The sequence below is a fragment of the Ceratotherium simum genome, chromosome 21 (genome assembly GCF_057802395.1).
Source record: "Ceratotherium simum simum isolate JZ-2026a chromosome 21, ASM5780239v1, whole genome shotgun sequence".
NCBI classification, from domain to species: domain Eukaryota; kingdom Metazoa; phylum Chordata; class Mammalia; order Perissodactyla; family Rhinocerotidae; genus Ceratotherium; species Ceratotherium simum.
Window position 1 is genome coordinate 26,702,591 of NC_141920.1, and position 115,128 is coordinate 26,817,718.

Below are 115,128 nucleotides of genomic sequence, written 5' to 3' on the forward strand. Positions count from 1 at the left end.
GGGCAAGGTCTCCGAGGAATTGTTGCCACGGGCGTTTGCTCGTCACGCGAGGAGTGCTGCATCTGAAGCCTGAATGCTGAGGTTCTGGGTCGTGGGGGCGTGAGTCTATGACTGTGAGCGTGAGTGTGTGTGTATACAGGCGTGTGCACAAGTGCACAGAGACAGAAAAGAATCCAGAAGACAACGCATCAAAATGATCTCTGGGAGGGGTCGGCCTGGTGGCGCAAGCGCTTAAGTGCACGTGCTCCTCTGCAGCGGCCCGGGGTTCGCTGGTTCGGATCCCGGGCGCGCCCTGACGCACTGCTTGTCAAGCCATGCTGTGGTGGCATCCCATATAAAGTGGAGGAAGATGGGCACGGATGTTAGCTCAGAGCTGATCTTCCTCAAAAAAAAAAAAAAAAAATGATCTCTGGGAAAGAGAATCCAGATGGTTTTTATCAGCTTTTATGTTTTTCTGAATTTTCCTAATTTTCTATACTCAGCCTCTGCTACCTTTAGAATCAGAAAAGAGCTCAAATAAGTAGTTTTTTAAGGCCATTGGTGCAACAGGCAGAGAACAGATGGAGGGGAGACAGGCGTGGCTCCTCAGGCCCTGGGCCTGGGAGGAGGGAGGGCGCTGTGGGGCTCCTAGGGGACCAGGAGCAGGACACCAGGCCTCCGACCAGCCTCCTCACACACCAACCCCTGCTGACGCTGGCCTCCGCCTCCTCATCTGGGTGCTCAGCTCCTGACCTGATGCTCAGAATAACCTGCCCGGCATCTGGGAGGGCCTGGGCCAGGGAGGGCCGGGTGTGGGCAGCGGGAGAGACAGGGGGTCGCTCACACCACCGTGGGCGGTGCTCGGCCCCACCTTCAGTCCTGGGCCTGGGATTCTGCATCTTGGGCGCCTGCTGCCTTGAGGGGCACCTGTGAACTCCTGTCCAGAGACAGATCTCCACGGCTGGCTGCGCCGGGGGCCGGAGGAGGGCCTCAGACTCCACGGTTGTTTTCTCAAGTGCCTACCATGTGCCAAAACGAAAGCGCAGGAGCAGATGCAGTAAATGTTGTAACGGGGCTGGGCCCACTGAGGGAGGGCTCACCGCGTCCCAGACTCAGCTGGAAGCCTCGCCAGAGGCTGGCATGCCCTGGCCCCTAGTGTCCAGCGAGATGGTCCCTAAATCAGGATCTCCGGTCTTAAAGGGGACCCCGAATCTCCCTCCAGTTCAGCGCTGTGTAGAGGCCTTTAAAAAAAATCCCTCAAGGGCTGGCAACTGCTGTCCCCTCGTCCCCCCTCCCCCTCCCCTGCTTCCCTCCACCTCTGGGAAGAGGCCCTGGGCCTGCTCTCACCACCACCCTGTCCACACACCTCCCCGCTTCCCGAGTCCTCCCCTCGAGACGCTGCCCAGGGCAGGATGCAGTTGAGGACCAGAGGGCTTTGGCTGAGAAAAACCTGGGTTCAAGTCCCAGAGCTACCAGTTTCTAGACGTGAAAACTCATGCCTCCCTGTTAGAGCAGCCGAGCCCTGGGGACCCTCCTAGTGCTTATCTCCTGAGACTCTCAAAGGTGGGAGGCCCCACAGACGCCCACCGCAGGCCGAGAAGCAAAGCACAAACACCGTGGAGCACGGAGCACCTGCCCCACGTGGTGCAACTGAAAGTGGGCTGAGGAGTGGACTGCGGGGTCATGCTCTGTGATCTCCTCCCCTGCCAGGGCAGGGACCGTTGTTCAGGACCGGATTTCGACGGCTCTGCCAGGGAAAGGGCCGCCCTGGCCTCCAGACAGAGCCCCTGAGGGAATCTGTCACCTCATCTGAGGGGAGCCTGTCCCGGGGGCAGCCAGGCCAGAGCTCTCACACACCGCAGAGGGCTCTCTGCTGGGGGCTGCAGGATTCTTCCCAGTCTGCCTCTCTGGTTGCCGCGAGGCTCAAATGCAACAAGGTACCAAGTAGCCCCTGAGAAGAACCAAGCAAGAGGGAGGCAGAGGGCCAGGCCTGCCACCAGAGGGGTCAGGCTGAGGACCCACATCTGGCCAGCCCGCCCAGCCACAGCCCCTGCGCTCAGAAGATCCGTCTTCAACCCTCACTTCTGCACTGTAGGTTCCTAAGGCTCGTGTGGCTTCCGGGTCATTTGAGGGGATCTATGAACTAAGGATTGGCATGGCGTGAACTGTATCCTCCAAAAAACATGAAGTCCTGACCCCCATACCTCAGATTGTGACCTGATTTGGAAATAGAGCAGCTGCAGATGTAACTGGTTAAGATGAGGTCATGCTGGAGTAGGGTGGGCCCCTAATCCCATGACTGGTGTCCTTATAAGAAAAGAGATCCACACAAGGAGGAGACCATCACGTGAAGACACGAGCACGCGAGGGGAGGCCAGGGATCAGAGCCCGCCGCTGCAAGCCGGGACGCCAGGACTGCCGGCCTCCACCAGACACCGCGGACACAAGGAAGATTCTCCCCGACCGGTTTCCGAGGGGGTACAGCCCTGCCCATGCCTGGATTTCTGGCCTCCAGCACCAGGAGACAAGACATTTCTGTTGTTTTAAGCCACCGGTTTATGGTTCTTTGTTAGGGAAGCCCTGGGAAACAGATACAGGGATCATATTGGGGTACACATGCAAAGGTATTTGGGCCTCAGTAATATGGCTCCTGGGTGCCCCCTGACCCCTTAACCTAAGAACCAAGCCCTGGAGGGCTCAGGTCATAGTTTCCCATAGCAGAGAGAATAGGGTGGCCCCAGTGACAGAGGGGACTCCCTGCCAGAAAGGAGAGGGAGCCCTGTGCTTGCACCCTGGGGAGTGTGAGAGGGAAATGGGAGCAGAGAGAGTGAGAACCGCACATTCCCCCCTCAGGGCTGAGCCTTGGGCTGGGCAGGAGGATCTTTGGGAACAAAGAGTGTTGCAGAGACCCCCTGAGAACACGGGGCCTGCAGCCCACCTTCTTGCCGCTCCGGCAAGCCCCACCTAGCGTGACACCGTGGCCACTGTGGCGCAGCAGCAGTGGCCCTCGGGCTCTCCACTGGCGGCAGGCCGTGTGTCCGGTTTCCTCACGTGCCCCAGGATGGGCTGGGGAGCTACCAAGAGGGCTGGGGCCCAGCAGAGGCCTGGACGGTCACCTCAGGGCCGGGGGGGACAATGAGCCCAGAGACGATTGGGGGCTCCAAAGCTAGCAGTGACAGAGCCAGGCTGGGGTGCTGCCCACCACACTTCTGGGCCTCCCCTGCATGAGCGACGGAACAGTTTGTAAACGCAGGGTTTCCTGTGGTGGAGTGCCTGATGGGAAGGAGGACAGACACACAGCAGGAGCAGGAGACAGACAGCCGCCACAACCTCAGGACAGCTGCTGGGCCTCACTCTCACGGCGAGGCCGAACCAAGTTTCAGAAACAGACAGCTCGCCCCAGGGGCATGACCCACCCACCATGTCACCACAGGACCCGCAAAGCCCCTGCCCCGGGCCCAGGCCTGTCGCCAGCCAGACAGCTGCACCAGGTGTCCTGGGGGAGGGGCTCTCCTCCCTCATCTGCCCAGGGCCTTGTCAGGGGAACGTGACCTAATCTTGGAGACACAGCCTGGTGCAGAAGGGGGCGAGGGACACACAGCCCAACCCCACGGCTGTGGGACGCCAACAGCTGAGAACATTTATTTTCTTCTCCAAGACTCTGGGGAAGAAGGTCAACTTTAGCAGGCAGGCAGAGTGGGGACAGCCAGGGGAAGGTCCATATCCTCTTGGCCGGGCAGAGGGTAAACCAGGGACAGACAGGACCCCCACGGGCCTGGTCCCCCTGCTGGAGGCCTGGAGAGAAGTGTGGGCCACCTCAGAACCTGACGTGGGAGCCCTTCTGCCCGGAGGACAGAAGGGGGGCCTTCAGCTGCCTCGAGCGCTGCTTGAGAGAGGGGGCAAGATGCATGGCGGTCGCCGACCTCTGTGGGGCATACCTGGACACGTGGCACAGGCCTGTCGGGGAGGACTGGGCCACGGAGGCCGACCGGGGCCGCAGCAAGGAAAGGGAGGACTGGAACCGAGGGCAGGGGAGCAAGCTGGACTCCAGGAGGCCGGAGCCTGAGGCTGACGAGGCAAGTGAAGAGTGCGGGGAGGGGACGGCAGCGGGCATGCTGGCTGTAGTGTTGGGCGTGGTCTGCCTGTCGGGATCCAGGTCCTTCTGGATGTCGTGGGTCGCCAGGGAGATGAGCTGGCCCTGCTGGTCTAGGGCCTTGCGCATCATGAAGTCAGGCTGCTGGATGGGCGCCAGTTCTTTGAAGTGCAGGCTTTGGTAGACCTGAGCTGAGATCTGTGGGGAACAGGGCAGGGGCCGTGGATGGGGAACCTAGGACCAAGAGCAGGACCAGCGAAAGGCCAGGCCCCGGGGCCTGTGAAAGAACTCTCCAGAGTGCTGCGGTTGTCGCTGACGACAGCCTGCCGAGCCTGCGAGCCCACTGCGCACCAGACCTGGCACACAGCCCTTCTCCTGGTGCTGGCAACAACCCTGTGAGTGGGCACTGGACTGTCCCTAGCTCAGAATGAGGCCTCAAGCTGGACCCCACGTGTGGCCTAGGTGTGTGGAGCTCCCCAGACATGCTCCCACCACTCCGGTGAGCACTCGCCAAGCTGCGCTTCGAGGCCCATCTCCCGGAGAGGGCAGGGACACTGAGCAGTCCCTCTCACACTGACCTCTCCCCAGCCTGGGACAGAAGGGCTGTCTCACATTTTCTGAGTCCCCACCGCAGAAGGAGGGAGCTCCCATAATGCCCCTACAGCAGATGAGGAGGGAGAGGCTAGGAGAGGCTGGGATCTGCCCAAGCAAGAGGCAGGCAGGCTGGGGCTCAACGCTGGTCTTTCCAAAGTCCCGGCCCCTTTCTCTCCCCAAAGAGAGAGTCTCCCTCCATTCCCTCCGGCTCTTACTGACTGTGTGCCTGGCACCAGGAGACACCGTCTGCTCGCGAGCAGCCCGCGGTATGGAGACCTGAGCAGTCAGCACACTAACTAGCAAAGAATAGCCAGAGACGCTAGGAAACACTCTGACGGCTATCGCCAGGTGCCGGGCCCACGGAGGAACTCCTCCCCTAGGTCCGACGAGGTTTGTCCTCAAGGACAAAACCTGTGTCCATGGCCTCAGCCAGGCCCTTGGCAAACAGACCGACCAGACTGGATTCATCCCAGAACTGTCTGAGGCCCAGAATCCTGTTAAAGGACGGATGTTCCCCTCACTCCCACTGCAGGGCCGTGTGGGCACAGGGGTGGCTGCTGACGGAGGTGGCTCCCCCAGCCCCAGCGCCTCAGCCGGCCTCACCTGTTGCTTCATCCAGCTGTAGGGTACTTTGGTGGACAGGAGCTCGGGGCTCCGTGACCGCTCCCTGGGCTTGTACGCAGCTCCCACGACTCTGCTCGCCTGCACGAGTCACAGGTAAGAGCAGAGGCTCTGGGCTGAGAGTCAGGGGCCCCTCTACCCGCCATGTCCCCCGCCCAGTCTCACCTGCTTGCCCTCGGACTCCCACTCGCGCCAGCTGTTCTCGATGTCTTCCGGGGAGCGCTCTCCAGCCCACGGGGATGTCAGGCTTATCTTCTGCAGCCTGGCCCAGGCCTCGGCCTCCGCGTCCGCCTTTCCATTCAGGAGCGCCATGAGTGCCACCTGCTCCCGCCGCTGGTGCACCAGGGCCTCTGCAAGATCCCGCTCCTCCCTGACAGGAGCGCATTTCACTCACAAGACGTCCTCTGTACTGCAAGGTGGGGTGGCCCTCCCAGAAACCCCAAGAGGGTTTCCCCTTCCTGGGCCCGATCCTCTCCAACCTTCTTATCCCTCCCCTGAGGCCATACTGCCCAGGGCCCATCATTGAGCAAGTGTTCACTTAATGTCAGCAAAGCCCAAATTAAACCGGCCCCCAACAAGTCCTGTGATCCTTCCCACCACCCTGTGTTCTCCCTCATGGACGCCTCACACCCTATCCAGACTTTACGTGGACCTCCCCTTATGGAATACTTAAACACCCTCTCCTTCCCAGGGAAACCCTGCCTCTGTCTTGTTTGATATCCCCCGACAGGACTGTAAAGATGTATGCCTTGATAGGAGCCACAAAGACTCTGTGGGTGCCTGGCAAACTCCTACTTATATATCAAAACCCAACTCCAAAATCTCTTCTTCTATGAAGCCTTCCTTGCTTGATCTACCTAATTAGGTAATTGTCCTCTGAGCCATTTCTGTTCTTAGTGGTCCCATCACTTATCACAGAGAACTGCAGCCATGGGTTTGCATGTCCATCTCTCCAACTGGACTGTGAGTTCTCTGAGGCAGGATCTGTATCTAGATTGTTTTGCATCTCTAAAACCTAACATAGGGCCTGGCAGTCAGGACCTCCATAAATATTTTTTTGAATGACCCAAAATTATTCGAGACTTGGTCAGGAATAAGGGTGCAGCGTGGGTGGGGGGGGAACCTGTGGAGAAAGGGACAAGTAGGAAGCAGCCTGCCTTCCCCATGAATCCGAGAAAGAAGGCAAGTGTCTGTTCAGGACCAGGCCCTGCGGGCTCTCCTCCAGGGGACTCTGGCCACATAGAAATGGCCTCTGTAGGGAAGCCAGCCCTGGAAAATCTGAATCCAGCTCTGGGACAGGGTCCCATCTGAGGACTTGGGTTTTATATTTTCCACTGGTTTGTGCTGCTCAATCTCTCAGCTGAACTGGGCTAGAACACAGCCTTAGGCTCTTCGGCCACAGCTGCCACCTGTGGAGACAAGCTGCCTGCAGGTCCCAAGTCTCTGGCCTTCTGAGGCCCCTCCCCATATGTGCCCAGACTACCCAACCCAGGCAAGGCAGCCTGAGCCTGGGAGGCTCCCAGCATCCCCTCCTGGGGCCCAAGGAGGTGTGACAGCTCACCGCAGCTCTGAACAGAAGGTCTTCTGGGCGGCATCGATGGAGTCAGCTTCCTCCTTTAAGGTTTCTGTTAGTTCATGATCGCCAACCATCTGGGCATCCGGCAGCCTTTTCCAAACATTCAGGCCGAACGTCCCTGTGATTTAACCAGACCCAGCCCGGTAACAAGGACTCGCATACCCCTTCCTCTGAACCCTCTGCCCCTCACCCTCCACCCTCAAGAGTCAGCCAGCGCCCCCTTACCCCTGGCCTGCACCTCATGATGCCCACTCTATGCCAAGCATTATGCTGGCTACTCCACAAATACCTGGAGAAATCAGACACTAGCCCTAGGATCTGCTTGGAGCTCAGGCTTAGAGCATCCCACCGCCTGTGTAGGCTGAGACTAAGGGAGGATTAGGGCAACAACTGAGTGATCTTCAGCTGGGCTTCAGGTAGCTCGTGTTTAAAATGGCAATGGCACAAAATCATGAGGTGCCTGTCAGATGTGAGGTTCGGGGTGGGGCTGAGGAGGAACGGGGCTGGAGTAGAATGTAGGTAGTGCAAATAGAGAAACATGAGTCCTGCTCCTAGGCAGGGGATAGTGAGTAGCAAGCCATTCTCCTGCTGCAGAATTTTTTTAATTAAGAAAAATAAAACAAGTATGTTACAAAATCATATTTTTAAAAAATTAATGGAGAATTGTAGAAGCAAAGAGGACTGGATGAACTAAAATTACAGAAAGCGAAGAGTCCTTCTAAGAAGAACTGAAGCCGAGTGCTGCTTTCTTCTCTGGGCACAGGTTGAGTGAGAATCAGGCTCAGCTTAGGCAGAAGGAAGCTACTGGAGGGAATGAAAAACAGCAGAGTTTCTGATAGCCATTCTGGCTGGCGTGACGCATTAAGTTGATTCGAGTCCCAAATGCACAGCTGTTTTTCCCCCACCACATTTTCTGAGCACTGGGGGAGCTGAGGGTCTCGGGGTGGGCTAGAAAGCCAGAACGAGATCGTTGGGAGACAGAGTCCCACTGGAGGAAGAAGCCTACAGCAAACACAGAAGACTTCACCCTTGAGATGACTAAAGACAGAAGTAAACTGAGTCCACCTAAAGCTGCTGTCCAGAGCCAACCCAGCTCAATTCCCAATTGCACTGAGACGAGCAGCCCTACGCAGAGGAAGGAGGAAAATCATGTCAACTTCAGTCTCTACAGTTCTTTTATACAAAGTCCAGAAAAGTTTTGTTTTGGGTTTTTTTGGAGTGTTTTTGTTTTCGTTCTTTATTTTTTGTTTCATTGGGTTTTTTTTATGTATAAGACATGTGAAAAGACAGGAAAATATAATCAATAATCAAAAGAAGAAATAGGCATTAGACTAAGACCCACAGATAATTCAGACATTGGAGTTAGCAGATAAACACTTTAAAATAACTATTGTAAATAACGTTAAATAAAATAAAGGAAAATATGAAGAAAACGGAGAAAAAGGAGAATTTCAACAGCAAACTGAAATCTATAAAAAAGAATCAAATGAGCATTCTAGAATTAGAAAATACAATATCAGAAATTAAGAATTAATCAGATGGATTTAATAGCAGGCTGCATATAGATTAATGAACTAGAAGGCAATTCAGTGAAAAATATCCATACTGGAATGCAGACATTGAAAAAAAATGGAAAGAACAGAACAGAGTATGACAGACATATGGGACAAAGTCAAATGGTCTTGCATACATGTAACTGGAATCCCACAACGAGAGAAAAGAGAGAATGGGCAAAAGCAATACTGTAGAGATAATATCTGAGAATTTGCAAAACTGATGCAAGACATCAATCCACAGATTGAAAAAGATCTGTGAATTCCAAGCAGGATAAATACAAACAAAACCACACTTGGCACATCATGTCAAACTGCTGAAGACCAAAAGCAGTCAGAGAAAAGAAAAAATTACCTTCAAAGTATCAACTTACCACTGACTTTTCAAGAGAAAATATAGAAGACAGAGGAATGGTCCTGTTTAAGTACTGAAAGAAAAGAAACTGCCAGCTGAGAATTCTACATCCAGTAAAACAGTCTTGAATTTTTAAGGCAAAATGAAGATGTTTTCAGATAAATAAAAGCTTAAAGAACTTGTCACTAGCAGATCAACTCTATAAGAAATAATAAAGGAGGTTCCTCAGACGGAAGGAAAATGGTTGCAGACAGAACCCTAGAACTTCAGGAAGGAATGAAGGGCACTCGAAATGGTAAATGTGTGGGTAAATATAAAAAGAAATCGACTGCTTATGGTAACATTAATAACAAGGACTTGTGGAAAGACAGAACATGTGTAGAAGTAAAATATATGCTGGCAACAGTACAAACAACAGGAAGGGGAGGGGAAGCTTCTCGCACAGGAAGGGGTATCAGGTCAAGAGTGCAGGTTACAATCTCTAAGGTAACTACTAAAAAAAATTTAGGGCCAGCCCGGTGGCTTAGCGGTTAAGTGCGCATGCTCCACTGCTGGCAGCCCGGGTTCGGATCCCAGGCACACACCGACGCACCGCTTCTCCGGCCATGCTGAGGCTGCGTCCCACATATAGCAACTAGAAGGATGTGCAACTATGACATACAACTATCTACTTGGGCTTTGGGGGAAAAATAAATAAATAAAATTATTTAAAAAATTAATTTAAAAAATTTAAAAAATTTAAAAAACAGAAGAATAAAATAGGATAATTTTTTAAAATACTTGATTAATCTGAAAGAAGGCAGAAAAGTAAGAATAAAGGAACAAAGAATAGATAAGCAGATAACAAATATCAAGATGATAGACTTACACTATTTAAGTAATTTCATTAATATTTAAATAGAATAACATCCAATTAAAAGGCAAAGCTTGTGAGACAGGATATAAAAAATAAGACAATATAATGCTGTTTAAAAGAGGCACATTTAAATATAAGGACAGATAGGTTGAAAGCAGATGTTGGTCAGAGGGTACAAACCTCTGGTTATAAGATGAATGAGTTCTGGGGATCTAACGTACAGCATGGCGACTATAGGTAACAATATTGTATCGTATACTTTAAGCATTCTCACCACAAAAAAATAAATAACTATGTGAGGTGATACAGTGTTAATTACCTTGATTGTAGTAATTGTTTCACAATGTATACATATATCAAATAATCATCTTATACACTTTAAATATCAGCTTACTCTTTTGTTCTGTTTTTATTACTACGTCTTCATATTCACTAATCTATTCTTCTGCAGTGTCTAATCTGCTGTTAATTCCATCCAGTGTATTTTTATCTCAGACATATTGTTCTTTTTAATTTTTAATTTCAATTTGGGTCTTTTTACAAATATTCCATTTCTTTCTTTAACATGCTGATGTTTTCTTCCACCTTTTGTAACACATGAAGTACATTTATATTATTATAAATTATATGTATATTATATTATACATTATATTATTATATATCATATATAATAATATATATAATTTATAATAGAAATATACATATATAGCATAATATATAAATATTATAATATTAATATATAATATTATATTATACAATTATAACATTACATATTACATATAAATTATAATATCTCAGAGATTACTATTCTTTGCTGCCTGTAGTCTGATGTTTGGAAACTGTTTCATATATTTTGTTCAGGTTTTTAATTGTTTAAAGCAGGAATGTCAATCCAGTCCTTGTTACTCTATCATGTTGGAACCCACAGAAATGATATGTAATAGAAACAGACCCAAAGGTGAAACAGATATTGGATTTATCAAAGACTTTAAAATAACTTTGATTAATATGTTCAAAAACATAAAGTATAAAATGAGGAGTTTCATCACAGAAAAGGAAAAAATTAAAAATCATCAAAAAAATTTTAAACCCATAAAAGAGCTGGAAATTCAAGGAACCCTAAGTGAACCTAATTCAGAAAGTAAAAAGCCTTTGATAGCGGAAAAGATACCAAGGGCTGCATTCAATTCCGACAGAGTAACGGGAGGAGGACTATTGGGAAGTGTCCTCTCCCTTACAGACCTTTACTGTCTCTGAGTCAATGGCTTCCAAAAGCTAAGGATAAGGCTGGGGATGAGATATGGTTAGTATGTGGAAAGCTGAAGTCAAGGAAGAACTGAGAGAAATCCTTCAAAAGCACGCTGAGTCTTTACTAAGTGCAAGGAAGTATTATCCAAAGGGTAGGGGCAGGCAGGAGAGCTTAGAGAGGCACCCTGAGTCCTGCAGGGCCTTCCCCATGTACACGGCAACAGGCAGCTGAAGGCTAGGCATGGGGCAGGTGAACTGAGGGAAGTCTCTCAAGGGAATTCAAGCCTATTGGCATGGTAGCCAACCTTTGAGAGCAGAGTCAGGCAGCAGGGTGAAAAGGTTCAGAAAGTTGGAGGCGGAGCTGAAAAGCAGAGAGAACTCCCTGAGCAAGCCAAATAAGCCGGCAGCCAGTGTGTAAAGCAGATAGCTCTCACACACATTAAAAAGCCTGGGAATAGCAACAAGAGAAAGAAAGCTGGAAGCTTGGCTGTAAAACATAAAGATAACTCTAGAATCTCATCAATGTCCTGCTGAAGGAAAAGTCCTGATCCCATCCTCAAAATACTTGAAACCAGTGATGAACTAACTCTAAGTTCAACAAACCCCAGATCCAGCTTAACTACAAGTTAGACTAACTCATTTCCTACGCCAATGACCTGAGAGAAGAAGGTGTGAACCCTTTTCTGGGGGTAAATATTATTTGCCTTTGGTCCAGCATACAATTTAAAAAATTACATGACACAGGAAAAAGCGAGAAAACACATCTATGATCCGTGGAACAATATCAAAGGTCTAACACGTGTAATTGGAACCTCAGAAGGAGAGACAGAGAGAATGGGGTAGAATAAATATTTAAAGAGATAGTGGCCAAGAACTTTGCCAAATAGATGAAATACATTAAACCTTAGATCCAAAAATCTCAGCAAAACACAAACAGCATAAGTACAAGAAAATTGCACCAAGGCAAATCGTAAGCTATCTGCTGAAAGAGCTCAAGAATGCATTTAAAATAGAACAGTTGTAAGAAAGATCGCTAACTTTGCATGAGAAAAAAATGGAGACCAGGAGAAAACTGAGCATCTTTAAAGTGCTAAAAAAAGAAAAATAAATAAACCATTGACGTAGAATTCTATTATCACAGTTTATCCATTTCCTAGGACTGCCATGACAAATTATCACAAACTGCTGGCTTAAAAAAACAAATTTATGCTCTCACAGTTTTGGAGGCTGGAAGTCCAAAATTCAAGGTGTCAGCAGGGCCATGCTCTCTCTGATGTCTCTAGGGAAGAATCTGTTCCATGCCTCTCTCTCAGTTTCTGGTGGGCCTGGCAATCCCTGGCTTTCCTCGGCTTTAGATGCATCGCTCCAATCTCCGCCTCTGTCACTACATGGCATTCTCCCTGGGAGTCTCTCTGTGTCTCTTCTCTTCTTATAAGGACCAATCATATTGGATTAAGGATCCACCTTACTCCCACATGACCTCATCTTAACTAATTACACCTTCAATAGCTATATTTCCACATAAAGTCATATTCTGAGGTTCTGGGAAGACCACGAATTTTTGAAGGACACTGTACAACCCAGTACACATGGAAATTATCCTTCAAAAATGAAGGCAAAATAAAGACATTTTCAGACAGACAGACAGACACTAAGACAACTTGTCTCCAGAAAATCTGCACTACAAGAAATGCTAAAATTCTGTAGGAAATGATACCAGAAGGCAGCGCAGATCTACAGAAAAGAATGAAGAGCACCAGGAAGAATAAATATCTGGGTAAATATAAAAAAAAAAAACATATTCATTAAAAGATTATTGACTAAAAACAAAATACAACAATGCATTATGAAGTTTACAGTAGATACAGAGGAAAAAATACAAGAGGGGCATCAAGTACAATAGGAGAATAAATGGAATTATACTCTTGAAAATTCTGCATTGTTCCTGTAGTAGTATATTATTATTTAAGGGTAAGACTGTGATAAGTTTAAAATTCTTATTAGAGGAAGCACTTACAATTCCTCTAGAGGAACCACTTAAACACACACACACACAAAGAGACTAAAAAGTCAATACAAGAGATAGAATAGAATACAAAACAAAACAAAAGCAAAAAAGTCCACTCATCCAAAACAAAAAGGAAAAGAGGAATAGAGAAACAAAGAGCAGATGAAACAAATAGAAAATACAAATTAAGATGGTGGACTTAAATCTAACCAGTAAATTATTACATTATATGAAAATGGACTAAACACACCAATTAAAATGGGGAGATTTTCAGACTGCATTAAATGAAAGAGCAAGATCCAACTACATATTGTTTACAGGAAACAGACTTTAAATATTAAGACACAGGTTAAAAGTGAGAGGGTAGTAAATGATATCATTCAAGTACTAAGCATGACAAAGCATAAGGAAATTTGTCTGGCTATATAAATATTGGACAAAGCAGATTCGGGACAAGAAACATTACCAAAAATTAAAAAGACTTTTTTATAATAATAAAAGGGTCAATTCCTTTTATTAGGAAGACATAATAATCTTGAATGTGTCTATGCCTTGCAGTTTAGAGACTCAAAAATTAAAGCAAAAACTGAAAGAACTAAAAGGAAAAATAGACAAACCCACAATCATACTTGGAAATTTTGACAGCTTTCTCTCTCAGTAATTCATATAACACATAGACAAAAAAACAATAGAGATATAAAAGATTTGAACAATACTATCAACCAACTTGACCTAACTGACATTTATAAAATACTATATCCAATAGCAGCAGACCACACATCTTTTCAAAGTACACATGGAACATTCACCAAGATTGTCAATAAAATGGGCCATATAAAAGACACAATAAGTTTCAAATGATCAAAATCATATAGAGTGTATCTTCTGACTGCAATGGTTTTAAAATAAAAATCAATAGCAATAAGACAACTAGAAAATTCACCAAATTTTGGCAAATTAAGCAATATACTTCTAAATTACTCATAGGTCAAAGGAAAAATTAGAAATTATTTTTGACTGAGAGAAAATAAGACTGGAAACTAAAAAGTTGTAACATAAAAATTTGTGAGATATAATTAAAGCAGTGCTTAGAGGAAAATTTACAGTTTCAAATACCTACATTAGAAAAAAGGAAGATGTAAAAAAAAATGATCTAGGCTTCCACTTTAAGAAGTTGGAAACGGGCTGGCCCCGTGGCTTAGCGGTTAAGTGCGCGCGCTCCGCTGCTGGCGGCCCGGGTTCGGATCCCGGGCGTGCACCGACGCACCGCTTCTCCAGCCATGCTGAGGCCGCGTCCCACATACAGCAACTAGGAGGATGTGCAGCTATGACATACAACTATCTACTGGGGCTTTGGGGGGAAAATAAATAAATAAATAAAATTAAAAAAAAGAAAAGAAGTTGGAAAAAGAAGAGCAAATCAAATCCAAAGGAAATAGAAGAAAGGGAATAATTTTAAAATAAACGAAAGCAGGGGAGCTGTTGTTTAATGGGTACAGAATTTCAGATTTGCAAGATGTAGAAGCTCTGGAGATCTGTTGCACAATGACATGAATATATTTGACACTACTGAACTGAACAATTAAGATGGTTAAGATGGTAAATTTAATGTTATGCGTTTTTTACCACAATAAAAAAAAAATGGAAAAAAGTTATTTGATAATTTTATAGATAAAAAGCTTATCAATAAATATTTTTTACGTTATATAAACAAATAAATGCATAAATATATAAAATAGAAAATGAACAAATAGAAAAAAATCAATAAAGCCAAAGGTGATTCTTTGAAAATATTAATAAACTCATAAATCTCTCACAAAATTGATGAAAGAGAGAGAAAAGGAAAATACATATTGCCAGTATCAGGAATGAAAAGGGGATATTAATAGAGATCCTGTAGACATTAAAAAGATGATAAGGGGCTCTTGTGAAGAACTTAATGACAACTTATTTGAAACTTAGATGAAATGGACAAATTTCTAGAAAAAAATGAATTTCTCAAAACTGACACAAGAAGAAATAGAAAATCTAAATAGCCCTATATCTACTAAAGAAACTGAATTCATTGTCAAAATCCTTTCCATAAAGACTACCTGAGGGCCGGCCCCACGGCTTAGCGGTTAAGTGCGCGCATTCCGCTACTGGCGGCCCGGGGTTCAGATCCCGGGCGTGCACCAATGCACCGCTTCTCCGGCCATGCTGAGGCCGAGTCCCACATACAGCAACTAGAAGGATGTGCAACTATGACACACAACTATCTACTGGGGCTTTGGGGAAAAACAAAAAGGAGGAGGATTGGCAATAGACGTTAGCTCAGAGCCGGTCTTCCTCAGCAAAAAGAGGAAGATTAGCATGGATGTTAGCTCAGGGCTGATCTTCCTCACAAATAAATACATACATACATACATACATACATACATACATACATAAAGACTACCTGAGACCCAGTGAGTTTAATCAGTGAATCCTATCATATTTAAGGAAGACATAATACACATTCTACATAAATTCCCCCAGAAATTAAAGAGGGAGTACTTCCCAAATTATTCTATGAGGCTAGCATTACCCTGATACTAAAATCAAAGACATTACAAGAAAAGAAAACTTCAGATCAATATTCCTCATGAAAATAGATGCAAAAATTCTAAACAAAATTTCACCAAATAGAATTCAACAATATATAAAAAGAATAATACATCTTGACTGAGGTTTACCTTGGGAATGCAAGATTGGATTAACATTCAAAATTCAAAGAACGTAATTAACCACATTAACAGAATAAAGGAGAAAAACCATATGACCATTACAATAGAAGCAGAAAAATCATTTGACAGAATTCAACACCCATTCATGATTACAAAAAAAACCTCTCAGCTAACTAGGAATAGAGAGGCTACTATCAAAAAAGAAAGAAAGAAAACAGAAGATAAGTGTTGGTTAGATATGGAGAAATTGGAACCCTCATGCACTGTTGGTGGGAATATAAAATGGTGCAGCCACTATGCAAAACAGTATAGAGGTTCCTCAAAAAATTAAAAATAGAACTACCATATGATTCAGCAGTCCCACTTCTGACTATTTATCAAAAAAAATGAAAGCACGATCTCAAAGAGATATTTCATCGCAGCATTATTCACAATACCTAGGTGGTTGAAACAACCTAAATGTCCATAAATGCATGTAAAGATAAACAAAAAATGTGGTACATACACACAATGGAATACTATTCAGCCTTTTTTTTTTTTTTTTTTAAAGATTTTATTTATTTATTTTTCCCCCCAAAGCCCCAGTAGATAGTTGTGTGTCATAGCTGCACATCCTTCTAGTTGCTGTATGTGGGACGCGGCCTCAGCATGGCCGGAGAAGCAGCGCGTCGGTGCACGCCCGGGATCCGAACCCGGGCCGCCAGCAGTGGAGCGCGCTCACTTAACCACCAAGCCACGGGGCCGGCCCTATTCAGCCTTTAAGAAGAAGGAAACCCTGTCTTATGCAGCAACATGGATGAACCTCGAAGACATTATGCTAAGTGAAATAAGCCAGTCACAGAAGGACAACTACTGCATGATTCCACTTATATGAGGTATCTAAAGCAGTCAAACTCATAGAAACAGAAAGTAGAATGGTGGCTGCCAGGGCCTGAGGGGAGGGGGATATGGGAGTTGTTGTTCAATGTGTATAGAGTTTCAGTTCTGCAAGATGATTAAGTTCTAGAAATGTGCCTTACAACAAAGTGTATATAGTTAACAACACTGTACTGTACACTTGAAATTTTGTTAAGAGGGTAGATTTCATGGGTTTTTTCCAGTATTATGGAAAAATAATTGACATATAACGTTGTGTAAGTTTAAGGTGTACAACATGATGATCTGATATACATATATATTCCGAAATGATTATTACAGTAAGTTTAGTTAACACATCTGTCACCTCACACAGTTACCATTTTTTGGTAACTATTTTTTTGTTTTTTTGTGGTAAGAACTTTTAAGATCTACTCTCTTAGCAACTTTCAAGTATACAATACTATATAGTATTCTTTTTTTTTTTTTTTGGTGTGGAAGATCAGCCCTGAGCTGACATCAATGCCAATCCTCCCCTTTTTTGCTGAGGAAGATTGGCCCTGAGCTAACATCCATCCCTATCTTCCTCCACTTTATGTGGGACGCCACCACAGCATGGCCTGAGAAGCTGTGTGTCAGTGCATGCCCGGGATCCGAACCCGAGCAGCCAGCAGCAGAGCAGGCGCCTTAACCACTACACCATGGGGCGGGCCCCCATATAGTATCCTTAACTATAGTCACTATGCTGTACATTAGATCCCCAGAACTTATTCATCTTATAATTGAAAGTTTGTGCCCTTCGACCATCTTCATCCATTTCCCCCATCCCACTCTCCGTCCCTGGCAACCACAAATCTACTCTCTGTTTTTATGAGCTTGATTTCTTTAAATTCCACATGTGAGATCATATAGTATTTGTCTTTCTCTGTCTGACTTATTTCACTTAGCATAAAGCCCTCCAGTTTCATCCATGTTGTCGCAAATGGCAAGATTTCCTTCTTTTTTATGGCTGAATAATATTCCATACTTTCTTTCTCCATTTATCCACTGATGGGCACTTAGGTTATTTCCATGTCTCAGCTATTATAAATAATACTGCAATGAACATTGTCGGTGGGGGATGTGGTGCAAATATCTCTTTGAGATAGTGATTTCACTTCCTTCAGATATAATCCAGAAATGGAATTGCTGGATCAGTAAATTTCATGTTATTTGTTTTTACCACAATAAAAAAAAAGATTTTGAGGAGGAAAAAGATATAAAAAGCATGAACCATAAAGGATGAGATTGATAAAATGGATAACATTAAAATTAAGAACTTATCTTCATCAAAAGATATCACTGAGAATAGAAAGCAGGCTCAAAATGGAAGGAGACATCTATAAAATACATAACTTGTATATATAAATAACTCCTATAAATCCAAAAGAAAAAGATAAGTCAATAGAAAAATGGGCAAAATACCTAAATGAGCACTTAACAAAACAATATAGCCAAGTGATCAATAAACACATAAACAGATGCTCAACATGACTACTCATCAGGGAAATTCAAATTGAAACCACAATGAGAGGCCACTACATATCCATCAAAATGGCTAAAATTTAAAGCACTGACAATACCAAGTGTTGGCATAATTGTGAGACAATAAGAGTTGCTGTCCATGGCTGGGGAAAGAGTGCACATTGGTAACCACCTGGAAAGACTGTTTGGCAGTATCTACTGAGACTGAATATACATGCCCCGTGTTTCGGCAATTCCATTCTTAGATTTCCAACAGATGCGCATACATTTGTTCACCAAAACACAGGTATAAGAATGTTCATAGCAATGTTATTTTTAATAGCCCAAAATAGCCAGAAGCAACTCCAATGTCCACCAATAGTAGCACAGATAAATAAATTATGGTACCTCAACAACAGAATACTATTCAGCAAGGAGAATGAACGAACTACTACATTCAACAAATGGCCGAATTGCACCGACATAATGGTGTTTGAGAGAAAGAAGCCAGATACAAAGGAGAACCTATCGTATATTTCCATTTATACAAAATTCAAAACCAGACAAATCTAATTTGTGGATTTAGAAATCAGGACAGTGGTTACTTTTGGAGAGGAGCAGGCAGTGACAGTCGGGGTGGGGGGATGAGGGGAGCCCCGAGTGCTGGTAATGTTCCGTTTCTTGATACGATGGTGGCTATATGGGTATATGCCTACTTTCTGAAAATTCACCAAGCTGAACCCTTTTGGTTTGTGCACTTTTTTTATGTATGTTATAATGCAAGAATTTATTTTTTAAAAGAGAAAGGAATATCCTTTATCAGATATATGATTTGCAAAATTATGCAAAGGCAAATACTGTTGGGTGAATGGGTGGATGGAGAGTTGACGGATGAACGGACAGACTGCTGAATGGACAAGCGGATAGACTCACATCCTGTAATACTATTTGAGCAAAGACCACTGCTGTGGCCTGAACCCTCCACCCCCAGGATATCAGGTTTATGCCAGCTTATCTTCTAACGGGGACAGGGACAGGAAGGGCCATGGGGCATGGCTGAGCTTCAGCAGGACTCATACCAATGGCATCACCGGTGAGTCTCCAAGCCTTGACGTCCCGGTCCTGGCCAGCACTGAGAACCAGCTGGAAGCTGTCCACGTACAGGATGTCTGCCACACTATCCAAATGGCCCTTCCAGGTAATCAGAAGCTTGGGGGGGACCAGGGAAATGGTCTGGCCAGCCACAACCTACAGAGGACAGCACAGGAGAACTACTTATACCAAGACCATCACACAGGCTCATCAGAGGGCACCCAGAACTGGACGGCCCTGGGACACGGGCCAGGGTTCTAGCTCTGCACACACTCCCACATGAACTTTCTGGTGACCTTAGGTAAGTCCAGCACTTCTCTGGCCCTCACTGGCCCCTTTGGTAAAATCATAAAAAGCATTTGCATATTGCTATATTGTTTACCAACTGCCTCTATACAGATTATTCCATTTGAACATCACAACATGAGTCTCACCATTTCACAGAGGAGAGATGTGAGAGTCAGAGATGTTCAGCAACCAGCCCAAAGCCACACAGCTAGAAAATGCTGGGGCTAGGACAAGAACCCAAGTCTCCTCCTAAAGATATTCAGCTGGGCATTGGGCATAGAACAGGGTGAGTAAGGGGGTGATGTATCACATTTTACTACGAAAGAATAACTCTACTTAACTGGAAACTGAGTGACAATATCCAAGACCTTTTTAAATAAAACAAGACTAATGAGGGGGGACGTATTTTACCATATTCATGCATGTTAAGTCACAATAATAAAAAGCTTTAAACAGAACAATGAAAGACAATAGAGAGCTCAGAAACCAACCCAAATATATACATAAAGCTTTGGTATACGGTAAGAGTGGCAGGGAGACTTGTGATGGAGAGTAGGACTAGATAAACAGTGCTGGAATACCTGATGAACCATTTAGAGAAACTGAAATCATTGTTATATGTCTCACAACTCATAAACTCGAAAGGTCAAAGAATTCTTCTTAATGAAACCATAAAACATCTGAAAGAAAGTGTGAGTGACTACTTATCTCTGAATAAGAAAGTGATACATGATGAGAAATATCACAATGAGAGGAAAAATCGACCACAAAAAAATATTGTAATTTTAAAATCGTCATAAATGAAATTAAGAGGCATATCACAAATTGGGGGGAAATATTTGCAGTGCATATGACAATGAGTTCATATCTTTTAATATATTTTTAAATGATTATACACCATTTACAAAAGATGGTTACCACAATAGAAAAATGGGCAGAGGGCATGAAGAGGCAATTCACAAAATTATACATGGCCAACAAAACAGGAAAGATGTCAACATCACTAAAAAGCAAAACTATCTTAATTAAAATCAAAAGAAGCCATTTGTATCTAAAAATGGGCCAAGAGTTTTTTTCACTGTAAATATTTATTTATTGAATGTCTTCAATAAGCAAGGCACTCTGACAGACCCAGGGGACCCTGATTCAGATGAATACCGTGGATAATAAACACCTAATATTGTCAAGGATAAGGCAAAACAGGCTAATAAAGTACAAAACTGTATAAACCTCCTGGAGTGTGGTTTGGCAGTGCGCATTAACGTCCTTAGAAAGATTTATGTTCTTTTACATACTATTTCCTTGGGATAAATTGTTTTCAGATAAACAACTACAAACAAAAGATTTGTGAAAAAGCATATTTGCTCCATCATTTTTATAGCTTTTAAACCCAGCTTTATTGAAATATAATTCACATACAATTTACCCATTTAAAGTGCTCACTTCAGTGGTTTTTCATACACACAGAGTTTGCAACCACCATCACAATCAATTTTAGACTATTTCAAAACCCCAAAAAGACCCACTCACAGTCACTCCTCATTCCCCCCCACCCCAGCTCCATCCACCAGCTCTAGGACCCCAATAATGTACTTCTGTCTCTAAAGATTTGCCTAATTCTGGACAGTTTGTATAAATTAAATCATACAATATGTAGTCTTTTGTGACTGGCTTCTTTCACGTAGCAAAACGTTTTCAAGGTTCATCAGGTTGTACCAAGTATCAGTACTTCATTCCTTTTTATAACTGAATAATATTCAATTTTATTGATATATCACACTTTATCCATTCATCAGTTATGAACATTTGGGTTGTTTTCACCTTCTGGCTTTTATGACTAATGCTGCTATAAATACTTGTGTACAAGATACTGTGTGGACATGTTTTCATTTCTCTTAGGTATATACTTGGGAGTGGAATTGCTAGGTCATATGGTAACTCTATGTTTAACTTTTTGAGGAACTGCCAAACTGTTTTCCAAAGTGTTTGTACCATTTTACACTCTCACCAGCAATGGATGCGAGTTCCAGTTTGCCCACATCTTAGCCAACACTTGTTATTACCTGTAGCCGTCCTAACGAGCGTGAAGTGAGATCTCATTATGGCTTTGTTATGCATGTCCCTGATGGCTAATGATGTTCAGCATCTTTTCATGTGCTTATTGGCGATTTGTATATCTTCTTTGAAGAAATATCTGTTTAGATCCTTTGCCCATTTTTTAATTGGGCTCTCTTTTTTACTGTTGAGTTATAAAAGTTCTTCATATATTCTGGATACTAGTCTCTTACCAGATACCTGATTTGCAAATATTTTCTCCCATTATATAGGTTGCCCTTTTTTACCTTTTTTTTTTTTTTGGTGAGAAAGATTGGCCCTGAGCTAACGTCCATTGCCAATCTTCCTCTTTTTGCTAAGGAAGATTAGCCCTGAGCTAACAACCGTGCCCATCTTCCTCTATTTTGTATATGGGACGCTGCCACAGCATGGCTTGATGAGAGGTGCATAGGTCTGCGCCTGGGATTTGAACCTGCGAACCCCGGGCCACTAAATGGAGCGCATGAACCCAACCACTATACCACCTGGCCGGCCCACCTTTCTTACTTTCTTAACGGTGTCCTTTGCAGGCCAAAAGTTCTCAATTTTGACGAAGTTCAATTTTTTTTCCTTTTGTTGCTTGTGTTTTTTGGTGTCATATCTAAGAAACATTGCCTAACTCAAGGTCATGAAGATTTCTCCCTATGATTTCTTCTAAGAGTTTTATAATTTTAGCTCTTACATTTAGGTCCATGATCCATTTGAAGTTAATTTTTTGTGTATGTTGTGAGTTCATTCTTTTGATGTGGATACCCAGTTTTCCCAGCACCATCTATTTAAAAAAACTATTCTCTCCTCCATTTGATTGTCTTGGCACTTGTCAAATCAATTGACGAGAAATGTTAGGGTCTATTTTTCAACTCTTAATTTTATTCCATTGACCTATACGTCTGTCCTAATGCTAGTACCACATTTATCTTTACTGTAGCTTTGTGTAGTAAGTTTTATAATTGGGAAGGGTGAGTATCCCACCTCTGTTCTTCTTGTTTAAGACTTTTTTGACTATTCTAGGTCCTTTGCATCTTCATATGAGTTTTAGGGTCAGCTTGTCAATTTCTTCAAAAAAAGGCAGCTGGGATTTTGCTATAGTTTATACTGAATCAATTTGGGAAATATTGCTGTATTAACAAGGTTAGATCTTCCAATCCATGAACATGGGATGTGTTTTCATTTATTTAGGTTTCTTTCATTTCTTTCAACAATGTTTTGTAGTTTCCAGACTACAAGTTTTATATTACTTTTGTAAATTCATTCCTAAATATTTTGTTCTTTTTGGTACTATTGTAAATGAAATTGTTTTCTTAATTTCATTTTCAGACTATTCATTGCTAATGTATAGAAATACACCGATTTTTGTATACTGATCTTGCCCATGCAAGCCTGTTGAACTCACTGGTTAGTTCTAACAAATTTTAGTGGATTCTTTAGGATTTTCTACATATAAGTTTTATGTCATCTGAAAATAGAAACAGTTTTACTTCTTCCTTTCCAATCCGGATGCCTTTTATTTCATTTTCTTGCCTAACTGCACTTCCAGCAAATGTTAGTAGAAGTGGCAAGAGCAGACATCCTCGTCTTATTTTGATCTTAGGAGGAAAGAATTTAATCTTTCACCAGTAAGTGTGATATTAACTGTGAGTTTTTCATAGATAGCCTTTATCAGGTTGAGGAAGTTTCCTTTTATTCCTTGTTAATTGAGTGTTTTTATCAGGACAAGGTGTTGGATTTTGTCGAATGCTTTTTCCACATCTATTGAGATGATTATGTGTCTTTTGTTCTTTATTCAATTAATCTGGTGTATCACATTAATTGATTTTGGACACTAAACCAACCTTGCAATCCTGGGATAAGTCTCACTTGGTCATGGCATATAATCCTTTTCATATGTTGCTGTATTCAATTTGATAGTATTTTGTTGAGGATATTTGTGTCTATATTCATAAGAGATATTAGTCTTTAGTTTTATTTTCTTGTGATGTCTTTGTCTAGTTTTGGTATCAAAGTAATTCTAGCCTCATAGAAAACTCTTTTGGAAGAATTTATGAAGAACTGTTATTAATTCTTCTTTAAATATTTGGTATAATTCCCCAGGGAAGCCATCTGTATCTGGACTTTTCTTTGTGAGAAGTTTTATTACTAATTCAATCTTTTTACTTGCTATATTCATATTTTCTATTTATTCAGATTTTCTATTACTTCTTGAGCCCATTTTGGTAGTTTATATCTTTCTAAGAATTTGTCCAGTTTCTATCATTTTTTGATAAGAAAAATTAGAAACTGTCCTATTGTCCAACAATAGGTAACAAGTTAAATAAATGATTGTACCTCTCTAAAGTGAAATATTACTTAATCATTAGAAAGTCCTATTTTCAAAAATATTTGATGATATAGAAAATTCTAGTTACATATGATATAATCCCAATTTATTTAAAATATATCATTATAAAACTAAGAGCAGATGGTCAGGAACACAGATTCTGGAGTCAGACTGACTTGGGTTTACTCCCAGGTCCAACATTGGAGCTGTGCGAGCTTAGATAGGTCCATCTAGCTCTTCAGTTTTACCTTCCTCATCTGAAAAATAACATCTCCCTCACAGAGTCATTATGGAGATTCAATGAAAGGATACGTAAAAGCACTTATCACAATCCCTGAAACATAGTAAATAAATGACACATTATTATTGTTATTATAATGATTGTATTAACATTATAGATTCCTCATATACTGAACCCATGGGTAACCAATTCCCAACAGATTTGAATGTCGTGAAATTCTCTTCTTACTAAAACTAGACTAGACATAATATATTTGTGCAGAGATTCAAGAGGCACCGAGACGGCAAGATGGCTATCAACATTGCAAATGCATATAACCCTTTGACCTAGCAATCCTATTTTCAGGAATTTATCCTACAGACATTTTTTTTTCACACGTAAAATAACATATTCACTACTCATTCTTGTTTAAGAACAAAAGACTGAAAACAACCTCAATTTCCCTTAAAATAGAATTATATCAATAATATATCCTATGGCTTACTACACCCATAAAAAAATAACGTACTGGGGGCCAGCCCAGTGGCATAGTGGTTAAAGTTCATGTGCTCCACTTTGGCAGCCTGGGGTTTGCGGGTTCAGATCCCGGGCGCAGACCTACACATCACTCATCAAGCTATGCTGTGGTGGCATCCCACATACAGAATAGAGGAAGATTGGCACAGAAGTTAGCTCAGGGCCGATCTTCCTCATCAAAAAATAATAATAATAATAATAATAATAATAATAATAATAATACTAGTAATGTACTGATATGCAAAGATCGCCAAGATATATTATGGAGTTAGAAAAGCAAAGTGAGTAGTACCAGTGTGTATGACGTGCTACCTACGTGTAAAAATAAGGGGGAGAAAACCTTACACATTTGTGTTTGCATAAATAAACACTGGGAGAATAACCAAAAATCAATAGAAGTGGTTACTTCAGGGAACAAGAAGCACTATTTTTTGGGGGGACGGTTGTAACTGTGACTCCTCCTCACTGTAAGCCTTTTCACACTGCCTGACTTTTTAAACTTTCATTGATATATAATACACATATAGAAAAATTTACATATCAAAAATGCACCACTGAATAAATTTTTACCAACTGGACACGATGGTATGATCAGATCTAGATAATAAAACAGAGCGTTGTCAGCCCCTAGAAGTCCCTCTTATGACTGCTTCCAGCCACTCCACACCCCTACAAAGATAATCACCTCTGATAGGATAGGTTTGTTTTGTCTGTTTTTGTACTTGATATAAATGGAACTATAAACATACAATATATACTCTCTTGTGTCTGACTTCTTTTACTTAAATTGTTTGAAGAACTACTCATTTTGTAGCGAGTAGTAAATCATTCATTTCCAATGATGGATGTTATTCTGTATAGTGTATATACCACAATTTATTTTTCTAGTCTATGTTGATGGACATTTGGGTTGTTTCAAATGTGGAGTTATTACAAATAGTAATTCTATCAGCATTCTTATTCATGTTTCTTAGAGCACAGATTTCTCTCAGGTATAAACCTAGGAGTGGGATTACTGAGTCACAGAGTAGGCATACATTCAGCTTTAGTAGCTACTGCCAAACAGTTCCCCAAAAGGGTTATACCAATTTACATTCCTACCAGCAAGGGAAACTCCAGCTGATCTATATCCTTGTCAACATTTGGTATTGCCTGTCTTTTAGTTCTAGTCATTCTAGTTGGTATGCAGTGGTACCACACTGTGGCTTTAATTTGCATTTTCCTGATAACTAATGAAAGGTGCTCAACTTCAGTAGTCACCAGGGAAATACCAAGTGATTTTTTAACTATGTAAACGTATTACCTACTCAAGGAAATACATAAATATTTTCATTATTTTTAAAAAGAATTCATGACTCCAGGGCCCTCATTGCAAAGACCAAATCCCATGGAAGGGATGTGTGCACGTGTGTGTGTGTGTGTGTGTGTGTGCTTATATGGGCATGTGTATGCATGTGGGTGTATTTAATGTGTGCATACTTGTGTTTTACTGGTTAATGGTGACCTCTGGTTAACAGAAACCTTTCCACATCAACCAGACAGCCTTGATCAGGAAACACAAAAGACTCAGAACCTTGATCAGGAAACATGAAAGACTCAGAACCTCAGTAAGAGAACAGTGGTCCCAGCTCACTAACAGGGCTCAAAGGCGCTTCTCTGAGAGATCGTCCAATCGTCTTCCTACCTCCTTTTCCTTCAAGGGGATGTGGTATGGGAGGCTGGTCTGGCACCATTTAGGAATTAAGAACCGGAACTTTTTTGTTCCACTTTGTTGGCACGACCGCTTGTCAGTGGATGTGCAGTAATCCTTGATGTCCCAGATCTAGGCACAAAGTGTGGGTTAGTGTAGTGTTGACGCCAGCACCAACTCACTCTGTGGGCCCCCACCCAGACCATCTGTCCTTACTTTAGGGGGCAGTTCTTACTCACACCTCCTAGATACCCAGACATTCAGAGCCAGAAGGGGCCCATGGGATGTTAGCTAGCAGGCAGAGAGGGTGTGACTGGACCAAGGACAGGACACTCTTGCCTCATGTCTCACCACAATGCATGGAATCCATCCTGGAGACAGCTGGTCACAGATCAGATGCACGGTTAGGGGGTAAGGGAGTTGGAGGAAGAGAATGATGGAGAACGGGACCCACTGGGGAAGGCTTCTTGGAGGCCCTTTTGAATCATGCCCTCCTTCATTTCACTGGGCACACCAGAGCAGGAGAGGGCTTCTAAGGTAACCCACCCTACTGTCTACTGTTTTACAAATGAAACCAGAATCCAGAAGGAGTAGGGACTAGGCTAGGGCCACATGCGGCAAAGAGGTGGCCAGAACTTGGCTGATGCTAGCTCCTCCATCTTAACACCAGTTCTTCCTCACCTTGATGTGCCCTTTACAATCCCCTGTGACAAGGATCCTGTCATTTTCGTCAGTGGTCATGGCGCCCACAATCACGTCCCCGTTGTCTTCCAAGTCCACAGGGAACTTCCCCAGCAGGCCTCCATTCCCATGGATGGACCAGGCGTAGATGTAGCCGTCCACGCAGCTGCTCAGCAGGGCGGCCGTGTTTGGCAGGCGAGGTCTGGTCTGCAGGAAGATGATCTGTGCAAGAGATGTGAGTCCACTCAGTGGTGCTGTGAGCTGGGCTCACCCTGGCCGCTGTCCATGGTGCTGAGGGGCCCAGGCCAATCACCCCATCCACCTGGTCCCCCAACTTCCTGGATGCCCAATGAGAATGGTGATAGGACACCACCTTTCCTACCTAGCTGGTGACAAGGGACATTTTGCTGAACTATAAGCTCCCTGGGGGCAGGGTCTGTGTCTTTTTTTGTTCACTTTATCCTCAGCAACTATGATGGCACCTGACACATAGTACATGATCAATGAGTGGTTACTGAATGAAGACATATAAGTTTGATTTGTGCTAAGGCTCAAACAAGATTTTCTAAGACCTGTAACTCAACTCAAAGTGATTTGGAGGACAAATTCATTCCCCTTCATATATTTCTACAGTGAAATGCCCATATTTTCCAGCCAATTGCCAAGAAAGCATTTTATCCAAATTTTTCTTCAAGTCTTGTTTTGAGCATGCCCTTTGCTAATTCCTCCCTCTTCTCATTTCACCTTACATGTCACCCCTGTGGTCCACGTGGGAGCCACAGTGGGAAGTGACTCTGCATGATGAGCATGAGAAGATAGTTGCTCCCCTGGCACCCACCCTGCATGTGGCAGAGGGAGTGCAGTCAGAGGGTGGAGTGAATCAGCCCAGACAGGGGAAAGTGAAAGCCTCCCCACCCCTCCTAAGTCAGAAATTACAGTATGGTGGCTTATGTGTCCCCAAAACAAGTCACCAACAACAAAAACATCCCGATTATCCTAATTGTCATAGAGATCTAAAACAAAATGCTCAACTTGCTTCCTGTTGGCCCAGTGCCAGGGTTACGAAACCAGGAATCCCTAAACCAAAGGCAAGCATTTCCCCACTTTATGCAAGTGTACTTGCGCATCATTCAAAATGTGGACAGCACAGACAGATGAAAAGAAATTAAAATCACCCACAGAATCCCAATACCCAGAAATAATCACCATTAAGATTTTAATGCATTTCCTTCCAGCTTTTTTCTAATTGCATTGTCTATAAAGACTTTTATCAGATCTTTTAAAATTATGAAATATACACGCAAGAATAGACAAATATACCAATGGAACAATAGAGAGGATCCAGAATAGATTACAGAACACTATGTTGGGGCCCTGGATAGGCCACCCCAAAATATCCCACAATACCATATTGATCATTCTGAATTAAAGTTACTTGAGAAGCGAAAAGGGCATTCTGATCCTCTTGTCTCTGTTCCCCCGGAAAGCAGGAAATAACTCTCCCATGTGAAAGGTGCTCTCCCTGTATCCTTATCACCAGAGCTAGGGAACTCAGGGCTGAGAAGCCTGCACAAACAAACCTTGCTAATTTACTAACTCAAGCCTAAACTTTGCTTAAATTCTTCACTATTTACCTACCCCAACCCTAAGTTTCTTTGTCCTGTCAATTCCTCAAAAATTTATGTTTCTTTGTGTAAAAGATATATATACTGCCTGCTTTGTTCACTCTCTGAGCATCAATTCTTTACGATCTCCAATATATAAGTATTAAACTGGGTTTTTCTCCTGTGAATCTGGTCTTGCATCAATTTTATTATTAGTCTAACCATAAGAACACAAGAAGGACAGAAAGGGGATTTTCCCCGCCCCAACTATAATAGTAAGAATGATAGAATTTCAAGTCAGTAGAGGAAAGAGAAACTATTCAATAAGTGGTATTTGAACAACTGGCTACCAATTTAGAAAAAAAAATTAGATTCATACATCACACCTTACACAAAATTACTTAGATGGGACAAAAAAAATTGACTAAAAATATATAAAATTATAAATGTCTAGAAGAAAATATAACAAATTTTTCTGTGATCTTGATATAAAAAATGCCATCCTCTGTTGTCAGAAAGGAAAATAACAAAGATGGTTAGATAAAAATTAAAACCTCAGAATCTATCCAACGAACCTGAAATCAACAATCCAAAGAGGCTTATGCACCCCTATGTTCATTGCAGCATTATTCACCATAGCCAAGAAGTGGAAGCAACCTAAGTGTCCCTCAACTGATGATTGGATCAAGAAAATGTGGTACATATATACAATGGAATACTACTCAGCCATAAAAAAAGACAAAATCGTCCCATTCGCAACAACATGGATGGGCCTGGAAGGTATTATGTTAGGTGAAGTAAGACAGAAGGAGAAAGACAAACACTGTATGATCTCACTCATATGTTTAATATAAACCAACACATGGACAGAGAAAACTGTATTGTGGTTACCAGGGGCAATGGGGGTGGGCGGTGGGCACAAGGGGTGAAGGGAGACATGTATATGGTGATTGACAAACAAAAATGTACAACCCAAAATTTCACAATGTTAAAAACTATTAAAACATCAATAAAAAAAAAATTAAAACCTCAGTGTGCGGGCCGGCCCCGTGGCTTAGCAGTTAAGTGTGCGCGCTCCGCTGCTGGCGGCCCGGGGTTCGGATCCCGGGCGTGCACCAACGCACCGCTTCTCTGGCCATAGCTGAGGCCGCGTCCCACGTACAGCAACTAGAAGGATGTGCATCTATGACATAGAACTATCTACTGGGGCTTTGGGGGGAAAATAAATAAATAAAAATTAAAAATAAATAAATAAAACCTCAGTGTGATACCACCAAGGCAGATGAGGTAAAAATATTTGCAAAACACAAGAGGCAAAGGATTCATTTCCAGAGCATATAAAGAGCTCCAAGAAATTAATACAAAAAATAAGAGACAAAGGATATGAATAGACATTTAAATTCAGTGAAGAAATGCCGGTGTCTAACAAATATACTAAAAGCTCAACATCACAAGTAATCAAAGAAGTATCAAAAAACAATGTTATTTTCCAGCTACCATTCTAGCAGAAATTAAGAAATGGCTGATGTCCAGTACTGGCTTAGTGTGAGGACAAAGGCAGACTCACACACTGTTGGAGGGAGTTGAGACCATTGCAGTCTCCTTGGAGGCTTGACTGATCACAGTGTGAACTGTGCACACTTGGCAACCCACGAGTCCCACTTCTGGGAAATCGGGCATAACGGCACAGACAGATCCGTAAGGATCTCAATTGCACTGTTGCTTGTAATAGCGAAAAACTAGGAACAACTTAAATGTCTATCAATTGGGCATTCATTAAATAAATTATGGAAAATCAAAAAAAATACACTGCAGATAGGGGCAGATGTACTGGTGAAGTTCATGAAGTTCAAGTCCAAGTTCAAGGTCAAGTTCAAGGCCCTTCCAAGGTCCGGGACTTGCAACATATGGTGACTGTTATAATCGTCAGCTCTGTAAGCTTCAAAATTTGTCATTTCTTTTCTCATTCTAAATAAATTTTCACTTTTTTTTTTTTTTTTTGGTGAGGAAGATTAGTGAGCTAACATCTGTTGCCAATCCTCTTTTTGCTGAGGAAGACTGGCCCTGGGCTAACATCCGTGCCCATCTTCCTTTGCTTTATTTTTTTTTTAAAGATTTTATTTATTTATTTATTTTCCCCCCAAAGCCCCACTAGATAGTTGCATGTCATAGTTGCACATCCTTCTAGTTGCTGTATGTGGGATGCGGCCTCAGTATGGCCGGAGAAGCGGTGCATCGGTACACGCCCGGGATCCGAACCCAGGCCGCCAGCAGCGGAGCGCGCGCACTTAACCGCTAAGCCACGGGCCGGCCCTTTCTTCCTCTACTTTATATGTGGGATGCCACCACAGCATGGCTCAACAAGTGGTGCGTAGGTCTGCACCTAGGATTCGAACCTGCGAACCCCAGGCTGCTGAAACAGAGCGTGCGAATTTAACCACTACGCCACCAGGCCGGCCCAAATTTTCATTTTTATACTAATTTTTTATGCATAATTTTGTGTTATTTTTCTTAAAGAGTGCCTGCCAAATTGTACACGTTTCAGGCTCCAAACAACCTAGATCAGCCCCCTGTATGAAGCTATTAAAAAGAATGAAGTAGATACATGTGTAGGTGCTGAGAGAAGTTGTCCTCTGTACATTGCTAGGTTTCAAAAAAAAAAGCAAATAGCTGAATACAGTCTCAAATGCTTCCAGTTTTGTTTGAAAACCAAAACCATACATATGTGTATATACAGTATATACGCATTTAAAAATAAATCTCAGTGCCAGCCTGGTGGCATAGTGGTTAAGTTCACACACTCCACTTCAGCGGCCTGGGGTTAGCGGGTTCCGATCTCGGGCACACACTGGCGGCGTCCCATATAAAGTAGAGGAAGATGGGCATGGATGTTAGCCCAGGGCCAATCCTCCTCAGCAAAAAGAGGAGGATTGGCAGCAGATGTTAGCTCAGGGCTAATCTTCCTCACCAGAAAAAAATCAATCAATCAATCTCAAAGAAGAACACAATGTTTTTACAGTAGTTATTATCATATTTTAAGGAAGTTTTTAAAATATTATCATAAGCATACTCCAGATCATTAAGTATTCTCCTAAAATGTGACTCCTCATAGCTGCACAGAATTTACCAGAATGATGTGCCATAAAGATCTCCCATTTCTGAACTGGGGAAAGCTGAGGCTTCCTTCCCAACCCTTCCTGCACTGGCCAGGGATGGGTGGAGCGGGCAGGATGAAGGTGAGCGAGGGGAAAGGAGTGGGGCAGGCTTGGGGAGGGCTGTGGGCCCCACAGGGAGTACATGGTCAGGGCTGTGTGGCCAGTGTCAGGAGTGGGCACAGTGGAGAGGGGCACTCAGGATGCTAGGCCCAGGGCAGGACAGAGCAGGACCTGTGTACAGGGGAGGCAGGTAACCAACACTATTCCTTTCACACTCTGTACCCAGCCCCTAAAACCTCAAACATATGCCCCTGCTCACTTTGCAAAGAGCTGCTGGACTGAGGTTGGGCATTCTAGCCTCACTCAGCCCAGTGGTCCCAGTTAGTTTTCAACCGCAGGGGGACTAAAGGTCTCCCTGTGGGCCCCTTCAGAAGATGATGCGGCTACACCTGGGCTGGACTTGGTACCTTGTGGAGCAACTTGCCACTCCCCACCTACTTGGTCCTCACCACTAGGGAGAGGGCCAAGGACGGGGGCTTCATCTAGAGTGTAAGGGACACAGCTGCGCCTGGATCCACGTCCCTGTCTCCTTCCCAGCACCCTTTCTGCCTTACCCCACAGTCTTCTGAGATAGCCAGACAGAAATGGTGGGAAAGAAGACCTGACAGACAAGACCTCCCCCCAGGTGTCCTTGCCCCAGCCCACCCTCACCCCTCATCCACTAAGGAAAGGCTGGGACCAAGGGTGACCCAAGAGCTCTGGACCCTCTCCAAGGCATCATCCTGAAAAGTGTCCCTCTGTCTGACACCCCAGTTCCCCAGAGGGAAAGGACTTTTCAAGTCAAGGGGCAGTGGGGGTGAAGGCAGAGCTCTTAGGAGCCAGGGTTGAAGGGTCAGCATCAGAAGTGGGCCCACCTTAGACAGTGACTGCCAGTCTGTCACACATACACACACACACACACACACACACACACACAAACACCTCTGCCAGCCATGGTGCCTGAAATCTCACCAACAGATATTCAGTCCTTTGCATGCAACTCTCTAATCAAAAATTCAGTCAAGATTCATGATACAAATCCATACTACACAGACCACCAGGCCAGATAAAATGCCCAAGGAATTCCCAACAGTGACAGTTACAAAGAGATAAGAACTTGAAAACAAACAGATGTGGAATAGGCCCTGGCTCAGTCATTTTCTGGCCGTGAGAATCTCGGGCAAGTCACTTCACCTCACTGAGCCATTTCCATAAAACGGGAATGACAACAGTACATACCTACCAGGGCTGTTTGAGGGATAAAAGAAAAATAATTCATGTAGAGTTTTAAGCTCACCACCTAGCAGATATTAAGAGCTCAATAAATATTAGCTGCTGCATATATTGTCATTAGACTGAAATATAACACAGCATATCAAAAGCTATCTAAGAGTGCATTTCTAACCCTGGGGTTTCATACCTGAGAAATAGATAAAAGATCCAAATTTTACATACAAGGATGTTCATGGCAACGTTGCCTCTAAAGGCAGAACCTAGACCTAACTGTCCACACTGAGAGCGGACTGGCTGGACAGACTCGGTACAGCGTGCATCAGAGCACTGTGCGGCTGGTGAAGGGGGAGGCTGTGCTCCATCAATGCTGTCATGCAGAGATGCCATGAGGTGCTGGGTGAAAAAGAGCAAATTGCAGAATAGTATATAAAATATGACACTGTTTGGTGAAAAATATCTATAAGCACATATATACATTCCTACATGTACATACATGTATACACACAGGAAAAATGTCTAGAAGACTACAATACATGTCTTAGTAGTTACCTCTGGAGATTGAGGAGGCTTGAATTTTTTAGTTTTGGGGGTTTGTTTTTGTTTTTGTTTTTTTGCTAAGGAAGATTTGCCCTGAGCTAACATTCATTGCCAATCTTCCTCGTTTTTTTTGTGCGTGAGTCGCCACCACAGCAGGGCCACTGACAGACAAGTGGTGTAGGTCCACACCCGGGAGTAGAACCCAGGCCGCAGAAGCAGAGTGTGCCAAACTTAACCACTAGGCTGCCAGGGCTGGCCCCTACTTTCTAATTAGAGAGAGGGAGAGGGAGAGGGAGAGGGAGAGAGGGAGGGAGGGAGAGAGGGAGAGAGGGAGGGAGAGGGAGAGGGAGGGAGAGAGAGGGAGAGAGAGGGAGAGAGGGAGGGAGAGGGAGAGGGAGGGAGAGGGAGGGAGAGAAGGAGGGAGAGGGAGAGGGAGGGAGAGGGAGGGAGAGGGAGGGAGAGGGAGAGGGAGGGAGAGGGAGGGAGAGGGAGGGAGAGGGAGGGAGAGGGAGAGGGAGGGAGAGGGAGGGTGAGGGAGGGAGAGGGAGGGAGAGGGAGAGGGAGGGAGAGGGAGGGAGTGGGAGGGAGAGGGAGAGGGACAGGGAGGGAGAGGGAGAGGGAAGGAGAGGGAAAGGGAGAGGGAGGCGGAGGGAGAGGGAGGCAGAGGGAGGCAGAGGGAGAGGGAGAGGGAGTGAGAGGGAGAGGGAGGGAGGGAGGGAGAGGGGAGGGAGGGAGGGAGAGGGAGAGGGAGGGAGGGAGGGAGAGGGAGAGGGAGGGAGGGAGAGGGAGGGAGGGAGGGAGAGGGAGAGAGAAGCGCCCTTCCTTGGACACTTCAAATAAGCTCTCTTGTGAGGGCCTTTGTGCCTGCTGTTCCCTCTGCCTGCCTCACTGTCCTTAGAAATAACTGCAGGCTTCAAGCTCTACGCAAATGCCACCTCCTCTGTGAAGCCCTCCCTTACCACCCTATTTAAACAGCAATGCCCTCTCCACCTCCCATGCCGTTCTCCCCTCCTCTTCTCAGTTTTCTTGTTCTCTACTGTACTTGCTCGCCCTGGGACCCGCTACTTATTTTACTCACTGGTTAATTGTCTGTCCCAACTAGAATGTCAGCTCTATAAGGGCCCGGATTTTTGTCTCATTCCCCGCTACCTCCCCAGTGCCTGGTACATGCAGATGCTCAATGAATAACTGTGCCCTGACAGGACTAGGCCACCAACACAAAAAGTGGGGCTTTGAGTGCTCGGTCAGAGCCACAGGTTGAAATGCATGGAGACTATTGGGCAATTCTGCTTCCAGGAACCCATCTTCTGACACTCACACGAGTGCACAGAAATGTATGCACAGGGATGTCCAGTGCGGTGCAGCGCGTAAAATTCAACACTAGAACTAGCCCGCCTGTCTATCACTAGAAGACTGGCTTCATAGTTTATGAGACACCCTCATGACGGGGTACTGTGCAATTATTTAAAAGACTAAGATAACAAAAGAATAAGCTGAATCAAAATTGCTGATGTGAAAATATACCCATGATATATGATTAAACAACAAGAAAAAGCAAAGGGCAGGACAGCTAAAATTTAGCTATAATTTTACATCACTGCTCTAAAAATAACAAGGGCACGGGTTAAACCAATCCGTCATCAGTGACTGTGACTAGTGCCATGGGGATGGGATGGAGTAAGACATAGACATAGGGGATCTTTATTTTTTGCTTTGCATGCTTTTTTTTTTTTTTTTTTACCAACTAGCATTATTACTTTTTAGAGCTTTTTTAAAGGCATCTTTAAAAGAGAGGACAGCACATTCAGAACCTGGAGGAGAGACTGTCCAGCCACTCGCAGCTCTCTGCTTCCCCACCACAGGACCCAGCTCTGCAGGGCACTGCTCCCCTGTCCCAAGTCCCTGGTCCCTTGGAGCTGGGTAAGGGGGCAGTCCTGCCCACCCTAACACAACTCTGATTTGTATTTTCACCAGGGTCATGGCAGGGACTTAGGAAACCCAGACAGTCTCTGAAATGCCCTATCTCTGCAGATTAAAGCTGGAAGGGGCCTTAGGGGTCACCTTAACCAGGGCGACAGCACAGTGAGGTGCATCCAGGGTCAGAAAGGGGAAAGGTACAGGAGGAAGAGAGAACAGAGATGACCCAATCCACTCACATGTCGTACAAAACAACCTTCAGGACCCAGGGAGGCAGTTAACAGGGAATTCTGGAAACAGTGCTTCTCCTACCTCCCAGTCCAGGCCCCCAACCAGGAGGGGACACTGCTCACCCCCCGAGACAGCCCCCCACACCTGGGGAGATTCCCCAAGACACAGCAGCCCTGAAGCCAGAACCCTCAGCAGTACCATCATCTCCACCAGGCCTTTCTGGGCCCTGGGGAGAACCAGGCTGGGCCCCGCAGGCCCCCAAGTCTCGTAGGCACTGCATTTCCCGGCCCCATCCCAACTGTTCACCCCTGGCTCACACCCCAGACCCTGCCTGAGCACAGCCAACCTTCTCCACTGATGCGTTGGATTGCAGCAACATCTTCTTAGGGAATTCCCCTCGTCTCTTTTCAGCCTCTCTGAAAGCTGACAGTTTGCCCCGGGACGTTCTTGACAGCCTGGGGCTGTCGGCGCTGACAGGCTTCTGGAAAGCAAAATGGGCCTCCCAGGTCATCAAGAGAGGGTCTCCCTACCCTGCGGGAGAACAGAGGCCAGAGGCAGATGCTGAAAGAGCATCCACCCCAGCCCCATTCAGTAGATACCCCACCCTGTGACAGGCACAGCCGGGAGTCTGACGGATCCTGGGCGTCAAGATGCTGGGGAGTCTCCATTTTAAGTTACCAGCAGCTTCTGCTCTCAGGGCAGAGACCTGAGCTTGCCTTTGGGGAAGCCCCTCCCTTGTCCTGGAAAGAGACACCCTGGCTAAAGGTGAGGATAAAGCGGTGTATGTACCCATTGCTCTAGACGATTCAAATGCAATGGTGCAGCCCTGATACTTGGAAGGTGGTATACGCGCCTTGTAGTAATGTACCGTGTGAGCATCTTACAGCAGAACTGTGTCCCAGCAGGTCATGTGGGATCCAGGTCCCAGCTGCTATGCCTGACAAGTATTGTGTGTTTGGGGAAGGTGGGGTTTTTCATTCAAGCCTCAGCTCCCAGGAATGGGGATCAGACTCCAATTGCTGAAAGAATCTGACCGGCTCCCCAAACCACACACCAGAGATTACTGTATTCACTGCTGAGGGTCTGCAGCCAAACCGTCGCTGCACGTAGGGAGAGGGGAGCTCCCCTGCTCTTTCTCCCTACTTCCCCCAAAATAGGACCATCAGCGCAGCCTGGAAGGGTTAATTCTAGGGCAGAGACCAAGGCTCAGAGGAGGGAAGTGGTTTGCCTGCCTCTGGGCCTCAGACCACCGGAGCCCAGTCTCCAGGGCAGTGAGGCTTGCGAGGGAGGTAGGCAGGCCCCGCTGGCTCCTCTCTGCCGGGCAATGTGAGCTGGGGGACCGGGAGAGTAGCCCAGGACCCGACCTCCAGTGTCGGTTTTCTGGGTTGTCTTCCCTCCAGGTCCTGGTCCTGCCCCCAAGCTTGCAGACACTGGGGTCTGGTATCAGCCATGCCCTGAGAAGGCACCGTGTCCAGGCTCAAGGCAGCAGAGCGGGTTAGATACTGCGGGCCTGATCAGGAGGGGCCCTGCCTGGGCCCACAACACTCAAGACGACTGAATTGACGGACCTAAAGGCGCTCCGGGAAAAGCTCCTCCAGGTAAGAAAACACAAAATGGCGAACTCAGGTGGCTGGAGAGTGAGGGCGGCCGCCTGGTTCGGCGCGCGGTCCCACCTGCTGGGGCGCAGGCCGGTCTGGCTCCTTGTCTCTGGGGCGTCTCATCACCGGGGGCGCTGACGTCAGGGTCCGCCTCAGGTTGGCGTTGGCCATGGTCCTGGCGCTGGGGCCCGGGGGCTGCACGGGGCTCTTGTGGGCCCATTTCTGCTCCACGCAGGGTTTGCTAGGCCTGTGGCTCTTGGCCAGGCAGTCGTCCGCTTCTTGCACCTGTGTCAGAAAGCGAGCAGCCTGAGGTGCTGCAGTGTCCCGGAGTGACTACACCACGGGGCTCTCCAGGTGCCCCAGGGGTGGCTTCCCAGAAACCCAGGACCCGTAAGGGCATCAAACCAGAGCTTGAAACCCTGAGTACCCCCCAGGTAGGAGACTGTACCCATGAGGGACTCAGTCTCCCCATCTGTAAAATGGACAGTGGTTTCCAAATATTTTTGAGGTTGTTTTTAATCTTAAGGAAGCTCCAAAGGGTAAAACAGACAAAAAGCTGAGCTGCTCTGGAGGAGGCCCCTGTAAGAGGCTCCTAGCATCTCCCCTCAACATGTTTGGAAAACTACTGGATGAGGTGATCCCGAAGGCCCCTTCCAGCTTCAATTTGCAAAGACATGGTAATTCAGAGACTATACGGGCTGCCTTGTCCCTACCATGAGCCCAGTGAGCCCAGAGCGGTAATGCGTAATAGCGATGGGGAAGGTGTGAGCCGCCTTCAAGGACAGGGTAATCTCCCAGAGAGAACAGGACTAGCACCAGCGGGCTCTGGAGTCAGACTGCCTGCATTTGGAGCTATCACTTCTTGACTGTGTGACCTTGCAAGATGCGTAACCTCTCTGTGCCTCAGTTTCCTCACCCGTCAAATGAGAATAATTATAGAAACTACCACCCACCTATGGAGCTCCCAACCTCCTCCAGAACAAGTCACCACCATCCTCTCTACTTCCCAGGGTGCCCTCTACACCACAGGTACACAGCCAAGAGAAAGGAGAGAGGAGAGTGTGTTCCTGTTGACCATACCCTCCTGGGCGTCAAGGGCAAGGGGCTCTCAGAGGCGTTGAAATTAAGGATGGGCTTGAACATGTTGACATTCCAGAAGAGGATGTCCCCGCTGTAGGAGCAGGTCCCAAGGAACTGGTTCTGGTACTTGGCCATGCTCAGGACATCCTCCGTGTGGAAAGTCTGCCAGTGGTAGCACAGGAGCACCGGCTTGGTCTTGTGGAACCTGCACACAGGCCAGAGGCAGCAGAACTGAGAGCGCAGCCTTAACTAATGCCCTCTCTCCTGGGGCAACACTGAGGCCTTCAGGCTTCTAGGAGCCGACTCAGAGGATGCTCAGGCATCGGAGCAGGCTAAAGCCCTGCCCCGTGGACCTCATTTACTAAGCACCTACTGTGTGCCCACTATAAAGGCCCTGTCCTGGGGCTTTACAGAGACTAACCTTACAAAGTCGCCCCATTCAGACATCTGAGTAAGGATTCAGGCTTAAAAAAGAGGAAACTACGGTCCTGGATAGGCCCTCTGAAGAAGAAGGGCCTTGCACGTGCTTTTTCCTTTGCCTGGAATTTTCCTTGTATCCCACGCCCTTGCTGCTTCACTGAGACCTCTCCTGCTCATTCTCAGATCCCACTCCACCCACAACATCCTAAGATGAGCCTTTTCTGACCGCCTCTGAGACTGAATCAGATTGCCATCCCCTCCCTACAGAAACTCAACAGACTTTCTCATTATAAATGAAGTTATTTGATTAGTGTCTGCCTCTGCCTAGAAGCTCCAGGAGAATGGAGGCTCCATCATTCTTGTTCATACCCATCCCCAGCACCTAGCACAAAGCCTAGAACATATTAGCCTCAAAGAGTGATGAATGAATGGTGCGATGAGCAGATGAAACATTGGACATTACCCACCACTAATTTCCTGCCTGGCATTCCAACCAGCAGCAAAGCTAGGAATGGGGGACCCATCTGAAGTAGAGATAATGGTCAGCCGCCCTCACCTACCCACACGCACCTCGCTACTCACGTGAAATAAGTGATTCTCTTACTCCACCCGGTCACATAGAACACTTTGTTCATATGGATAATCCCGCTAATCTGTTGAAGATGAAAGAACGCAGAACTCTAAGGCACCTTAAAGAAAATGGCTCCAGGCCCTGAATGTCTTCCTAATCGCACCAAAAAAGAAGTCAAAACTCTCCATGATGGTGAGAATTCCCTAGAGGTGATACCACCACCTATTTCTCAGAGTGCCCTCACGTCCCATCATCTCATTTGATGGATTTGGAGGAGGTAGATAGGGTAGGTACCCATGCCCATTTTTTAGGGGGGATAACTGGGAAACAGACAAGAGACTTGGCTTAGGTAAATAATGAGTGGTAGGACCTGGACCAGTACTCAAATCCTTGGCTTCTTGGCCAAGTGCTCCTTCTGAGTTGGTTAAAGGACTGTGTCACAGGGATTAGTTATGTGCTCAGGTCCCCAAGAGGGATGGCTGGCTTTGCTCTATGCCACATCGACAGACTGTCCCTATGACCCTGTCAGGCATTTCCCAAATAGGGGTGAGCACAGGTGGCTCTGAATCACCTGACCCCATGGCTAGAAATGCATCCAAAGCTCTCATACGTGGGGTAAGAAGTGCTAACAAACTGAAAGAGCAGGAGTAGCTAACGTTTGTAGACGTTTATTAAGGACAGACCTTGGCACCCATCTTCATTTTATGGACGAGGACACAAAGGCTCAGGGAGGCATAAAGCCAGGCTGTCTACATGCACAGCCATTCAGGGCGGCACAAAAAATAGTGCGTCCCAGGATCACAAGAGCTGTGCTGTGCTCCTCAAGAGGCCCCCTGGCCCCAGCTGACCCCAGACTGACCTCCAGTGGGTCCGGGTAGGGGAAGGTCAGCAGGCACTCGCCGGTGCTGTAGTTCCACATCTTCACAGTTCCGTCCCGCAAACCTGTGAGCAGGCACCGCTCCGACTCATCCAGGGACATGGCGGTCAGCTCCACGTACTGGTCCCCAATCACGGAGAACTCCATCAGCCTCCTGCCCGTCTCCATCTCCCACACGCTTACCACGCCGCTCAGGCAGCCGCTCACCACCTGCAGCGGAGCACACAGCGGGGCTTCTGAGAGGAGAGCGCCCCCACTCCCAAGGGCGGCCTCCACCTGCCATGGCTGGGGTGAGACTGAGAAGACAGGCATGCAGGGCCCCCCGCTGCAGGATAAGCCCCTCTTGAAAACAAGCCTTCCTCTGCTCCGTAGCACGGGGCAGGGCAAACTAGCACAGCTCTTTTAGAAGAAATCAGTTTGGTGAAATCCCCTTAAACTTAGAAATGGCATTTATCAGAATCTTTCCAGAGAAAATAGTCTCTAACTCAGAAAAGACTTTTACTGAAGCATAATTAATCATAGCGGAAAAGAACCCAGAAAATAGGAGACATATTAACTGCTCCATAAGTAGGGAAATGTTGAGAGTAAAGGATGGTCATTCTACTCAATGCACCATTTGCTGCCATCACAGCCGTTACAACGCAGCAGCAGCAGCAGGCGGGTCTATTTCAGAACAACCCTCCTGCTGAGAACATGTAGGGAAGCTGGGGGAGGGATTTTTTTTAAACCATTTGAAGATGTTGAAGATCCTGAAGGTATGCAGGATGGTGGTGCTGGAGCCAGGATGAGAGAGAAGCCCAGAGAGATGAGCTCTGGCCTCATGCGGCCAAAGGCGATCTCTGCAGCAGAGGCAGCCGGCCCTGCCTAGAGCCCATGCTAGAAAAGGGGTCCCTGTGGGACTGGGCTGAGGGCCCAGGAACCCTCTCTGTCCCCACACTTCAGAAACCACGTGCCTAAAATCTCTACTCAGGACCACGGTGCTGTCTGTGGCCCGGGCCTCCCTCCCCTCCCACAATGGACAAAGTCGAACTAGGGCTTCCCTGGAAAATGGCACCTAGGAACAGCACCCACCCTGGGAACCTCGCAGAGCAGCCCACACCTAGTGTGCCATCTCACACCCTGTGTAAAGGAGGCTGCCCGTCCAGAACTGACCTGAGGCCGTAGCCAGCGGTGCACAGGCTCAGAGAAATGAGGTGACCCGCTGACTAAGTATTGGCGCTCCCATCTCATCTCAGGCCAACCCCTCCGCAGGGCTGCTCCTCGTCCACTTCCCGCTGCCCCACGCCTCCATCAAAGCCAGGAGAGTTCCGCCCACCCCGCCGCCTGTGCTGACTGTTCCTTGGATGGGATCCGGACACAGTGGGAGGCCGGGGTCCTGCCCCATGTCGCCGGCACTCCTGCCAGCCTCACAGGCAGCTCGGGCCCACTCACCTGCTTCAAGAGCTTGCTGTAGAGGATGGCGCAGAGCGGGGTGCTGTAGGTCGTGGTCTTCTCCCCTGCCTTCCCAGGCCCCTGGGTCTCCAAGTACCCTTTTAGGATCCCAATCTGCAGGTGAGGAGAGGGGCAGCAGCTGGGTAGTCAGAAGGCTCTGCCCTCAGTGACCAGCCCGAGAGAAACTTCCCATAAACTGAGACGTCCCGACTGCACGTAGGCCTGGGCCCAGGACGGCCCCTCGGCTCCTCAGCATGGCTGCTGACACGTGCCTCTCACCCCTACCCCACAGGCCCCACTCCCCGAGATCGGGGCTCCCAAACCCTAGTGTTCCTAGAACCCCAAAGTCCAAGTCCAAGGTCCCTCCTATAACTTCTGAGAAGCATAAACCCTCAATCCAGTGTCCTCTCCTCCGGGAAGCCTTCCCTGGCTACTCAGCCCCAGGCTAGGCTAAGGATCCTTTCTCTGCGCTCCATGAAGCACCTAGCATACATCGCCATCATAACACACAGCATTTTCTACTAAACTTATGTGTTCTTCTACCCTTAGGTTCCTCAAGATGGGATAGTGTCTAATTAATGTATTCTCTGCTTCTGACAAAGAGCAGGGGGTTGATGTTTGATGACCTGCAATGAACTTTGAAGGTCTATTTAATTCAGCAAATGCTGGCAGCCAGTCCAGCACTCAGCAGAGATGAAGGAACCCACAACCTCCCTTCTCCAGAAACCTGTCATCTGGGGGAGAGCCAGCCAAGGGCACAAGGATGACGTATGTGTCCCCTGCCAGGGTGGCCAGGCCAACAGAGGGTACAAGGCCTCAGTGGGGCTACTCCTTCTCAAACACAAATGACACCCTCATCTCCCTTTCTAGACAGAACCTCCCCATCTCCTGGCTGCTGATTGTCCTGGCAGCCCCCTCAGCTCCCATTTTGTCACAGGGCCGCACCACCACCCCGGACAGTCCGCCCCTGTGCCTCTCCCTGTCTGTCTTGTCCTCCAGGGTCAGGGTCAGGACAGACCGCACGTGGGCACCAGCTAGGTCACAGCTCACAGAGGCCTTCAAGTCACGTCTCTCCTTCGGGGGGCTGCTCAGGCAGGGGCCCTGCCTGCCTGGAGCTCACAATTTGGCAGGAAAGACAGTCATGCAACTGTGACAGGACAGAGTTATAAGGGCCATGATTGAGGGGAGGCACAGGGCCAAGAGAGCTTGGAGGGGGGACTCCTAACCCAGCCGGGGGGTCAGGGTGGGCTTCCAGGAGGAAAGTCTGGAGGATGGACAGGTCAGGAAAAGAGCAGAGAGAGCAGCAGCACAGAGGGTGGCAGGCTGGGGGCCTACAAACAGTCTTCCAGGAAATCCCAAGAGACGGGAGCCTCACGGGCCAGGCCACAGGGTCTAGGAGTTTTGTCCGCCTGGCATGAAGAGCAGTCTCGGGAGGGACAGGATGTACCCCTGGGACTTCAGGCCCCGGCCACGGTGCCACCGTCTGTATACAGCACGATCCCGCCGCCCTCCTGTGTAGACTCACTGAATAGGTGCTGCAGATGAGGGTGTTGTCACTCTCGTGGAAGTAGGCGCTGGTGATGGGGCAGTTTCCCAGGGCAAACAGCTTCCCGCAGAAGGACTGGAGGCATATGTAGTCCTGCATGTCCCACACGCGGATATTCTGGGGGGCGGGACACAGGCAAAGAGGTCAAGAGTGGGTCCTCGGGGATGCGGCCAGCACCTGAGGCCTTACGGTGCTCCTGGGAGCAGGGTCAGGGGCACACAGCGCAGGCACTTCCAACGCACACCCACCGCACTAAGTGTCTGCCACGGACCACAACCCTACAACACAGACACTGTCTGAGGCTCAGAAGAGGGAACGGAGGCACGGCTCCACCCCAGCCCTCCCCAGGGCCTCTCCCCTGCTCGAGTAGCTGACGCTCAACGGCTGAGGACGAAGACCAAGCAAGGCCACATGTGCCCCTGCAGACCCTCACTGGCTCCCACCCCAGCCTCCCTCCAGTAAAGCCAGGGGGGACACAGAAAGCAGCTACCCACGGAGTTGCCAAAAAGGCCCGCCTGTCCCCAGAGTAGCCCCCTTGAGTTCATCCCAGGTTGAGCAACTGTCCCTAGGGAGGCCCCATGGAAGTCCCTCCAGGACCTCATTGCTTGGAGGCATTGGCAGTGAGCTGGAAAGGGCATGGACCTGGGGTTGACCAGACTCCAGTCCACACCCTGGCTCTGCCCATCGCTGACCGTGAGGGTTTTGGCAAGTCTGTGCCTGTCCCCCGACCACTCCAGCCTCGGCTCCTTCATCAGAGGCGAGCATGCCCGGCTCCCAGGGCTGTCGGGAGAATTCCAGACAAGAGCAAGTATGAGGATGTGTTGGGAGGGTGGTCTGGGTGAAGCAACGGCCCTGCCAACTCTCCAACTACTGAGCCCCAGAGGACACAGACTTGTCCCCTGAAGGAGGGCCCCTGGAACCACTGGCCTGTGTCCCCACACTGGCAAGAACACCCATGCAGCCCAGCAGATGGGGCAGTACCTGAACCAATAGCTGCAGAGGAGCAATGTGATGGGTCCGAGCAGGGGAGCCATGGGCATTTGAGAAAGGTCCAGTCCGGCCCTGACAGCCGGGGCAGCTGGGAAGGGGTCCCTGGGAGGGCTGGGAGGTGCAGGTGTGTGGCGGGCAGGGGTGGGAGGAGAATGGCTCACGGGGACTGGGCACCTACTATGAGCCAGGCATGATGCCGCTCTTTTACCACCAGCTCTCCTCCCAACCACTCAACAACCCATTCTATGGATGAGGAGACTGAGGCTCAGAAGCGGGAAGGGCCCTGCCCAGGACCACAAAGCAAGAAACCCGGGTGGGCTACATGGGAACCCAGCTCTGGTGGGCGGCTCAGGCCTCTACCAGGGGTGGTCAGAGACCCATGGCCCCCTCATGGTGTTCCACCTGGGGCACCTCCCTCTGGGCCTCAGGCCAGGTATGGAACCATGGGCAGGGAGGCCACACCATTCCCCCAGGTCTCAGGCTCCTGCCAAAAGTCAGCCTCTGGCTGGCCAAGCTGGATCATTAGCCCCTGGCCAGCGTCTTCCGGGGAACAGGAACTAGTGGGGGCACAGGGCCACACTCCACGAGGACGGTACCTTGTCCTTGGAGATGCTGAGGAGGATGCTGCTATTCTGGCTGTTCACAAGGATGTGTGTCACCGAGGTCTGATGCCCCTTCATCAGCCACACAGGCTTTTTTGAAAAGAAGGGGTTCCACAGGCGGATGAGGGGGTCATAGCCACCGGTCACTGGAGTCAAAAAATGGGTATCAGCCACGGGGGGCCTACACTGGGACCTTCTCCTGGGGCCAGGCCTCAGACCTCAGCCAGGCTTGGCAGATGGGGGGTGTCACAGCAATCCCTCCCTCTGCCCCTCCCACACCACCCCCTCCACCATGCCACGCAGAGCCTGTGTCACCACAGCCCCCAGGCACCCATGAGAGGGCACCAGAGCAGCAGGAGAGGGGGCCAGACGCTGCAGGGCCTCCTCTTCAGCTCTGATGGTCCCCACGTCCCAGCAGTCCTGACATCAGTCCTGCTGGGCCAGCCGCTTCCGTGCGACACGGAGATTACTTACCCAGGAAGTTCTTGTCTGGACAGTAATCAAAGCAAAGAATCCCTCTTCTTAAGTTCAGCACTGAAAACCTACAATAGCAGAGTGGGGAGGCTGAGGGCTGGGAGCCACGGCCTCAGGGGAGCCTCTCGGCCCGGGGAGGGGAGAAGCTGACCCGGGAGGGAGGCCAGGGAGAAGTCACTACCCTCCACCAGGGAGAAAAGCAGCTCCAGAAACCCTTCCCTAGGGCTCACCCTGCAGCCAAGTCAGGGCCGAGCCCCGCAGCAGAGCAGCAACAGCAGCCTCAGCCCAAAGCCAGCAGCTCGTGGAGGAGGCGCCCACCTCTCGCCTGCAGGTGAAAGTAGCCCCCAAACAGGGGCAACTCCTCACAGGTGTAACGCATCTGCCTCATTCCAAGGGCAAACTTACCTTGATCTTCACCTCACCCATACTGGGACAGATGTCCCAACCCATGACACAAATCAACAAAAGGGATGGGGTTCCAAGGGCCAGGGGGAAGGGACGAAAGCTCCTGGGTGTGTGCCCCTGCTCCGTGCTGGTCCCTGTGCTGGGAGCTGTCTCCTGCATCACCTGGACCCCTCCCACAACCCTGAAGTCCTGTGCCACGATGAGGACACAGAAAGAAGTTAAGGAGCTGGCCCGAGGTCACATGGCTGGCAAGGTAGGGGTCAGGATTCAGACCCAGGGTGGGCGTGGCAGGGAGAGGCAGGCAGCTCAGCAACCGGTGCTCCAGGAAAGGAAGAGGTGTGGCAGGGCTGGGTGGGGCTGGGAGGGCCAGGGTGACCCAGGCAGGGGTTCTGGAAGGTCAGGTCCAGCGACCCTCACAGGTCCAAGAGTCCTGGAAGCTCTGCGCCCTTGCACATGCTGTTCCCTCTTATCCACACATCCTGCCCTGCCAGCTCCTTCTGCTCAAACTCTCTCTCTCTTCAAAACTCAACTTGAAGGCCCCCATTGCAGGGCACCCCAGCCCTCTAACACAGCATGCCCCCGACTGAACTTGCCCTTGCACTGGCTCCTCTGCCACTCCCCAGGGGCCTAAGCCAGGGACCTGGGTGTCATCCTGGAGGCCCCCTCTCCTGCACTCTCATCGTCCCGCTGGGCCCCAAATCCTCTTTGCCCACATCGCACCACAGCCTTGACCTCTGCTTAGTTCAGGCCCCTTCATCTCTGTGTCAGCCTCCCAGCGGGAATCTTAACCTCCAGTCTTGATCCCTCTCCAATCTGCTCTCCACTCCACAGCCAGAAGGATCCCTCTAAAAACCAAAACTTCAGGAAGAACATATTGAATACACGTATTTCATTTATTGTCCAACCAGATACATCTCCCTCCATGCATATAAGTGCAGAGAAGTATTCTGGAAGAATAGTCACAAAAACATTACTAGAAATTATTTCAGGCTGATTCACTCACTTATTCAACAAATATTTACTGGCCCCTACGCCCTTCCAGGATGACCAGAGGCGTAGATATAATGCCTCTGCCTTCACAGAGCTTTCCTTCTAGACCGAAGCAGCATGAGCAAGTGAAGGAACAGAGAGATGGGAGATGGACATTTACAATCATGGCCAGGCCTGCAGGGAAATAAACAGGTGGCTTTAACAGGATAGCTGAAGGAGACCAGGTCTGCAGATGGCAGAAGGGACCAGAAGGTCAGAGGGGACACAGCAAAGGCCATAGCAAGCAGTTCAGGTGGGAGATGATGGTGGCTTCAACTAGGTGGTGGTGGCAGAAGTGAGAAGAGGGGGAGGCGGGGGAGATGCTGTGGGTCGGTCTGCACACTCAGTATGGCCCCCTCCACTCCCACCCCAGCTCCTCCGTCAGATTCACTGCTGGCTCCAACCACTTGAGGAACTCATCCCAGGCCGGCTGCCAGGAAGCCAGACCCTGAGGCCCACACTGCATTGGAGGCAGAGTTTGGGTTGGCAGGGCCAGACCCCACCTGCGGAGGCCATGCCCCAAGAGGTCATGCCAGGAACAGGAGACCAGCAAGCGGTCAGTGGTGCCACCTGCCGGCCAGCGTGTGTACTGCATTCAGACAAGAAGGAAGGGGTGTACGCGCGCCATGTGTGTAAATACATTCTCCCACCCACCCCTAGACTAGATCTCGAATCCCTCCATCTCCACTGGCTGACTCCAGGTCACCACTGCATGCAGCCCGAATTACCACAGTGGCATCCACACTGGTGTCCCCATCGCTACTCCTGCCCACGTACATTCTGCTTGCAACAGAGCAGCCAGGGTGATGCTCCTGCACATCAGATCTCGCAGTTCCTCTGCTCAAAACCATCCTAGAACCTTGTTTATATCTTATTTCAAACAATTGTAAAAAGACATTTTTGAGACATTTGGGGAAAGATTAACTTGGACTAGGTACTAGTGATATTAAATCATTATACTACTTTCTCTACTTTTGTGTGTGTTCGAAATTGTTCATAGTAAAAATGTTTAAAAAACAAAAGCAAACAAAAAACAAGAGCATACCAGGCAGAGAAGAGCAATGCAAAGGCCCTGGGGCAGGAGCATGCCTGAACCACAAGAGGCCAGTGTGGCTGGAGAGGGAAGGTAGAAGAGGTGACATCAGGAAGGCAGCAGGGCCAGACCAGAGAGGCCCCCACGGCCATGGTAAGGTGATCCCCCTGACATCCTGCCACTGAGACCCAAGGAAACCAGAAGCTGAATGAAACACGTATTGCAGACATGAGGTAATACTACCACCAAAGCAGAGATGAACTTCAGCAAACCAGCTCCAAGCAAGATCCTGCCACACTGCCCACTCAAAGCATGGAAGCCAAGACAAAGTTCCCCACCACCTCAGACATTCTCCAGGGCCCCTCCTCCAACCTGCAGTGAGTTCCTGGATGTGGTAGGAAGGTGCAGAGTCCTCTTTGGTTAACAAGACACTGGGCTTACAATGAGGCCTGGGACACAACCCCAGCTCAAACATCTGCTCCAGGACAGTCACTTCCCCTCCCTCGGCCTCAAGTTTCCCATCTGTAAAGTGAGGAGTTGGACTAAATTAGCCCTACCATCCCAGGAGTGCACTGACCTCTGGGACAGACAGAGACGGGGCCTAAATGGCCCTCAGTCTCCCCCCTGGGCCTCGCCCAGCTGCTCCCCCAACACAGGCCTCCAATCTCCTGCAGTTCCCACAAGAAGATGTGCCTGAGGCTGCAGCTCACTATTTAGCTGCTCAAGAGCAAAGTGTCACAGACCCAAAGGCTCCAGAGGGTAAAAGCCCGAGCAGGAGGAAACGGCAGAGGCGAGAGGAAAAAGTCCTTAGGAGGAAATACCTACCGTAAAGTGCACAGTGACTGTCTCCTAACCTGACGGAAGTGGGACTTTCCATAACAGAGAGTGACAATGTGGGTTGGATAACGGAAGGGGGGGCCACAGGATTCCAGCTTTATTTATAATGTTTTAATTTTTTACAGTGACAATGTATGCACGTATACTCGTGTGACTAACAGCTGATTCCAAAAAAAAAAGGAAAAAATTCACACTGGGGTATAGGAATCCAGACTGAAGGAAATAGATTAGAACCGTCTGCAAAGAATAAATGCACCCAATTATTGAACACATACCACGTACACATTCATTCGCATAATCCTTGAGGGAAGTGAAATAAGTGCATTATCACCCCCTTTTACAGATGAGGAAACTGAGGCTCACAGAGGTGAAGGAACTTGCATTCATTCCTTCCTTCAGAAAATAGTTTTTGACTACCCACTTCCACTATGTCGCGGCTTCTATGCTGAGTTTTGCAGATAAATTGGTGGATAAAAGAGGTCTATTGTATTTTTGCTGCTGAAGGCAATGCCAGAATGATGATTAAAACTGACTGCAGAGCCCACGTTCTAACCACCACACTCCACTGCCGGCCCAGAGGACATGCAGTGCTTCCTCGGACCAGGTGCGATCCGCAGGACACTGTACTGCCCGCAGGAGATGCCACTATCCTGGGGGCGGGCCTACCCTCAGCAGAGATGGCCACACGTGGCTGAAGTGAAGCCAGCTCCCCCGAGGCTCTGTCACCACCCAGCCCCTGCCCAGCCCCCCCACCTCAGTCTGGAAAGAGATGCTCCTTACTTGGGGTTCTCATGGGCTTTGGATGGCAATATTGTCAGCACCAGAGAGGACTTCTCAATGGCCGAGCAGGAGGCCACCAGGTTCAGCTGGGGGATGAACTTGACCTGTTGACACCAGTTGGGATGGAGAACCTGGGAAGAGAGTGGTGGTGGTGGGAGACGCAATGCAAGGACAGCCTTCCAGGCCTGGCCCCCAGAACAGGGCAAGTGTTGGGGGCTGACAGGGCCCAGAGATCACCGAGTCTAATGCCTTTCTTGTGATTACAGCTCTGACAAAGTGATATAGCCCCGCAGTCCTAGCCCAGGTCCTGTGACCTGGGGTGTGTGGCCATCACTTGTCAGTGTAAAGGCTTAGAAGTGCTCAAGCCTGCTGTGTCATGAACTCTTGTTTATAAGTTGGAGGACAGGCGGGATCAGGCCCAGACTAGTACTGTCACCCCAGCCAAGGGAAGGAAGGATGGATTCGCATCCACCTCATCCACAGTCCCTGTGTCCACGGGGGCCCCAGCATGGAGGAGCCTGTGCCCCCCGGGCCCACTGCGCCCTCCATGTTTGTCAGGTGGTGGCCTGCTCCCAGGAGCCTGGAGTGCATGAGAATGTTACCTGCTGCGACTTGGGCCACAAAAGGCTGACACTCACAAGTCAAGGGGGTGGCCTGGCTGGATGGGCTCTGAATTCTTGAGCTCCGGCTCTGTGGTCTAGCCCAGGGCTTGGCCTCCCAATCCTGAGCTTTTCCTCTCAGGGACAAGAGTGGAGGAGATGGGGTGGGGGGGTGGTCAGGCTCTGAGCCAGGTTTCACATGCATTGTCTCACTCAGTGTCTGCCACGGTAATGGCAGAATCCGAGACACTGAAGGGAAACGGGGACACTTAGCAACTTGGAGGGAAAACCACGCCCAAGATAAGATGCCCATAGAATTTGGAAATAGAAGGAGAGCTACGGTGTGACTCTTCCTGAGAGGGTCCTGGGGCCTGAATGACCCAACCTGCTCAAAAATAAGCATTTAAGAGCCTTGGACCACTCAACTCGGACTGCCCTGAGTGTCAGATTCACTCATTCATTCATTCATTTGTTCAACAAATGTCCTGGGAGCCCACTAAGGCCCAGGTGCTGTTTCAGGTACTAGAGACAGAACAGAGAACACAACACGCTAAGAGCCTGTCCTCAAGGAGCTGTCAGTCTCCTGAATGTGATAGGACAGAAACCAGTGGATGGACAATACAAAGTTGGGAGGTGGTAAGCTGTGATACTGTGATTTATAATAAGAAACATATTTGGTCTTCATCCTCATTTCTGGCACAGAACTCCTAAAACTCTTGGGATTGCCTAAGTGATAAGATCAATAAAGGTATCTTGATATTCCTAACAAGCCCCTTTCAACCACACCTGAGTTTATGTTAATGAGGTGACTTTTGGAAAGCCCCTAAGGATGGGGGCTGGTTGCCAGTGGAGCCAACCATGTGATTAGAGGGTTGGAACTCCCTGACCTCTGGGGAGAGGAGAGGGGCTGGAGGTTGAATCCACCACCAAAGGCCAATGATTTAATCAATTATGCCTATATAACAGAGCCTCCATAAAAACCCAAAAGGATGGGGTTCAGAGAGCTTCTGGGTTGGTGGACCCCTGGAGATTGGGGAAGAGTGGTGCCCTTAGAGAGAGCATGGAAACTCCAGGCCCCTTCCCACATACCTTGCCCTATACATTTCTTCCATCTATCTGTTCCTGAGTTATATCCTTTTATAATAAACCTGTAATCTAGTAAGTAAAATGTTTTTCTGAGTTCTGTGAGCTGTTCTAGCAAATTAATCGACCCCAAAGAGGGGGTCAGAGGAACCTCTGATTTATAGCCAGTCGGTCAGATGCACAGGTGATAACCTGGACTTGTGATTGGCATCTGAAATGAAGGGCAGTCTTGTGGGACTCAGCCCTTAACCTGTGGAATCTGATGCTGTCTCTGGGTAGACAGCGTCAGAACTGAGTTGAATTGTAGGACACCCAGCTGATGTCAGACAATTGCTTGGTGGTGTGAAAGAAAAAACACACATTGTCATTGGTGTCAGATCCTATAAGTGCTGCAGGATGAAGGCATTAAGGAGGCAGAGGAGGCAGCAGGGCTGTTCCAGGCTGGTTGGCTATGGACCTGAAGGAAGCAGGAAGGGGGGCATACAGGTATCTAGGGAAGAGCAGGGCAGCCTGAAGGACCAGCATGTGTCAAGGCCCTGAGGTGGAAAGGGGCTTTGTGTGTTAAGGGACCAGCAAGGCTGCCTGCATCTCTGCGGCAGAGGAAATAAGGAGAAGAAAGGTAGAAAGCAAGACCGGGAACAAGCCGGCGGCCAGGTGACCTCGTGTCCTGAGGGTCACTGTAAGCACCTGAAATTTTGTTCCAAACATGATGAGGAGCTCCTGGGGGTTTTGAGCAAAGGAGTGACATGACTGTATCTGTATCTGACCATTCCTCTGGCTGCTGAACGGAGAAAGGAAGCGGGGAAACAGCTAGAAGGCACAGCAGCCATCCCAGAAAGAGGTGGTGTCTGCCAGGACCAGCGCTGAGCAGTGAAGGTGGAGAGAGAGACGAGAGACGTGGCCCCGTCTGGGATGCATACGAGTTCTGCAGAGAGAGCCAACAGGGTGCCACAGCTGCCTCGACCCCGTTCCCAGAGGCCAAGCCCCAAGGCCTAAGACTGAACCCAGGTGGCAAGCCCACTCTCTGCATGTATTTTTGAGTGGTGCATGTGTACAGACAGTTACCATGGCAACAGGCCACGGAAAGATACGACTTACCTTCAGTCGGTAACTTCTGTACAAAGGGGACTTCTCGTTTAAGAGCTTCTGCATGGAAACGCTGATCCAGTGATCTGATATGAGAGAAAACCAAGGTCCATGTCACCAGCTCCCCCCTTTGCCAGACGAGCAAAATCTCAGAAGACACCCTGAGTTGGTTGGCAACTCCCATGCGTATTCCATTCAAATGCACATTGGAGCTTATGTCCTGGCGAGGTCAGTGGGATGAACTCAACACCCAGAACACAGACCCGGGCAGATTAACACTGCTGCCCAGAGCCCCTGCCAGCTCGTGGCAGAGCTGGAACCAGATTTCGGGGCTCTTCCCTCTCCCCAGCTGCTGCAATCTAGACCAGCTGATGCCCCGTTAGGGAGATCCAGCAGAGCCAAGTGGAGAACGAATTGAGATCCTAGGCTCTGTTCATTCTGAAAATAATCATTTGGGAATTTGCCATCACACTTCAAACTACACATCCCTCTTGTGCACCAAACACTCAGTCCAGGAAGGAGAAGTTGCAGGCACGCGTCATAAAGCAAGTATGTCTGGAGAACTGCGCTGAGCTCAGCCTGGCCACAGCCCTGGCCTCCTGGGGCTGAGTCTCCTGGCTGCGGAACTGCCTGCGGCAGGCAGCTGAGGGGCCTCCAGGGAAAGCACTAGCAGGCTCCTTGTGCAAGTGAACGGACGGAGGCAGCAGTGACAGGAACGAGCATGGGCCTGCCCTCAGAGGGGGTTAAGGAAGCAGGTCGGAGGGGCCGGGACAGTCTGGGCTCCAGCCTGAGGGACACTCCCAGGTGAAATGGAGACCAGAGAGGAGCTGATCTGGGGGCTTGTGTCAAGCATCTTACTGCCACAGGGTCCCCAGCCCCATCTTGAAAGGGCAGGAGGAAGCTTGAGAAGGAAGTCCCAGGAGGTGGAGTGTTGCTCAAGGTGGCTAAAGTGGGGCGGCTCTGCTGAGTTAGACTGCTCTGTGAGCCCGTTGGCCTGCCTGCCGCTCCCACTGGACTGGGAGAGCTGGGAGGGCAGGGGGAACAGTCACCAGCACTTACTGTGTGCCTCACACTGCACACTCTCCTTCCTTATAGCAAAGCCGGGAATTGAGTAGGCTCATCCCTATCTGAATAAGGGAACTGAGGCACAGAGAGGTTAAGCAACTGGCTCCAGGTCACACAGAGCTGGTCTGTTCAACTCCTCCCAAGTCAACATCCCACCTTGTCTTCATGTTTATCCCCGGCCTTCAGTCAGCATGCAGTTTCGGAAGGACTCCCATCCAACACTCCAGCTTCATCTGCCCCTGCTCCGATTTCTGGTCCACCACTTAGCTCAAAGACCACCACAACCACCCGTGCCAATCCCCAGGGTGGCACAGAGCGACCAGGGTGGGCCGGGTCAGGGCAGGGCACGCAGCAGGGGCAGAGGCTGATGAGGCAAGGACAAAGCAGGGAGCCAGCCCACCGCTGCATCCAGGGCAGGATGCATTTTCTGTGCAGCCAGTGGGGGATGCTGCCCCAACAAGTTTGGCAGGAGGTGTCACCGAGGCCTGGGAGCCCCTGGAAAGTGTCCATCTCAGAAACCCTGACTGGACGCCCAAGGAGATCTTCTGGTGTCCTGGATGGAGGGGGAGTCAGTGTCCTTGTGGGCTGGGGCGCCTGGTGGCCTGGGCCTCCTCCAGATGGATGTGGAGGGAGCAGCCTGGAGGCCAGACACTGTGCATCAAAGGCTCGACCCTGGACAAGGTCCAGTTCAGATGTGTCCCCAACTGCCACAGGCCCAGGGGCCTTGGGATCTAGCGCTCCTTGGAAGAGCGGCCCCAAACAGCATCCTTCAGCATGTAGTCAGTTTGGGGGACAGCCCAGCAGGTGGTTAGAGTGCAGACTCTGGGGCAGACTGCTGCCTCAGACCTCAGCCGCCATGTACACACTGTAGGGCCTGTGCAAGGTTTACCCCCTAACCCTCTGCTCCTCCTCTCCTAATGGGCTCTGACAACAGCAGTCGGGGGGGACTGTACGGGGTGATACACCCAAAGCCTCAAAACATGAGTGCTCAGTAAATGTCACCGTGCTTACTTACGTTCATGTGGAGCCAGGCTTTCCTCCGGGCCCCACCGAGCCCACCTTCAGGGCAGCCTCTCCGCCCTCCCCCACCACCCAAAGGCAGCTCAGAGCTAAGGAGAGCAGAACTGTCCTCACAACCATGGAAGAAGTGAGCACTATCAACCCAAAACCCAGAGAGGCTGAGTAACTTCCCCAGGGTCACACAGCTGGCACAGGTTCATCTTCCCGGGATGAGAAGGGTCTTGAAGCCCCCCAGCCCTCAGCCCTCACCTGCACAACCTCCCACCTTCAGAGACAGCCCCTCTCCTCAGCCCCTCCCTGTCTCCTGCTGTCACCCCATCACCGCTGTCTCCCACAGGCCGCTCTGAGCTGCGTGCGCACGTGCACTGCTGCCTGAGCTTCTGAAGGAGCCAGGCTTCCCTGCGGCTCTGAGCAGGGAGGCAGAGAGAGGGAAGAGTGCCTCAGGGCAGGGCCATCTCGACCCCATTCCCCAGCATCGTAGCTACCCCATTTGGAGGCCCTGGGGAGGATCTGAGGGTTGAACAGCCCGTTGGTCACATTGTCGGAGGTGAAGACGATGACGTTGCCTTTGGTATCCCCGTAGCAGAACACACCTCTGTGATAGTCAGACCTGGGGAAAGATGGAGATGAAGAGGCCATGGAGCCAGCTGGGCACACCCAGCTGCAGTCCTCCACCCACTCCCAGGCCTCTGACGGCCTTCCTCCACCCTGGGAGCGACTTCCAGTCTTGCCCTCGACAGCTGACAAACATGGGCGCAGCTGCCCAGATCCAGACCATTGGAGAACCAGGTCCAAAAGGAATCAGCATTTTTTTAAAACCAAAATAAATGAAACTCTGGTCCTCCAGCTGCTCTTTGTCAAGTCACCCCTACCGATGGACCGTGACATTCCCAGAGTCCTCAGCCACAGCAGGACAAGCCCCTGCCAGGGTCTGATGGCTGACTTCGTGGGAGAAGGAGAGGAAGAGGAGCTGACGACAACTCTGAGGTCTGAGTGACCGTGAAAGGTGACCCCGAGAGGGAAGCAGTTTGGGGGGAAGAGGATACAGGCACAGGGTGGGAATCTTTCCAGGGGTGTTTCCTGAGAGGCTCTCTGGGGGTCCCAACCCCACAGAATGATGTGGCTGCTGCCAAGACCCTGCACCAATCTCCCACAAGACTCACCAGTAGTCCATGACCAGGACACAGCTGTCCAGATCAATGAAGGTGAAGGCCCGGACACATTTATGGTTACTAATGTCAAAGAACTCTGGGGAAGAGACAGAGCGGGAGGCAGGCATGGAACCCAAATCCACGTCCCCGGCCTTGTGGTCTCTGGTGAGGACGAGCAGCCTCTCTGCTCACCACCCCGCAGTATTCCCAGAGGACTCTGATCCACACTCATAGTCGGCTCAGCGACAGATCTCTCTAACGGCAAGTGCCTGGCTTCCAACGGCTGAGAGCAGGCCTGTGGAGCCACCAGGGACTCACCTATCTTCTGGTCAGTAGATGCAATCGCCACCAGGTTCATGTTGTGGAGACACACCATGTCGATGACCCACATCTGCTGGTTGTGGAGCTGCTGGCACTGGTTAAGCTGGCCGGAGGAAGAGCAGAGGGGACGCACGCTGGGGAGGCTTGCCCAGGAGAGCACACCAGGAGCCCTCTCGTGCCTCCCGAGGCCCTGGAGCCAGGCTTAGACCCGAGCCCAGTGCAACCACCAACAACTAATGATGGGGCCTTGGAAAAACTCCCTAACCTCTCTCTCAGTTTCCACAGCTGCATAATGGGCTTAAAAACATCCATCCTCACAATCCCTTCCTAGAAGAGTTTGACGAGCTCATCAAAGTTTTAAATGTGCATCGTTTATGATTCCAAGATCCATTTCCAAGCTGCATCTATGGCTGTGTTCTCATGTTCTCACAGAGAAGTATATGCATGGGTGGACACAGCCACATAGCTATGACAGCAACAGGCCAGAGACCACCTGGAAAGGACGGCTTATATAAATCCACACCAGGGGACACCACCCACACATTAAGAACAAGGGAGCCATGTACGTACCAATAAAGAATAGTTGCTAAGATCTATTATTAAGTGAAAAAGCAAGGTGAAAAGCAGTATTATAACGTGCTACTAACTGCATATTTAAAAGAAAGGGGGGTCTATACATACAGGCTATCCATGGAAGAGTGCCCCACAACTGGCCACAGCAGTTGCCTCCAGGGAGAGGAATTAGGGGCTGGGAGAGGGAGAGCGACTTCCCACCGTCTGCCCCTCTGTGTGCCTGAATCTCTTCCACCTGGTTTTACCAAGATACAGTTGACATATAACATTGCACTCGTTTTGTTTATTTTGTCTGAACCTTGTTTCCCATCTGCCAGTGTCACCTGGTCAAAGGGGCTCATTAACAAGAAACCGTCCTGCCAGGTTGTGAGACATGAATGGAATCACAAAAGATAGAGGCCTGGGGGCTGCCAGCACTTGGTAGGAGCTCAGCACGCTCGGGGCCCATCCATGTTCTGGAGCCGCCTCATGTGACACTCATGCAGACACAATGTGGGCTGGCACTCCGGGCAGGGACACCATGAGCAAAGGCACGTCAGCAGAAATGAGCTGTGTCCAAGGAAGAGAGGAGGCCAACTGGATGGGCTTGGGTGGAGAGGATGGGACGTGAGTTAGGGGAGGCTGCCAAGGAACTTGTATTTACCCCCTGAACAATGCTACGGGCCCTGAACTGAAGAGAGCAGAGAGGGTACAATCTGAGACAGAAGGGAGGGGGCATTTTAGGTAGTTCCTCTAGGTGGGTATTCAGAAGGGACAGCGAAGGCAGGGGCAGGAAGCGGACAGTGCTGTCAGAACTCAGAGCACCAAGAGCAGAGGGGCCTGCGCTAACGGCTGGGGCAGCGACAACAACGGACCAGGGCCCCCCTGAGGCCCCCTCTCTTGCCCAGGGCTGGAGTCTAAGCCACACACAATGGAGGTGGTGGCAATGCCCATCACCCCCGTGTTCAGATGAGACACTGAGAGCCCTAGGGAGTCTCAGTGCCCTGCCCAAGGTTGTGCAGCTGGCGAGTGAAACCCAGGCCCCACCCCAAACTCTGGGGCTTTCCGTCAGCATGCCCTGGGTGTGCAGTGGGTGCTCACGGATGCTGCTTGGCGGCTTCCTCTTGCCAACATCTACTTGCCAAATTAGCCCCAGAAGGAAGGATGCCCAGGTCTGCTGGGCCTTCTAGGGGAGCCTTCCTCTGTCCTCGGCCCTCCGGGCTTTGGCCCTTGAGGGCCACTGAGGTGACGACGTAGCAGCCACCACCAAGAGCTCAGGCTATAATGTGGCCCCCACCCCAATAAACACAGAAAAAGAGAGTGGAGTGTGCCAGAAACCCCAGCCTCAGGAACAAGAGTGTGCCTCCTCCTCGATCCTGACCTGCCAAGTGCATCCAGGAGAGTCACTGGACCTCCACAGACCTGTTCCCTCCTAGGCAACTGGGGTGGAGGGGACTATCCAGAACTGTCCTGCCCCAAGGGACGATCCCCGAATCAACACGAAACACTGTGCAATCATATAGGCTCATGAAAGCCTTCACGCTGCTGGCGGCATTCTCAGTAAGCCTCTCTTCTCCAGAGAGCTGGCCCTCCTCTTTCGCTGGAGGATTCTGGACTGGCCTGGCAACACCAAGCACACCACGGCTTGTTCTCAGTGTTTTATCACTTACTGCGCTTGGCCGGGAGCTGACAGCACAAAGACAATGATGATGTCAGCTTCCGCTTATCGGGTGCCTGCCATGTGCCTTGCCCTGCTCCAAACACCATACATGCATTATATCATTAAAGCCTCTTGCCAGCCCTGTAAGGGGGTACTATTCCTAACCCCATTTGACAGATGAGGAAACTGAGCCACAGACAGCTCTACAGTAACTTGTCCAAGGTCACAGAGCTGGGAGGTGGTGCAGTCAGGCTCCAGAGCCCACGCTCACAGCCACTGGGATATCCTGCCTGGTCCAGGCAAAGGATCTGAATCAGCCAAACTTGGTGACGGAGTGGGTATGACAGGGAAAGGAAAGGAGGCTGCTGTCCAGCACGGGAACCATGGTGGATGATGATGCCATTCACTAAGACGGGGGCACAGGAGAAGTAAGCCTGGTGGCAGGGAGGGCTACAGTGACATTCTGTTTGGACAAACCAGGTGTGAGGCGTCTGTTGGACATCCAAGCGGGATGGACATCCAGGTGGAATCCCACTTACAGAAGAGAGGGGCCGGCCCCGTGGCATAGCAGTTAAGTGCACGTGCTCTGCTCCTGGCAGCCCGGGTTCGGATCCCGGGCGCACACGGATGCACCGCTTGTCAGGCCATGCAGTGGCGGTGTCCCATATAAAGTAGAGGAAGATGGGCACAGATGTTAGCCCAGGGCCAGTCTCCCTCAGCAGAAAGAGGAGGATTGGCATGGATGTTAGCTCAGGGCTGATCTTCCTCACAAAAAAAAAAAAGAAGAGAAACGTGAGGCCCACGGTCCCATGGCGAAGCCAGAACCTGGACCCAGAAGCTATGACGGCAAGTGTGGGCTGCTTAGACCAGGAACCCAGAGAGGAGACTGCTCTGGGTCCAGTGGGCAAAGGCAGAGGCTCTCCGACGAGCCTGTGTGGGCGCCACTCACCTTAAAGGAACTGATCGGCGCGAAGGACTCAGACCAGGACTGCAGGACCCCGTCCTTGGTGACAGTCAGGAAATGCCCGATCTTCTTGAACCGCTGGATTAAAAACTCTACTTTCACAATCTCACACCCGTGACTCCTGTGGAAGGTAATAAGAGAGAGAAGAGCCCAACAAAAACAGAACAAAGAGCACAGAGGAAGAAGGACACAGCACAAGAGGAGCTTCACCCACATGTATGCACACGTGTGCACAGGCACACCACTGAGGATCTCTAGCAGGCTCCGTGAGACGCGGACTCTGCCCCTCCTCCGAGCAGACTGCTACCATTACCCACAGCGGCCCAAAGAAAAGGAGACCCAAGCTGCACAGGCACACCACTGAGGATCTCTAGCAGGCTCCGTGAGACGCGGACTCTGCCCCTCCTCCGAGCAGACTGCTACCATTACCCACAGCGGCCCAAAGAAAAGGAGACCCAAGCCGATCTGAGACAGGGCTCCAAGAGCAGTAAGCTTATCCCGTGAAACAGCCAGTCAGCTTCTTCCTGACAGGATGGGTCAGAGGAGACGAGAACAGAGGGCTTTGACAAACCTTCTTTTATGGGAAAAACGACCCACAGAAGGTGAGTGGAAGGGGGATTTTAACTGAAAACTGTAAAATAACACTGTTTCCAGCAACTACTGTGGTGCTCCAGGTAAAGAGGGGAATAAGGCCCAAGAATGAGATAAAAGTGGACAAGGGGACAGTGAGAAATCAAAGCCCCGTGCACCCAACTCTGCATCGCCAAGGACACGCACTGAGCCCAGCAAACAGCTCCTGGGCCGGCCTGGCCTCGCAGGAAGCCGTGTACAGCCTTCTCAGCTTCAGTGGTACCTTGCAGTGGCTTCTTTCCTGCCCCAAAGTTGGCTAAGCCAGCTATCTGGCTATTAAAGGGCACCACCATCGTGACTTCCCAACACGTCACAGCACACACTGTCCCACCTGATGTGCCCAAACCTCTGGGCCCAGCAGGGCAGGTAATGTTACCTCACCTCACAGGGACCCAGGGGAGAGCCATTTGCCTTGAGTTATGTCCTGGTTACCAGCAGAGCTGGAACTGGACCCAGGCAGCTTGGTCCCTACTCCAGCCAAAGCCCTTTCCCAATGATATGACTGGTGGCTTAAGGATAACCCAGTCACTGTGGAATTCTACTGCGTTACAATCTCTGCAGAAGAGAGGGGTAATCGTGCATCTGGACATGCTGTCCTGTCCCTCCTGCCCTTGGCCCACAGCTCTGTCCAGACCGTGATGAATATTCTCAGTCACCCTCTACTTGTCACTTCCAATTCTACCTCCTCTGTTAGGACCTAGAGATGGTAAGGAATAGACACGGCAGGTGAGAGCTACGAACAGTGAAGAGAGCCCTAGGGAAATGCTGTCTCGTGAGGTCTTGGTTTCCTCATATGCACAATGACAGCACCTCCCCTCCTAGGACTGTGGTGGGATCAAGGGGGTGGTTGTTGGTGAGCTCGGCCCAGGCTCAGTAGAGGTGAGCCAACCTTTAAATGTTACCCTCTCAGGCAGGTAATTAAATATCATTTCTGGGCCGGCCCCGTGGCTTAGCGGTTGGGTGCGCACGCTGCGCTGCTGGCGGCCCGGGTTCGGATCCCAGGTGCGCACCGACGCACCGCTTCTCCAGCCATGCTGAGGCCGCGTCCCACATACAGCAACTAGCAGGATGTGCAACTATGACATACAACTATCTACTGGGGCTTTGGGGGGGAAAAAAAAAGGAGGAGGATTGGCAAGAGATGTTAGCTCAGAGCCGGTCTTCCTCAGCAAAAAGAGGAGGAGTAGCACGGATGTTAGCTCAGGGCTGATCTTCCTCACAAAAAAAAAAAAAAAAAAGAATAAGTAAATAAATAAATAAATACCATTTCTTTGGTAGTTTCTCTGCCAAGCTGGAAATGCTCTCCAGGTCTGTAAGTTGAGTAAATAAATAAGAGAAAATAGGGGCAAGCTTCTTGACAATTTTGGTTCAGGCCTTTTAAGCACCTTGGGAACCTAAAATGTCCCAAGGAATAGAAAGACCAATGAAGGCTTGACTACATCAAGCAAAGTTTTCATGTCAAAATTTATGGTTATAAACTCTTTCATCATTCATAATTATTGGCGAGTCCTCAATTAAATCTTGACCAAAATTTTTTTAAAAGTTCCCCTTTTGTGGTTTTCATTAAACCATCTTCTCTGTTAAACTCCAGGTTGCTTGCAGGCAGAGCCTGCCTTCTAGTTTGTGGTCTTCCCTGTGGCCTGCTTTAGGTATGGTCCCCTGAGGACAGACCCACCCACAGCCCCTCCTAACCAGGCCACAGATGCAGGTCACCACACGTTGGACCGGATGACCCAGCTCCCAGTCCCAGCCGTCTGCACCTGGCAGTTGGTGCTCCAACCCAAGGTGGCCTCCAGGAAGCAAGCCAGTGGCCTATGGGCAGCCCAGCTCCAGAGGCCTGGGTCAGTGGGCCGGATGCACTGGAGTGCTCCTCACTCTTGGGGAGTTTGTAGGGGTGGGGGCAGACAGGGCCATGGCACAGAGATAGGACAAGGCAAAGGTCCAAAGGGCACAGTGGGGAGCAGCCACAAGGAGGAGGGAGCTGGTAGGGTCAGGCAGAGGTTAAGGCAGGGACAGAGCCGCGTGCTCCAGGAAAGACAGAGCGGCTGCTCCCAGGGCCTGGTGCAGCTCGAGAAGCAGTTCCTGTGATGGCTCTTCCTCCCTGTCACCTCAGAGGAGAGCCCTATCCATACTACGTGAGCCATCTGTGCCCTGGAGATGAAACCGCCAGACCCACTCAGCACCAGCCAGAGGAGGAGGCAGAGGAGCAGTGTGTATGCTGTGGATAGGGACTGGGAGGGTCTAACAGGGCGACCCCACCACTTTCGTCTGACCTCTCCAAGCCTCAGTTTCCTTGTCTGTAAAATGGGACACATCACCTACCTTATGGCTCAGCCTGCCTACAGGGTTGTGAGGCTGAAACGATCTAAAGCACATCAGGCACCAGGCCCAATGCCAGACCCGTGGCAGGCCCCAACAAGGAGTGGCTCAGGGATTCAGGAAAGGGCACTCGGTGCAGGGCCAGACCCAGCCTCGTTCGGATACCCCCCTTCAGTCCAGGGAGAGGCTCCTTACAGGGGGATGATCCTCATGGGAAGGTGGAAGCGCAGGCGGTACTGGCTCTTCATCATCTCCTTTCCCTGGAACTCACGCATCAGGTAATCCACATACTTCGGCTGCCTCGGGAAGAAGCCCAAGGGAGGGAGGGCATTGGCCAAATGGTCTGAGCATTGGGCTTCAGGACCCCACGACTGGCTTCCAGTGTCCTCCCCTCTCTCTCCCCAGTCCCTTCCAAGGGGCTCTGGGAGCCCTTCCCTGAGGCTGGCCAAGGGAAGCAGCCAAGCAACAGAGCTCTTCTTGGATCTGGAATGTGTGAAGGGCCTATCTGCACATACATAACAGCACCTCCCTCCTTATGTGTTTCTGTAAGGCTGAATCCATCTTCACACCCCTTCCACATCTGGCATCTCACTTGAATCTCTTTATTCACCCCTACTTTATGGATAATAAGACTGAGGCCATATAGGTATATAGCAGTTGCCTCAGCTCATATATCAAGTTAGTAGCAGCGGAGGACCCATAAGCCAGGCCACTAGGGCAACTCTAGACTCCACTGGCCAGCCTCATGAAAATATGGTCAAGGCCAAAATGGGTCACCATGTGAAGCTATAACAAGAAACAGGGAGTTTATTAAGAAAGATCATTGTGTAGCTGGCAGAGGATGCTAGAAACAAACTTATTATAGACTATTAAGAGGGCCGGCCCCGTGGCTTAGCAGTTAAGTGCGCGTGCTCTGCTGCTGGCAGCCCAGGTTCGGGTCCCGGGGGCGCACCGACGCACCGCTTCTCCGGCCATGCTGAGGCCGCGTCCCACGTACAACAACTAGAAGGATGTGCAGCTATGACATACAACTATCTACTGGGGCTTTGGGGGAAAAAAATAAATAAATAAAATTATTAAAAAAAAAAGAATATTAAGAGAAAGTAACAAAGGACAGCATGTGTGCTTAAGCTGAGGAGAGGTCTGATAACGCAGTTAACACACAGGTTCTTGGGGCCAAGTCCTTGGGTCTGAAGACTGCTTCAACTGCTAACTAGCTCTGCAATGCTGGGCAAGTTTCTTAACTTCTCTATGCCTCAGTTCCCCATCTGTCAAATGGAGGTAAACAACAGCACCAACTTCTTAGGATTCCTATGAGGTTTAAGTAAAATAATACATAAAGTGCTAAGCACAATGCCTGGTGTCAATGCTGGTGACCATTGTCATCATCGCTACATCAACATGTCAGACTATTTTTTGAACTTTTCTGTATTCTGTATTCTTAAATGCTATATATACTCATCATAGCACATTTAGAATCAGAAAAACAAAAAACAAACAAAAGCGTTATTATTAACATGCTCTAAAACTCTGACATTTTTTAATTTAACAGGCTTAATTTGTCCGTCCTGAGTTACCATAAAGGGCCAGGAGATGGTTGTGGCACCGGCTGGCATCCCCTAAGCAGAATGGGAGGCTGGTGTGCAGGAGAGCCCTGTGGCAGGTAGGGAGGGCCCTTGCTGCTCATGGCTGTGCACTCACGCAGGGGTCACTGACATTCATCATACATTCGCCTGTACCCTGGGAGGGGAATGAGCTGAGATGAGCCCAGCTCATGGAGTCTCAGGAGGGCCCCCTCAAAGACTCCGAGGGGTCCCTCTCCCAAGAAGCACCCTAGAATCCACAGGAGGCTTTCTGATGTCATGACTGCCCCCATCTTCAACCCTCATGTGCTCCACTGACCAGCCAAGGCCTGTACCCTCCCGCTTCCCTCCAGCTACCTGAGGCAGCAGGGGCGCCCTCCTCACCCAGGTGACGAAGCCGTTACATTCCGTGTCCACCTTCAGAAACAGCGCCTCTAGCACCTCATCTGACACAGTGCGCAGAATCTTCTTCATGGCCTTAATGAAAGTCTTCTTGTCCAGGGCTTCAAAAGAGAGAAGAAAGAACATCATCCACTTTATCACAAGTCACTCGGCCCCGTCACTGGCCACAGTGTTCTTGGGTGTTTGGGTGCTGAGGGAGGACACACAGGGAATCACATTTGTGGGGTTATCTTTTGCATCTCATCTGTTCAACATTCAATCACCCACAAATCCTGGCTACACCCCTTCCACATGAGAGCACCGTGTTGGCCCCAGAGCAGGGGGTCGGGGCGGGGCAACTAAAAAAGATCAGATCCAAGATCACATCCCATTTCTGAGCAAATAAGACAGCCCAGGCATTGAGACAAAGAAAGCTGATGAGAACTCCAAAAAAAAAAGAAGGAAAACAAAGTAAATAATGGCAACAAAGAGAAATAAATTCAAACATATAGAGGGAGAGGTGAAGGGCATCTTTTAAAGGCAATTAAAATACAAACTTTGGCTGGAGGGAAAGACGGGGAGGGGAGAGGAGGAGAGGGCGGGGACAAAATATTCTCGGGCTGGGTTTTGTGGCTGTAAGGAAGTCCGTCTGCAAATGGGTCAATAACTCCTGTCTAGATTTCTTGTTTATACTCACAGTACTTACAAAGTGCTTCTAAAACCCCTTCCAAATATTTGGACTTCTTGCCATGGCCTGAAGCTGTGCATCATCTGGCTGCTCTCAGATCTCCCCTCCCACCGCTGTCCCCTTCATTCTCTGCACCAGTCCTAACATCCTCACTCTGTTTCTCACACCACCAAGCACAGGCCCACCTCAAGGCCCTCGCACCATCTGGTTCCCTCCACAGGGAAGCATTCCTGGAGACTAAGTGGGCCACTCACCCCACTGCCCAGCTCCACTGTCCCCCTGACGTTCCTCATTACCGGTCCAGCCTGTGAGCTCTGGGAGTGCAGGGGTGAGCCTGTCCCCTCCATGACCGGGTCCCTGGCACTCAGCAAAGGTTTGTTCCCTGAGTGTTTCTGTCAGCACTAGGATGTGATGGCGATGACACTGGGTGCCAGTATCATCCGGGCTCATGAGGAAACTCTGGCACAGAGAGGGGAGGTCTTGTGCCCAAGGTCACACAGCTGGTACATGCGGCTGCTAAGCGGTGGCGCCAGCGGCTGACCCCCATTGACCCGGCTCCAGAGGTCACGCTCTCACCCTCCTCTGTGCTCCTCATAAAACACCCAGCACAGTGCTACAGCAGCAATTATTATTATTTATTGCTAGATTAGGGAACAAATGAAAGCCTGAATAAAACACGTCTTGGTTAAAGAAGGATCCATCTTGCTTATCTGAAGCTACAGCCAAGAGGCTTATGTATTTTGAGCGGCACTTAATGGCCCTTCCATGTGTAAGATGGACGCCAGATGACAGGCCACGAGCACAGAGCCTTCCCCTTGGGAGAGAGCTGGGAGTCACAGCGCCTTTGTTCAAGGTTTAATGAACAAACCCCTCGTGAAAGCAATCTAGGGATCGAGTCCTTTCACGGGTGTTTAAGAAACCATATATATTGTTCACTGCCCTAATAGTTTAACATACTTCCTCTTATAAACAGTTTACTAAAGATTTTCTGAGAATAACAGAGAATAGGCACAAAGGTATTTTGGAAAGGAAACGGACACTGTGGAGGCCAGGCAGGGCCCCTGCTTCCCTCTAAAAGGAAGTGCTCACCCATCCTATGCCAATGGTTAATTAATAGCTCTCAAAGCATGAATGTGAGAATACCACCTCCCTGGGGAGGGGTCACTACTAGGATCAGGCAGGAGGGCACTTTCTGGGGGCTCCCTGGTTTCCACCAGCCCACTGCACTGAGCCACCAGTGACCTTGAACCATACCCGATGATGCCTTTCCTCACCTCCTCCCTTCCAGTGGTGACCCCGCTGGCCACTCCCGCCTCCCTGGAGGCTCTGTGTGCTCTGGGCTCTGGGCTCTGCTCCGCTGTCGCCCTGCCCTGGCACTCAGCATCTGCCTCAGCTCTTCTCATCACTCTCCTTTGCTTTTCTGCTTGACACTCTCCTTGAGTGACCTCACCTATTCACCCATCTTTGCACCTCAGGGCAGAATTTCTCTCCCATGTCCCTGACTCTGTTTCCAAGTATCTCCCTGGCTCCTCCAACTCAGCAGGTCTAAAATCCTGTTTATTATCTTTATCCCGTAACTTGCTCCCATTTCTTGTGTTCGCCATCGCTGCTAACAGCGTCACCCTCACCCAGTCACCCAAGCTGAAAACCCAAGGGGGGTTTTCAATGCCCTTTCTCCTAAATCCACACAGGAATCCTATGATCTTAGAACGTAGGCACTGTCGTTCTCCCCATCTTACAGATGAGGACACAGAGGCACAGAGAGGTTCGGAGATTTGCCCAAGGACACACAGTGATGCAGCAGAGATTTGAAACCAGAAGCCTTCCCTCCTCTCCATTATAAGCTCCACTCCTCTATGGAAGGCCGTCACACCATGAGCCGGGGCTCTTACAACTGCCTCTCAACCAACCTCCAGCCCTTAAGGTAGTAACATTAGGAGAAAAAAAGGTCTGAAATTACATATACAGTACAATTACAGACATGTGGCATCTGTGGCAGAGAGACTTAAGGTGGCCCCCATGATGCCCACCTGCTGGTGCTCATGCCCTCCTGAGACCCCTCCCCTGGAGTGTGGCAGAACCTGTGACTTGCTCTAACCCACAGAATGCAGCAAAGGTGACAGGATGTACAGGACTATGTGCACATGATTACACGGTTATGTTATAGGATTACAGCACACATCTTGCTGGAGTTTCCACCTCCCTGGCCAGCTTGAGCCTTGAAATCAGCCATGCTGGTGAGTCCCACGTGGCCAGGAACAGTGGACAGCTCTAGGAGCTGAAAGCAGTCGCCCACCAATAGCCAGGAAGACACAGACAGCCTCAGCCCTGCAGCTGCAAGGAACCAAATTCTGCCAACAACCTGAGTGAGCTCTGAAGTGGATACTTCCCCAGCCCAGCCCCGGATGATTCCGCAGCCCCAGCTGACACCTGGACTGCAGCCTGTGAGACCCTGAGCAGAGGAGTCAGCTAAGCTGTGCCTGCCCGACTCCTGACCCACCGAAACTGAGGGATAATAAACATGTGTTGGTTTAAGCCACTAAGTTTGTGGGAATATTGTTACACAGCAATAGATGATAAACCATACATATGAAATTGTTTGGAAGAAAATATACCAAAATGCTGACAGTGGTTACGTTTCAGTGTTTGGATTAGAGGTATTTTTTTTTTTATTTTCTATGTCCCAAATAGCCTCCAATATGCTTACAATACTTATATAACAATAAGAAGTTTTATCCCACTCCTGATACCAAAAAAAAAGTTTTAAAGGAGACACTGGATGCAAAAACGCTTGTCAAGTCTGAACTCTCCACACACCCCAAATGCTGGGTCCCATCCTGTGCAGAAGCCACAGAGACTGAGGCCACAGTGCAGCTTTACCTCCAGTTGAGTCAATGTCCTCTTCAAACATTTTCTCTATCTCGGCCAGGTGCAGCTTGGTAACCAGCTGAGACTCCTGCTGCAAGTCGGGCGTCTGGCTAAGGGTGACCGATGGTGTCAGGGAGCCAGGACCCCCCTTGCTCTTCTGGAATCTACCTGGGGTGGACGCCTGGAACAAATATGACGACAAGAACCAGAGGCTGACAGGGTTGATCTCCTGAGTCAAACATTGTTAAGCACATCTTATTGAAAGAGAGACTCTGGGGAAGGACAGGGTAGGTAGTGTTATTGTGTGTTACTAACTGAGGCAAACAAATAAGTCTTACCCACTTTTAGACCTAGGAAGGCCAACAAAGATCCAGACTGTTTCTCTTGACTTTGGGGAGTTAACCGTCATTCCCCTTTTGCAGATGCCACAACTGAAGCTCGGCAAGGTTAGTGGACACAGCCAAGGCCCCACCTCACACATAACAGGACTCTAATTTATAAGGTAGTTTGGTTCAGAACTATATTGTTTCAAATCTCCAGTGGTCAGAATTCAAGACTCCAAGGAATCCAGCTCCATCTTCCCCAGCCAATTTGATCTGGTCCTGATGAGCCCAGACACCCCCTGGGTCAGGTCAGGTCATCCGTGAATACCCCAAGGCTCATGCTGACCCCTCCATCAGAGGCCCTTGGCTTCCTCCTACTCACCTTCCCACATCCCCCACATCGCCTTCCCACCCCTCCAGCTCTCAACAATGCTTCCTCTCCTCAGCTCCTGCACATGATTCATTTTGACACTTAGCCCAGTGCTTCAGGTCACTAAAGGCTCAGGTCATCAAAGGCTGCTGCCCTAGAAAGACTCCGGCTGTGGGCTCTGGGCTAACTATTGAGTGTTGTTCGCTGAGATGTGCTGCTTTGGGCCTTGGGCAGTCAAGAAGACTTTGGTTCAAAAAGCCAAAAGACAAGGTGCAGGTTGGATGGCTCACTCTCCCCACCCCCTCCCACCAAACGAGCAAATGTGCTCAGCCTCTTGTGAACTTTCATTCACTCACTCACGGTCTACACACACTCGTTGAGGGCCAGGCACTATGGACACATGAGTGAACAAAGTGGAGACCTGCTTTCACGGAGCCCAACTCATGAGCTAGTTAATGTGCTCAGCAGCCACGCAGGCCCCCAAATTCAACATCTCAGCACCATCTTGGGCTCTTTCCTCTTTCTTCTACGCATTCTTACTGTCCCTCCTACTGATTCTTACTGTGATCTCTCTCCTACATCTCAACCCTCCTCTCCTACAACCCTGTCCCACCACAAACTCTGGTCTTTTGCTGGGACAATTACAATGACCTCCCCTAACTGGGACCAGAATTTGGCCTTCCCTTCCAATCCTCCTCCGACACCGGCACCAATCATCTTTCTGGAAGGCAAATCTGATCATGACTTTCCCCTGGCTCTGATACTTTCCAGGCTCCCCCACCACCCCCAACTCCTGAGTGTGGCATTCAAAACCCTTCGCATGTAGCCCAGACCTGTCTGTCTAGTTTCAACGCACACACCATGGTCGAGGCACACCAACTGCTCTCCATCCCCAAACACAGCAAGCATTCCACTTTTACTCACATTGTCCCCTCTGTGCCATACAGATCATCTCCCCCAGAGGTGAACTCCTATCCATTCTCCACAGTCTGCTCAAATGGCACCTCCTCCAAGGAGCTTTTCCATAACTTTCAGATGAGAGCCATCACTGCCACCTCCATGCTCCCAACCTCTTTGCCCATATCTGCCACGCACGCATGATGCTTGTGTATGTCTGTCCATACGTGTAGACAGCAAGGTGTGACAGGAAACACACAGCTGTGGAGTCCCAGAGCTCTGGGTTAGAATTCTGCCTGGCTCCCTACTTCCAAGCTAATTTATCTTGGACATATCACATCACTTCTCTGAGCCACAAGTTTCCTCACCCGCGCAACAGAGGTGCACAGTACCCACCGTGCAGGGATGTGGGGAGACCTACATGAAACCTGTGCACATGTGAAGCCCCGCAGACTGCAGTTACACAATAAATTACAGCTCCTGTTATACTCCCCATCTCACAGTGAGCTCTTTGAAGGCAAGGGCATATTTAATTTATCTTAATTTAATCTTACTTTAATTTATACTAATTCTCTCTCTGTTCCCCAGCCCCAAGCACATAATAGACACTAAATACTTATCTGGCTTGACAGTAATTTGTCCAGCCCATCCCACCATTATCACAACTTGGCTGGACAAAATTAAATAGAATCCATGTAGGACTGCAAATTGGTAGCCTCAGGTTTGTTGCACTTGGCCAACGCAGTGCTTTAAAAGGAAAAACCAGCCCGTGCACACTTCAGTTACCTACGTGGCCTTGTAAATATCTGAGTTTGCAAACTCTGGTGCAAAGACTGATAACCGATAGACTTCTATGTTGATGAGTGATGTCTGGGTGGCTCCAAAACACCCCCTCCCTTTATCAACTCTGATGGTTTTCTTACCTTTTGAGGTTGAGGGCTCTCTCTCAAGTCCTTGAAAGACACTGGTGTTGACCTAGAATAGGGAACCACAGTAGCTTTAACTCCAGTCTTTGCAAGGAACATGTCAGGGGCTGCCCTAGCCGGGTCACAGGAGAGTGGAAAAGTCAGGGTTGGGGGCTGGCTGCCCATGGACACCCCAGCACGCGTTTGATGAGAATCCCTTTCCCCATTGGGCCTTCTCCAGCAGGGAGTTTTTCCCAAGCTTACACCTGTGAGCCTTCTTTCCCCTGACGGCAAGTTGTCCTCCTGAAGCCCTGGGGCTTCCCAAGTTACTATACTCCTGGCCTAATGTCAGAGACTTCCTAAAGGAGGTCACCCTTTTCACAGTATTAGAAGGGGCTTAGGAGACCATGTGGTGGTCCAACTACAATTCACGGATAAAGAAAATTAAGGTCCAGGGGCAGGCACATGTGCAAAGGGCCAAACACATGCTCCAGATGTGGGGCAGGATGGGGCCCCGACTTTCCACTACATACCACCCCCCACCAGCCCTCCAGTGCCCCTGGAGACAGAACTCTCCTCACAGTAGCATAGGATCAGGTGAGTGTGTGAGAGAGGGCCATTCCTTGGAGCTCTGCTCTGAGAATATAAAGGGCACTTTTCCACAGGGTCAGTGGCACCTCCACTGGGTTGGAAGATAGTGTTTTGTTAGGATTGTTGGAGCGTCAGTCTACCTCAGAAGCAGGTCCCGCCAGGCGAGAATGGAGAGGGCACTCTGGGAAGGCAGGAAATGGACAGGAAAGAGTCAAGCCCCGGGCAAGCTCAGGGCACAGAGCGATTGAGCCAGCTTGGCTTGACAAAGGGTTCCTGGGGGAAAGCGAGTGGGGGGCAGGGGGAGGAATAGTGAGAGAGAAGAGAGAAAAGAAAAACTGGAAGCAGAATGTAGAATCTTAAACATCTCACCAGGGAGTCTGAACAGGACGAAGGGCAATTATGAAAATTCATCAGCATAAGATGGAGGGAAAGAGGAGGAGGAGGAAGATTGAAAACTGGCCAACAGTGTCCTAACCTAACAGTGCCATGGCGACAGCTCACATGTAAGGACCAAAGGAGAGAGAAGAGCCAAAGGAAAGGATATTTGGACACCAAGAACCAGGGTAACTGAGAGAAATGCCAGAAAATGTCCAGAAAAAGGAACAAGGAGGGAAAGTGGCTTAATGCCTGTGATGTTGGGCTGTCCAATTAGAAATAAAAAACAAATACCTGGAAATATGGAGACTGAAACTGGAGGAGTGGCTACATTTAGGGGACAGAAAGAGGAGGAGAAACACACACAAGACAGGATGAGTCAGCTAGGAGGATGGGATGCTTCAGAGCGGGCCAAGATGATAAGAAGAAAAGGCCACTGAATATGGCAAGTAAAGGTCACCGGTGAAAAAAGATAGCCAAGACTTGGAAGCAACCTAAGTGCCCATCAAGGGACGAATGGATAAAGAAGATGTGGTATATATACACAATGGAATACTACTCAGCCATAAGAAACGATGAAATCCAGCCATTTGTGACAACATGGATGGACATTGAGGGTATTATGCAAAGTGAAATAAGTCAGAGGGAGAAGGTCAAATACCGTATGATCTCACTCATTAAGTAGTAGATAATAACAACAACACACAAACACACAGAGACAGAGATTGGACTGATGGTTACCAGAGGGGAAGGGGGAGGGAGGAGGGCGAAAGGGATAATTAGGCACATGTGTGTGGTGATGGATTGTAATTAGTATTTGGGTGGTAAACATGAGAACATGATGTAATCCATGCAGAAAGAGAAGTACAATGATGGGGCCGGCCCCGTGGCTTGGTTAAGTGCTCGCGCTCTGCTACTGGCAGCCTGGGTTCAGATACCGGGCGCACACCGATGCACCGCTTCTCCAGCCATGCTGAGGCCGCGTCCCACATACAGCAACTAGAAGCATGTGCAGCTATGACATACAACTATCTACTGGGGCGATGGGGGAAAAAAATAAATAAAATTATAAAAAAAAGAAGTACAATGATGTACACCTGAAATTTATACATTACTGCAATAAACAAAAAAGAAAGAAAACTGGGGGGAAGAAAAGCTGCAGAAGTGTATTTGTTGGTCCATTTCTATTAAGAATATATGCATGTGTATGTTGGCACAGGCATAGAGAACGAGCCTAGAAAAACATACTGCAAATGTAATGGCACTTATCTCTGGCAAGTGAGATTATAGAGGATTTCTATAGTCTAAATCATGCATTTCTCTATTTTTTTTAATTCAAAAAAGGTTCACGGCAATCTTTAGGACTTATTTCAACGGAGTGGGTAGAGTGGTGTGTAGTGATTTCAATTACTCATCTGAGAGAGACCATTATACAAGAGTGGTTGCTGCAGCATCGTTCATAGCAGCAAAAAATAAAGTGAATGGCTATCAGAAGAATGACCGAATAAATCAATACACCTGCACTCAGAAATTACCTAAGCACTCAGAGATGAATCTGACCTTCAGTAGCTGACTAAGAGGGATTTCTATGAGGTATTTATAAGTAAGGAAACATGCAGAAAATAGTGCACAGTATGATGCCAATTCCTATAAAAGAATGACAAATAGGTATACGTTTATACACATAAGAAATGTGTGAACACACACACACATACACACATTTGTAAATAGGACGACCCTTAATAACTATGGGCCCGAGGGCAAGGGAACAAACATAGGTCCCCACAGCAAGTCTAGTTATTTTAAATGTTTATAAATCAAGTTAATACAGTACTAAATAAAATACATTCTATTCTCCTACCTTGACAAATACACTTTCATAACAACCTGGAAGGCCAGGTTCAAATGTAGAATTTTTTTTTTTTTTTTTGTGAGGAGGACTAGCTCTGAGCTAACATCCGATGCCAATCCTCCCCTTTTTTCTTGAGGAAGAGTGGCCCTGAGCTAACATCCATGCCCATCTTCCTCTACTTTATATGGGATGCCGCCACAGCACGGCTTACCAAGCGGTGCGTCGGTGCGTGCCCAGGATCCGAACCTGCGAACCCCGGGCCGCTGAAGCAGAGCGCGCGCACTTAACTGCTTGCGCCCCCGGGCTGGCCCCCAAATGTAGAATTCTTGAACGCCTCAGCTCAGTACCAGAATCCGGCAGTGTGGGGAGAGCCGGCCTCGAAGCCCTCCACCCACCCCCATGCCCACTCCGTCCTGCTCAAGAGGCTTGTGGGTGGTGGCATGTGGATGGACACCCCAGCCCCACCGTCCAGGCTGCACCTCCCCTTCACCTCCACTGCTGCACGGCCACCTTTCGCCTAAGGAGGGCTGCTCTCAAAAATGGTGCACTGGGGAATGGGCTCACAAAGACCCTGGAATCAGGTTTAAAGCAATTAAAGCAGGGAATTCCAGTATTTACAGCAGTGGAGGGGGGAGGGGGCCGGGGGGTGCCACGTCCACTTAGCCCTTGGACTCCTCACCTGGTAGAGAGGCACACAGTCAGAGGAGGGACAGAGCAGAACACCCTAAAGCTCAGGGCCCTGGGCAGGGGCCCTTCTTGCCTGGGTCTAAAGGGTACTGTACTGTCAGTACATGCAAAATTATGAGTACAGAGAAAAACACAGAAGGACATGCACTAGGGCATGGATATGAGTTATGGGGAGTTGGGGACAAAAAAGGTGGGCCAAGAACAAAGGAATACAAAAAGTCTGCACTAACCAAAGGCACGTCTATCATCACGTTTACATAGAGCAGGAAAGCAGGGGTTATGTATAAAGAAAACGAGTATGTTTTGTTTTACTCTCAAGTCTTGGCTAACGAGCGATGAAGTTAACATCACCAATGAGGGAGCAAAAGGCCATCACATGCCTCCTGGTGTGTACACTCAGGACCCATCACTTCAGTGCTATTACTGGCAAACATGCATAACCTGAATCGGATCAAGAGGAACCAGACAAACCCAAACTGCAGGACATTTCACAAAATAACTGGGTTTTATTCCTAAAATGTCAGTATCGTGGAAAATGAAGAAAGGCTAAGGAACCACACCAGATTCAAAGTGACTCAAGCAAGTCAACAACTAAAGGCAATGTGTTATTCTCAACTGGATCCCAGACTGGGGAAAAAAGCTCTACGGGCCACTATTAGGACATTGGTGAAATCTGAACACGGACTCTGCATTCCTAGATAATATTGAATTAATGTTGTTTCTTGCTTTTGACTACTGTACTGAGGTTCTAAGAGAGAATGCCCTGTTCTTAGGAAATATACACAAGTATTTAAGGACAAAATGTCTGTAATTCATTCTCAAATGGTTTAACAAACATATATAGTCACGAGTCACTTAACGATGAGGACACGTTCTGAGAAATGCATCGTTAGGCGATTTCATTGCTGTGCGAACATCATAGACTGTACTTACACAAACCTAGGTAGTGTAGCCTACTACACACCTAGGCCATATAGTACGAATTTTATGGGACCACCATCATATATGCGGTCTGTCATTGACTGAAATGTGGTTATGCGGAGCGTGACTATAATGATAAAGCAAATGTGGCAAAATGTCCACAGTGAGTCAATCTAAGCAAAGGGGAGTTCTTTATACTATTTTTACAACTATTTAAATATTTTTAATATTTCAAAACTAGAAGTTTTAGAAGAGAGAAACGTTTAACCAGGAGAGAGGAGCTCTGTGTACATGTATGTTCATGGGCTAAAGCAACAAGTGGAAAATATGCTGGTTGAGGGCCACAGAGATACCCACGAGAAAAGGATAAGAGTGAGAGGAGGAAGCAGAGAGCAGCACTGCCCTCTGATACTGGAGGCAAGAAGAGAAAACGTACATGTAGAATTACAGTTCTATTTTGAATGAGACAACAGGTAAGATCGGGGAAGCCCCACCCACTGGCCTCAATCTACTCCCTGAAGTTCACCTGCTCTGGGGGAAGCAGGGGGGATGGTATAAACCTGGAAACAGGGGTGAGCTTGGAAGAGCTGGGGCTGGGGGGCAATAAGTGCTTGGCTGAATAGTTAGTCTGTAAGAATTTGTAGCGGGGGATGACTTAAGGCCAAATGAGGTTACAGCTGTCCTGGCAATGAGTAAGAAGAGATGCTCTCCTGTGCAGCCTTTGTTCTCAACAGAAACAAATCTGAAGGCCCAGGTGTCCAAGCTTCAGGAGACGACTTGAACCCCAAACTCTCACTCACCCTGACCCAATCTGCTCTCCCCAGCTAATCCTGCTGGCTATACTTGACAGAGACTCATTGGTTTTCAACTCCCATCTCGACTGAGACATCTTGACAGCTCTCCCAGAGTTCCAAGTAGCTCTCTATGAAGTCGCTGTGGAACCCCACGGGGTTCCACCTGACTGCAGAGTCAGCTAGCCACATCTAGAACCAGGAAAATGAGAAAGAATTCCATGTGCAGGACACAAAACAGAACATCAGAATCCATCCCACAAACCATAGCCACGCAGCCATTTTTCAACTGATTTGAGATGTCCTCTTTATTGATGAAGTTGAACTTACAGGACACAGTGACAGGAGCTACGCAAACAGCCAGGACAAGTATGACTACAAAACGACCCACAGGACAATACAGCAGAGTGCCCACCTTTCATGGAAACTGTGGAAACTGCCAGGGAGCCCTATGATAGCGCCAGTTCACCAAAACCAAAAGGCCAACGGGCCCTCCCAGTTGGGACAGTGAAAGGCGCAGCAGCTCTCTTAACAGGCCCTCTGCATGAGCTCCAAGTCTTTGAAAAGAGGAAGGCTCCAAGAGCATCGTGTGTGACATGGGGTCTTACAAACCCAGACCTCAGAGCAGGCCCGGACTCGATGCAGTGCTGTTCAGTCTCAGTCCACTGCACAGGCAGCGGACGTTGTCATCAAAGGTTAATCTCCTGCAGAGATTTCAACCAGGGACACAGATTCCAGCTTTAAAGATAGCCAGCTAAACAACATTTCATGATGACCTAGATGTTACCAAAATGTTACCTGACCACCACCAAACCAGACATTCTCCCCCGACCTACAGTATAAAGAGAACACCAACACACATGAAAAATTTCTACTCCCACTTCATCAATAATGGAGACAAAGAGTTGCCACATTGTAGAACATTAAAAGTAGAGTAGTTAATGAAATGTCATAAAAGGTGCAGAAGGTCTTTTAAATCAGTTTTATTAAACTAAGTATAAATAAACTAGAAGGGTTTATTAAAAAGAAACAACAAGGCTGATGGCCCTACATCTGACTGTTTCCCACTGTTTTTTTGGTTATTTTCTTTTTCCAGTCCAATGTTATTCCTACTTAGAGCAATTCCTATACTTATCAATATTTTTATATGGGTCTAAAATATGCTAAATTCGGTCACAATAAATATATTTTTCCTTCCAGAAAAAAGGGTAAATATTAAAATGCATTCCACTTTTTAGGTAAGGAAAAGTTCAGAAAACTCCCACCTAAAAAGAGTGAAAATATGATCAATAATAATTCAGGTAGAAAAAAAAAACAGAAGTGGAGGAAGGGCATTTAGAAGAAAAAATCTCCTAGATAAATCTCTGCACAAAAATAATTCTGGAAAAAAGGTCAGAGTCCTACTTGAGACTAGTTCAGGCATCACGTGCCAATCCTAAGGAGATTCTGATCCCTAAAGGCGGAGGTGAGATGCTGCCAGAAGGGAGCAACGTTGACAGCCAGGGCCGCAGTGACACCGACAGTTGACCGCTGCAGGGAAGGCTCCTCACTACACTCAGCAGCAATGCAGTACTGTCCTCTCCAGCTTCCCCACTGTGGGTCTTAAAACATCAAAATCTGCATCCTAATATGCAATTATATGTGTCAGTTGTTACTCAATAAAGTTAAAAAACTCGTATCCTTCTCAGCTTTATATAATTTGTAAAAAATTTTAAGATGCAACTTGACAGCCAAGAAGAGAGGCTTTTTCCTTTCAAACACGAATAAACGAGAGAGAAGTCAGTGACTGTTGGAACTGGAGGGCCCCCTGAAGATTAATATTAAGATCACATCTTTAGTTGAGGTCAACAACACAGAAGCCATGACATTTAAAACAACGCTCCTGGGCCAGCCCCGTGGCTTAGCGGTTAAGTGCGCGCGCTCCGCTGCTGGCGGCCTGGGTTCGGATCCCGGGCGCGCACCGACGCACTGCTTCTCCGGCCATGCTGAGGCCGCATCCCACATACAGCAACTAGAAGGATGTGCAACTATGACGTACAACAATCTACTGGGGCTTTGGAGGGAAAAAAATAAATAAATTAAAAATAAATAAATATGGGCCGGCCCTGTGGCTTGGTGGTTAAGTGCGCGCGCTGCGATGCTGGCGGCCCGGGTTCGGATCCCGGATGCGCATTGAGGCACCACTTCTCTGTCCATCCTGAGGTCGAGTCCCACATACAGCAACTAGAAGGGTGTGCAGCTATGGCATACAACTATCTACTGGGGCTTTGGGGGCAAAAAATAAAATAAATAAAATCTTTAATTAATTAATTAATTAATTAATAAAACAACGCTCCTCCCACCACACCACACTGCCAAAGAGAACTCCAGGTTCAAATGCTGAAGATTTCAAAATACCATGATTCAAGAAAAAAGGCAGATTCTCAATATGGTTCAGTAGCTACTTACCCAATTCCTCCCAAAAAAAGAAAGAAAAAAAAGCACTTCTTAAAGATGGGGAAAAAATATTAAATCAGACAGTTAAAAATTCTTAGGAAATTTTTTAAAATAATTTTTATTTCATTCACCATTGAATTTTTATTCTTCTCTCAGCTTTTAAAATTAATAGGGAGGGAGGTACACACACAGGGGCAAGCTGGGAGAGCCTATAGCTACCTGTAAAAAACACAAATAGATTATTCCATTCTTCCAAGCAGCATTTAAAATTTCAAAGTAAAAACAGCAGTCATATACAATTATACATGTTTAACTCTCACATTATTTTGTAGAAAAACATAAAATACAAAAAAAAGGCAATATCAGGTTAGACGCCTTTAGAATGCTAAAATCCAGATGACCTTGAAGCATGCTGGATCTTAAAATCACTACAACTACTCCAAAATATATAAACGGGCCCCATTATGAGAAATATAAACACGAACATGATAAACAACTGCAAAGCAAGCAAGAGGAAAGCAATCTGAAGGTGGCTCAAGCTTAGACTAGGATACACCGCGACACATCCTGGCACAGTACAGTCAGATTCTTGCACTAACTGGCGATTCGGAGATGGATGCATTAACAAAGCTCTCCCTGTAGCTTGCAGCCTGTGGGAAAAAAGCCAAACATGTGTTGAACCACTTATTACTTCTCTTGTCAAAGCTTCTTCTTTTCAAGCCCAAACTCTTATTAAAATACAAAAGTTGTACACTTTACAAATGATTTCATTGTCAGAACTATTTCAAAATTTCACATGCAAAATGTATGTAGCTGATGCTTACACTGTGCTTTTCTTTGAACAAAAATTGCCCATCAACTGATCAAAATTGGCCTCTAGAGGCAACATATGCCAGAACTGGGCACTCCCCTACCCTTTCCTGGTCTAGTGTCCTATTGGCTTTTACAGACCTCACTAACTTTTTCTGGCCCAGAAGGGATCTTGGAGAACCATCCTCACTCATCTCCTCACTGAGCCAATGAAAAGCCGTGCTCTGCAAACCAGGGATGCAGGGCCTGGAGGAGGACCCTGGTCTCAACTCCCAGGCCTTGGCCTTCTGACCACAGCGCTGTCTCCCTCGTTCATTTTGGTAAAGGTCAGAGAAGGGCTCTACCTACACACTCTCTTTAATATTCAGTCTATGGGCCGGCCCCGTGGCTTAGCAGTTAAGTGCGCGCGCTCCGCTACTGGCAGCCCGGGTTCGATCCCGGGCGCGCACCAACACACCGCTTCTCTGGCCATGCTGAGGCCGCGTCCCACATACAGCAACTAGAAGGATGTGCAACTATGAAATACAACTATCTACTGGGGCTTTGGGGGGAAAAAAAGGAGGAGGATTGGCAATAGATTTTTCAGTCTACACATTTGTATGCTTGACCTTGGACTTAACTTTAATAGTCTACACTGCAATCTGTGAATCATCCATTAAGGCTGAATCTCAGAAACTCATCTCTGTCCCCACTAGAAACTAGTAAGAGCCATAAAGCCAGCTTTGTTAAGACTTACCCCGCTGAACTGAATCTCACTAGCAGCTTCCCAAATCTCATTCCACCACCAACACCGAACGTTAAAATGAAGACATCAGGAAATGGAGTAAGTTACCCTTCCTCCTCTTCCTCATACCTGCCTCCAGCCTATCCTCACCAACAATTCCTGCAGACTGAAAAACATTCAAAGTAAACCACGCAAAAGGGAGAAATTTTTTTAATTTTTAAGCTAAGACACGTTACAGAATTCCAAACTGCTGACAGATCACTCCGCAATTCTAAATCTCTCTCGATACCGTTTAGGCTTTGGTGGCCAACCTGGTTTGCTTTCAAACAGTCATAGGACAAAGATTTTTGCCTCTCCCCACCCAAAGAAACGTGTCTGTGAAGGCTGAATTTTCATTTTACATTTCCGAACCTCAGAGCTTCCAATACAAAGGAAATATTTAAATTTAAATTTTTAAAATGCATATATACATATGAAGATTTAAGGTCCTGGATTGAGGGGCCTAGAAATCCGACTCTAAGGCTAGCGCTGCTTACCTAGACAACCAAATTAATGAAGCTACCTGACTACAACCTAAATAGAAATCTTCTGTGCTCCGAGGACTAAGGTAACATTACTTTCCAATTCAGATTAAGCCAAAAGGGAAACAGACCTTCAAAAATTACAGCTGCATTACAATCTGGCTGAAGTCATCTGGGTTTTAATGGTTCTAACTATAGTCAAGTTCAGTGTAAAAGTACAGAATCCCTCCATGGACTTTCTTCCAGACAAGGATTCTGCACACGCAGTTATAACCTCACATGTGAAAACTATGAGAAAAAAGCAGCAAGAGTCAGAAATAAACATAAACTCATCTGGGTTTTAAAATTTTATAAATGGAATGTGTGAATTCAAAAGTATGACATATTCCTAATTTTAAGTCAACGAGCAACAGAGCCAGACCAGCAAAATGACCGGTGAATCACCAACACTGACCAGAGGCTCCGTTCAAAGCAATTACTTCCACTCTGTTGGCAGCAATCAGATTTGGGTCAGCCACATACTAGCAAGCCAATCTGATTAGGCTGATCAGACTTAAAGCCTAGGTCTCATCTGTGGACTAAGGGTGAGTCACAGTAAACATCACAAAAGGAGCTCATCATACCAAATCTTTCAAACAATTCTTAAAGAAACACTTCTCTACTTTTTACAGTCACTTTGGCGACAGCAAAAGAAAACCAATTCCTTTCCAACACCACATTACATTCTAGAGAGTAAGCCACAGCAAAAATACAATTCTTTAAATCAGTGAATCTGAAATATTGAATCACTGAATCTTCATTTAAAAGAAAATGGTGGCATGTGTCTTAGACCTTGATTTCATTTGGGGAAAAGCAGGATGAAAACCATAGTCTCAAAACGGAAAGGAGCTGGACTCATCAATACCAGCAAGCTGAAAAAGAAATATTAAAAGAACGTGTTACTTATTTTATAAAATACTCAAAGCCTATCTTAAGGAACACCCTCCAGAATTCTCAGGATACAAAATCCCCGTCTTGAGCTTCTCTGATCTACACACAGAATTGCAGATTGGATCTGAAGAACCCATGCAGGGCTTTCTAATGGGGTTACTTTTTCTGTCTATCAGCTCATTCTGATCCCAACAAGCACCCAGTGAGGGAGGCACTTCCGCTAATGTCATCATCCCTGATTCTCAGGTCAGAACAAGAAGAGAGGTCTATTAGCTCAAAAGTCACAAAGCCAGGAGGGACCTGCAAGGACTCAAGTCTGATGCTCCCCCTGCCACAATTAGACTTGAACTTGCAGGCAAATATGTAAGGCCAAAGTACAGGGCCGAGGACTACATCATGACCAGGTCGCCTGAGGTACACAGTAAAATGCAGATTTTCAATCTCCTTACTCAGAATTTCTAGGGATGGACTTTAGAAGTATGTCAATCAAGTTCCCCATGTGATTCTGACTACCAGCATGAATGAATCCTAAATCCAAATCCAGCCAGAGAATCCATCTGTTCACCTATCCTCTGCACAACACACAACTTGCCAAGCAAACCAAGCAGCTAATTCAAGTTCACTGCACCAGTGACCTAACCTCAATTAGTCACCTCAGAAGACTTTCCGTGCCTCAGCCTAAAGACGCAGGTCAATGGACTTAGGTCAGAGGTACACACAGTGTCAGCTTCATCCTTCCAAGGTGACTTCTCAGTTGACATTACCCAACAGTATCTTCACAAACTCCACACACTCCTGGAGGTATCTTCTTGTAGATTACTAACACATATGGTGTCAAATTCCTTCTGAAGGTGCATAGCATTTCAAGAAAGGTATCATACCATTAACTTCTAGAGGAAGTAATGTGGGTGTAACTCTAGTCAAAATCATCATCACGTTGGCTTTGCATAGCATCCATAATTGTGGTAGGTACTCTAAACATCACACAGAAAACTACCTTCTGCCTATTTAACTTTATTTCATACTGAAAATGGCAGCAAGTCTCCTTTTGAACTCATTTCTTACGGCACAGAATTTTAAAAGGGAGAAAAAAACGGTGATAATTTCAGTTATTTTATAGATTAAGGTTATGTTCACTGCCTTTGAAACATAATTTCAGCAAAAATAACAAAAAAGCATCTCCCCATGGTATCCACCAAGCACTGTCCTGCTGTACTTCTCAGGAGGACACAGCCTTACAAGGCTTCCCGGCAGCTAGGCCAAGCAGAGCCGGGAACTTCTGAAAGACCTCTCACAGTGACAGGAGCATATGAAACAGCAGGATGCTGAGCAATGTTAATGTGAAGAATGGAGAAAAGAGGAATTGGCTTAGAAATAAGCACATCTGAAAAAACAGTGAAGGATTTGAAAAGATCAGTCTTCATTTAAGAAAGAAGCATCAGTACCTTGTCATTTGACCCTAAAAGAACATACCCAGGGCAAGACAAATTTCAGAAGACATGACACTCTTGAAATACAGAATTTTATTTAGAAACTGTTTAAAGTAGAAAAAAACCCTGTCAAGAAAGACCAGGTGGAAAATGGGTTCCCAATAAAATGGAATTTTAGGGCAACAAAAGTCTAAAAGGCCACAAAAGAGAAATAGCACCACTGTTATTTGAACAATGGCTAGTTACTTGCATTTTTTGGCATTGTTAATCACTGAATCTGGGTTTTCCTCTGAATTCCACACAAAGCATGCACTACACAACAATTTTATCATAAAATACCTGCTTTCTACACACATTTCAGGACAAGCTACCACTAGAAACAAATCAATACAAATACATCAGGGGCTGAACAATCTCAGTAGTGGGTGACACACATTTTGCAGAATTCTGCCAAACAAAGGAACTGAAGAGGCTATGGGCAAAGGAAATGAGGGAGAGTTAAGGAATGAAATATTTTAAATATTAATAATTAATTCAGACATGGTACTGTATTTTCTGCAAAAGAAAATTAACATTTAGTAACACGCTAACAAATTTTATCTCCAAAGAGATTAGTGCACTGGCAAAGTATTCCAATAACGTGGAGGGCTGTGGACAGCAGGTACTGAAAACACCCAGCTTTGCAGATCCCCAGGTAGCGACGGCCTCCACCGATCACTCCCTTTGCCAGAGGCCCAGAAAGAACTTGCAGCACGATCACCTGCCTGCTGAACTTCCACTCTAAGCAGCAAACTTTAAGGAGCCAAAGAGGAGTCCCCAGTGGGCAAGGGGAGCAGAGAAGAGAAACATGTTAAATGTAAACTTAAAAGACAGTAAAAATGGGACACGACCCTCATTCAAATCCCAGAGGTGTGGGCAAGTCCCCAAAAGTAGTTGCTAGATTTAAAAACTGGATACACTTCATTTCCCAAAAAACACAGTACATAGAATTTTCAGGGATAAATGGAAAAATCGTCAGAGAAATGCTCAATGAAAATCAAGCTCTTCAACTTAAACACCTCAGGGCTGAAACACACCCTCTACTCGTCCAGACAACAATGCCTCTCGCTTCTTAGCAGGGATGCAGTTGGTCAAGGACACCAAATAGCTTTACAGAGCAACGTTTTAAACTCTCCTTCTGGGCCAAGGTCTAGGCCTATGAGGACTCAGGCAGCCCTCACGGCCTGTGAACAGCAGGTTCCAAATGTTGCAAGGTCTGGCCCTTCCTTCTCACACACAAGGTCAAAACACATAAAATCTCCTGTCATGTTACATTTTATATTTTGAAATATGGAAGCGTATTTTAAATACTCTTAAGGCATTTATTTATTAAAACGTTCTCTGCCAAGATTTCACATTGTCTTAAAATTCAAATCAGTCTTTACATTTCTCTGCTGAGGTCTCCACCTCAGTGTATTACACAAAAACACCTTCTCCAGCATCAGTGTTACCAGCATCCACACGGTGAGCCCCATGGTCAGCCTCTTTGTTCCTAGGTGAACCAACTAGATGTTAATACTGCTCTGCTACAAGGTAAAAGCTCCTAACTCAAACTTATTGGAAAAGGAGTGAGACTTCTGCAAAGTGCACTTTAAGAAGAGGTACTTTTTGCTTATGAAAAGAAACCAGTGAGTCCTCTAAGAATAATAAATGGGAGTATTTTACAGTTAAGCACATGATTTGGAGTGAAGAATTCAGATGTTGCTCTGCTGGTCCAAGCTGTTAATACTCTTCTTGTTCCTCCTGTGGGCCCCCTTCATCGGGTATCACAAAGCCTTCCTAAAAGGGAAAAATAAGAGGGGAAAGCTATTACTCAACACTGAATGGAGATCAGTTTCTACTGTGGGCTCACTTTCCGCATAGTTAAAGCCTCTCAAAGTCAATGGTTCTTCCTGTCTTTACCACACACTTGGATTTAATGGCACAAGACCAAGTGATCACAATTTTATTATATAGGCAGCAGAATCACATCTTACAAAAGGCAAAAATTGAGCACAAATTCACCCTCAAACTTGGGGGGTGACAGATGCATACACTGTCTTGATTACACTGATGATTTCACACCTCTTTATGTAGTACTGATATATACGCGCAGTTCATTATGTCACATATACCTCAATAAAGCTGCTTAAAAACAGGAAATTTATCCTCAAAAACCCCCGAAGTCACCATTAAGTTCAGGACCACACCATCTCCTCTCAATTGTCTGTACAGCCAGGTTTTCCTTCCCACATTCCTTTGACTCCACTTAGGAACTATGCATGGTATTGTGGGTATTGTGGATAAAAGACAGAGCCAACATTAGTAGCATGGGAAAAGAGCAAATTTGTGGCTCCCACCTCGCAGTCACGCCAGGGCATTCTGGCATGTACTAATGGCTACACTACCATAAAAATTAGACTTCTCCTTCAATCACCATCCTATTTTTTTTTAACTAAACCTCTATGGCTGAATTTACTTAAGATATGATTCCACTAAAATAATACTAAGACTAGACTAAGGACTCCTTTATCTTCATCACCTCTGTTTTCATTATCTGGCACAGAGCAATTCTGAAATAAGGATTTATTGAACAAATTAGCAACTTTTCATTCATCTGCCTTAATCCTCCAAAATTCATTTGATATGTTTAGAGGACAGTGTCAATAACAGCATTAATATTACCTCATATTTGTATGCTACACATACTACAAAACACTTAAGACGTATACTGTACTTTGGCCCTACAAACCTTACTAGGCATGCAGAACTATTAAAAACACAGCCACTAAAGAGTGGACACAGCAAGATACCATATCCTAAATCTAGGGAAAATCAGTCTTCCCTGAGCAGCTAACATGTGATGATTAATACAGCAGATTTGGCTGCGTGATACACATGGATCCCAAGACACATGACCACAAAGCACTGTGAGGGAACAGGAACCAGGCCCACTCCTGGGAGGGAGGAGCAAAGGTGCACTCTGACGGCTGTGGGCAGCAGATGTCAAAAAGGGGCCACGTGCCTGGTTCTCAGAGTACGCCTGGGGCCCTGATAAAATGGAGGCAGCACCTCAGACTGAGGGGCCCAAGCTGCAGGAAGTGGAGCAGGGATGGCGGGGTTAAGAGCATTCTGTGGCACTCATCACCTACCAGTGGCCACAAACTATAGAAGTAGGGCAAGTCAGCCCTCCTTGTCCTATTCCTGTCTCAAAGGCTCCCACACCTCAAGGCAGACACTGAAGCTGGGCAGAGGCTCCCTCTGGCTGACTTTGAGGGTCAAAGATGAAGTCTTTTGATGAACACTATACTGGAACACGGCAAGCATCAACACTGAGTTTGCCGAAACCAACCAGATAAAATTTTCTCTTAGATGGCAAAATGGCAAGAAAATATCCTCATGTCAACACGTACATCTGTGGCATAGAGAATGTCCACAATCCTCTGCAATACAGGGTTGTTTTCCCCCTCATTCTCCTGGCATATCAATTCAATGTTCCTTAGCTTTCCAAAGTAGAAATCTCTCTCTTTCTCCAAGTCTTCGACGGTAAGTTTCAATACGTTGACCTGCATAAGACATTAAAAAGGGTGAGACACCTGGCATTTGTGTACCGATAACATATCAGACAAAATTCTAGCCCAAAGTGAGCTGTGGTCTTTAATCAAACTCTCTAACACAGACAAAAACCCTCTGTAGTTTAATGTCAATTTTCTTCAGCCCCAGATAAATAACATAGGCTTGTTCATGGCCACCTTGACTAGAGTAACTCCCCTGAAAGGGCAGACTACACCATGAAACACGCAGGAACTTCTCAGGGACTGAAAAAAGATCAAGGAGAAAAAGCTACGGGAGCCTGAGACAAATACAGAAGCAGAATCCACAACCTGGCCTAGCAGGATGGCAGACAATCATAAATTGAGTCCTTACAGGGTACTGGTCAATCAAGTCCAGGCCTTTCTGCGTGTGGAGGTCAGCGGAAAGACAAGGTCTGGTCCCGGGGAGCAGGGAAGAGATGGCGAGCCAGAGGGGAAGACTAGCTAAGGATGACTAATATTAGCCAAAAACAGCCAGGATGAGGGAGGCCTGGGCATGGAAAACTCAACGATTCTTCCTAAGAGAGTCTCAAAAGGGAAAGAAGAGAGCGGTGGCAGGGAGCAGACCCCACCTGCTAGCTGCTAGCTCCACTGAGCATCTCCTCAGCTCACCACGCAGTGCTGCAGGATCCGCCAGGAGCCCCACGGAGGGGCTCTAATTCCCACAAAGGGGCAATGAAGAAATAAATCTCAGTGCTTAGGCCAGAACTCTATCTAGCCAAGAGTAATAAAAGTCATAACTCTCACGGTCCTTTGTGTATTTTAAGCACGGTGCATTGTCATTCCAGTGTATTCAAATCTATGATGTGAATTCAATTTAACTCTCATTAAATGCAAATGACAATATACCGTGCCACATAAAATCCTCACAACACTTACAGGCTAGGCCACATGGAAAGCCAAGCCAGGAAATCAAAGGTGCAGCTGCTGAGAACAATTTGGGTGGCAGGGAATTCTGAGAGCCAGAAGGCACCACAGAAATCTAGCCCAACCTTCTGAACTTCTAGCTGCAAAAACTGAATCTAACAGCTTATCCAGCTTCCCGCTTGATGAAGAAGCCAGACACAATCGAAGGAATCAAGTCCCGTCCCAGGGTAGAAGGAAGCTTCCCCTTCATAACCTGCAGTCAAGAAGCATCCAGAGATGAGGCGCAGGTGACTGGAACCACCAGGACCATTTTGTCAAACACTTAACTTCAATGTTCATCATCAAAAGCCTGAACAGCCCAAATCAGAATCAAGTTTGAGAAATCCTTTCACTATTCCTTTATCAACCACAGAAATCACCTTTAAAAATCACTGAAAGTTTCAATGAAGCACTACCATTACCTAGTAGCCAGCAAATCCAAATCATCCACCTCACCCCTCTCTCCCCTCCCTGTGTTTTACTGCTGCTTGTTGCCTTTCCTTAAACTCTCGTTAGCCTCAAAGGGGAGGACGAGATGGGATAGAAGGTCACGAGTTGACCAATCCTAGCAGTAGGAAGCTGCCCTGGTCAGCTCCAAGATCCAAGAGCCAGGGAAGAGGCCTTCCCATCACTTTAGTGACCCAGAAGGAAAGGGCAGTCAGAACAGCTTAAAAAGGTGTGCTAGCTTGGAGTCCACCTGCACACTCAGGTTTCACTAGCATCTCCCTCACAATCATTAAACCCTTCTCTGGCCTATAAATCACCAAGGGCACCAGAACCCAGCCTTCTGGGCCCCATCTGTAAGGCCAAAGCAGCAAGCCCCCTCAATATCACTCAATAACCAGGTATCCACAGGAAACAGTAAGTATGCACTAAGTCACTGGCTTTCACCTGGGACTCCTCTAAATATTTATGAGCTTACTAAAAATCTGTGGGGGCTGGCCCGGTGGTGTAAGTGGTTAAGTGCACGCGCTCCGCTGCGGCAGCCTGGGGGTTCACCGGTTTGGATCCCAGGCACGCACCGACACACTGCTTGTCGAGCCATGCTGTGGCGGCATCCCATATAAAGTGGAGGAAGATGGGCACAGATGTTAGCTCAGGGCCAGTCTTCCTCAGAAAAAAGAGGAGGACTGGCATCAGATGTTAGCTCAGGGCTGATCTTCCTCACAAAAAAAAAAAAAAAAAATCTGCGGCTAGTAATCCATGTCACTCTTAGAACCACTTCTTGTAGTAAAATAGCTACAACCTAAGAAGCCCAAGGAGGATGCTTTGGACCTGCACTGGCCAATATGGTAGCTACGAGCACTGGAAATGTGGCCAGTGCAATTGAGACGGGCTGTAAATATTAAAGACACACTGGATTTCAAAGACCTAGTACAGTCTTGAAACATAAAACATCTCACTGATTATCATTTGTATTGATTACATGTTAGAATGATACTATTTTGGATATATTGGGTAACGTGTTGTTAGAATTAATTTAATCTGTTTCTTTTTACTTTTTTTAACATGGCTACTAGAAAATTTTAAATTACACATGTACTTCACTTTTCTAGTTTGCATTCTATTTCTATTCAACAGTGCTACTGTGGACTAAAATCAACTAAAAGTAAATTTCTCCCAGGTAACTTAAGAATGTGGAATTGTTACAGATCTCCCAAGGCTGTGAACACTACAAGGTAATTTGTGTAGAATACACTGTTCTTCTCCTAGCCTAACAAGCCCATCCAGCTCTAATTCCCACATGGGTCACAGCCCCCAGATGTCCACATCTTTATCAAGGGCCACACATTCAAATACATTCAGGGGCCAGAGAGAGCACATAAACGAGCCAAGGGAGTCAGTAACAGGCTGTGGTAATAAGGACTTTGGCAACCTGGAGAGAACCTAAAATCCTTCATATTGAAAATAATAATAATAAATTAAAACCCTATGCAAGCCAAACAAAGTACATCCAAGGCAGGGCTGGACCACGTGAGTGTGAGCTGGGTTCCACTCAGCAGGTGACTGTACCTCTCCGAGCCACACTGTCCTTATCTGTAAAACCTCACAGGACTGCTGCACAAGTGAAATTTAAGTGCTTGTATGGCACGCACTCCAAAACTGTTAATCATTTTTTAATTATTATTAACATTTGTGTTTTTCACCAAAAATATCTGATTCCTATGAACTTTTAAAAAACATTTCAGAACCTATTTCACTCTATCAAGACCACAGATAAGAACAATAATAATCACAACTGTCTTTGGTCCACTGCCATATACCCCATTTATCCCCAAGACCATTCCAGGCACTTGACAAAGCACCAGCTCATGTAATCTGCTCAGCTATTGTGAGCAAAGTTTTAGCCCCACTTCACATGAGGCAGTAAGTTCAGAGGTGACTGACTTGCCTCAAGCAGAAGTAAGTGGCAGAGCCAGGACAATCTCCAAATCTGTGCAACCCAAAGCCTGTGCTCCATCACCTCAGACACTAGCTGAGCTGAGAGCAGCGGTCCTGTAGAACCCACTGCATCTTCTCCTGGAGGGCACAAGATCAACCCTGTGCTAGCACCACGCCTCAGCATTTACTTTATTTTCCTCCGAGACCATGTCCTGGGTACATCCATGCCTGGAAACCAATAATTAACAGGGGAGTCTCCTCATTCTCCAGGACTGCTGTGCTTCATAGTGACAGCACCCAGAGGGTGCTCAAGGCAGCCGCATTAATGGGGATGGGGACCCAGTCACCTTGACACTCCCAAGGCACCTAGGACCACGGGGCACAAACAAATCAAAGAATAAAAAAACAAAATGTGATCTCTGGGCAGGGTCTTATGTCCTGATCTCCTAGGAGCAGGGCCTGGGTCACAAGAGGTTCCGGATTAAAGCGAGGTCTTTTCCCCCAGGTTGTAGGACTTGGCTTTTAGGAAAGTAAAAGGGTTCAATCCCAAACTCATGGGAATCACAGAGCACCCCGATTTTAAAACTGGAATTAATCAAGAGAATCATCCAAAAGCAAACAAACAAAATAACTATAAGAATTAGTGGGAAAATGTCTAAAAGTCTAAAATTTGCTCTGCTCCACAGAGACCTGTGACAAGTACCTTCAGGATATTTAATGCTGAAGAAGACATTTCAAACCACTGACCTATTAAGAACAGAAGAGCAAGAGGCTTTTCATACCAGTTCCACTCGCTACTTGAATCTCTAGTGACCCAAGACTCCAGCAGAGAGACTGTGGAATCTTTTTTTTTTAATTCTTTATTTAAAAAAGAACTATCCTTTATCTTTTGTCAGAACCAAAATTCAAGAGACACTTTCTGAATCCCACAGAACCCTGACAGTATACCAAAGACTTTCAACAGATTCTATCGTATGGGCGGGTTTCCAGACAGACATCGGTTTCTCACACTAACAGAGCTCAGAAATGCCCGAACCCCACTTCCACCTCCACCTCCACACTCATGCTCCCCACACGCCACCCAAAGTGCTCACATGTGTCACGAGGACTGCTTCAGCAAGCAGACAAGGCAGTCTCCCTACAAGAACACGGACAGGCCTCCCCTGGACAGTACAGTAAGACTCCTTTCCCTCAAAGTGACTCCCGTCTTGGACAGAGCAGGCGCCTACCTGCTGCATCAATTCGGCTGCTTCGTCATCCCCATTGCCCACACCAGGATTCTTCCGCACCACACCCGGGCCAGCCTTAGGGGTTGCAGTAGTTCTGTGTGTTGCAATGGGCCTCTGTGGAGCTGAGAGAAGTAGAGGTTTTTTTAAGAGGAGAAATTTCAAGACAAAACAAACACACCAGACAAGAGGAGGCTGTGACCAACTGCCCTCCATAGTTATGCAGTGAAGGGACCCGACGTAGAGAGCCCAGCATGCAAGACAGCACCCCATGTTGGCCCAAAGTGGTGTTTTATCCTGGCAGCAGAGTTAAGTACCAATTTTAGCCACAATCTTCTGCGCTGGGAATAAGTCCTTCTGTGAGGTCTTTTTTCCGCTGGGGTGAACAGGACTATCATCTGAAAGAGGCACAGTCATTCTGGTGCATAAGGATGATCTATCTGAACCCGGCACCAACCAAATCTACACCTAGGGCAGCTTCATGGAGCAAAGGCCAACTCCACACCAGGGCTGAGCTTTCAGTCCCAGCTGTGACCGGGGCCAGCTCCCCACCTGGAAAGTAAGATGCCTCCTAATTCAGAACCTCGGGCTCCTCGGACTGGGAAGAGAAGGCTAGTAGAGACTGCTCTCACCATTAATTACTTTAAAACCCCCATCTTGCTCACCTTTTAGAAGGTGTTTAGAAGGGTTAGGAGAGAAAAGCAACACACTGACTAGGATTTACTGACTTCTCTCAGTCGTAACAGTCAAAGGCAGACGAAGACAAGGAAAAAGTAGTAAAGGAGCCAACCCATCTACAAGTTAAAATAATCAAGAACGGGCTACCTCAAGGAGATGTTATCGATCATGATTTTATTCATTCATTTGGCAATTATTTTGTAAAGCTTGTACATTACGCCAAGCTTAGAAATGTGATCTTCCTGACACTCCAAACTATTCAATAATCGTAAGGTCTTTCACCCACAATAACATGCATCCTCTGGATGACCTCTAGTATGTGTTTATCCCGAAGACTAAATGCTTAATGCAAGTCTCCACTTGCCTGTCAGCAGCATCTGAAATATGAAATGCACAGGGTTATCTATGCAGTTCCCCATTCTAAGAACCTAAAAACTAAAAGTACTCAATATTTGGAGCAATCAGAACCCTCACATACTCTGCTGATGGGAATGCAAAATGCTATAGCCACTTTGGAAAACAGGCAGTTCTGCAAAAGGTTAAACAGAGTTACCATATGACCCAAGAATTCTGCTCCAAGAGTATATACTCTTTGGGCCGGCCCCGTGGCTTAGCGGTTAAGTGCACACGCTCCGCTGCTGGCGGCCGGGGTTCGGATCCCGGGCGCGCACCGAGGCACTGCTTCTCCGGCCATGCTGAGGCCGCGTCCCACATACAGCAACTAGAAGGATGTGCAGCTATGACATACAACTATCTACTGGGGCTTTGGGGGGAAAAAAATAAATAAATAAAATCTTTAAAAAAAAAAAAAAAGAGTATATACTCTTAGATATATACCCAAGAGAAATGAAAACATATCCCCACACAGAAACATATAGGAATGTTCACAGCAGCATTATTCATAATAGCTAAAAAGTGGAAACAACCCACATGACCATCAACTGATGAATAAAATGTGGTATAGCCATACAATGGAATATTATTTAGCCATAAAAAGGAATGAAGTGCTGATATGTGCTACAACATGGATGAACCTTGAAAATATTATGCTAAATGAAAGAAGCCAGACACAAAAGACCAAATAGTCTATGATCCCACTTATATGAAATGTTCAGAATAGGTAAATCCAAAGACAGAAAGTGGATTAGTGGTTGCTTAGGGCCGGGGGTGGGGGATGGGGGAAGGGGGAGAGTTAGGGGAAAATGGGAGTGACTGCTACTGGGCACATTCGAGGCTTCTTTTTTAGGGTAAGGAAAATGTTCTAAAACTGACTGTGGTGATAGCTGAACACACCTGTGAATATACTAAAAACCATTCAATTATACAGTTTAAATGGGTGAACTGTATGGCATGTGAATCATATCTCAATAAAGCTATAAAAATTAAAAAGTACTGAACATCCCTCTCTACCTACCAGATGGATCAGCCCCCCTCTCAAGGTATATAAGACCTTAACTAATGTTCTTGCCACCTTCTGAAAAAGGAGTTAGCATCTGTAGATCATCCACCCTGCCCCAAAGCACACATATGTTCTATGAATACAGTACTGAAAACACACTTAGGGAAACCTACCAGGCCAAGACCTTTTAGACAAGGTTTCTCCTCCTGCCTCCCAGATTCTGCTGGCATCATAGCAAGCCAAAGCCACTTAGTAGCTAAACTTCTAGGGAAGGGCAGGGGAGCTGTAAGCAAGCACAGGAAGCTGGCCTGCAGACAGAATCAGGATGCAGAGAGCCACGAGCAGGCCCTGACAGACCTAGAAAGCTCCTTCAGTTCCTGGGAGTTCAGGTCTGGTTGTAACTTCCCATCCTAGGGCTCTATGAAATACCCTTGTGTTCCGGCTAAAGCTCTCTTTTATGTGAGCTAACCTGAGGGATTTCTATTCAATACAACTAAAGAGTGTTGACAAAAGTGCATACTCATTCAGACCTCAAGAACAACTTTCTGGGGCAAGTATTGAAATTCTCGTTTTATAAAGGAGGAAATGGTGAGGCAGAGGTGAAGTGGCTTACAGCGGGCTACAGAAGCCTAAGAACACACACAGGTCTGCCTGATGCCACAATCCACACTCCTGCCACATGGCTGGGACTATGCTCCTTAAGCTCCCTAAGCCTATGGCTACTCACAAAATTCTAGTTGAATGCTGAATGAATGAATGAATGAATGAATACCTGGAATATTATTGTTTGGAAACGGTGTTTTTGTTTTGTTTTTTTTTACCTGCACCGCTAGAGCTGAGAGGTTTCTTCGGTTTGTTCAGAGCTGGAGCAACAAGAGAGGGAGCCACTGCGGTTTCTTGACCTTGTCTGGCAGCTACAGGGTCATAGTCTTTTCCATCATAGTTCGCATCAAAAAACTTCTTGAACCACTGAACGAATTCAAAATTATCCTGAAACTTTCCTTTTACTAATTTGTCCACAGGAATTATCTGCAGAAAAACATCAAGACGGTTTAGCTCAAAGCAAGAGGTTTCTGGCAAGCATGAAATGTGTTCATGCATCCAATCAGTATAAAGCACTGCCAAAAGGAAAAAAAATATTTTAGAGGCAAGAACTTAATGCTAAGAAAGCCCCTGGAAGTTTATAGAGCAAGTTTCATTCAGTTTGCCTTCCACGGAGTACTTATACCTGCCAACCCCCCTCCAAGTCCACCCTAAGGAATCAGAAATGCAAAAGGAACAAGTGTCATATATAAGTCACACACACATCCAAAGACATCCTAAGATATGTCATTCTACTGTAAAGAGTAAATCTCCCGTGTAACTTGCGTGGCCATAGTGCCTGTCACAAAGTATGAAATCCAGACCACAAGCTAGCCACAGGTATCTACAATAAACTGCGTTAAAGAAAATTCTGTCTTAAACATAGGTCAAGGTATAGAACCAGTCCCAGGGTGGATTTCTACAAAACGGTATGTCTTTCAAGCAATTCCAATTCTATCAAAACATACTTTAAGGACCCTGTAAGTTTCTTTATTGTACAAGAATACTGTGTTATGAAGTATTACTTCAAATCATTCGACTGTTGGCCAGATCTTAACTATCTTTTAACTCTTCAAGGATTCCAGTTGCAACAGTACTTTTATAAAAAAGAATATATATAATAACCTGAACTATATCCACCCATCTGAGAAAATAAATTTTTAAAAATTACTTTGTATAATATTGAAACATTTACAAATAAAATGTTATGGGGCCGGCCCCGTGGCTTAGCGGTTAAGTGCGCGTGCTCCGCTGCTGGTGGCCCGGGTTCAGATCCCGGGCGCGCACCGACACACCGTTTCTCCAGCCATGCTGAGGCTGCTTCCCACATACAGCAACTAGAAGGATGTGCAACTATGATGTACAACTATCTACTGGGGCTTTGGGGGAAAAATATATAAATAAATAAAATTAAAAAAAAAAAAAACAAATAAAATGTTATGACCAGAACTCACTTTGAAATTATCCAGGAGTACAGGGGGTGGGGTAGAGGTAAAGCTGAAACAAAACTGGCCATGAGCTGATAATCACTGAGATACACGGGGGATCACTGCACTATTCTCTCTACTTTTGTATACTCTAGAAATTTTCCTTATTCAAAAAAATATACATAATTCCATAAAAAGAAAAAGAAAAATTACTGTATATAATAAGCTACACCTAGTTTAAACTATGTCTGGTAACTAAATGATACTCTTACAATACAAAAGCACATTTTATACTGTACAGACACAAACTAAAATAAGACTGATTTCAAAATAAATAAAAACCAGATAACACCAGCAAGATAATTAGGGGATGACTATAAGCTTTACTAAAAATATGTTTAAACCCTTCTAACTGGGGTGGCGGGAGCGGGGGGGCGGGCATGTAACGGGACCTGCTTAATTTTGCAACAATCTATTATCTACTAAAACAGAGATAATATTTGTCCTAATGAAACCTGGTGGATCCCATTTCTGGTCTTGTCAAATAACCTTGGGGGCAAGAGAACTTCCCAGCAACTACCAGAGATCTTCCTTGTACCTTGCTATAACAAGTATTTCTAGAATCCTATTAGCACTATTTACTCCACCATATGGTATGCTTTACAGAAGTAAATCCAGAGATTAAAAGAGTTAGATCTCAGACTAACAGAGATTAAACAGTAATATTAAAAAAAACATCACGGGTACAGATTACAGGTTGATTCCTCCAGATGGTTGCTAACTTCACGATGAAGAAAGAAGATAGCAAGGGAACTGGGGGTAGGAAGGCAGAGGGAAACTTTGCTCCCAGTAAATTCTACGTTAACTAGAGAAAAGATAATGACATAAATTGGGAAAATAAAAAACAAAATGTTCAAAGTCATGGGCCAGCATCTGTATCCTTAGTAACAATCACTAGTTAAGAAACAACCTAAATGAAAGAATAAAATTTACTTACTTTGTCAACACCCATCCTCTTAAAACCTGCCTGTAGTATTTTGAAGTTCTGGATGTATTCATGTTCTAGCTTAGCTTGGAATTTCACTTTCTTCAAGGCAATGGAACCAGGGAACAGCATGTCCATAAACTGACAATATGCAGCCCCTGAATGAACAACAACAGAAGAATAAAATATACACCAGGTCATTAAATGCTACTATTAAATAAGTAAGGTAAGGGGCCGGCCTGGTGGCCTAGCGGTTAAGTGCGCATGCTCCGCTTTAGTGGCTTGGGTTCGGATCCCGGGCGCGCAGCGATGTACCGCTCGTCAAGCCATGCTGTGGTGGTGGCCCATATAAAGTGGAGGAAGATGGGTATGGATGTTAGCCCAGGGCCACCCTTCCTCAGCAAAAAGAGGAGGAAAGGAGGGGCCAGCCCCGTGGCATAGCGGTTAGGTGCACGCACTCCACTGCTGGTGGCCCGGGTTCAGATCCCAGGTGTGCCACTTGTCAAGCCATGCTGGGGCGGCGTTCCATATAAAGTGGAGGAAGATGGGCACAGATGTTAGCCCAGGGCCAGTCTTCCTCAGCCAAAAAACAAAAGAGGAGTAATGGCATGCACGTTAGCTCAGGGCTGATCTTCCTCCCAAAAAAAAAAAAAGAGGAGGATTGGTGACAGATGTTAGCTCAGGGCTAATCTTCCTCACAGAAATAAATAAATAAATAAGTAGAGTGAACTTTTACCCAAACCCACTTAATCCACATACAACTGAAAAAGTTGGAAAAACCCAAAAGCTTCATTACCACTTGACTTTGAAGTCAATTTTTTAAAATCTTTAACAAGACTGTTGCTTTACCTGATAAGTTCTACAATACACTTGCAACTTGGAAGCTTATGATGAGGAGAAAAGGAATGCTTCTATGAAATTTTAAAGCTACTCTTTATAAGAAACCAGCATGACAACAAAACAACCACTACAAAGAAAAACGAGTGCCTAGAAGAGAAAAAAGGGAAACAAAGGTGACATTGTCTGATTTTTCACAAGGACTTCCCCTTCTCCCACCCAAGTATTTCAAAGATCCATCCTCTGACCTAGGTTAAAAAAACGTTGTTTCTAAGATGTCTTTCTGAGCTTCTTTCATCTCTAAATAAACTCAATCTATCATTTTATAAACAAAGTTGAACAGAAGACATTTTTGTGTTCCTCCCTTTAAATTGTTTTTTATTTTAAAGGCCACTATAAGAACTTGCTGTATACATTTCATCCCATTTGCTCCCCTCCAATTTCATTCCTTCCCCGACTTGCCCATTTTTTTCATCACCGCCCCCAAAAAGTGTTTTCTTGATGCTTAAAATTTCCAGGAATGTTATTTCTCTAATGCCTACCAAACTGCACTCTCCCAAATCAGGGTAGGCTTCACTGCACACCGACTGCTCTTCCGGGGCTGACTTCCCCAAAGGAACAAGACAGGCAAGGAGGCAAGAAATCCAGTGACTAAGCAATTGGTGCTCTGCAGAACTCAGACCACCATAATATGCACATTCAACTTACTTTAAAATCAGGCCAAACTGGCTCCCTGCCAGTTCTAGCATAAAGAGTGCCATTTTCATTATTTTTGGAAAGAAGATGCAAAGACAGCAAAAGCACTTCAGTGACCAGACTGACATTCTTAGTAGAAAGGAGCATCGGAAAGTGAAAGCCTTATTTTTGAGGCGGCTGATTTATTTACCCATCCAACAAAAATACACTGAGGGAATTCTATGTACCAGGCACCGAATTAGCAATATTTATATTTTTAAAACTAGGGACACTAATAGCTTCTTAAATTCTAGAGGACAATGATCCAGTTTCTTTAAGAAACTAACAGTATGAAGAGGTGTAATTTTTATATTCTAAAAGAGATTTAAAAGTCATAATTTACCAATTGCAATGTATAGATCTTGTCTGGATCCTGATATATACAAATCAACTTAAAATACACACACACACAGAAGATATTCTATCAAGCATCTATACCCAGAGCACTGCTTTACACGTGAAAGATATTTTTCTGAAACAGCAAAATAATGTGCATTTACTAAATGCACAGTATTCTCAAGCCATCCACAGGACTTCCAACTCAAGTCAACCAAAACCACTTAAAAGCAGAAGTCATCTGCTTCTCAGAAAAAACCCACTTCAAGAACTAACAGTTTTTACTTTAGAGCCAGAAGAATACTTAGACCCACTATAAATTTAAAAACTGAGGACCAAAAACTGTGGCCTAAGACCACAAAGGCCAGAGACCAAGCTTAGGACCACAGCCCAGGTATCCTGACTCTCAGCCCACCACTCTTTTCAACAACATCACTATCCACCCTCCTAGAATCCCCCCAGTGGAATAAAGAAGCATTTCCTGGCTCAGGGAAAAAGAGATATGCCATGCTGCTGCTCTAACTGGCTGAAACAGAGTTAATATATAAAGAAAACATTAAGACGCCACTAAAAATGGACAAAGCAACTGGACAATTCATAAAAGAAATGGAAATGGCTAATAAACACTGGGGGTCCAGCCTAAGGAAGTAATTTAAAAAAACAGGGCAAAGATTTACACATGAAACTGGTTATCATAACTTTATTCACAGGAGTAAAAAATGGAAGCAACCTCTATGTCCAACAGAAGGAGCAATCAATTACATGAATTTTAGCACACCATCTGCCTGAGAGAATATTATGCAAGCATTCAAAACAAAACACACTTTTTTTACTTTTTTGGGAAAAGCTAAAGATTTAATATCAAAAGAAAAAGATATAAAAACATATCTATAAGATGTCTTCATATATGTAAAAATATCCATCTTAATATTTATGCATAGAAAAAAAGACTAAAAGAAAACACAATGTATTAGGTTAAACCATATGAAATTATTGTTCTGTAGATCAAAAATGCCTGAATAGTGACCACTGGGGGGTGATACTGAATGCATTCTATTTTTAAAATATTTAATTATGTACTATAGTGAATATTACTTTTATAATCAGAACACAAAAAAAGGTAAATGCTTAAAAGAAATAAATTTATCAACTGCTTTTTCCAAAAAGGCTTAAAAGTCCTGGCCTATAAACATCTCAGCTGGATACAAAACTGGTTAACAAGGGGCCTTCTTTCTAGTCTCTGCCTTAATAACAAAGGCTGACAACACAAGCAGAGCTGGAAGAGGAACCCTCTTAGATGGCCGCTGTCCCAATGACCTGCGGCAGAACAGACCCACATAATCTGCAGCTTCAGGATACAGACAGACCTGGGGTAGGACCAGCTGTGTCACTGCATCAACTACCCCATCTCCACTGACTGCCGCAGCCCCACCCATCAGGATCTGGGCTGCAAGCAGAGAACACAAAACAAGGGCATAATGCAGCCCCTGCTCCAAAAGCCTGCACTATCTCAAGCCGCTGGCTCTCAAGCCCTTTGAGTCAAAGGCCCCTGGGAGAATGAGATGAAAGTCTACCCAGATCCAATAGATGCTCCCCCACCAGAAGACTCGAGAGCAAGAGTTCCCGATGTTTTAACACAAACACACAGGAAACACACTCTGACTATTAAATCTAAGAGTGTTCAGGCTGTAAGGGAGTGAGACCTGAGTCATCTTAAAGGATGAATAAAACTTGGAAATAGAGGGCTGTGAGGAGTCATTAAGGCAGATCTTAAAAAGGAGCCTCAAGATATTTTAACATGGGAAAAATAATCCTATTTTAATTTCAAGAGCAGGAAACAGAACCATACAACATAGGTGTACTTGTATTTGTTACGTATCCCAACAGTCTGTAATAGCAACAGACTGGAAACCAACTAAATGTTCATTAATAGGGACTGATCATGGAAATTACACAACCAGACAAGAAAGTGGCATCTGATACACAGATACGGAACACTCTCCAGAATATACAGTGTGATTAAACACGCTACCATTTGTGTGAAAAGGGTGAAAAGAGAGCACAAACACACAAAGTATCGCTAGATAGATGTTTTTGCTTGTTCATACGCTTTCTCTATGGAGGCTACCCAGCTGATAACACAGGTTACTTCTGAGGCAGGGAACTGAGTGGCTGGTAGACAGGGTTAAGAGGGAGACTTTTCACTACTGATGTTTTTGTTTTGAATTTTAAACCATTTTGAGACTTTCGGTTACTCAAAAAATAAAAACTATATACAGTATATTTCAATTATATTTAAAAATTATAGGAAAATATTGAAAGTACAGCTAAAATGAGTAACCTTGGGCAAGTTGTTTAACCTCTCTATGCCTCAGTTTCTCTACCTATAAAATGGGGATGCTGGTCTTCACCTTCCACGTAAGTGCCAGGAAAGGCACTTTGGAAAGTGCCTGGTCTATGGTAAGTACTCAATAAATAAAGCCATCATTAGGGGGAAAACAAATACAGCTAAAAGATAACAATGACTACCACTAACTTGTGACATTACAGCAGATTATGGTTTTCTTCTTAATATGTTTCTATAACGAAGACCTACTTATAATCGGAAGAAAATTGGTTTCTTGTCTTTTGTTTTGCTTTAATTAAGGCAAAGAAAAATCAAGGAGGTGCTTGATAAGTTAGGCAAAAAAGTTTCAAGAGCTACTTCCCTAAGCAGAGGAGTGAAACAATAAAAAGGGTCTCTTAGAAAGGCTGCAGACTAATGTGGCCAAATGAGAGAGTAGTGAAGGCGGGGGACCTAGAAGGAAGCTGGCGTCCAGGAAGGAGAAACTGAAAAGGGGCCAGATCCAAAAGACCCTTCAGAAGACATACAGAACTCTGAGAATTAGCCTCAAAAGATGCTCTCAGGCCTGGGACACTGGAAGAATGGTGGAATCATGGCCCAAAATGGAGTGTTTGGAAAAGGGAGCCAACTGAAGGAGAAAAAGTGGGGGAGGCCTGGTTAGGGGCGTGGTCACACACTCTCAGAGCAGCACGAGCAAGACTGACAAGCTGTTTCATAGACACTCAAGGGCTGGCAGGGCCCCACAATAAGCTGAGAAAAAAGGAAATCTAGCATTTGCCAGGAAGCATCTGAACACCTCTCCTATTCTGTACAGCACAGAAACTATAAAGGAGGCCAGGCTGGAGAGGAGACGAGAAGGTAGAGCTGAGAACACTGAGGGAGAGCCACTCTACATGTTCAAAGCACCATGCTAGGCCCTTGGAAAAGTGTAGAGAAGCCTGAATATGGAATGGAACTGAGGAAACAGGAATGGTTGACAAAAAGCAACCGGCATCCCTTTTTTGACACAAGCAATCCCTCATTAAAATCATTCTTTGTGGGCCTGCCCCGTGGCTTAGCGGTTGGGTGCGCGCGCTCCGTTGCTGGCGGCCGGGGTTCGGATCCCGGGCGCGCACCGACGCACCGCTTCTCCAGCCATGCTGAGGCCGCGTCCCACATACAGCAACTAGAAGGATGTGCAGCTATGACATACGACTATCTACTGGGGCTTTGGGGAAATAAATAAATAAATAAATAAAATTTAAAAAAAAAATCATTCTTTGTGATCAGGGTTTTTTTCTTGATGACTCGTCCCGAAACACTTGATGACTAGCTCTCCAAAACAGGGAGACTATGAATATAGTGAACCTTGAAACAATCTGCCAACTCTGTCACTGAAAGTTATCCTCACCTTATCTCACCACAAGAGCCAAGCAGAGGCTCGTTTCACTGTGTGTGTGTGGGCGGGGGGGTGGTGCGGGGAGCCCACAATGCTGACAAAACTCAGCCATTTCACAGGCAGCCAACACATTAATAGTGTAGGGCCCCACAGCTTTGCCCTCTCAAGGGAAAAACCTATTCCTATCTTTCAAAGCTTGGGTTTGGTAGAGAATTCTGGTCTGCTTGATACTCTGCTCATCAGAGGTATCAGGAGGGACCACGCATCAGTGTTAAAGGCTACTGGGATTCTCCTTGGGCCTCAGTAAACTTAGCAAGGATCTGAGGAGCCTCACTTTCTCTATGACTCCAATTCTCTGACAGCAGGCCTTCTTCAGGGACACAGGGTCTGCAGCTCATCCTGTGTGGTCTCATACTGGAAGCCGAGACCCGGTTTTCTAAACACCAATGTGAAACACAATGCAACCATCTACATACTCTGAGAGAAATCCTACACAGCTCTCAAAAACAAGAACTAGCAGGGCCAGCCCGGTGGCGTAGTGGTTAAGTTCACACGCTCTGCTTCGGCAGCCCAGGGTTCACAGGTTCGGATCCCAGGTTAGGACCTACACACCACTCATCGAGCCATGCTGTGGCGGTGTCCCACATACAAAATGGAGGAAGACTGGCACAGATGTTAACTCAGAGACAATCTTCCTCAAGCAAAAAGAGGAAGATTGGCAACAGATGTTAGATGTTAGCTCAGGGCCACTCCTCCCCACCAAAAAAAAAAAGAACTAGCTATGAATGAACACAAGTTTGTTTACAAATCACAGTTAAGTGTCCTGCACTTACCACTTTCTACTGAGGAAAAGCACTTTAGGATAAGAAAAATGGCAGGCAAAGCTGAAATTCTTCACAGATCTTTAACGAGACAGTATCAGTGTAATTAATTATATAATTTACATTTGTTTAACTTGCTTCCAAATGCTTCTTTTTAAAAGATTTAACATGTACACAGCAGAAAAAGTATGCGCTGTGTGGTCAGAAAGATCTGGGTTCAAAACTAGGCTCTGTAAGGCATAAGCTGTACCCCATGGGCAGTCTCCTCCTCTTTAAAACAAGGATGTGCCCTCCCTCGAGAGAGCTATACTGACCCCCACTCCCCCCGCCGGGTCTGGCCCAGAATCAATGTCTGAGAGCTGTTTTCACAAGTGAGCCTTACAACAGCCCAATAGGGGGCCAGGTCCCACTACCCTAGTTTACAGATGAGGAACCAGAACACTGGTCCAAAGTCACAGGGCTCAGAGCAGACTGAAGCCTCTTCATGCCCAGTCCTGACAATCCATGACAGCTCCCTTTCTGAATAAGAGAAATCTGGAGCCAGATCAGCACATGTACAACTTATCTACACGTGAAAAGAGATCTCATTTTCCAATAACTAAGTGGAATATACTTTGGAGTGTACTTCTAGAAAGAGGTAAATTTTAGAGAGATATTGCTGGTGAAAAAGCTGGCTCCAATGAAAACTAGGACTTCATCCCCACATTAGTCACAAATCACGGGGCACACAAGTGCTTTAAAAGCCTCAAACAAATGGGGATGTGGCGACGAAACTGAGGAAACTAACAGAAAATGGGGGACGGCAACACAGATCTAAGGCTAACAACCTGTGCCCATGGCTAAGAAAGTGATTAATGTTTGATAAGCGTAACTCTCGGGCACCACTGCTTCACGGTACAACTTCACATGGAGGCCCCCTGTGCCCCCCTGTAAAACTGAGATTAACCCTCGCAGGGGAAGTAACAAGACAAGCAAGACCAAGACCAGGACCCAGCTGTTAAATAAGGAAGTACAAAAGCTGACTTCATCAAGGAAAAAAAAATCACACAAATGAGAGCAATCATTTTAAATCAATCCAAATGGCACCAGTCAGTAAAGGAAAGTTTGGAGAGCAAGCAGTGTACAGGGGTTGAAGAGCACGGGCTCTTGACATGAATGAAGGTTCAAGTCTCAATTCTGTTCTGGTTGCATAACCCTAGACTTGTTACTCAATTTCTCTAAGCCCATTTCCCCACCTGTAAGATGGCGCTAATAAACATCCCTACCTCATGGAGGTATAGAGGTAACGAAATGAAGAGATATTTGAAAGGCATTTACATGACCCTGGCACACAAGCAGTCCATTAAAGGATTACTGTTCTTGTTACTGGGAGAAGCTGAGGGTTCTAACTCTCTATCCCACAAACAAGATAAGAATTTAAGTAGCCCTAGGATACACATCTCATCCTTCTTCTGGAATATTCTTGACTTCCCCTCCTATCTGTCAGGACAGTCAAAGGCACTCAGCAGAACTCTCAAAAGGTGAGACAGGAAGTCTTTAGAGGAAGTAGAAACTGATAACACCTTTATGAAAAATAATTACCAAGAGCCTAAAGTTTATACTCTTTAATCTAGTAATTCCATTTCTAGGCATCACTGAGTAAACAAACAGAGGTAAGATTTATGTTAAAGGATACCCAACCTAGCCATTATTCACAATGGAAAAATTAGAAACAATCTAAATGTCCAAAAATTATGAAGATATTAAACAACTCCACCATATCTATGGAAAGAGACAGCAAACAGCCATTAAAAATAAACACTTCCAAGATACTGAATGACACTAGAGAATATCCACAATATAACGTTAAGTAAAAAAAAAAAAGCTGGGGGGCCGACCCGGTGGCGTAGCGGTTAAGTGCACGTGCTCTGCTTCAGCGGCCCGGGGTTCACAGGTTCGGATCCTGGGCACACACCGACGCACCGCTTGTCAGGCCATGCTGTGGTGGTGTCCCATATAAAGCAGAGGAAGATGGGCATGGATGTTAGCTCAGGGCTAATCTTCCTCACAACAAAAAAAAAGCTGGAATATATATAACTAAGTGCACAGAAAACATCCAAACAGTGGCTTTCTCTGAATAATGCAACTACTGGCATTTTTTATTTTCTCCTTTCTAGTTTTCTAAAATGTTATATAATTATTACATACAAAACAGAACATGGTTTTGTTCTCGTTTTTTTTGTGTGTGTGTGAGGAAGATCAGCCCTGAGCTAACACCCATGCCAATCCTCCTCTTTTTTGCTGAGGAAGACTAGCCCTGGACTAACATCCATGCCCATCTTCCTCTACTTTATATGGGACGCCACCACAGCATGGCCTGATGAGCAGCGCATCGGTGCACGCCCGGGATCCGAACCCTGGCTGCGAGCAGCAGAGCACACGCACTTAACCGCTATGCCACGGGGCCGGCCCCTGTTCTGGTTTTAAATCATTACCTCTCTGCCAAATTCTTATTAAACAGTAGTTCAATAAAATTGTGGCTGAAATGGCATTTGCCTGACTTAAGTCTTGTGCTACTTGGGAATAAGAAATGCCAGTGATAACTAATATAGAACTAGAACAATTACAATTATTGTCCTCAAATAAAACATCTCAAATCTGGATGCACAAGAATGCAGACCAACAGAGAAGTTGGGGCTAAGCTGCAGGCCTCAAAATGCAGTCTCTACAGCAGGAAATGGTGGCTGCACAGGACAGAAGCATGCTCTTTTTAAGCGCGGTTCCTTTCAGAGGTAGAATCAGGGCAGGGATGGGAGGAAGAAACGCGGCAGCCCTAACACAGAACCTGAATCTGTGGCTTCTGCAGTCAGATATAGGCCTGGCCATTCCTGAAGGACCTGCAGGCTTCCCTGGAAAAGTGGTCTACTGCATTTTTCTTACCTGAGCACAACTGTTCAATCTTTGTCAGATTCAACTGCAGAGACTCATTGATCCAGGCCAGCATGTCATGTCGACTTAGGTTATCACTGGTGACCGACGTTGAGTACACGTTCACTGCCATCTTCTACAGCATGTGAGGAAGAGAGAAGGGCTCGCATTAGTAGGTATGCAAGGGAGAGCAGGCATTTCCTGGAGAGTCACCCAGAGGAGACCTATGGGAACACTCAATTTTTTTTTCAAAGATTTTATTTATTTTATTTTTTCCCCCCAAAGCCCCAGTGGATAGTTGTATGTCGTAGCTGCACATCCTTCTAGTTGCTGTATGTGGGACTCGGCCTCAGGATGAACGGAGAAGCGGTGCCTCGATGCACACCCGGGATCCGAACCCGGGCCACCAGCATCACAGCGCGCGCGCTTAACCACCAAGCCACAGGGCCGGCCCGAAACACTCAATTTTTAAGCCTCATCTTCTTCCCCAAGAGGCCAAATCACAGACACTAGGATTCCAGCCATCAGCCTGGATTTCCACACATTAACACGACCTGGAATGAAATGCCCAACACGAGCCAGCCAGAAATTTAGGCCTCATTTTAAAGTGACTGGTATAAAATTTTAAGCAATAAGAGACACTGAGTAAAGGGATAATTAAGTGCTTTATGAAGGGAGGCTGATGGTCAAACAAGAACGTTCTCTGTTTAGAACACACCAGTCCAAGCTTATCCAATAACATGTCAAAATGTTTACAGCGGTTTTCTTCAGATGGTGGGCTCTTACTGATTTCTTTTTATGCTTTTCACCATTTTCCAAATTTTCTTTAAATAAAGACTATATCCACTTTTATAATCAAAAAAGTAAATAAGCTTTTCAATAACCTAAGTACCACAAAGGTGGTAGCAAACAACCTTACAGTGAAGAGTCCTTGGTACTAATTCTCTGCTGAGCCACCTGGGGACCGGAGGGCATCTGAGGACCTATTAGGCACCAGAAGCTTCACAGACACTTGTCCTTTAAACTTGACAACTCTCTGAAAGGTGCACTTCATTCTCCTCATTTTACAGATGAGAAAAGAGAGGCTCAACAGAGAAGCCCTGGGAATTGGCAGCCAAGCCTGCCCAGCCCCATCATCTACACTCTTTCCCCTTGCCTAGAAAATGCTGCCCCTCATCTTTATGCCAGGCCTTCAAATTCAAAACGACGAACACACAGAAATACATTAATTTAAAGTGCTATGAAACGTGGCTGCCAGCGTCATCCTCATTCAGTCAATAAACGTTTACCGAGCACTGCACTAGGGACCGGGAAACAGGTAAGCAGGAGAGACAAGTTGCCTGTCCAAAGGGACTTCACATTCTAGTAGCGGAAGTCCGACACTAACCAAATACACAAATGTCATTTCATTTCGACCATTTAGGCAATGGGGGTGGTGGGGAATGCAGTCAGGGAAAGCCTCTCTCTCTGAGTTGACATTTCAGCTTAAGGATTAGAAGGAAGCAGACACATGGAGATGGAAGGGTGGCGATGGCCCAGTGAGCAAAGAGGGAGAGCAGGAACAGAAGTGGGAAAAGAAGTGAAGCCAGATCCTGTTAGGACTCTGCAGGCCATGGTAAGGAGTTTGGATTTTATTCTCTAACTGATAAGGAATCTATTGTGGGAATTTAAGTGGAGTAGAACCACACTCTCATTTGTTTGAAAAAGATCACCCTGACTGCTGGCAGAGAACACATAGTGGGAAGAGAAGCCTCAAGCAATATGAGATAAGGGCAGGCTAATCCAGACCTAAATGAAATTCCTGGGCAATTACCATGAGGACACACAACTATACAACACTGGATTTCATAGTGACCTTGACACATAATTTTCCTCATTTCATGAGACATCAATATTACCAACAGGGAAAAAAAAAAACTCAGAGCAAATCTGGAACCACCATGAGACCCGATGCTCTCTTGTGGCACTTCACTCCCTCCACCTAGTGACTAGTGTACGAGCTGGTCTTCCCACTTGCCACACCGTCCCCTGCACTCGGCTGCTGCAAGCCTCCTGAGTCACAGAGCTACAGAACATGAGCGCTGGAAGAGACGGAGGTCTACCCATCCCATCCCCTCTCATGAGCAGGGCTGCCTGAGGTCTGGAGAGGGAAATGCCTTATCAGGTCTGGGCCCTCACATCCCCCATCCTCCACAGCACTTGGCACAGTGCCTCGCGCACAGTGGGTGCTCAGTAAATGCTCCTTGTTTTCAAGTTGGCAAGCCAGCGTCAAAGAGAGAAAAATGTATCCATATAAACTTTTTTCAGAAAGCAAACCATCAACATTCTTACATTTTTAAACTCAGATGATAAAACCATGTTATACAAGAAGCCAACACAATTTAGTTCCTGACTCCACTGGGAAATTAATCCCTATGTTCCCACAGCACTTCATTCAAACTCTACCAGAGGCATTACCACACTGGATTGTCATTATGTCTTCATTTCTGCATCATTCCTGGACCACATTTGGGCCAGGAGGCAATCTGCTCTATGCAAAGAGCTGAGGATTTCAAGCCAGGAGGACCTGGGTTTGAATGTGAGGCTGTCACTCATTAGTTGTATGACCTTGGGCAAGTTACTTAACTTCAACACACCTCAGTTATCTTACAAGTTAATGCCACCTAAAAGGACGAGGTGAGGTTTAAATGAGATAAGGTACATAAAATACTTGGTAGTATGTGACACACAACAGGTATGAAACAAACAAGGTCCAAGGCAGGGAGGGACCTTGTCTCACTCATCCTCCTATCTCTGTGCTAGAAACAGTGCCCGAGACTTGCCACCACCATCTCTCATCTGGATCCACTGCAACAACCTCCAAATTGGTCTCGCTGTCTCAATCTGTTCTTACACAGCAGCCAGAGAGAATTTCCTGAATCACAAATCAGATCAAGTGCCTCCCCTGTTTAAAATCCCTGAATGAACGAATAAATGATATGCATACCGTGTGCAAAATGCTATTATCAGGTACCAAGGAGAGACACATCCAAACAAAAAACACGATCCCAGGCTAAGCACTTATAATCTATTTTGGTAACATCCATACACACATTAGGGATTGTATGTGTCATGCTACCATAAAATGTAAGCAGCTGGTTAAGCCACGTGTGTCTCCTGACCACACCCCAGCCCAGAAAACATTAATGGCCTTTCATCATCATATAATTTAACACTCTTTCATTAGCAGTACATTAATACCTGGTCCCATGTGCTCCGCCAACTCTGCAGCCACTAACCACATAAGGTTAGGCACCCTGCGGATGTGCAATAAACATCCACTGATTAAAGCAATTAGTTGGCTCTTCTAGGCAGTCAAAACAGAGCCTAGTTCTCAGAGCTACAGTTAGCTACAGCTCACTCTTCCCACATAAGGATTCCACTGCTTGGCCTCAGGCTTCCATTGCTTGGAAGACCCCAAGACCACCACGCAAACATCACCCTTAAAAGGCTCCTTGATCCAGGTTTCAACTGCCTTGAAAAAGGTCCTTCTCACCTCCCCAGGTCTCTCCCCTCCTCCAGCAGTTGTCCTAGCAGGTTCCCAAACCCACTCTGACTCAATGCTGGCTGATGAGCACTCTACTACTTTCAAGGCACCCTACTGTGCCCTATGGAACAAGGGAGAGAGGTGCCACCAGAAAAAAATGCATATGGCCCTGGGTAAACACCTCACCTTTCTGGATCATAAATGGCTGACCTGTAAAAGGTGAACAGCAATATCTTCTGCACGAGGTGATGGTGAGGATTAAATGAGAATCCGACTGAAAACACTTCAGTGGAAAGCACATCACGTCCTAAGCTTCCCTCTGTGCCAGAAACTGTGCTAGGCGTTCTGACACGCCACCACAGAGGGCGCATTTGTACGAAACGTGCTATCTAGCTCTGGACCTCAGGGAGGCGGTGTATATAGAGTGTATATAATATAGAGGTTAAGAGCCTGGACTCAGGAGTCACAGATGTGGGTTCAGCCACTTGCTGGACTTCACCACTCAGAGTCTCAGTCCCCTCCTTTGTAAAATGAAAATAATCTCTCTTACAGACAGTGAAATCAAATCACAATGCGGCATCAAGCACTTAACACAATGTCTGGCACACAAGTACCCAATTAGCAAATGGCTGCTATTATTATTACTATTCTTAGAGATACCCCATCAGAAAGGGGGACACTGGACTTGATGTACCTTCCTTCAACAGGCCTCAGGATCCTCGTCCCCAAAATGGGGCAGGGGCCACACTCTGCCCTGCGGTACCCCAAGGCAGCTGTAAAGCAGAGACTGAAAAAGCACTGTTCATAGCACCCTGTTATATCATCTTCCTAGTAATTATATGAAATTGTCTTGTCCATATGCATATTCATTTTGTTATTCCCTATCTGTCTCCCCACCACAATGCAGACTCCTGAAGAGCCCTCCTGCTTCCGGGTGTCCAGCCAGCACTCAACACAGCGTCTAGCACCTAGAAGGCACTGAACAAATACCCAATGAAGAAAGGAAGGAGTCCATTTACATTTTGCCACGCACCGCGATAAGCGCTTTCTGTATGTAGTATTATCATTGTCCCCATTTTACAGATGAGGAACCTGGGGCCCAGAGACGTTAAAGCCCCTGCCCAAGGTCACACAGGAGGCAATGGAACCCAGGTCTAACTCCAAAACCCGAACTCTCATCCATCAGGCGACACTGCCTTAGAGTGGGCGTCCCCAGAGCTCCCAGCAGGACCCACTTCATACACACGCACCTCCTACCCGGGCCCCGGCCACCCGGATACCTCCCGCCACTGCTGTCCGAGTTCCACACCTCGGCTGCGGCCCAGAAGCCCCCACGCCGCCCAGGGGCAGCCCCCACTTCCGGCCCCAGGCCCCGCCCCCCGGCGGAGCGGAGCGCGCGCCCCCCAGCCAGCCCGCGCGCGCCGGGTCACGGCCCCGCCCTTCCCCCACCCGGCCCGAACCGCACCGCTGTGGGGAGCGGCCCGCGCACCGCTCGCAGGGCCCGCCGGCGCCTGCCCGGCCCGAGGCCCCCCCGGCCGCCGCCCCGTGCCCGCTAACCGGCTCACCGGCTCTCCGTGGGACAGCGTCCAGGACCCGTGCCTGGCTCCGGTTCCGTCTTCGTCTCGTTCAAACCGCCCGACCCCGCCCGCGCGCCCGCGCGATGACCTCACACGTAGCCCCCGGTTACGCGCCGACGTAAAGGCTCGTCATCGCCCGCCGGCTCCTTTTATAGAGAGGGACACAGCCGCGCGCCGGGGGCGGAGCCCGGCCCTTGATCGACGGCTGAGGCGCCCAAGGGGCGGGGCGCCGACTGTCGGAGCCGTGCAGCCACGTGGTCTGGCGCAGCCAATGAGGTCCCGCCTCGGGCCGGGTGTGACTCCGCCTAGAAGGCGGGATCCAGTTCCAAATTCTCCATCCCAGTAGCCGAAAAAAAATTGGTTTTACAATGAATTTGTACAAAAATGGGTTATTGATAGGCGCTTTGAGGAAAGACTTAAAAGTCACCTCAGAGACACATTCTTTGAGCGCTCTATAATGATCCCGTAATCTCATCATCCATTTATTTTCTTCTTAGTTCCTTATGAAGTCATCTTGTTTATTTGTTTACACCTTTATTGTCTGCCTTTCCGTAAATTCCACGACAGCAAGGATCTTCTCAGTCCTGTTCTCGGCTGTGTCGCAGTGCCTGACACATAAGTTCTTAGTAGAGACTTGCTGAAAGAATGAATTACACCCACTTTACAGAAGAGGAAACTGAGGCTCAGAGAGGTCAATTGACTTGCCCAGCATCACAGAGGCTGATCCACGTTTCGGGCTGGTTTCCTTGTCTAGATGTCCTTTATTCATGTGTTCAACAAATATTTATTCTCCCCGATCAATCAGGCTCTAGGGATTTGATGGTGAGCAAAACCCAGACCTAGCCTCTGAGCACTTCCAAGTTTCCACTCTAACAGGAGAGGCAGAGGCCATAACTAATGATACAAGTCACTGTTGAATTACAAACCAGCCTTAGTGCTAGGCAGGAGCCGCATGTGGCAGGGGTGATGGCACCTGCGTTGCATGCAGTAGGGTCCAGTTCTCACCCAGTCACTTGCTGAAGCCTGGGGAGATGTTCAGGGAAGAATGGGGTGGGGAGTTGGGGCAGGAGCTGTTTATCAAGCGGTCTGGAGGTATTTCAATATTTTAACCACCAGTACCCCTGGCTGTCTCTCTGGTATGTAGAGCTCCAAGAGTACATCACAAGGAGAACTGACCTCACCTGTGCAGTATGGGAAGGCTCCCCGGAGAGGAGACTTGCCCTAAAAGATGAGATGTTAACCCGGCGAAAGGGTTGGGGTAGGAAAGAGCAAACAAGGGGATACAGCAAAGAGCCCTGTAATCAAATGATTATAGCAATAGTAGTAATATTAGCATTACAGTGAATTGATACGAAGCATGGATAATTGAGTAAAGATAGATATTCTTAAGCACTTTGTGGCAACATGTGTTACCCCCATTTTATACAGGAGAACATTAAGTTCCCAACAAAGTAAGTGAATTTCATGGGTAGCAAAGCCAGCAGGTCTGGGTTCAAATCTTGACTCTGCTAAGAGTTACAATTAAATGAGATGTGTGTAAAGTTCATAGACCACTCCTAGCACATAGTGTGTGCTCAATTAAATGTTAGTGATTTCTGAGTCCCTTCAGTTAATGTCAATATTCAATTCATGTCAATTAATTGTTGTCAGCATTCTCTAAAGGCCAATTTGATTGGAGGAAGGACATTAGTGTGGGAGATGAGATCAGTGGAGAAAGCCACGACAAGAAGAGCCTCAAGTGCCAGACTAGAGCTTGGACCTGGTTCTGCAGACACAGGGCATCCCAGGAGGTTTCCAAGCAAGGGCCTCCCAAATAAAACTCATTTACCCTCCCAGGAGACAGCTCCCAAAGAGATGAGAGAGGGGCACATGATCTGCTCCAAGTCCACTCTCCTCCCTGAGCAGGGGGCTATCCAAGGTAATCTGGGTCAGATTAAGCCTTGACTGCAAAAGGACAGAGAGTAAAAAGAAAAAACAATTTCCACCCAGCAGGAGAAATAGCTTTTTCTCCAGCAGGAGACTTTAATATAAGTCTTTAAGCAACCATTTTAATATGTACAGTAATCTCATTATCACAGATAGAAATTCTTGAGTCTCCTCTCCAAAAACAAAAAACTATGACTTTAAGGCCTGAGTTTTCCAATTGTATGACAAGTTTATTGAACTAAAGAATGGTGTTGGGAGGTCTCAGCTGCCTTAAGGACCTCACGAGCTCATGGAGGAGACAACTACAAAAATAAGAAATTATAATGCAGAGTGCTCTATGCTGAGATAGATTCTTCTATCTATCCACAGGGAAGGAGTGCTCAGATTAGAGAATGGCTCCTAATCCTGCCTAGGATAGGGGCAAAGAAGACTTCCTGAAATTAGTGAGAACTGGAGGGGCTGGCCCCATGGCTTAGCGGTTAAGCGCTCCGCTGCTAGCAGCCCGGGTTCGGATCCAGGGTGCGCACTGACGCACCGCTTCTCTGGCCATGCTGAGGCCTCGTCCCACATGCAACAACTAGAAGGATGTGCAACTATGACATACAACTATCTACTGGGGCTTTGGGGGGAAAATAAATAAATAAAAATTATAAAAAAAACAAAAAAAAGAACTGGAGGACCAGTCTGGCAAAGGGGAGAAGGCTGTTCCAGGCAGAGAACAGCATGTGCTGAGACTCAGAGTATGCAGTCACCAACTCAAGTAATGCCAACCTCTCTTTTCTTTCTGCAATGCTGAGACCTCAGGATGAAGCAAAGCTCAGAGAGCACAGGTAGGTTATAAGACCTGAAGCACCAGGACTTATGCACTGCTGTTTGCATATTTCACAATTAATTGATGAAAGTTTTAAAAATCAAAAATAACCAAGTACAATGCATGATTCTGGAATGGATACTGGACCAGAAAAATATATTTATTTTTCTTCCTCTATAAAGACATTGTTGGAGCAATTGGCAAAATCTAAATAAGGTCTGTAGACTAGATAAAGAAGTGAATAGATGTTCATTTCCTCACTGTGATAAATGTAGTATAGTTATCTAAGAGAATGTTCTGGTTTTTACGAAATACACACTGAATGATTTAAGGGTAAAGAGACATCATGTCTGCAACTTAACCTCAAATGGTTCGGAAAAAAATAATATTAATACTGAAAGGATGACAAAACAAATGTGGCAAAATGTTAATATTTAGAGAATTTGGATGATGGATATTTAGGAATTCTTTGTACTATTCTTGCAACTTTTCTATAAGTCTGAAATTATTTTAAAATAAAAAAAAACTTTAAGAAATCAGTCAAGTGAAACAGAAAGAAGGAAGGAAGAAAGGAAAGAAGGCAGAAAGGAGGGAGGGAGGGGAGGAAGGTAGGCTGGAAGGAAGTAAGAAAGGAGGAAGTGAGGAAGGCAGGCAAATGTACCCCGGGCTGCAAAGGGCAGCAGGTTGTTTCAAGCTCCAGCAAAACAAAAAACAAACCAAACCCCACCCTCCCCACCCCCCCGCCACACACACACATGCACACACACACACACACACACACACACAAACCCAAAAGTAAATAGATGCAGGAGAGACCACGGAGAAACAGTAGTAAACTTTGGCTTCACAGAACAGATTCCGACTCACAACTCCTTTCCCAAGGGCTGTGTGGCCTTGGCTATGCTATGGGCCCTCTCTGAGTCTCAGTTCTCTTACCTGCAATCCTGGAAATCACGGCCTCACATCGGGGTTGCCAGGATTCTCTAACAGTAACAGTAAGCAGCTTCTGTTCACTCAGCACCACCCGCAAGCACTTTTCCATATGCTTCACATACACCGAATTGTTTGATCCACACACCAGCCTATGAGGTTGATAGTATTACCCGTTTTACAGTTGGGTAAACTGACGCACAGGGAGGCTATGGAGCACACCAAAGGTCACAAGTTAGGAGCGGATGAAGCCAAGAGGAGCAGCCAGTCTGGCTGCAGCAGGGAATCAAGGACCAAGTGCAGGCGTGGAACAGAGGCTCACTCAAGAAGCAGCCAGCTGGTAAAGCAGAGGGACTGAGGTTGGGTAGGAGACCCTGTCTGTCTTATACTGACCCCCCACCAAACAGCCATGGAACTGTCCAGAGACCAATCTCTGCACCCCCAGGGATCCCTTCCATAGGGTTCTGGGGTGCTGGATGCCAAAGCCACCCCCATCCACTGTCCCTAACATCCCGCAACATAATGTGGGGGGCCGTGATGGACATAACTGCACCACCAGATACTGTGGCTACAGTTAGGATCAGTCAGCTCAGCTCTTCTGCAATACCTGGGGGAATATTGCCCTGTCCTTCATTTTTAATGTTTCATTAATACATGAATAAATATTGGATGTTACCATCACTACCAGCACCCAGTCATTAACGCTGCATTGATAAACGGCTTTCGTTATCACAGTGCCATCCAATACATGTGGGCTTACTGTATGCCAGACACCAGGCAGAGCACTTTACCCGGATCATGCCTTTGAACACTCAGCAGCCCTAGGAAGTAGGTAAGATTTATGATCCCCACCTTTTAGAGATGAAAAACTCCAAGAGTCACCTGCCCAAAGTGACCCGGCATGTTGCCGAACCTGATACAGCCCCAGGCAACTGCTTCAGAAAAGGCCTCCATGTGATGCAAACTTCAGACCCTTCCCCCAGATTGGAAGGTTCATTGCATTCTCCCCTTGCCACCAAGCCTGGGATCACTCAGCTCAGAACCTGGCCATCTTGAGAAAACACATAAAAAAAGACGGCTCCCACAGCTCCTCCAAGGCCTCACCCCCAGCCGGACCCACAAGTAGCCAAGGACACCCAAGGGCCCCTCACCTGGAGGGCTAGTCCATCTCCTCTCTTGGGCTTTCGAGGTCGGGGCTGTTGATTTTGCTTCATGCTGTCCTGGCATTTGGTCCAGCACTGTACACAAGATGGCTTAATAGGGCTGCCAAGGCCCCTGGGTCCCAACACCTCAGAGAGGAGTGCCAGCCCAGCTTCCTAATTGCCAATTGTCTCACCATGGCAACTCACACCTGGGCTGCTCTAGACCAGCTGCACCTAAAAACAGTCGGTTTTTCATCCTCCACTGCAACTTCGGACAAGACCCTTTAGGAACTTGACCTTAAGGCAACCAACTAAAATCATGGGGGTGGCCATGGTTACGACCTCTCACATATGAAGAGACTGAGGCTCAGAGAGGTGCCAAGTCCGACTAACGCTCAATTGATACTCTATGTACACCTCGTTCACACACCTTCCTCCCTCTGCCTGCACCAGCTGACCAATATTAACCTCTAGAGAGGTACTGAAATCTTCATCAGCTCCTTTCTCCTGCCCAAAGGATAGAAGTGGTGAGACATGAGGGTTATGGCACGATGGGCTCTGGGCTTGGGACGCCTCGTCTGGGGGGCCCCAGGTAAACTTTCAGATGGAACTGCTGCCAGCAGTTGCAACATTAAGCTAAGAAAAGCAACAGGGACATGCTCTGCACAAACTGAGGCTGCAGGCAGCTGTTAGAATCACGGGGCCACTCCCCACCAGTTCTCTTACTGGGGTCAAAGTCCCCTTACTGAATGTGGCTGAACTGCAAGACAACTTGGGAGCAGTGGAGCAGAGGAATTCCACAAAGGCGTGAGGAACTGGGAGAAATCAGCCCTGGGATTCTTGCATTGTTAAACATCTTGATCAGCTACCCAAGA

The 115,128-nt window shown here is 47.0% G+C and overlaps 2 protein-coding genes across 4 annotated transcripts; both read right to left on the reverse strand.

Moving 5' to 3' along the window:
• Positions 1 to 1,320: 1,320 nt before the first annotated feature.
• Positions 1,321 to 71,228, reverse strand: EFCAB8 (EF-hand calcium binding domain 8). The gene is made up of 26 exons (XM_087445407.1): positions 69,738 to 71,228; positions 67,237 to 67,405; positions 63,672 to 63,790; positions 61,900 to 62,000; positions 58,741 to 58,876; positions 55,577 to 55,682; positions 55,271 to 55,355; positions 54,593 to 54,717; positions 52,035 to 52,108; positions 49,255 to 49,385; positions 45,171 to 45,238; positions 44,691 to 44,842; positions 43,084 to 43,221; positions 41,559 to 41,672; positions 40,110 to 40,337; positions 39,262 to 39,332; positions 38,260 to 38,464; positions 37,255 to 37,464; positions 35,928 to 36,062; positions 26,866 to 27,087; positions 26,179 to 26,316; positions 19,026 to 19,194; positions 6,849 to 6,981; positions 5,453 to 5,657; positions 5,270 to 5,368; positions 1,321 to 4,270 (listed from the first exon to the last, which is right to left on the reverse strand). Exons 1-26 carry the CDS (start codon positions 69,903 to 69,905, stop codon positions 3,797 to 3,799), a joined length of 3,975 nt encoding a protein of 1,324 aa, XP_087301533.1. The 5' UTR covers positions 69,906 to 71,228; the 3' UTR covers positions 1,321 to 3,796.
• Positions 71,229 to 81,865: 10,637 nt separating this feature from the next.
• Positions 81,866 to 109,567, reverse strand: MAPRE1 (microtubule associated protein RP/EB family member 1). Of its 3 annotated transcripts, none has more exons than XM_087445405.1 (8): positions 109,433 to 109,567; positions 104,354 to 104,477; positions 94,996 to 95,141; positions 92,811 to 93,018; positions 90,230 to 90,310; positions 89,916 to 90,037; positions 85,219 to 85,371; positions 81,866 to 83,605 (listed from the first exon to the last, which is right to left on the reverse strand). In XM_087445405.1, exons 2-8 carry the CDS (start codon positions 104,472 to 104,474, stop codon positions 83,549 to 83,551), a joined length of 888 nt encoding a protein of 295 aa, XP_087301531.1. In that variant the 5' UTR covers positions 104,475 to 104,477; positions 109,433 to 109,567; the 3' UTR covers positions 81,866 to 83,548. The 3 variants fall into 3 exon arrangements, with proteins under 3 accessions (XP_087301531.1, XP_087301532.1, XP_004442530.1); XM_087445406.1 differs by lacking the exon at positions 109,433 to 109,567 and adding an exon at positions 109,118 to 109,177; XM_004442473.3 differs by lacking the exon at positions 90,230 to 90,310.
• Between the last annotated feature and the right edge of the window lie 5,561 nt (positions 109,568 to 115,128).

Bases quoted from the DNA above. Each gene is read 5' to 3' on its own strand.
- EFCAB8 (XM_087445407.1), bottom strand. From the start codon at position 69,905: ATGGGCAGCCAGCCCCCAACCCTGACTTTTCCACTCTCCTGTGACCCG. The intron at 40,338-41,558 runs GTGAGTGGGCCC...GCTCCGCTGCAG, and splicing joins ACAGCAAGCTCTTGAAGCAG to GTGGTGAGCGGCTGCCTGAG. The intron at 36,063-37,254 runs GTGGGACCGCGC...TTTGCTTTCCAG, and splicing joins ACCGGCCTGCGCCCCAGCAG to AAGCCTGTCAGCGCCGACAG.
- MAPRE1 (XM_087445405.1), bottom strand. From the start codon at position 104,474: ATGGCAGTGAACGTGTACTCAACGTCGGTCACCAGTGATAACCTAAGT. The intron at 90,311-92,810 runs GTAAAAAAAAAC...TGCCTCTTTCAG, and splicing joins TCTCAGCTCTAGCGGTGCAG to ATGATAGTCCTGTTCACCCC. The intron at 83,606-85,218 runs GTACGTGTTGAC...TTTCCCTTTTAG, and splicing joins ACATTCTCTATGCCACAGAT to GAAGGCTTTGTGATACCCGA.